This window comes from Hyperolius riggenbachi, chromosome 1 (assembly GCF_040937935.1).
Source record: "Hyperolius riggenbachi isolate aHypRig1 chromosome 1, aHypRig1.pri, whole genome shotgun sequence".
NCBI classification, from domain to species: domain Eukaryota; kingdom Metazoa; phylum Chordata; class Amphibia; order Anura; family Hyperoliidae; genus Hyperolius; species Hyperolius riggenbachi.
The window spans coordinates 469,768,888-469,898,408 of NC_090646.1; the positions used below are offsets into that span (position 1 = coordinate 469,768,888).

At 45.6% G+C, this 129,521-nt stretch overlaps 4 protein-coding genes across 4 annotated transcripts; 1 reads left to right on the plus strand and 3 right to left on the minus strand.

Moving 5' to 3' along the window:
- Positions 1–1,037: 1,037 nt before the first annotated feature.
- ZMAT5 (zinc finger matrin-type 5) lies at positions 1,038–35,397 on the minus strand. Its single transcript, XM_068271495.1, has 5 exons — positions 35,201–35,397; positions 19,091–19,153; positions 14,284–14,364; positions 10,562–10,664; positions 1,038–1,269 (listed from the first exon to the last, which is right to left on the minus strand). The coding sequence occupies exons 1-5, from the start codon at positions 35,325–35,327 to the stop codon at positions 1,140–1,142; spliced, it is 504 nt and encodes a 167-aa protein (XP_068127596.1). The 5' UTR covers positions 35,328–35,397; the 3' UTR covers positions 1,038–1,139.
- A 549-nt stretch (positions 35,398–35,946) lies between these two features.
- Positions 35,947–49,151, plus strand: UQCR10 (ubiquinol-cytochrome c reductase, complex III subunit X). The gene is made up of 2 exons (XM_068271496.1): positions 35,947–36,170; positions 48,805–49,151. Exons 1-2 carry the CDS (start codon positions 36,030–36,032, stop codon positions 48,850–48,852), a joined length of 189 nt encoding a protein of 62 aa, XP_068127597.1. The 5' UTR covers positions 35,947–36,029; the 3' UTR covers positions 48,853–49,151.
- A 7,359-nt stretch (positions 49,152–56,510) lies between these two features.
- On the minus strand, positions 56,511–111,053 carry ASCC2 (activating signal cointegrator 1 complex subunit 2). Its single transcript, XM_068240415.1, has 18 exons — positions 110,814–111,053; positions 106,864–107,022; positions 106,483–106,653; positions 92,794–92,923; positions 89,806–89,873; positions 85,312–85,419; positions 85,121–85,233; positions 83,624–83,698; positions 78,717–78,824; positions 78,562–78,630; positions 78,164–78,238; positions 74,580–74,751; positions 74,214–74,422; positions 73,234–73,353; positions 62,197–62,394; positions 61,541–61,637; positions 60,494–60,573; positions 56,511–56,756 (listed from the first exon to the last, which is right to left on the minus strand). The coding sequence occupies exons 1-18, from the start codon at positions 110,892–110,894 to the stop codon at positions 56,585–56,587; spliced, it is 2,205 nt and encodes a 734-aa protein (XP_068096516.1). The 5' UTR covers positions 110,895–111,053; the 3' UTR covers positions 56,511–56,584.
- Positions 96,129–99,348, minus strand: LOC137554323 (uncharacterized). Its single transcript, XM_068271497.1, has 2 exons — positions 96,461–99,348; positions 96,129–96,189 (listed from the first exon to the last, which is right to left on the minus strand). Exon 1 carries the CDS (start codon positions 98,502–98,504, stop codon positions 96,462–96,464), a length of 2,043 nt encoding a protein of 680 aa, XP_068127598.1. The 5' UTR covers positions 98,505–99,348; the 3' UTR covers positions 96,129–96,189; position 96,461.
- Positions 111,054–129,521: the final 18,468 nt, after the last annotated feature.

The following is a 129,521-nucleotide window of genomic DNA, read 5'->3' on the forward strand; positions in this document are numbered from 1 at the left end:
ATGTTTGGGGGCCACCATAGAGGCCTACTGAATTATCGGTAAGCGCTGAGGGTGGACAAATTTCCCCTGCTTACTGATAATTTAGTGGGTTCCTTTGGCAGTGCCCAAAAATTAATGTTTGGGGCGGGGCTTTTCTTTGTGGCGGCAACGGGGAGCGTTAAGGTTAGCTGGGAAGGGATGGTTAACGTCAGCCATAGGAGGAGGGTTAAGGTTAGCTGTGGGGAGGGAGGGGGTTTAAATTTAGGAATCGGTAGTGGGAAGGTTCTATGTGAGAATAGGCTTAGGTTTAGCTGTAGTATAACGGCATTTCATACTGATTTTTTACTATTGTTTTTTTTACCACTTTATTATTAGAATATTGGTGAATTTACTGATATTCTACCATCTGCTTTTCTGGGTACCCAAATTTCCCGATGCCCTTTTTTGACATACATGTCAATCTAAAAGGGACTCCGAGCAGTGCAAAAACTATGGAAAGATGCATATCATTTTAAAGCTCTCTTTCCAATGATATATAAACCGCCACCCTACGCCTTTTAGGTTTCGCGATTGAAATTGCCGCGGCTTCGATCGCGAAAATAGAGAAAACTAAAAGGCGTAGGGCGACGATTTAGGGGTCGTCAGAAAGAGAGCTTTAAAATGATATCCATCTTTCCATAGTTACTTGTATTACACAGGGCGACTTTTTCTCAAAGTCAGCAGCTGCATTCAGCAGAATGGAGCTGCTGACTTTAGGAAAAAGTCGCCCTGTGTAATACAATGCAACTATGGAAAGATGGATATCATTTTAAAGCTCTCTTTCTCCTCTTTCTGACGACCCCTAAATCGTCGCCCTACGCCTTTTAGTTTTCTCTATTTTCGCGATCGAAATCGCAGCCGTGGCAATTTCAATCACGAAAATAGCGAAAACTAAAAGGCGTATGTATATATCATTGGAAAGAGGAGAAAGAGAGCTTTAAAATGATATGCATCTTTCCATAGTTTCTGCACTGCTCGGAATCCCTTTAAGTAGGTACATAAAAATAAACAACAAGGTCTTCTTCAATACAAAAATAATATTTATTATCAGTGTTCATGGTCAAAGTGTCTAAAATGATCGGTTGTCTATTAAGAATCTCATGTGGGTTCTCTTGACATCCTCAGCCCCACTCGAGCGTCTCTGAGCCCACCCAGTCTGCAGGTGTTGGGGGGTGGAGTGACGGAGGCAATTCACAAAGTGGGGGCCAGCCTGGCGGTAATTGGTAGACCGGATGTTCAGACACAGAAGCACTGTACAGAGAAAACAACAGGTATAAAGCAACAATTATATTCATAATACACAACTATCATTTTAAGAACTAAATGATTCGATAAATTAAAATTGAATATCAGACATAACTTAGTGAACAATCAATTTTAAAATAGCATTTTCCTTGTTCATAATCATTTTTTTTTTTTTTGCAGAATACTATATTTTCTCCATTGTGTCAGCACTTTTTTTTTTGCAGTGTGGCTATTGTATTCATTGTTGTTATTCATGTATATTGTTGTTATTCATGTATTTAAACAGGCCAGTTAAATGATTAAAAACCCATTTTTGTTTGAAAAATGACTAGACAGGTTAGGGGATAGTATTTACCACTTCAAGATCACAGGTTTTTTCCCTTAAAAACAATTTTCACATTTCAGCTCTCCTCTCATTCATTCACCGATAACTTTATTGTTACTTATCACACTAAAATGATCTATATATTGTTTTTTTTCTACACAAATTAGGCTTTCTTTGGGTGGTACTTTTTGCTAAGAATTATTTTATTTTATATTTTAAAAGGGAATAATAAGAAAAAAAAGGGAAAAAATTATTATTTCTCAGTTTTCAGCCATTATAGCTTAAAAATTAAGTGTGCTTCAACACATAAAACCAACACGTTTTATTTGCCCATTTGTCCCAGTTATTACAACATTTAAAGGGAACCTAAACTGAGAGGGAAATCGATGTTTCCTTTTAAACAAAACCAGTTGCCTGGCAGTCCTGCTGATCTCTTTGGCTTTAGTAGTGGCTGAATCACAGACGTGAAACATGCATGCAGCTAATCCAGTCTGACTTCAGTCAGAGCATCTGATCTACATGCTTGTTGAGGGGCTGTGGCTGAAAGCATTAGAAACACAGGATCAGCAGGAGAGTCAGGCAACTGGTATTATTTTAAAATGAAAAATACATATCCGTCTCAGTTTAGGTTCCCTTTAAATTGTGTCCCTAGTACAATGTATGTCGAAAATATTTATATCTGGAAATAAAGGTGTATTTTTTCCGTTTAGTGATTTCTAATACTATATCACTAATTACAAGACTTTACTTGCAAAATTAACAGAAATATACCCTTATGACATACATATTAAAAAAAAGTCCCTAAGGTAACTATTTATGTATTTTTTGCAGTCTTTGCAAAGACAGAAAACTGCCATGGCAGTTCTTCAGAAAGGGGGGGCTAACCAATAAAATGTGGACTTTATGGCACAAGTGGTCAGTTTTTATACAAGCCCTATAAAAGTAAAAAAAATAACATAAAAAAATACATAGCGACCAATTGGATATCAGTTTACTAAATGCCCAATATTGAAAGATGAGCTCTGGTTGAATTCTATGGGCTTGATTCACAAAAGCGTGCTAACTGTTAGCACGCTTGTGAAAAGCCCCTTATCACGTGAAATTCTGAACTTTGCGCGTGCACAGCACAGTGCGCTGTGCGCAAAGCGTCCATTCACCACGATTCAACGTTTTGCGCGCACTGCACTGTGTGTGCGCAAAAGTTTGCGCGCCGGAGTTTGCGCACGATCAGGTGTACACAGCGGTGCTAACCCAGTTAGTGCTATAGTTATCACGCCTAAACGTTTTTAGGCATGCTAACTGGGTTAACACGTTTTTGTGAATCAAGCCCTTTATCTCACTTCACTTTGCTTTATGTCCATACCTATCTGAAAGCTATAAACATAAAAATGTGAAAATGCTGCAAAACAATCAGCTGAGCTCCAGCCAAGGTGATTATTTTTATGCATTTATACAGTGGCATCATTTTCTACAGCACTTCACAGAGTACATAGTCATGTCCCTAAATATTCAACAAAAGAGCTCACACTTTAATACCTAGAAAGTCATAATCCAATGTATCATATCATGGTCTATGGTCAATTCTGACAGTACCAATTAATTTAGCAGTATACTTTTTTGGGGTGTAAGAAAATACTTGAAAGCCAGAAGTTGTGAGTCAGGATGATACCATTTATTTATTATTGACTCAAAACTTCTTGCTTTTACTGATAGCTAACAAGGTACAACACTTTACTGCTTGAAAGCCCAGAGTAAACCCAAACAAACACAAGATGAATTTACAAATCTGTTCAGGCTCAGATTTGAACAGGTACATTAGGCAAGAGTGCTATCCACTATACTCTACTCCCATGAGTTCCAAAGATGATGTATCTAGAGGACAGACACCAACATCCTGCATCTAACTTTTGTTCAGATATGCCCAAAATGTTTATACATCGTTAAAAAAACATTAAAAAAAATCAGGTTTTTATATTAAAATTGAATGTTAGGGACCCCGAGCAGAGGATTAAAAGCTGAAATGACTTGGGGCTTCCTCCAGCCCCTCATAGCCTGTGAGGAAGGCCTGAAAGATAAATCGAATTTAAACCGAAATTGCGATCACCAAGATCACGATTTCGGAATCGTCAAAGCGGTGATTACCGTGATCACGTCATTTTCACATGGGGAAGTTTGAACAAGCGGCTTTAAACTTCCCCAAAGTCCCAGCGCGTGCGGCCCGCAGCATCGGAGGCTTTAAACATACCTTCCGCACGAGTCCAATGCTGAGTGTCCTCTATCGCTGTCAGCCGGCTCTTGTGCATGGCACAACTTCGGGTTCCTGTATGTCACATGACAAACAGTAAGTATGTCATGCATTAGAGCTTGCAGGAGGTGAAGTGGATAGATGTACATCGCTGGACTCATACTGGAAGGTATGTCCAGCACTGATGCAGCTTGGGGGACAGAGGGGGCACAGAGAGAGACACAGGAGACACAGAGGGGCACAAAGAGAGACACAGAGAAACAGAGCAGGCACAGAGAGACACAAAGGGGGCGAGAGACATCCAGAGGAGGCATAAAGAGGCAAATGGTGCACAAAGAGAGACAGGGGGACAGAGGGGGAACAAACCGGCACAGAAGGGGGAACAAACCGGCACAGAATGGGAACAAAGCTTGATTTGAAAGAAATCGTGAATCCAATCAAAATCGCAATTTCTGACAGAAATCGCTCAATTCAATTTTTTTTCCTAAAATCTTTCAGGCCTACTGTGAGGTCCCCCGGCATCATCTGGGTCTCCTCCGCAGTGCTGCTAGTGGCTCTGCTATCCGTGCACCCGGCTCGACCACGCCCCCATCGCTGTTAGTGTCCTGAGCATGCATGGTTCAGTCTTTCGAGAACCGCTAAAGCGCAGGACATTTACAGTGACAGGTGAGTGATCTAGCTGGGTGTGTGGAGGGATGCATATGCGCAGTTGCGCATGACTTTGGCCCTCACAGGCTAGGGAATGCGAAAGCCCTGGTAAGTTCCTTTTTATTCCTCTGCTCAGAGTCCCTTTCATTATTGTGAAGACATGATCAGTTTAAGTTAGGTCTGTTTTAATCTAAGGAAGAGGCCACTTAAGCCTGTGTAAAAAACGCCAGAGGTTTTGCACGGGCGGATTTTTGTATTTCGTGCATGCGTTTGCAACCATAGTCTGCCAGCACCTGCTAGCAGTCGATGGGAATCATACGCAGTTTGTGTTTTTATGCGTGGAGGAATCATTTTTTTTTAAAGCGTGCGCATAGCAGATGAAAAATCACAGACTTGCAAACGAAGGCACTTGCCGCCACTGGAAGGAGTTGTGGCCCCAGCCTAAGGCCCCTTCCCCATCTGATCGGATTAAGAAAGGAAGTGCCAATGCTATACACAGCAAATCAGTTCTGATGCGATTTTTGGCACTGAGCTTGTGATTCCATTCACTACAATGAATGGAAATCGCAATGCATTTAAGTATTTTTATTGGCAACTGTGTGTTGCAATTCAGCAGTGAATCACAACACATACGGATGTGGACATTACACAGTGCAGTCTATGCACTTCTGATGTCCCCGGGGATCACATTACATTCCGTAAACATGGTGGAAAGCACGGCATGTGGGTAAGGGGCCTTAAAGGACAACTATAAGGTGTAAAACTTAAAAAATAAAAAAGGTGCAACTTACCTGGTGCTTCTACGAGCCCCCTGCAGACGTCCTGTGCCCGCGCCGGGACAAAACAATCCTCCGGTCCCCTGCTGCAGCTCACTTCTGTTTTTTTGCGACTTTAATGTTGCGGGCCACTGTGACTGCACAGCCCGGAAGTGAGCGTGGGACCGGAGGATTGCTTTGTGACGGCGCGGGCACAGGACGTTTGCAGGGGGCCAGTAGAAGCCCCAGGTAACTTAGATTTTTTTTTTTTTTTTTTACCTTACAGTTGTCCTTTAAGCTGTTTGCTGTACAATGTTATTCATTTAGCACGACCACAATAAAAAAAAACATGTGGTGTTCTCCACTGATATCCTCAAAACACATCTGAAATGAGATCTAACAAAGTCTTGGGTAAATGAAGTAAATAAGTAATAACACTAGCCAATGGCAATAAATAATTGTTATTTCTTCATAAAAGGAAATTGCTTATACTACACAGTTTCCATCTTGTTTTCACAAACGCCTTACCGAGTTCCTAAATAAAGGCCGAGGACACAATCTATCTGTGTGACATGGGGAAGACACCCCCTCCCTAACTGTGCAGCTCTCAGACATGCTCAGCTCTCTATCATTTTGATGGATGAAACATGAACACACAGCAGCTCCTTATCAAGTATTCAAGTTTACTGACTTGAGTTAATTGAAAGGATGTAGCACAGGCCTCTTCTCCAAAGGGCAATGTTAAACAATTACTGCTCGTTACGGCAGAATTTAAAGCAGATTTTTCATGATTATTTATTAAAATCAATCTGCCGGTAATTAGCACATTACCAAAGCAAAGACGCATCATAATCATTTACTTTCCAAATTAGTAATCACAACAAATGCAGCAACATTAACCACTTCACCACTGAGGGGTTTTACCCCTTGAACACCAGAGCAATTTTCACCTTTCAGCGCTCCTTCCATTAATTCGTCTATAACTTTATGATTACTTCTCACAATGAAATGAACTATATCTTGTTTTTTTTCGCCACCAATTAGGCTTTCTTTAGGTGGGACATTATGCCAAGAATTATTTTATTCTAAATGTGTTTTAATGGGAAAATAGGAAAACATTTGGAAGAAAAAACATTATTTTTCAGTTTTCCGCCATTATAGTTTTTAAATAATGCATGCTACTGTAATTAAAATCCATGTAACTTATATGCCCATTTGTCCCAGTTATTACACCATTTAAATTATGTCCCTATCACTATGTTTGGCGCCAATATTTTATTTGCAAATAAAGGTGCATTTTTTTCAGTTTTTTTTTCAGAATGAATGGATGGAGCGCTGAAAGGAGAAAATTGCTCTGGTGGTCAGGGGGTAAAACCCCTCAGTTGTGAAGTGGTTAATATGTTTGAAGTGAATGGGAACCACTGAAAAAAAAAAATTAAAAAAAAAAAAAAATGAACCAGATACTCACCTAAGGAGAAGGAAGGCTCGGGGTCCTATAGAGCTTTCCCACTCCTCTCACAGATCCCTCGTTCCAGCGCTGCCTCTCCCTGAAGCAGCATTCGGACAAATTGGTGAAATACTGCTTACGGTCGCCGAAGGAGGCTTCGGAAGTCTTCAGGAGCCCGAGTGCTCCCGAACACGGGCGGCTCCATACTCCATACTCGTAAGCATGCTCTCTTGCACACTCACAAAGGTGCAGTACATAGCAGCCCATCTCTGGGAGCACACAGACTTCCAAAAGCCTCCTCCGGCGGGGTATTCTAATGGGTGAGCCAGCGCTGCAACAAGGGCACCATGAGAGGAGCAGGGAGGCTGTATAGGACCCAGAGCCTTCCCTCTTCTTAAAGGATACCCGAAGTGACATGTGACATTATGATATAGACATTGCTATGTACAGTGCCAAGCACACTAATAACTATGCTGTGTTCGTTCCGTTTTTTCTTTCTCTGCCTGAAAGAGTTAAATATCAGGTATGTAAGTGGCTGACTCAGTCCTGACTCAGACAGGAAGTGACTACAGTGTGACACTCACTGATAAGAAATTCCAATTATAAAACACTTTCCTAGCAGAAAATTGGCTTCTGAGAGCAGGAAAGAGATAAAAAGGCTCAATAGTTCACAGATTTTAGCTCTGGCATACTTCAATGCATTTGTCATTAAGCAAAAACAATAAAAACAGTTAAAACTTAAATAGTAGATTTAAACATAAAATAAAACTGTGGAATATCTTAAAAAGTCATTTTTAGGAGAAGGAAGATGGATACAATCGTTTATTTCATTAGTTTATTTTCACTTCTGGTGTCCTTTAAAGGAGTTCTGTGTAGGTTAAAAAGTAAAACAAGCTGACACTTACCTGGGGCTTCTATCAGCCCCCTGCAGTGGTAATGTCCCGCGCCGTCCTCTCCTGATGCGCGTTCCCCGTGTAATCACGCGAGTGATTACACGGCGGCTGCGCGGCTGAGCTCTTGCTTCTGTACGCATCATCAGAGCTTACTGCGCAGGCGCAGTACAAGAAAACTCTTTACTGCGCAGTAAGCTCCCGATGACGCAAACGGGAGCGCGCATTATTCGTCTGTCGTCAGCCGCATAATGCCCGGTGGCGGCGGCGGGGAACGGCGCATCGAGAGAGGACGGCGCGGGACATTACCGCTGCAGGGGGCTGATAGAAGCCCCAGGTAAATGTCAGCTTGTTTTAATCTACACAGAACCCCTTTAAAGTGTACCAGAGACAAACAAAGTTTTATACATACTTGGGGCTTTCTCCAGCCCCACCCGCACGAATCGCTCCCACGCCAACGTCCTCAGTCTCCTCCCTCTTCGTTACCAGGTACCGTAACTTCAGCCAGTCGACGCAGGTGCAGTGCGCTCGCACAGTCTATTCTCTGCCGGAGAGAGACGGAGGGAGGGCACTACGCATGCATCAAACTGGTCGTGAATGCCAAAGTTACGGGGCCCAGTACGGAAGAGGGAGAAGACAGAGGACGGCGGCGTGGGAGCGATGTGTATAGATGGGGCTGGAGGAAGCCCCAGATATGTATAAATCATTTAGGTTTGTTCATCTCTGGTTTCCTTTAAGTATCTGGTTCATTTTATTTTTAATTCCCATTAGCTTAAAGGAGCACTATAACAAAGAACTGAGAAATGTAAAATACATATGCAGACATACATATAGGATGTAAATTCGCCCCAAAGTAAAATGCACTGTAAATTAACAATTTCCAATGTAGCTGTCAATTACATTCCGCATTAATGTGACAACTCTGAACCTCTTGTTGACTTGTCCATATCTCCATGGGCGGGGGGGGACACTTAATTCTTTTATAAAAGTATAAAAGTACCATGGAAGATGTTAGCGCTATCTAAAGTCTAAATACGGTAATAATAATACAAGTTACCCCGCAATGATCTACACAAAGATGCCAGCTGGCCTTGCCAACTCTGAGGTCACCACTTGTCTGACAGCTGGACTCAACTGAATGTAAGTGCTTTTCTAGAGCAATGGAACCCTGAGAGCCCCCCATTATACTAGCAATCAGACCTATGGCAGAGACTGATGCAGCCTCCCTGCTGGACACAAGACTGCGCTTCAAATGATAGCAGCAGCTATAAAAGTCTATCCGAACATGAAAAAAAAAACTCAAGCACTGAGATCATGCTTTTCCTTGTTTTTGTTGGTTTTTTTTAAATTTTCAATGTTAGACTGGAAAAAAGAAATTCATAACAGTTGCCGAATATTTTAACAAAGCAAAAAATGTAGCCATACTGGCAGTAATGAATAGGGATGACCCATGCGATGCAAATAATTTCTCCTTGCTTTTACATTTCATGTAAATGTTATGCAGCTTGAACTTGGACTGATGAAAATTGACAGAAAGTTAGCGTATTTTTCTAGACGCATTTTTTTTCTCCCCCAAAAGTGAGGAGAAAAGGTCACTGCACACTGTGTCTTATAGTCCTAATGTATGGCAGAGCCCAGTGGAAGCCTTTATTACCTAGCTGCTGGTAGGATTCCTCCATCTGCCCCTCCTCTGTCCTGTCGGTGCAGTGTCCTGATCTGATCAGACACTGCACCAGCACTCCAGTCCCGTTTTGCTTTACTTCCAGGTACTGCTATCCTCTCACTGTGTTACCCAAGTGGAGGCTACTTGACTGACAGGCAACAACCCTCTTGGATTGGATGCCTAGCCTGCAGTGCATCAGGACTGGTGGAGATGGGACTTCTGGGTCTCGCCCCCAGAGGTATGGGAGCCACTAGTAAAGTTTTTTGAAGGAGCACATTACTATAGGCTCTGATACCTCTGAGGATGGGACCCAGAAGTCCCATTTCAACCATTCATGATGCACTGCAGTTTAGGCAGCCAATCCAGGAGGGGCATTGCCTGTCAAAGTAGCTGCCGCCAGGGACACACAATGTGAGGAAAGCAATACCAGGAAGTAAAGCAAGAGTGAACTAGGAGTGGCAGGTGAAGTGTCTGATCCTGCTACACTGCACCAGCAGAGAAGATGGAGGAATCCACTGGCCTGGCACTCTCCCACGTGGGTCCCGACTGTGCACACTGCCTGAAGTCACCATGTGCAGCGTGAGAAGACAGGGCACCACATGAACAGAGGCTCGTCCTGGCTCTCCACCTGTCTGAAGCACTTAGCAGAAGCGTTATCTAACATTCGTGCCTTAGCTCTCTGACGGCTTCTGGCTACAAGCAGTTGCTGTGTGCTCTCTTGTGTAGCTTTTTGGCCCAGGAAGAATTTGCTGTGCTGTAAATCTGGATGGAATCTAGTGGGAGTCTTGCTAATCTCTCTCCTCGCACTTTCTCCCTTCACTGCATGATATTCAGCAAGTACGCTTCTTACTTTCACCTTCTATGCTCTCTGCAAGTGATTGCAGCTTCCACAATTAACTCCTGCTTGCATGGCTCTTTTTCACTGCACTATCATTTCATCATGGATAGGATAAAGTCCGCAGACTCCCAGGTTTAGAAAAGTCCAAAATGTTTTTATTTAGGAATTAGATACAGCAAAAATCGGCTGACATGTTTCGGACCAAGTGTCCTTACTCATTCCTACACTTATTTTGTATTTTGACTGGAGTTACACTTTAAGCTCTATGGGACAAAAAATGCGGTGTTGTTGGCCAAAAGCCAATAGACCTTCCTCAGTGTTAACTTAAGTAACCGGAGCGCTCATGGGTTGCTGTGGGTTACCGTGGTCTTTATTTCTCCATTGCTCTTGACAATTGCTCGCTGATAAAAAAATCTTGGTAACTATGCAATGCTATGCAGCATATGGACTAGCTTAGTGCTTCATCAGCTCCCCCTGCTGGACTCACCTTTCACTGCGAGAGCTTTCCTTTTTCTCTCTCTCTTTCAGCCAAATGTCAACAGTACAAGGAGGGATGTGTCTGCTCTGGTCCTCTTTCAGCTTTCTTTCAGCTATTAGCGGAGAAAAAAAAATACAGCGGAATCTTACAGTATGAAGTACAAATGTAAAGAGACAATAACTAACAGAATCATTTCTATATACTGGCACACTCCAACCTTTGTTTTTGTGTGCGGCTTTAACAAGGAACTTGTCCAATTACTAATGCTCTTGCCTACTTTTGAAGTACAATACTGCAGTGCCAAAGGCAAATGAACAATCGGCTCAGCTGTGAGGACGTTCTGTATGTATGTATGTATATATCTCTTTATCAAGTCAACATGCCCTCTGAATACAAACAGTCAAAGCAGCCTTAAAGGATACCTCCAGGAAAATTAAAAAACAAAAATCCACTTACCTGGGGCTTCCTCCAGCCCCTGGCAGCCGTCTCGTGCCCTCGCCGCAGTTACGGTGGCTCCTGGTCTCCTCCGCTGCAGATGCCAACCTCGCCAGGTCTGCGCTGCACCACGCGGGTCACGTGGTCGCGCTGACATCATCAGGACGGTACTGCCTGTTGACGTCAGTGCGACCACCTGCTCAGATGCTCCAATCCCCATCAAGTAGTAGCCAAAACACCTACCAATGGCGATAGAGGGACAGCTCAATGTCAAAAACTGCAGACACATAACGCATGCGAAAATACGGCAAAAAAATATGCATGCGGCAAAACGGTACGCGCAAAGAACCCGGAAGCGTCAATTGTCGCCTTTCAGGCATATACATAGACATACCAATGCAATAGCGCACAAAAACAACATAACTAGAAACATGGGCTGATCCCCCTCGCCATACACTTTAAAGGGAAGGTCCAAGCAAAAAAAAAAATGAGTTTCACTTACCTGGGGCTTCTACCAGCCCCATGCAGCCATCCTGCGCCCTCGTAGTCACTCACTGCTGCTCCAGTCCCCCGCTGGCAGCTTTCTGACCTCGGAGGTCAGGGCCGAATTGCGTACATTTTTACACATTTCCGCTAGTGCAGGAACATTAACACATACATTTTTACGCGTTAGTGGTGCAACGCGTACATTTTTGTTCCTGCACTAGCTGGAATGCGTAAAAATGTATGCCATGTGGCCCTGACCTCCGAGGTCAGCAAGCTGCCAGCGGGGGACTGGAGCAGCAGTGAGTGACTACGAGGGCACAGGAAGGCTACATGGGGCTGGTAGAAGCCCCAGGTAAGTGAAACTCATTTTTTTTTTTTGCTTGGACCTTCCCTTTAAGGCTGCTTTCACAGTGGGATGTTACAGGCGCACGTTAGAGCAGCTTGTAACGCAGCCCACTGCACAGAAATGAAAAATCAATGGGCTGTTCACAGTGCCCACGTTGCGTTACAGTGTAACGCTGGACGTTCAAAGAAAGTGCAGCATGCTGTGCGTTATATGTGGTTTTAGCTGCGCCAGACTGCACATGCTCAGTAAGGGGAGAGTCTGCTATTGTTCCTAGCCACATGGCTAATTAATATTCACTGGACTGTAGTGTTGTCCAGATCATGAACAATTCGGATCTTTGGATCTTTTTTGTGAGTCGAATCATCCGGATCATCACAATGAAGGATTCGGTTCACAGTGGATGTTTGGAAGAAACAGGAACTGCAGCTTCTGTGCACAAGCACAATCTTCCTGCTGCATCTCTCCCTTCCCCATTAGCACCCTCAATGTGCCCTCATTCTCCTGCACCTCTCACTCTGCTGCACCCCTGCTTCCCTAGTAAAATGATTCAAAGATTCGGTTCAACGATCCGGATCTTTTCAATGATCCGATTCGAATCATCCGAATCATTGAAAAGATCCGGACTTCCCAGGATAGCACCAAGAGCCTCATAACGCGGCTCAATCTGACGTCCAACTTCAACACCACCATGCGTTGAGTTAGGGGCACGTTATGCGACCTTAACGTCCCCTAAAACGCAACGTCTTGGTGTGAAAGAGGCCTACAGGATACCCGAGGTGACATGATGAGATACACGTGTATGTACAGTGCCTAGCACACAAATAACTATGCTGTGTTCCTTTTTTTCCTTTCTCTGCCTGAAAGAGTTAAACAACAGGTATGTAAGTGGCAGTTCCTGTCAAGTCAAGACTGGGTCAGACTACAGTGTGACCCTCACTGATAAAAATTACAACTATAAAACCCTTTCCTAGCAGCAAATGGCTTTCCAAGAGCCGGAAAGAGATAAAAAAAGCAATAGTTCAAAGATTTTAGCTCTAGCATACTTCAATGAATGTGTCATTGAGCAGAACCAATAAAAAAGTAACAACTTAAAAAGTAGATTTAAATTAAAAATAAAACTGGGGAATATCTTAAAAAGTAATTTTTAGGAGCAGGAGGATAGATACAATTTTTATTTCATTAGTTTATTTTCACCTCGGGTGTCCTTTAAGCAAAGTTGGGTAGATGTACACACACAAAAAAAAATAAAAAGGAAAAATATCAATCGTCCCCTCAAGGTAAAAAAGTATAAATACATTCCCAGACTGGCCAGTCAGGGATGCAAAAAAACAAGCAATGGGGGGGGGGGGGGGGGGGGGGGGGGGGGGGGCCATGCCCTATTGGCGGCCAGTCAGGGATGGGAACCAAAACTTGCATCCCAGACTAGCTGCCGTCTTCAGCAGCCTCCATTCAGCGACAATTGGTATTTTTCCTTTTTCTTTTCATTTTTTTTGTGTACATCTTCCTTACTTAGCTTGAAGTGTATGGCGAAGGGGATCAGCCCATGTTTCTAGTTATGTTGTTTTTGTGCGCTATTGGATTGATATGTCTTTGGATACGCCTGAAAGGCGACGACTGACGCTTCCGGGTTCTTTACGTGTATATTTCTACGCGTTTATGCGTACCGTTTTGATGCATGCATATTTTTGCCGTATTTACGCGTGCGTCATGCGTCTGCCGTTTTTGACATTGGGCTGTCCCTCTATCGCCATTGGTCGGCGTTTTGGCTACTACTTGGGGATTGGAGCATGTGAGCAGGTGCAGTTCCCCATCAGGTCTTCTTTGCAAGGGGGAGCGATTTTGAGACAGAATTTAAAGGGAATGGTCGGCAGCAGTGTGCCCTGATCATTTTTAATTGACTCCTTTGTGGAGCTACCACTATTTAAGGCTGCTTTGACTGTTTGCATTCAGAGGGCATGTTGACTTGATAAAGAGAGGAGCCCCTCTGGAAACGTCGTCGCTACTTGCCCTATTTGTTGTATTGCTTTGCTTTGTATTTGCCTTAATAAAAGAGCTTGAATTACTGAAGACCGTGCTGGGTCCTCTTCGTATCCTTACTGCTGTTCCTGGGACAGAGGGACGACAACCATAGCACTTTGCTCTTGGATGGTTGGGTGTTGCCTAATACACCGCTACACTGTCATAAAAGCGTAACTTTCCTTTCAAAACTAATTTAGAATAAAAATGAACTATTCGATAAAAGAGAAATGCTGAGCCGGTTATATGAAACCTTCAACCTGCAACAGTGCACATAAACTTTAAAGAATGCCAAAGGTTTTTATAAACATCAAAATGAACGGCACCAAACATTTATGAAGTGCAGCAAACATTATACATTCCTGTTAGGTTGTTCAAAATGTCAGCGCAAGAAGTAAAATGTCAATACGCTACTACAGAATATAAGTATGGTGTAATGATGCCTTACCCCCCACTTGAGCCTTTAGTTCATCCAAGTCTTGCGCAGTCATGTGGGAAAACCGGCATGAAGGACCGAAGTCACACTGGCCTGTAAAAAGTCAAGTTTTACTGTAAATTTGTAAGCAGAAGATTTCTCAAAGCAACTTCAATACCAGAGCTGTGGAACTGGAGATGAATGCAATTGTTAGGTTATTAGTCAGTGAAAATGATCCAACTCAGTCTCCTCAGAATTTAACTTGTACTTGAATATAACATTTTGCCCCCTATTTTTGCCTGAGAGAATTTTTTTTTTAATTTAAAGCACTTCTGACCCAAGGCCTAGCTACCTAATGTAAGCACAGAGTTCATGCTGGATCCACATGCCTATAGGTGATGTCCTTTCCTCTTCTCATTCTCCTGGTCTCCATAATCACTCCTAGAAAAATTTGACTTTTGGCTAAAGTCAAATTTTCAAACAGGAAGAGACAGGCTTGCTACTATTTTCCCTCCTATTACAATCCCATTTCCCCTTCTTAAGAGTGAATGGGAGGGTGATAGGAGGAAGCTTTGCAGCAAGCCGGTCTCCTCCTGTCCGAAAATTTTACTTTAGCCAGGTAACATTTTTCAAAGAGTGATTACAGGGACTGGGGGGAACAAGGAGATGAACGGACTTCGCACAGAGGTATGTGGCTCCAGGATGAACGTACCTATGTGCTCATCTCACATATAGCTTTGCTTTGGGTCAAGTGTGCTTTAAGTTTTACCCTTTCTTTAACCTGTAAGATTTCTGAATGGTGGTTAAGTTCTTCAATAAATACACTAAAAAGCCATGATAGAGGTAGTCTCTGACTTACGAACAACCCGCCGATACAAACGGGCTGAAAATGTGAAATTTGATTCCGTGGGAACAATTGAAACATTTTCAAAAAGACGGTGTAGTTTTTGAGATTCAGGTTAAGAGCGAACCTACAGTCCCTATCTCGTTCATTAGCCAGGGACAACCTGCATAGCTATTGCTTTAAAGTGGACCTGAACTCAGAACTTCCTCTCTGCTCTAAAAGATACAACAGCATGATAACCTTTAACCACCTTGGCGTTCTATTTCCCCAGGATTTCCGTGAAAAAAGTGGTACAATTAATTTTCATAACCTTTTTCCTGTAACTTACCAAAATGAGTCAAGCAGGGGTTTAGTATACATTATGAGTATAATAACAAACAGAAATAGCTTGCATTTTTAATCAATGCAGTAATAAATAATACAAATAAATAAATGCAGTAATATGCTGAAAATAAAAGCAGAAATAAATGGAGGCAGAAAAACAAATGCATGATATACCTCAAAATACCTCCTTCGTGTGATTTATTTTGAAACAAGGTATTGCACACAGTGCAATGTCACAGTCCGGGCAATAAGTGTGTGTGTCCTTGCGCACTTTTTTACCTTCAGGGCCTTTTTTGGCGCAGCAGACCGCACACCTTTTTGTAGGTTGAAGCTTTTGTGCGGTAGGGGGCAAAAATTCAGGAAAGTTGGCGTCCAGTCAGTCTCTCCGGGTTTACAACATATGAGGCTCTGCGCCCCACTCTACTGGACTCCGGGTGGGGGGTGCTTCAGATAAAGTTTTTCGCACAACTGCCAAATGAAGTCATGGTGTGTAACGGGCCTTTCATTGTTTTGTTTGAACAGGACATTCCACATGCATTGTTCCAGGAGGTGCCTAAACATTTTTTATAGTATTTTTTTTTTTTTTTTTTTTTTTGCTGCTTCCGGACAGCTGGGTAAAGGGTCATGGCAGCATCAGCCCTGTCCACACCTCCCATGGTGTGGTTGTAGTCCACTATAGCTTGAGGCTTGTCCACCTCCCTGCTACTTTTGGTGGTGGTGTGCACGGTAGCAGCATTGTGCACAGTACTGAGAACACAAACATCCCGCTTGTCCTTCCACCGCAGGGCCATCATTTTCCCCTTCTGCCAGGCAACGATTTCTCCCTTTTTCAACCGCCTGGCAGAAAAGGCCGGTGGCAGTTGGCGCCGGTTGGGTCTCATTGTGCCATAGGAATCCGTCTTGTGCTGGATCAGGTAGTCACACAGTTCTGGGGAGGTATAAAAGATGTCCTTGGCAAGACAGTACCCCTGATCCAGCAACGGCTCGATGAGAGTGAGCACGGATGAGGTAGCCAACCCATACTGTGGACCAAACTTTGTGCCTTTACCCGTGTACATGATAGAGTTCCAGATGTACCTGGACTTGGCCTCATAAAGCATGAAAGATTTGATCCCAAAGCGGGCCCTTTTCGATGCGATGAACTGCACCCAGCTGAGTCTCCCCTTGAACGCCATGAGACTTTCAACCACTGTGACGTCTCGATCTGGTGTGTAGGCATCCTGGAAATTGCCTACTATCATCTGGTAGATTTCCCAGACCTTCTTCAGCTTGGGTGCAGGATGGGTGGCCTCATCAAAGTCCTCGTTGTTAGCGAAGTGCAAGAACTTCATGATGAGGGTGAAGCAGTACTCCGGCATCACACAACCAAAGAATGGAGTGGCAATTATCTTGTTTGTGGACCAGTACCACTTCTGCAGCGGCTTACCCACCAGTCCCTGGAGGAAGATGAGGCCCAGGAACAACCAGATGTCATCCCTGGTAACAGGTTCCCACCTCCTGCTCCTGGACAACCTGCTTAGAGGAGCACCCTGCTGCTGCGCTGCGTAGAGGTTGGTCTCCTCTACAATCCTCTGGATGACATCCTCGGTCAGGAAGAGCTTCAGGTAGGCCAGCGGGTTGTGGTCGCAGTTGCGCTTCTGCCCAGGTACCCCAGTGAAAGGGAACCTTGGTGGCGGAGCTTGCGCCAGACACTCCAGCTCACACCACGTGCGCACAACTACTGGCTCCTCAATGTCGGTGTCACTTGCAACGTCGGTCTCTGATGACAGGTCCCCAGGAACGTCACTGTCGGTAGATTCCTCAGCCACAGTCTCGACATCACTGTCGCTATCCTCCAAGACGTCCAACAGCTCCTGGTCACATAGACGCCTCCGGGAGGACGAAGCCATGACTCCAAACAAGATATGGGGTCAGCGGCAAAAACAAAAACAGCAAAAGCAATAACACAGAAATCACAGCGTCTTTAGAAAGACTAGCAAAACTGCAACACTGTATGAAGCAAAAGCAGGAAATCACTCAAAGCACAGCAATCACCAAAGTTAGCTGACAGGCAGACTAGCAATTAGGACACCAGTAACTCTGAAAGAGGAAGAATATGTAACAGCCCACCCTTTTTATACTGTGATCAGGTGTATTTGCTAAACAACTTTGAATTAATGTATCATGATTGGTTTTACATTGTAATTGTGTAATGAGTCACTTTGTGATGTAATTCATGCGCCGGCCAGCGGGGGGCGCATGATATACATCACAGGAAGAAGCTGGGCATCGCCATCTTGCCTAATAAGGAAATCCACTGCGAGGAGAGACACAGGGAGCCCGGGACGGGAGACCACACAGCCCGCAGAGCCAGCACAGATAGCGGGATGCAGCGGACGCGCCGCCGGTCGCAGCGGTAAGTCCCTGCAACTGCATGAGGTGCTCAGCTCGTCATTACCATTATTTGCATCGGCGGTATGGACGCTGAGCTCAGCTCGTCCATACCGCCAGGCTGGTTAAAGAAAAACATTTCTCTGTTACAGCTGATACACATCCTGCAATAAATCTGCAGTGTGTTTCTACTTCCTGCTGTCATGGAAGCAGACATATTGTAAACATCCTGTGTTTACCAATTAGCTCTCTGTCGTGGCAGGCAGCTGACACAGCTGAGGGTTGAAATTACAACTTACTCAGTGCTTAGTCACCGATAAGCGGGTATCAGACAGGCTAAACTCTCCAGATGCATACAGGGTTTATTTCTCTGTTTTCCCTCTGTCCTGTGCAAGAGTTCAGGTCCACTTCAAGACCCAACCTTTAACAAGGAATCAGATTCTAAAACATAAGGCAATGATTCACATTTGCAGTTATACCGTTTATTGTATGCAGCGTTTAAAGGATAACAGAGCTCAAGACACTTGGAGAAACGGGGGGGGGGGAGCAGGCATGTACGGGAAGCAGTGCTGATGCCCACCGCTCCCCCCATTCTCCTCCGACTCCATCCTTTCCTCCCTAGATGCCCCCCCGGCAGCCTCTTTCGGGTTGGCTGGGTCAGGCATTAGTGCGCAGGCACCAGCACGGCTGCACGTGTCCTACATGTCATGCCCACGGCCAGGAGCGCATGTCGTATAATCGTGAAGTTATGCGCAGTGCGCTCGCATAATGTAGAACACACGCACTGCCTCCCATATGTGCCTGCTTCCCCCTTTTCTCCAAGTGTCTGCAGTTCTGGTATCCTTTAATACATGGAGTATAAACAGTATTCAGTATACTAATCATTTACTGCATATATGAATGCATAATTGAAGGAGTTGGAGCTGCCATAAATAAAAGAAATTGGAGTCAAAGGATTTATATGCCAATTCCACAACTCTCTCCCCCCCCCCCCAACTCTGATATAAACAGAAATATTGTCTTGTAAAAAAAAAAAAAAAAAAAAAAAAAAAAAAAGACTGAAATATTACTTTCCGTTTCTGACAGTTTTATTCTTTATATGTTTTATATGAAAACATATTACAGACATTCATCTATTCATACACATACATTTATTCTCTGTTTACTCCTGGGACAATAATAATGTCGGTGTCAGATAAAATCATCGCTTACAAACGCCAAATCTATATATCCCACAAATTTGTTTGAGATGTGATTTTGTTGAAAGGATTTTATATCATGATTCATAAGTAAAGCACCCACCGGTCTGAAGGAATCGTCTGCATAATTTCTTAGATTCTTCATCTGCAAGGACTTCAGACGCTTCTGTGAATAATAATAACAGAAATGAAAAGAGATGTTATAAAAGTACTGGCATCCACTAAAATATGCATAACATGGGAGGCCTGCAAGGGCAAAGCAGAGATACAGCCCTGCAATAAACACTGGCAGAGATTCAACACATTATCCAGCCGTAAAACCTTCAGCATGCACAGCTATAAATATACTTTCTGCTTGTTTTCATTTCACTTACCAGACCAATTATTTATGGGGACTACCTTTTTGTTTCAAAACATTACAAGCTAATTGAAAAGCAGATCTGAAATCACATTAAAAAACAAAACAGTAATGCTAGGTACACACAATGCAATTTTCTGACAGATTTACTGTCAGATCCATCAGGCCTGTCAGAAATAAACAATCTGACAGTAAGGCCCAGTTAACATTAGCGCTAAAAACTGTCTGTTCCTGGATTGGAAGGGAACGGATTGGAACTGATGCGAAGGAATGCAATATTAACTATGGATCCGTTCACATCCGTCCAGAGCCGGGACAAGGTCCTCCAGCACCCAAGGCTGAGACACCAAAGTGCGCCCCCCATCCCTCCCACCCCAGCCGTCACACACTGATTGCTATTAGACTAAGAGGCACCCCAGGGCCCCAACACCTTAATCTCTATATATCTGGCTTGTAGTCACTTCCATGTATCTCCTTTTCTTATTTCTTTCTGCTTCAAACACAATTAGGAGTGACAGCTGAATGAATTGTGCGCCACCCTCCTACACTGCGCCCTGAGGCTGGAGCCTCTCCAGCCTATGCCTCGGCCCGGCCCTGCATCCGTCTGAACAGATCCATTCTGCACGATCTGCTGAACGGCCCACAAGGTTCCTTCTGCAGCAAATTTTCTGGACGCTGAGCCCAGCGGAACGGAAACATATCCTGAAGCGCTGCATTGGTGGCTATGAGAAAACGGAATGTTTCTTCACACTGGTGAATAAATCGGAGTGTTCTAAGCAGAACAATACACTTTGAGGATGGGAGTCCGGGGTTGGGGGGTTAATGGAACAGTAGCTGAACGGCAACAGAGTGAAAACGGATCCAATCGACCAGTAATCAGATCCATTTTCAATAATCAGTGTGAACCGGGTCTTAATCTGTCAGAAAATTGCATCGTGTGTACCTAGCATTAGTGGGCAATAGCTGTAGTTTTACATACCTGCCTGTGCTGGGTACCTGTTAAAAGAATCACTCCATTTAATCCCATGTTGAAATAGGGAGTCAACAGTTTCAGGGATAACTTTAACCACTTGAGGACCGCAGTGTTAAAACCCCCTGAAGACCAGGCTATTTTTTCCCTAATTGGCCAGTGCAGCTTTAAGGCCAAGCTGCAGGGCCGCACAACACAGCACACGAGTGATCCCCCCCCCCCCCCTTTCTCTCCACCAACAGAGCTCTCTGTTGGTGTGGTCTGATCGCTCCAAAGTTGTTTATTTTTTTTTATATATAAATATTTTTTCATAAATTTGCCTTTTTTTGTACATTTTATATTATATTTTTCCCCTCCACCCAAACAGCGTGATCGGCTGTCATAGGCTTTTTTTTATTTGATTTCCCCTGCTCCCTCCCTCCGCCAGCCAATCAGGGTGATCAGCTGTCATCACTGCGCAGCCTATGGAGGGGACAGCCGTGTCACACGGCTGTCCCCAGTACAGCGCTGCTGCCGATCGCAGCACTGTACATGTAAATAGACGGCGATCACGCCGTCTAACAGTCTCCTGAGCAGCGACTGCCGCTCGGAGAATGAAGGCGGGGCGGAGCTCCGCTCCCGAGAAGGAGATGCGCGCGATCTCCTTCAGCAGCCGGCTCCACTCCAGGACCTGACGCCAATTGGCATTAGGCGGTCCTGGGGCTGCCGCAGCGGCCATGCCCGTTGGCGTGGAGCGGTCGTAGAGTAGTTAACTAATACACTTATTGACTGTGGCCGTATGCCTGCCATACACTGTAATGCTAGGTACACACTATGAGATTTTCTGGCAGATTTGCAGTCAGATTGATTATTTCCAACATGACCGATCTGATTTCTGATCATTTTCTATTTCCTACTGTTTTCCGTTCACTTCTATCCGAAATTGATTGGAAATAATCAATCTGACAGCAAATCTGCCAGAAAATATCAGTGTGTACCTAGCATAAAGGCCCTTTTAAATTGGGCGATTAGCGGGTAATTCAGCGCTATTGCTTTTTAACCGCAACACAAACTTGATGGCAGTGATCTCACTGGCGTGATTGCCACTGATCACAGGCAATTCGCAACAATCGCAAAACGTGTTGCAAGTAGCATTTGGCTGCGATTCTGGAGCGATCGTGATACAGCGCTGATCGCGATTGCTTGGGAATCGGGAGATTGTACAGTTTTGCGTTTGCTAGTGTGAATCGGCCCTTAAGGTGGCTATACATCTAGTGAATTGGCGGCCGATAGACCATTGATTCAAAAATTATCGGATGGAAATTGTTGCCGCCACAAGCATGCCCGATCAACGATTCAACTGATTTCAGGTGGAAATTGGTCAAATGTATGGATAAGACATCCTAGGAAATCTTGGGCCGACTGGTCATGGGGTACGCGGCAGTAACAGCGAGCAATAATAGTGTATGAGAAATGCAACGGAATCTTGAGCCGATGTCCCTCCCAAATGTTTTATGTGCACCTTCAGTGCCGTGCATTAAAATACTTTACCTGTCACGTTGTCCGCTGAGTTTTCTCTGATGAGCCCGTTGTACTTCTGCATTCTGGTCCCATGTGACTACTGACATATAGCATGTGACGTCCCTCATGTGCCCCACTTGCTATAACGTTGGCAGCCACATGGGGTGCCAATGCGGAAGTACAGTGGACACTCGGGGGACAGCGTGACAGGTAAAGTATCTTAATGCACAGGCTTCGGGGGCACATTAAACATTTGGGGGAAGCGGCCAAAGGCGGCCAGACGGCATCACAAGGCCGATTCCCTAAAGATTTTATGCTGAAAATGATCGGGAATTGGCCTGTGTATGGGCAGCCAACAGATCTGTCTGATCTGAGAGAGATGTGTCTCTTGGTCAAATCTGCCCATTGTCGATAGATGTATGGGCATCTTTAGATTTGAAAATAAGACCGACTATATGATAATCAAACAATCCCTTCCTTGACCTCTTTACCAGCTTTTACAGCTCAATGCAGTAAAGTTATACAGCCATTGATCACACACTGATTACATCCTACGCCCATGTTCAGAAGATGAGAAAATGGATCTTCCCAATTCAAGTTGAAATGAGATACCAAATCGAAAATGAATCAAGGCTGCCTGATACATTTCCACACTACACAGAGTGAGTGGAAACGCAAGGTGGGGTGGGGGGTAGTGGGGAGAAGGTTGCAGGCTCACACAGGCAGGGAATCTCCGACATGGCAGCAGGTCGGCAGCTCGTATTGGCGGGCGTTCGAAAGTTGGGAATTCCCTGCCTTTGCCATATGAGACGTAGGGACTTTTTCTCCCCAGTGCGTCTTATACGGCGGAAAATACGGTAAATCATCTACATAGTGTGGACTTCCCTTGTGTCATCAGAAGAGGTCACACTCATCAAAGCATGGACGCCACTTGACATCTGAAGCTGTCCAGTGCTATCTAGCACACAGGCGTTAACAGCAGATCCGTTTAGTCTTTTAAGTTGTAAGGGTGTGTCAATATGGACCAAACCTCTTCTTAAACAACTCACACAGATGATTGACCAGATTGAGATATGGGGAATTTGGAGGTCAGTTAACATGAGACTAGGCCCACCTACTTCCATTGCTCCATGGTCCAATTATGATGGTCATCTGCACTTTGTAAGCATTTTTTTTATTACAGTATCAGTGGACAGGGGTCCACTGCCTGATCTGCAGCTATGCAGAACACAGCGATGCTCTGTGTATTCTGACACCTTTCTCTCATTGCTAGCATTATGTTTTCAGAAATTTGTGCAATACAGTAGTTCTTCTGTGGGACTAAACTTGATGTGCTACCCTTTACTCCCATTACTCATCAGAGTGCATGGGGCACCTTTGACCCTGTATCATGTTCATCAGTTGTCTTTCCCTGGAATATAGCACATATCTCATATGACCTGCCACTTTAACCACTTAGCGACCAGCTAACGCCGATAGGCGGCGCCTGGTTGTTTGTGGTTTTGCATGGAAACGGCCGCTCACGGAGGGTGTCTCCGTGATCAGTGTGCGAACCGCCGATCGCGGCTCGCACGTGTAATGTAAACATGCGGGGAAGAAATCCCCGCTGTTTACATCAATACGGCGCTGCTGCGCAGCAGCGCCGTGACGGAGATCGGCGATCCCCGGCCTCTGATTGGCCGGGGATCGCCGTCATTTGATAGGCAGAAGCCTGTCCTATGCGGCGCAGGATGGATATCCGTCCTGCACCACTCGGAGGGGACACCAGAGGGAAGGAACAGAGGTGAGGGCAGAAAACGCTGCGGAGGGGGGCTTTGAGGAGCCCCCCCCCGCAAATCAATAATAGCCGGCGGCGATCAGACCCCTAGTGGGGAAAAAAGGGGGGGGGGGGGGGTAGTCTGATCGCCCTGCCATTAACACGATCTGTGCTGCGGGCTGGAGAGCCCACGCAGCACAGATCTTTGAGAAACAGCCCAGTCCTTAAGTGGTTAAAGATTCTCTGATCCAGTCAACTAGCCATTATATTTGGCCTTTGTCAAACTCGCTCAGATGGTTATGCTCGCACATTTTTTCTTGCTCCCAACATATCTCCTTCAGGAACTGACTATTCACTTGCTGCCTAATATATCTTACATGTTGCCAGGTGCCACTGTAACAAGATAATCAATGTTATTCACATTACCTGTCTCCTTGTGTCCATATCCTGTCAGCTCTCCTGTGTCAGGTGACTGATGACAGCAGGTGATTGATATGGACATTAGGAGAGTCAGCCAGTTAGTGAGACAGCAGAGAGGAGAAAAAGCTTGGCCTTTACAACTACACATAAGCAGAAAATACCTTAAAGAGACAGTTCCTACAGGGTACTTACCTTGAGAGGGGGAAGCCTCTGGATTCCACCATGCTCTTCATCCTCAGGGATCCAGCCCTGACAGCCACCAAAAATTTGCAGAGAAGCTTGTTCAAGCTTCCGCTCAGGTTCCAACAGAAATAGCCGAGCCCGAACGGGTCTGCTCCACTGCACAGGCACGAGTGGACCCGATCAGGCTCAGCTATTTCCGGCGAAGCCCGAGGGGAAGCTTGTACTGTGACTGAGCAGGAGCGCAGATAGGTAAATATCACCAAACACTGTTTGGGGCCTGCCAGTGCTGGATCTAGGGCCCCTTTTATCCTTACAGGATATCTTTAGAGTAGTAGCAAGTGGTGGTGACGGGGGTGGGTCAAGACACACATGCACGTTAAGCAGAGTTAAGACCTAAAGAAGCCACCACATCTAGTGATAATGGGCAGATTCGACCAAGACACAAATCTTTCTCTTAATTGAATCTGATAAGAGCAACCCACACACCATAGGCCGATTCCCGATCAATTTCATGCTGAAATCGTTCCGCAATCAGCCTTGTGACGCCTCATCCGCCGCGTCCTCGCTGTGCCCCCCTAATGTAAATGTCCCACAGTGCAAACTGCAAGTGATACGTTAACTGTCCGCAGCCTCCCCATGTCCACTGCAGGCTCCGGGATTCTCCATAAGGGCTGGTTCAGACGGACGTTTGGAGGCGTTGCGTTTGCTGGCGCAGCGTTCGTGTGCGCTTGGATGTGGTCGCGTTTTTTCTTCCCCTAGGGGGACATTAGCCGTCGCGGTTAACCTCCCCTGGAAGCTACATGTAGCTTTCAGGGGCTCCTTGAACGCCAGGGAAAATCGGGACCCAAACGCCGCGTTTGTGTAAACGCGCTTGAAAGCTTGGTACAAACGCTCCCATTCACTTGAATGGGAGCGTTTAACACCAAGCCCTGAACGCTGGCTGTAAACGCTCTGCAAGCGTCCGTCTGAACCAGCCCTAAGTGCGCGTGGTTGCCTGGTAACATGGCTGCGTGTAACGTATGATATCAAACATGCACGCACGCCCTTAGGCTGCTTTCACATCAGGACGTTAAAGTCGCACGTTACAGCAGCCCGTAACGCAGAACAAATCACAGCAATGAAAAATCAATGGGCTGTTCACAGTGGCCACGTTGCGTTGGAGTATAACGATGCACGTTAAATGAAAGTGCAGCATGCTGTGCGTTATACTCGTATTTACCTGCGTTAGACTGTTTGCACATGCTCAGTAATTTTTTTTAATTTGACGCATGCGCTGTTTTCGTTCTACCAGTATGGAATGAAAACGACGCACCAAGAGACGCATAACGCGGCTCTATATAACGTCCAACTTCAACACCACCATGCGTTGCGTTAGGGGCACGTTGTGTCACCTTAACGTCGCATAAAACGCAACGTCCGGATGTGAAAGCAGCCTTACTCGGCAACCTCGCGTGTATGCAGAATGGATAAATCCTGGAAGCAGCGAAGGACAGAGCTGGGGGTTTTGCTGTGTCGAGAAATTGCACGCCGTTACCGCCGCGCATCCAATTGAGCAAGTCAGCCCTACATCTTGCAGCATGTGCGATCAACTGAGCAACCAATTTCGCATTGTCGGTCGGCCATGCACTTAGCGGCACAGATTTTCATTCGATTCGACTATAATAAGCGAATTGGATGGTCGATCGGCCGTCAAGTCGCCTTCATCACCTTTAGGGTGGCCACACATGATACAATAAAAAGATCTGATGTCATGCCAATTGAATAAAATGATAGTTTTAGGAATGAGATATGATTTTTGATAAAACATGATTGGGAGCAGTGGAAATTTCTGTACAATTTTTCAGAAGATTGAATGGTGTAGGATAGATTGTCAACTTCTTGATTTAGAGACCCAGGCAATTTTTTGGACACAGGTGTGTGATAAGATTTTTCAAACATTACTGTGCGCGTTTCCCCGTCATGCTCCCAGCCCAGCCCAGGGAGTACATGCGTAGAGTGCGACTGAGTGGGACTGGACAAATTAACCAGGTCGGCCAGCGGAGGATCGGTGCTGCCGAAGGAGACAACGGCCTGAAGTGGACTGCAGGAAGCCCCAGGTAAGTATCAATGCTTTTATTTTATTAATCTCAGGTTTCCTTCAAAAAGTAACCTTAAAGAGAATCTGTACTGTCCGATTTGTACAATAAAAAAAACATACCAATCGAGTCACTGTGATCTCCTGGGTCCCTCTTTGCCATTTCCGCCACAATCCTGGCTTTAAATCGCCAGTTTTAGGCAGTGTTTACAAACAAAAAACATGTCTGCTAACCAGGAAGTGATATATATATATATATAAGATAGATAGATAGATAGATAGATAGATAGATAGATAGATAGATAGATAGATAGATATAGAGATATATAGATAGAGATATATAGATAGATAGATAGATAGATATAGAGATATATAGATAGAGATTATAGATAGATAGATATAGAGATATATAGATAGATATAGATAGATATAGAGATATATAGATAGATATAGAGATATATAGATAGATATAGAGATATATAGATAGATATAGAGATAGAGATATAGATATATAGATAGATAGATATAGAGATATATAGAGATATATAGATATAGAGATATATATATACATACATACATACATACATACATACATAGGCTTGCAAAAGTATTCAGCCCCCTTGAAATGTTCCACATTTTGTCACATTACTGCCACAAACATGAATCCATTTTATTGGAATTCCACTTGAAAGACCAATACAAAGTGGTGTACACGTGAGAAGTGGATCGAAAATCATACATCAATCCAAACATGTTTTACATATAAATAACTGCAAAGTGGGGTGTGCGTAATTATTCAGCCCCCCTGAGTCAATACTTTGTAGAACCACCTTTTGCTGAAATTACAGCTGCCAGTCTTTTAGGGTATGTCTCTATCAGCTTTGCACATCTAGAGACTGAAATCCTTTCCCATTCTTCTTTGCAAAACAGCTCCAGCTCAGTTAGATTAGATGGACAGCGTTTGTGAACAGCAGTTTTCAGATCTTGCCACAGATTTTCGATTGGATTTAGATCTGGACTTTGACTAGGCCATTCTAACACATGGATATGTTTTGTTTTAAACCATTCCATTGTTGCCCTGGCTTTATGTTTAGGGTCATTGTCCTGCTGGAAGGTGAACCTCCGCCCCAGTCTCAAGTCTTTTGCAGACTCCAAGAGGTTTTCTTCCAAGATTGCCCCGTATTTGGCTCCATCCATCTTCCTATCAGCTCTGACCAGCTTCCCTGTCCGTGCTAAAGAGAAGCACCACAGAGCATGATGCTGCCACCACATTTTACAGTGGGGATGGTGTGTTCAGAGTGATGTGCAGTGTTAGTTTTCCGCCACAAATAGCGTTTTGCATTTTGGCCATAAAGTTCTGTTTTGGTCTCATCTGACAAGAGCATCTTCTTCCACATGGTTGCTGTGTCCCCCACATGGCTTGTGGCAAACTGCAAACGGGACTTCTTATGCTTTTCTGTTAACAATGGCTTTCTTCTTGCCACTCTTCCATAAAGGCCAACTTTGTACAGTGCATGACTAATAGTTGTCCTATGGACAGAGTCTCCCACCTGAGCTGTAGATCTCTGCAGCTCGTATAGAGTCACCATGGGCCTCTTGACTGCATTTCTGATAAGCACTCTCCTTGTTCGGCCTGTGAGTTTAGGTGGACGGCCTTGTCTTGGTAGGTTTACAGTTGTGCCATACTCCTTCCATTTCTGAATGATCATTTGAACAGTGCTCCGTGGGATGTCCAACGCTTTGGACATCTTTTTGTAGCCTAAGCCTGCTTTACATTTCTCAATAACTTTATCCCTGACCTATCTAGTGTGTTCTTTGGACTTCATGGTGTTGTTGCTCCCAATATTCTCTTAGACATCCTCTGAGGCTGTCACAGAGCAGCTGTATTTGTACTGACATTAGATTACACACAGGCGCACTCTATTTAGTCATTAGCACTCATCAGGCAATGTCTATGGGCAACTGACTGCACTCAGACCAAAGGGGGCTGAATGGCTGAATAATTACGCACACCCCTTTTTGCAGTTATTGATTTGTAAAAAATGTTTGGAATCATGTATGACTTTTATATATATATATATATATATATATATATATATATATATATATATATATATATATATATATATATATATATATATATATATTATATATATATATATATACATATACATATACACACACACACACACACACACACACCATTGTGAATTATCTGCACTCCAGTCTGGGATTAGCATGTGACAGGCAGCAGCTCCTTCCCCCCTCAGCCTCACAAACTCAGAAAACTGAGAGCAGATAAACTGTGAGGGATAAACAAACCACACACACATTGCCTGCAGGGGGCATGGAGGAGGTGTGCATAACTTCTCCCTATCACAACAGAGTCAGCACATTCCTCTCTGGGCTGACAAAGCTTGACAAAGAAAAGAAGAAGATTAGATATATTACAGAGACAGTGCAACTAGAGAAGGCTGCAGTAATCCAGACCACATTAGAACAGGTGAAGGTACTTATAGGACAGAAGAAATAAGACTGAAAATTTTGTTAAAGTGTCTCTGTAACCAAGAATTGAACTTCATCCTAATCAGTAGCCAATACCTCCTTTCCCATGAGAAATCTTTTCCTTTTCACAAACGGATCATCCGGGGGCTCTGTATGGCTGATATTGTGGTGACACCCCCCCCCCCCCCCCCCCCACACAGTGTGATGTCAGGACCATGGTCCTGACAGTTTCCCGTCTGTAAACCTTATTGCATTGTGGGAAATAACAGCTGTTTACAGCTGGGTCCAACTGCCAAAAAAAGCAAGCAGGATCTCCTTCCACTGACATCACCTGCCAGCAGTAAAAAGGTCACCATGTGATAAATGTCAGAATGTAAATCAGGGAGAGGAAAGATTTTACAATGGGCAAACACGGACTTATCATTTATACATAAGTATTGTAAAAATTAAGCACTTTTGTTCATTACGGAATTTCTCTTTAAGGCCTGGAACCCACTAGCAGCGGTTTTCTAAGCGCTTGTGATTTGAAAATGTAATGCTATGGATGATTTAAAAAAAAAAAAAAAAAAAAAATCACCTGAATTAGGATCACACACAGCATTAGGGCCCATTCACACTAGGGCGATTTGCGGGCATTTTCTGCAGATTTCGAAATTGCTGGTGATTGCTAATACTTTGAAAAGCGCTAGGGTAATTAAAAGTTCATTGTAGTGATCTCACTGCAGCGATCGCCGGCGATTTGCAAAAAACAAAAGCGCATTTTTGGGCAATTTTAGAGCAATCACAATTGAAATGTTAAAAAATGTGAACCACGATCACTCAAAAATCGCGAAATTGTCCAGCATATAAATACACAAAGAATCTGAGAAAATCCCTGTCGCAAAACGCTAGTCATTTTGCTAGCGTTTTGCAATCTCCAGCGTGAACGGAGCCTAACGTTAGCAAGAGCTTTTCAAATCTCAAGTGCTTAGCTAGGGGGTTCCAGGCCTGCTGGTTCAAGAGCTTTTTAAGAGCTAGTAATTTGAATTGCTGAAGTGAGAACACACGTGACATAGCATTACATTAGCAAGAGCTTGTAAAATCACAAGTGCTTAGAAAAAGCTTTTGCAGTGTGGACCAGTCTGGCTGTATAAAGCCCTGCTCACACTTGTAAACGCAATTGCGATTTTGCATTAACTTTTTTGGGCGACTGTCTTTTTGCGATTCTCATTCTAGTGAATGAGAAACGCTACACAATCGATGGGAAAATGTTGCATGCAGCGCATTTGTGATCTATGATAATCGCAAACCCGCCACAATTGCTGCAGTGAGAATAATCATGCAGCAGTGCTTTGCTGATCGCCAGCGAACAACAAAGCATGAATCACCAGCAAAAAGCGCCCCAGTGTGAATGGGGCCTAACGCTTTGTGGAACATTTATCTAAACCACTGCAAGGGAAATTAAAAGACAACTGAAGTGAGAAGAATATGAAGGATGCATATCTATTTCCTTTTAAACAATACCAGTTGCCTGGCAGCTCTGCTGATCTATTTGGCAGCAGTAGTGTCTGAATCACAACAGAAACAAGCATGCAGCTAATCCAGTAAGTTGTGACAATAATGTCAGAAACACCTGATCTGCTGCATGCTTTCTCAGGGTCTATGGCTAAAAGTATTAGAGGATCAGCAGGACAGCCAGGCAACTGGTATTGCTTAATCTTGAGGGCCGCGGTGTTAAACCCCCCTAGTGACCAGGACATTTTTTTACTAAAATGGCCACTGCAGCTTTAAAGTGGATCCGAGATGAAAAACTAACTATAACAAGTAACTTGTCTATATATTTTATCTAAAGTTTAAATCTAGCTGCAAACAGCTTTAATAAAATATGATTATTTGTTCCTGTGATACAATGACAGCAGCCATGTTGTTTGTAAACATTACACAGAGGCAGGCTTATCTGCACCATCAGCACTCAGGCCTAGTGCACACCAAAAACCGCTAGCAGATCCGCAAAATGCTAGCAGATTTTGAAACGCTTTTTCTTATTTTTCTGCAGCGTTTCAGCTAGCGTTTTGCGGTTTTGGTATAGTAGATTTCATGTATTGTTACAGTAAAGCTGTTACTGAACAGCTACTGTAACAAAAAACGCCTGGCAAACCGCTCTGAAGTGCCGTTTTTCAGAGCGGTTTGCGGTTTTCCTATACTTAACATTGAGGCAGAAACGCATCCGCAATCCAAAATCTGCAGCAGCCCGGGAGTATGCGTTTCTGCAAAACGCCTCCCGCTCTGGTGTGCACCAGCCCATTGAAATACATTACCCTAGCGGATCCGCACCCGCAAGCAGATCACAAACCGCAGCGGAAACGCTCCGGTGTGCACTAGGCCTGAGACTGTGAAAAACCTAATCCCCCTCCTCCTCCCTCCTCCCCTCTGCCTCTGAAATCTCTGGCTAGTAATATCTCCCCCTCCTCCTGCCCAGACTGAGCTCCCATGAGCCTTTGCTACTGTCTGAAAGTGCTTTGGCTCTCTGAAAACCTGTGGGCATGGCTTGTTTAGTTTATAGGGAATTAAAACAAAAAAGTATTTGGCTCGAGGAATGCCCTATATAAACAACAGGAAAGGAACACAATTATGCAATGAGTAAAAGTTCTACCTGCACATCAGCCTGAGGAGAGTATAACAACCCCATATCGGCGAGGTGGAACGCAGGGAAGTGGTTTGAGCAGCAGTGGTGAGACGCACTGGAGGAAGTGACGCCATCACGTAGTAGCCGAAAGCCGGAAGTTGATACCGGAGTGGGAGAGGACTGGTAAGAGACGGATCTCCGCTACTGATCCTTTGGACGTTCACCCGGATAAACCTTTTGGAATAGACGATCCATCTACCAACCTACATGGGACCGGGACATTGTAACTATTAAATGAAGACCCGCCATAGAAGTTGAGGTAATGGAACGTTAATAAGAGCTTTCCTAGTTATCGGTGGAGTATCTATAAGACCTCTATTTTGAAGGGATATAGTGCTATTGGAACAGAGACCCAGCATACATTTGATCCAGCTGAATATTTATAATAAGGCCTGGGACTTTTGGAACGAAAACCCGGGTATTGATTCAAAACTTCCCAACACTACAATCTTTATCCTTGGGATCCTTACCTCATATTTATGTGGTTGTTATTTTCGACACACATACATATATTTTAATATATATAATTTTTTACATTTTTTACAATTTTAATTATTTTTTATTTTTGTTTTTTAAGAGGAGTATATCTCCCTTAACTACAGGGAACCAGCACGCTAAGTGTGGCAGTATGGATGTATTGAAACGCTAACAGTGTGGTTTTGTGTGGTGGTGTGGATGTGCTAAGCGCTCTTGGTTTGCTCCTCCTACACACAGTTTTTGGTGGATGCGTATGTTTTAACAATATTTTTAATATCAGGAAATTATACAAATAAAACGAAATAAGGCCACGCAGAGCGGGTATTGTTTCTTCAGCGCACCTCTCAAAGATATTTTAGTATCCATTCCTTGTGCATGGTGGGGAACGGGGGTTAACCCCACCCGAGAAGGTCGCAGCAGGAGATAACATTGTACAAATCTGTACAACACAATTATTGTAATTACTCACAATTTAGGCAGCGCCCTCTGATTTTTGTATAAATGAGTAAAAGTTCACCTCAGATCCACTTTAAGGCCTATCAGCAGGGCCGCACAACTCAGCACACAAGTGATCCCCCCTCCCCTTTTCTCCCCACCAACAGAGCACTCTGTTGGTGGGTTCTGATCGCTCCCCAGTTTGTTTGTTTTTATAAATATTTATTTTATAATTTTTTTTAATAAATGTGCCTTTTCAACAAAAAAAAATGTATTTCATATTGTTCCCCCCCCCCCCCCTCCCACCACCACCACCACCACTTATGCCAGCTGATCACTTCCCAGCCTATGGAGGGGACAGCTGTGTTACACGGCTGTCCCCAGTACAGCGCTGCCTTAGATCGCAGCGCTGTACGGGGTAATAAGATGGCGGTTTCGTCGTCTAACAGTCTCCGAGGGGTGATCGCTGCTGGGAGATTGAAGGCGGAGTGGAGCTCTGCCTTGCAAACAGAGATGCGCGCGATCTCCTGCTAGCTCCATAGAAGGCCGTTTATGCCAATCGCCGTGGAGCGGTCCTGAGGCTGCCACGTTTACGCCAATCGACATGGAGTGGTCGGCAAGCAGTTAAAAGGAAATAAATGTGGCAGCCTCCACATACCTCTTTCTACAGTTGTCCTGTAAAGCAACACTAGTGCTAAACACGTGTACATATTACCTAATTAATTAGGACATTTTATTTCTCTACCTTTGCTCCAGTTTTTTCCAAAAAAGTAATATGCTAGTGCTTTAAGCCTGACTTAAGTCGGCTGAGGTTGAGGTAATCAGGCTTGGGTACAGGACCCAACACGCGAGCAATCTGATGTACAGATCTACCCAATCCCATTGTTCGAACCGCGCCCCCACCTGCCACATGATGACATCAGTGGTCCCTAACACCTCTCCACCTCTCCCCACATAGCAACAGTGCGTCATCAGCTGCACAGCTCATATGCGTGTATAAGCGACATCAATTGGACATGTGTACGAGGCCTTGCTCATAAAGTTTAGTAATAATAATGGGTAGGAGTGCAGGTGTTGTGCATTACAATGCACCTGAGATGGGGGAAGAAGAAAAATGTATACATACCTAGGGCTTCTTCCAGCCCCCTTCAGTCCAGTCACTCCCTTGCCATCCTCCCAGGCCACCTTGATCCGCTGCTAACGTCTTTCGCCGAATTTAAGACTTCCCCCGAACATAGGACCTATCTTATATTTCAAGCATGCTTAAAATATATGACATCCCCTGAAAATTAGACCTAGCTGGGACGTTTTGTGTATGGGGAGGTGTGCAGTCTCTTACCGCACCTCCCTTGTGGCTGCGTCCCCTTCGTTCCTTGTAACTTCTCTGTTGTAGCAGCTGCATATTGATGTTGTGAGGGTGGCCTTTGATCCTCACGCTGACACGTGGTATGCTGGCGCTCCTCTCGTCATAATCAATGTTCGCCCGGCTGATGCGTTCCAGGCGCACATTGATTATGACAAAAAGAGGAGTGCCAACGTACCACGTACAGTGTCAGCGTGTGATTCATAGGGCATCCTCACATGCATCAATATGCCACTGCTACAATGGAGAAGTTACAAGGAACGAAGGGGTATGCAGCCACAAGGGAGGTGCGGTAAGAGATCGCACACCTTCCCCATACACATAGCATTTACCCCTTTTTGCAGAGGGGCCCAGTGATTTCTAGTTACGCCCCTGGAGGGCCCAGCGCGAATTCTAATTCTAATAGCGAAAATCCATTAACGTGATTGAGTGAACAGCACCCTCTCAAACTGCTAGGTCTCCAATAGGAGACCCACGCCCACACTATTTGGCCAATCACAACACTTTGTGCTGTTGAGGGTACTGAGATTGGAGAATTGTTCCCTATGAGGTTTCCTGCTGGTCTCCTAAACTAGACTAGTGCCCTTTCCTATACCATACTAAGTATCTAACTTTTCCCTTCATTAAAGTAAACCTGAGATGGGGCCAAAGAAAAAAATATATACACATATCTGGGGCTTCCTCCTGCCCCCTCCGGCCTGATATCTCCCTTGTTGTCTGCAGTTGCCGCCTAGATGCTCCGTAATTTGCCCGAGAAAATCCCCGGTCCGGGGCATACTGTGCATGCGTGTCCCGGTGCTCCAACAATCTCATCCCATAGACTTTACTATGCGTACATTTGAATACGGCGCTGGTAGACTTGGGCGCAGGATCCAGCTGTTAAATGGCTGGTCCTGCTTCTGCACAAGTCCGGGGCGTTTTAATTACTATTCCCCCTCCAGGCCGACATGGATAGTGGGGGAATGAAATAATTCGGCTTCCAGCGATTGCTGGAGGCCGAATTATTGTGTTTTTTAAACAACTTCGGCTCCGTCTTCTGACGGAGCCGACCTTCCTCACTGAGCGCCGCTATAGACTGATTCCTATTACAGTCTATGGCGGCGCTGGATGCGCCCAAAGCTAGCAGCGCTGAAAAGCACTGCTCCGTTTACTATCCCCTTCCCCTCCGCTAACCCTCCTGCTATACATTTGATAGGGAATGTAGGCTTATTCGACGGGTAGGTTATTTCGTCGAAACATCGGCCGTGCACGTTGGTGCAGAACGCTCCCAGCCACAGGAGCGTGCGTGGCCAAACGGTGCCTGTGTCGATTGGACAACTTACCGGGGCCAATTGTGGACGAACCAGGCAGTGACTGAGGATAACGAAGGATCAATGAGGCAGGAGGGGGCTGGAGGAAGCCCCAGATATACATATTTTTTTTCTTTGGCCCCATCTCAGGTACACTTTAAAGTCAGGCTTTCTTTAATACAGCAACTGCAGCATTTCTTGAGAGAGAATGCACCTACCTCTGAACAGATCATACCAGGCTTTCTTACACCTCTGGTGCTGCACTCCATTTAGGTGCTTCTTCCTGTTGTGCAAATTGTCCTGGAAAGATCGGTCACAGTAATCACAGAAATATCGCCTACCCATCCCGAATATAGTAATCCAACCACAGATAATCACATGACCTGAGAGGCGGGGTTAGAGCCCCATTACAGGAAGACCACACTTCCCATAATTCCCGGCGTACGTCACGGTCACACACAGGCTTTTCGAGAAACCTAGTAGGGGTGTCGTGTCAGCTATTGCAGCCTCTCATATTTTGCAGCCCCGCATGCGCAGTAGGAGCCTGCGTCCCATTCAATTGTGCAGCCACGGTAAAACGTCATAAATATCGCCGCTTCCGGACCAGGTACACCCCCGAAATTTTCAGGGGAGGAAGGGGACCCCCAGATCTAGCACTGTGCCGAATTGCAGCCCCCGAGCCCCGCTGGTTCCCGACACTGATTGCAGCAAACCTATCTCGGGAACTAGCGGGGCTAGGGGCCTGCAATTCGTCACAGAGCTAGATCTGGGGGTCCCCTCCCTCCCCTAAGAATTTCGTGAGTGTAGGTGGTGCGGAAGCGGAGATATTTCAGCTAAATAATGTCTAACTTCCCACTGAGCATGCGCCATACTCAGTGAGGAAGGCTGCTTCCGGGCTGCAATATCTGACATTACAGGAGGCGTAGTGTTGCCCAGTTGCACATGCGCTCTAGTCCACAGAAATTGTTTTTCCTATTGGCTGACAGACAGGAAAGGGTTCAGACAAGTCATCTGACATCACTTCCATCTTGTAGGCAGCCGGTCACCATGTCTATCCTGGGTACAGCGTACCGCTCTCTCTTCCGCCGTACCTCCACCTTCGCCCTAACCCTTGTGGTCGGTGCAGTGGTGTTCGAGAGGGCGTTTGACCAAGGGGCTGATGCGCTATTCGAGCACCTGAACCAAGGGGTAAGCGCACGGGGTGCATAGCGGGACACTCAAGGGCACAGGAGGGTCAGCGGCTGAGGAGAAGTCCGAACACCGGGTGGGTGTATGGCTGGGCTACCATCCCACTGCTGTGTACAGGCTTCATGCAGCCCAGATGCTACACCGGACCCGGGGCAGAATATAGAAAAAGGAAACCGAGACCCCCATACAGTGTAGTATGTACTGTAGAGGTTGGATATAAGACGAGTACAAAAGTTATACTCGCAAACCAGGGTTACCTCCAAGGCAACCACTGTAAAGGCAGGTGAGGAGAATGATCCTGTCCTCAGGAAGAAGTCGCTCTCTGTACATAGGAAAAAGGGGGTATCCCACTCCACCAAGGGTAGATAGTAGGTACTATGTTGAAGAACAGCGGCGCCAAAAGGATAAAACCAATAGATAAAAAGTAAAAAAAAATGCTTGGGAGGCAGTGGTGGACTTGCCTCCCACAAGCAGACACTGAAACTGTCAATCCAATTAGAAACAAATTGTATCGGCATACTCCAAAACGGGGGCTGCAACGTGTTTCACAGGTGTATTCCTCAGGCAGTAATTAGGAGCATAGAACAGCATAGGGTCCGGATAACACCTGGTGCCTCTGAGGGAGAATGCTGTCCTAACGCATCCTCCAACATCACCTACACCAGGAGGAGAAGTGCTGCACTTACCATACCCTTCTGAGCAAGAGCAGAGTAATGCAGTGCTATGTGCTTAGCCATAGTTATCTTTTTTGTTTCTATTCCTGCTATATATGAAGTAGTGGATAGTTTTACAGCAACAATTTTGTTTTTAGCTTTGCTTACAGATGCAGAATACACTTATATAGCAGCGATTAGTTATTACAGTCTGAACTTTGCGTAAAGATTTACGTGGTGATTATAAATGCAACTTGGTCAGAATTTCTGACTTCCACCTCTCCTCCCCTGCCTGATGCTGATCGTCGCCCCTGGCATCTGCCTGACGCTGAGTGCCTCTCCTCTGCCTGCGATGAATGCTTGGTTGTAGATCATGACAGGTCACAAAACTGAAAGGACAGTGGCAATGCTTGGCTAGGGACGTCTCTGCCAAGAATCTAGTAGTACGGGTACCTGAGTTTGCTTAATTATCTGGCATTCAAGATCTTTAAGCAGCAATTGGTGGTTTAAACTGCTGTCCTCCATTATATTCTTCCCCATAACTATGTTGTTGCCATTCTCCACTGTCTGGATGGAGGTGGTGTATGGAAGTGGTTTATGCAAATCAAGGTTTGTGGGAGAGCTTGGCAGTTCTGAGATAGGCAGTTACTTGGCCACTTGAATTTAGATTATAGATAGGCTAGCAAAGTGAGATCAAACTATGGTGCAGAGCAGCCGCCTGGATGTGAGGATCACGTCCGGGCAGCTTAAATGGTTAAAATCACCCAACGATTTGGTAAAATACTAGCAACATTGACTTGGGAGCAGCAGGGCCATATAAAGGGGAAGGGGTGCGGTGTGGGCTTTGCCCCAGGTGCTCTCACCGCCTGGGGACGCCACCCACAACCCAACCACCATATTCAGTTTAGCTGACCTAGTCTTAGGGTTCGGGTTAATTTAAGGGATAGTCATATAATGTCACAGTGCCAGGATTTATGCTGTCTCAAGCAGTCAAGCAATCCACTTTACTCCACCTCCAGAGATATACTTTAAATCTGCATACTTCCTGTGTGACTCGTTTCACCCAAAAACAGAAAAGCAGAAAAAGATCTCTCAGTGGATAACAATAGCGTCTTTATTCTTCCATACAAGGCACAAAAATTGAAGTATTAAAATCACTTACATCAGCAGGGTCCTATGCCAATATAGGACCCCCTCTGGACATATCGCTTCCCACCCTTGTGGTACTATAGGACATGAACAATCGATTGCTGGTGCCCAGCCTGCTCTCTTCATCAGGTCAATTTCAAGTGCCTTAAAGGATTGAACTGTGCCAATAATCCTGGGCGCCTGTGAAATTGGCTACACCTTGGGCGCCTCCTACCCTTATCTTTCAATGTTATGACTGCCCTGCTGTCTGTGCTGGCTCGTCCTTTCCCGGTCTCTGCTCCACATGCTCACTCTGGGCTGCCGTTGCTGCACGGAAGTTTCAGATCGCTCTCTTCTCTGTCTGTCTGAGCTGGCTGCCATCTCTTCACCCTGGGCTGCCATCGCTGCACGTCGTGACACTCTGGGTCTCCCTGCAGCCATTCACTTTTGCAGTGCATCTCCCTGGGTTTCTGCACGTGCTCATCCTGGGCTGCCATCGCTTCACACAGAAGTCTCCTTTCGCTGTCATCGCCGCCTCGCTGTCCGTGCTGGCTCCCCACCTTCCCGGTCTCTGCTGCTGCTGGTGGTGCGCGCTGGTAAGCTTCTGGTATCACTCTCCCCGGGCTGACATTGCCGCTGACACACAAATCGTGCTTCTGGGCTCGTACACATACCAGCATTACTACTCTCTCTGCATAGGTGTGAGCCCAGGATGAGTGGTGTCTGCTGCAGGACTTTCGGAATGGGGGGGAGATACTTGGCGCTGCACATTCGGACTATAAGACGCACTGACTTTTTTCCCCCCACTTTGGGGGGGGAGAGAAAAAGTGCGTCTTATGGTCCGAAAAATACGGTACATAGGAAGCATAGGTCTCACCTGCTGGTGCTTTTGAGGTAATTCACGCTGGCCCAAAGTAGTGTGCAACATAGCGAGCAGCCTACAAGTGGCTGCGAGCCTGACCACAGCTCATGGATCTATGGCTGACCTGTCGAATACCAGCCAGGTCAACATCTGCCAGGAGTTGGTATGTTCTCCCCGTGTCTGCGTGGGTTTCCTCCGGGCACTCCGGGTTCCTCCCACATTACAAAAACATACAGATAAGTTAATTGGCCCTAGACCACGGTACATAGACATATGACTATGGTAGGGACAAGATTTTGAGCCCCTTTGAGGGACAGTTATGTGTCAAGACAATATATACTCTGCACAGCACTGCATAATATGTCGGCGCTATATAAATACTTAAAATCAATAACGACCCATGCGTCCATGCACTTTCAGCTATAGCCGGAAGCAGGGGAGCATGTCATTACGGCACCAGGCAGTTCGGCACAGGGTGAGGCAAATGATGACTCTTCCTGCTGCTGCTAAACTCCTCAGCAGTATTAAAGAGAATCTGTATTGTTAAAATCGCACAAAACTAAACATACCAGTGCGTTAAGGGACATCTCCTATTACCCTCTGTCACAATTTCGCCGCTCCTCGCCGCATTAAAAGTGGTTAAAAACAGTTTTAAAAAGTTTGTTTATAAACAAACAAAATGGCCACCAAAACAGGAAGTAGGTTGATGTACAGCATGTCCACACATAGAAAATACATCCATACACAAGCAGGCTGTATACAACCTTCCTTTTGAATCTCAAGAGATCATTTGGGTGTTTCTTTCCCCCTGCAGCTATCTTCCACTGAAGTGTCAGGCTGTTTCTTGCTGCAGAGTGCAGACAGCTCTGCCTGTATGTAATTCCTCAGTATGTGAAAGCCCAGCCAGCTCAGAGGAGGATTTATCCAGCTTGTAAAAGATAAGAGAGAAGAGAGAAGCTGCACTAATCTAAATAATACACAGGCAGTGTGCAGAGAGGGGCCTGGAGGGAGGAGATGCATCACAGAACCACAACACTGAAGAACTTGGCAGCCTTCCAGACACAGGCTGACAAGTCTGACAAGAGAGAGATAAGTTGATTTATTACATGAGATGGTGATAGCAGAAAGTGCTGCAGTAAGCCAGAACACATTAGAATAGCTTTTGGAACTTGTAGGATGATAAAAAACAGGATGCAATTTTTGTTACGGAGTCTCTTTAAATACTATCCCTCCTCCGAGTTGTAGCTTTGGCGCTGAAATTTGGGAAGCATAATACAGCAGGGGCCAAAAGACAGATTTACTATAACCAAAGTTGTATTGTATCCAGGTTTACTATACCAGGTGTTACTCCTACATACTTATAATAGGGCTTGGTCAGGACCAAGACGTTTAGTTTACTATACCAGAAGTTTTACTATATCAGAGTTTACTGAATTGAGATTATTATACTGTATTAGCACATTTTGTTTGTGTCTTTTTAAGTTAATTTTGCAGTTTCTTTAACAAAATGAAAAAGTCAGTTGCAAAGGATTTACTACTGATTTTAGACTCTCTCAGACAGGGTGGATGGACAATAAGCTCCTAGCACCCATGGCAGTGCATAGCAGTGGTGATGGGGCTTGGTGTGTGTGTGTGTGTGTGTGTGTGTGTGTGTGTGTGTGTGTGTGTGTGTGTGTGTGTGTGTGTGTGTGTTGCCCGACATGATCTTGAATGATCCTTTTTAATGGCCTACAGCAGGGGCAAATCCAGGATTTTCAAGGGGGGGATTCCGGAAAGGTTTATCTCGGCTAAGAACAATATAGCATTCATAGTGAATCAAAATGCACATATACTAGTTTACTATCCCTTTGATAAAGATTTCATATGTAGCCAGGGGGTAAATGTCCCCAGTATATGTAGCCAGGGGGTATATGTCCCCAGTATATATAGTCAGGGGTATATGTCCCCAGTATATGTAGCCAGGGGGTATATGTCCCAGTATATGTAGCCAGGGGGTATATGTCCCAGTATATGTAGCCAGGGGGTTTATGTCCCAGTATATGTAGCCAGGGGGGTTATGTCCCAGTATATGTAGCCAGGGGGTTTATGTCCCAGTATATGTAGCCAGGGGGTGTCCCAGTATATGTAGCCAGGGGGTATATGTCCCAGTATATGTAGCCAGGGGGTATATGTCCCAGTATATATAGTCAGGGGTATATGTCCCCAGTATATGTAGCCAGGGGGTATATGTCCCCAGTATATGTAGCCAGGGGGTAAATGTCCCCAGTATATGTAGCCAGGGGGTATATGTCCCCAGTATATATAGTCAGGGGTATTTGTCCCCAGTATATGTAGCCAGGGGGTATATGTCCCCAGTATATGTAGCCAGGGGGTAAATGTCCCCAGTATATTTAGCCAGGGGGTAAATGTCCCCAGTTTATGTAGCCAGGGGGTATATGTCCCAGTTTATGTAGCCAGGGGGTATATGTCCCAGTATATGTAGCCAGGGGGTATATGTCCCAGTATATGTAGCCAGGGGGTTTATGTCCCAGTATATGTAGCCAGGGGGTTTATGTCCCAGTATATGTAGCCAGGGGGTGTCCCAGTATATGTAGCCAGGGGGTATATGTCCCAGTATATGTAGCCAGGGTATATGTCCCAGTATATGTAGCCAGGGGGTATATGTCCCAGTATATGTAGCCAGGGTATATGTCCCAGTATATGTAGCCAGGGGGTATATGTCCCAGTATATGTAGCCAGGGGGTATATGTCCCAGTATATGTAACCAGGGGGTATATGTCCCAGTATGTAGCCAGGGGGTATATGTCCCAGTATATGTAACAAGGGTATATGTCCCAGTATATGTAGCCAGGGGGTATATGTCCCAGTATATGTAGCCAGGGTATATGTCCCAGTATATGTAGCCAGGGTATATGTCCCAGTATATGTAGCCAGGGGGTATATGTCCCAGTATATGTAACCAGGGGGTATATGTCCCAGTATGTAGCCAGGGGGTATATGTCCCAGTATATGTAGCCAGGGGGTATATGTCCCAGTATATGTAGCCAGGGGGTTTATGTCCCAGTATATGTAGCCAGGGGGGTTATGTCCCAGTATATGTAGCCAGGGGGTTTATGTCCCAGTATATGTAGCCAGGGGGTGTCCCAGTATATGTAGCCAGGGGGTATATGTCCCAGTATATGTAGCCAGGGGGTATATGTCCCAGTATATGTAGCCAGGGTATATGTCCCAGTATATGTAGCCAGGGGGTATATGTCCCAGTATATGTAGCCAGGGTATATGTCCCAGTATATGTAGCCAGGGGGTATATGTCCCAGTATATGTAACCAGGGGGTATATGTCCCAGTATGTAGCCAGGGGGTATATGTCCCAGTATATGTAGCCAGGGTATATGTCCCAGTATATGTAGCCAGGGGGTATATGTCCCAGTATATGTAGCCAGGGTATATGTCCCAGTATATGTAGCCAGGGGGTATATGTCCCAGTATATGTAACCAGGGGGTATATGTCCCAGTATGTAGCCAGGGGGTATATGTCCCAGTATATGTAACCAGGGGTATATGTCCCAGTGTATGTAGCTAGGGGTATAATTGTCCCCAGTGTATGTAGCTAGGGGTATAATTGTCCCCAGTATATGTAGCCAGGGGGTATTGTGCCCAGTATATGTAGCCAGAGGGGGTATGTCCCAGTCATGTAGCCAGGGGTATATGTCGCCAGGGGGATATGTTTCCAGTATAATGTAGCCAGCAGGGGGATATGACCCAGTAATATGTAGCCAGAAATGGCTGGCTTCCAAACATCCCCCCGCCGGCCCTGGCTGCACTTGCCTGAGGGGAGAGACCCGAGCTCATCAGCGTCGCTACTCCAGCAGGCTCTGTCTCCCCGGTCTGGACTTGTCTCTGAAGTGTCCAATCAGGCTTCAGGGGAGGAGGGCGGCCGCCGCTGCTGGCGTGGTGACGTCACGTCGAGTCATCCAGAATGTAGCCATGGAGACCAGTGGGACGCTATCACCAGCCGCCGCCGAAAGGACAGGTAATGTATCTGCGCCCGCCGCGGCCCCCCCGGGCCCCCCCGCTGCTGTAGTCAGAGAGTCCTCCTTGCGGCTGCACACATATGAGCAGGCGGCAGCTGCACATCTGTGGCTGCCGCTGCTCAGAGTTAGAGGAGGCATTTGCGAATATACCCACTTCCGGTCTCGGTGCAGGGGGGTGTTCTGTACACCCGGAAGACCCCCCTCCGTGCGCCAGTGTACAGTAAGTTGCAAGTGTATACAGGTAGTCCTCGGTTAACAAACGAGTTCTTAACCTGAATCTATTCTTAAGTCGGAACATTGTGCCATCTCTGTTCCCTGTACCTCCTCTATGCCCCCCTGTGCCTCCAGTGTCCCCCCTCTGTGTCACCTCTGCCCTTTGTACCTGTTTATACAAGTTTAAAAGTTGTTTTTTTGTTTTTTATCGGTTTTCTCAAAAACAAGTCCAATTTGAAAAAAAAAATTGGCTTGTTTCCATGGAAATAGAGAATCCATGCCGTTTGTATCGGGCCGGTCGTTCGTAAGTCGGGGACTACTTTGTATAGTCTTTTGCAGGTTTTTGAATAACCCCTAAATAAATGGCATAGTGCTTCTTTGTTTTCTGGCAGTGCGCTCAAAAGCCCATTTTTCTGATCAGTGGACTGTGCATCTTGGTTCCTGATGTCAGACAAGGAACAAATGGCTGTTGCTGGTTGCCCTGCCGCTGGATCTAATCCCGCATGGCATCATGCCCTTCACATAAGTCTGACCCTTTGATCCCCTCCAGTACCACGCTGCATTTGGGCTACCCCTGCCTGCATTGAGCTGTGAGACCTATGGAAGCTGCCATGTTTATTCCCTTTTAAACAATACCAGTTGCCTGGCAGTCATGCTGATCTTTCTGGTCAGTAGCTTCTAAATCACACACTTGAAACAAGCATTCAGCTAATCTTGTCGGATTTGTCTGATCTGCATGCATGTTAAGAGTCCATGACTAAGGGCTGGGGCACATCGAGCGGCCTTTAGAGCGTTTTTGCAGCGGCTGCGGATACGCTAGGGTAATATATTTCAATGGGGTGGTGCACACCACAGCGGGAGGCGTTTTGCAGAAACGAATCCTCCCGGGGTGAGGCATTTTTTTGGATTGCGGAGGCGTTTCTGCCTCAATGTTAAGTATAGGAGAAACGCAAACCGCTCTGAAAAACGGCAGCGGTTTGCCAGGCGGTTTTGTTACAGAAGCTGTTCAGTAACAGCTTTACCGTAACAATATATGAAATATGCTACACTGAAATCCGCAGCAGCAATCCGCAAAACGCCTCATAAATTTTTTTTTAAAAAGCGTTTAAAAATCTGCTAGCATTTTTGCGGATCTGCTAGCAGGTTTTGGTATGCACCGGGCTTTAACCACTTCACAGCTCCAGTACAGTATATCTACTCCCCTGCAGACTTCATCTAACTGCCCAGGGGAGTAAATATACGTACTCCCGCTGCTACCACTGCTGTACCCGCTCCCGCTTATTTGTGCGCTCGTTCATGTTGCCATCTGCCCGCCAGGAGATCAATGAATGGGAAAGCAATTCCTAATCATTGATCTAAGTCCCCGTAGCAATTATCGGCGCCTTTTATGAGAAGCTGCACGATCATTCTAATAAATAAGTTTCCCATCTTCAGTACACTTCCTGTAAGCATACATATTTCGCTTACAGGACATTTAACAAAAAAAAAGACTGAGGCCATCTTGTGGCCAAATAGTAAAACTACATCTAAAAGTACTTTTTTAAAATGCAAAGACCTGTTTTTACATTTTAAATTAACCACTTACCTCCCACACTCCCCAATAGTTACCAACATTTATTTTTTTTGTAAAAAAAATACAATGAAATAAATTTACAATTATAAAAAATGCATTAATAGTTTTCTTAGGGACTGAACTTTTTTAATATGTATGTCAAGACGGTATAATACTGTTACTTTATAAATTATGGGCTTTTTATTAATGATGGTTGCAAAACTGAAAAAAAATGCATCTTTATTTCCTAATAAAACATTGGCACCAGACATTGTGATAGGGACATCATTTAAATGGTGTAGTAACCGGTACAAATGGGCACATTAATTACGTGGATTTTAATTACGGTAGCATGCATTATTTAAAAAATATAATGGCCGAAAACTGAAAAATAAGGATTTTTTTCCAATTTTTTTTCTTATTTTTCCATTAAAAAACATTTAGAATAAAAAAAATTCTTGGCATAATGTACCACCCAAAGTAAGCCTAATTAGTGATAAAAAAAAACACATTTAACACATTTCATTCTGATAAGTAGAGATAAAGTTATTGGCAAATGAATGGAAGGAGCTGAAAGGTGAAAATTGCTTGGATGCTGAAGGGGTAAAACCCCTCAGTTGTGAAGTAGTTAAAGTGGACCTGAACTCTTGCACAGGACAGAAGGAAAATATGCATCCTGTATGTATTTTGGAGAGCTTAGCCTGTCTAATTCCCCCTCATCTGTATTTAATAACAAGTTGTATTTGATCCCTCAGCTGTGTCACCACAGCAGATAAGCTCAATTGAATGCATGGGATGTGAACAATGTCTGCTTCCATGAAAGTAGGAAATAGAAACAGTGCTGATTTATTGTAGGATTGTATCGGCTATGACAAATGTTTTTCTTTTAAGGGTAATATGCTGTTGAGTATCTATTACAGTAGAGAGGAAGATCTGAGTTCTGCTTTAAAGTACACCTGTGTACGTTTGTTTTTTTTCTCTGCAATTTGGGTTCTGCGTTTGCGTTCTTTTAATAGTCTCCCTTTTTACAAGTTTTAAAAACACATTTGAACTACTGTATCTTATGTGACCATTAAAGAACACCAAAAATTAGAGAGCTATGGATGCTGCCTCATATGTATTTCCTTTTAAACCATACCAGTTGCCAGACAGCTTTGCTGATCTGTTTGCCTGCAGCAGTGTCTGAATAACAGCAGAAACAAGCATGCAGCTAATCTCAACAACGTCAGAAACATCTGATCTGCATGTTTGTTCAGAATCTATAACTAAAAGTATTAGAGGGAGATGATCAGCAACACATCCAGGCAACTGGTATTGCTTAAAAGGAATTAAATACGGCAGTCCCCATAGCCTAGCCCTTTTGTTAAAGTTGAGCTATTAAGTATTAGAAGCAGGGGATCAGCAGGACAGCCAGGCAATGTGAATTATTTAAAAGGCAATAAACAAGTCAGCCTCCATATCCCTCTCACCTTGGGTTCCCTTAAAAGGACACCTGAACTGAGAGAGGGATATGTAGGCTACCATATTTACTTCCGTTTAAACAATGCCAGATACCTGGCAGTCTTGCTGATCTTTGGCTGCAGTAGTGGCTGAATCACACATCTGAAACAGGTGTGCAGATGATGCAGCCAGACTTCAGTCAGAGCACCTGATGCTTGTTCAGGGTCTAATATTAGAAACAGGCTCAGCAGAACAGCCAGGCAATCTGCATTAAATGGAATTAAATGTCAGCCTCTATATTCCTTTCAATGCAAGTGTGTTTACAGGATAAAGTGGCTTTTCTCTTTCCTCCATGCATGACCTCTCTTGCTCCCCTCTTCCATGGAGCTTATTTCCACATGCTGCATGCAATTTGCATAGAATGCTTTCCTATGCAGGGGGAAAAATGAATGCATTTCACAGATGTTTTTACAAAAAAAATACTGTTTTTCTACATTGAAAAAGGGAGACTATTTAAAGACCGCAAACAGAGAAATAAATGTACATGGCTGAAAACTTTTTATTAGTTTTCTTTGAAGATATTCTTTAAAGGAAACATAAAATAAGATGCCAATTTTCTTACCTGAGGCTTCTTCCAGCCCCCAGAAGTCCTTCTGCTCCCTCGCTGTCATTCCGCATTCGCTGTTCCTCCGGTGTCCCTCTCGACGTGTGGCATGCATGTCCTCTATCTCACTAGGAGCACTTAGGCAGTAAGCAAAACTTGGTACTGCGCAGAACGCTCCGGGCGGCTGGAATGAGGACGTGCGCGGCCAGTGCTGTGCATGCGCACTGGCTGGCCAATTACGGAGGGGGACAGCGGAGGAACAGCTGAGTGTGAGATGACGGTAAGAGAGCAGGAGGTCTTCATTGTGCTGGAAGACCCAAGTAACAAAATGGGCTTTTTTTTTTTTTTACTGTAAGGGGGGGGGGGGGGGGAGGGGGTGTCTGTGGCTATTGTGGGGAATAAAAACCTTTTTAACCTATCTCATTGTTAATAGGTGTATTTTATAGATAACGACAGTTGGTGTTGTCTTCAACCAGATAGGAAGGCTCTGAGTCCTATAGCGCAGTGTTCCCCAACCTTGTCCTCGAGCCCCACCAACAGTGCATGTTTTGTGGACATCCAGAGGTAATCAACTCTGCTGAGACACTAATTACCTCACCTGTGGTTGTGTGTGGTTTTCTGCAAAACCTGCACTGTTTGTGGGCCTTGAGGACAGGGTTGGGGAACTCTGCTAGAGCCTTCCCGCTTCTCTCATGGTCCCCGGTTTTGTTTTTGTGTTTTACTGGTAGCAGTATTCAACCAATTGGTCAAATACTGCTCTCTGCCACTGGAACCTAAGTGCTCACGAAGACTGGCGGCTCCATACTGCGCTAGCGCACTCACACATATGCAGTATGTAGTCGCCCGTCTTCAGGAGCAATCGGGCTCCTGCAGTCTGTGTCCAGTGGTAGATTCAAATGGGGAGGGAGCTCTTAAATGAGGTGACTGGGAAGGCTTAACCCTCCTGGCGGTTTGTCAAAATCCGCCAGGGGGCAGCAAATACGTTTAAAAAAAAAAAAAATTTTCATGTAGCGAGACGAGGTCTCGCTACATGATAGCCGCTGCTGAGCGGCATCCCCCCAGCCCCTCCGATCGCCGCCGGCGATCGGAGATCAGGAGATCCTGTTCAAAGAACGGGATCTCCTGGAGGGCTTCCCCCGTCGCCATAGCGAGGGGGCGGGATGACGTCACCGACGTTGTGACGTCAAAGGGGACTCCGATCCACCCCACGGCGCTGCCTGGCACTGATTGGCCAGGCAGCGCACGGGGTCTAGGGGGGGGGGGGGGGCGGCTGCGGCGACGCGTATAGCGGCGGATCGGCGGGTAGCGGCGGCGATCGGGCACTGCACGCAGCTAGCAAAGTACTAGCTGCTTGCAGCAAAAAAAAAAATTATGCAAATCGGCCCAGCGGGGCCTGAGCGGTGCCTCCCGGCGGCATAGCCCATGCTCAGCACGGGCTTACCGCCAGGGAGGTTAATAGGACCCAGAGCCTTCTTTCTCCTCAGGTAAGTATCTGTTTTTTTTTTTTTTAAGTTCCTATTAGCTTTAAAGTGGATCCGAGATAAACTTTTACTCATTGCATAAATGTGTTTTCTTTCATATAGTTTTATAGGGCATTCCTCAAGCCAAATACTTTTTTGTTTTGTTTTAATACTCTTAATTCCCTATAAACTAAACAAGCCTCGCCCACAGCTCCTTGAGAGAGCCTTGGCACTCTCAGCCTTTGTAGCAAGGGCTTATGGGAGCTCAGTCTGGGCAGGAGGAGGGGGAGGTTACTAGCCAGAGATTTCAGAGGCAGAGGGGAGGAGGGAGTAGGAGAGGGGAGTGGGAGATACAGATCAGCTAGCCTATGTGTATTGTGACAAACCGAACATGGCTGCCCTCATTGTATCACAGGAATAAATAATTATAAACAGTTTACTCAGCAATTCTAGCTGCAAAACAGCTTCAACAATCTAAACTTTAGATAAGATATATAGACAAGTTACTTGTTATAGTTTCGTTTTTCATATTGGATCCACTTTAACATATCACTGTTCTCCAGCCTCCTCAAAGTTCATAGAATTTTTCTGTTGGACAGTCTCCATGATGATGGTAAATTGATACAAGTATTACAAAAGCAGCACTTGCATTTTTCTAAATTGTTTTACGTTGGTTTTTCCTATTCTAGAAATTGTGGAAGCACATAAAGCATCGGTATGAGGTCAAAGAGGAGTAAGAATCTCTGAAGCCACTAAAAGCAATGTCTCCAGTACTTCCGCGCCAGATCTTGAACCCTGGACCAGAAAATGGCTGAAAATCACTTGGTTTTGAAGCCGTATAGAGACAGTCCTGTCACATCTGTTTGTGTGACTTAATTGATGTACATTTTCAGTGTTGATGATGAAATTCACTTTCTGCATCTGGTTTGGGCTGATAAGTGTTCTGACGTCTGTAATATGTGTTCAGTTACTGGTCCTCAAATATTGGAAATATTTCAATGGCGCATATTGTGTTTAATAAACTGAACCATTCTAAGTGTTTTGTTTTTCTCCTGCTCTCACTTGGGCATGGTGCACTAGCAGTTAAGTTTTCCTGAAGCTCTGTGTGATTGCTTGGTAGAGAATGGTGAAGTGCCAGCGCTGCTCGAGCAGTGAGTTTTTCTTGAATAGAGATGAGGCAAATGATTACTTTCAGACTATCTTTGATTGCACCCATTGCAGATTGGCACATCTGCAACCATGATTAAAAACACTCATGATGCAAAATGCCTGTGGGAGAAATCCACTCACACAGGTGTTCTGTTTTGTAGCAGTTTTCCTTTGCTAGAAGAGCCTAAGGAAACTAAAGAAGCTGGTATTACTAAATGAGAATGCCACTTGGGATATACGTCTCTTGTAAGCAACATATCACCGAATCATGCAAATGCCATCTTTTTACTGTGTATTCAACAGGGCTGTGGAGTCGGGCAATTTTGGGTGCCTGGAGTCGGAGTCGGGAAAAAATGCACCGACTCCTAATGAATTTGTAACTGTAATTAAAATAGAAAATATGATAAAATGTTCTATTTCTCAGATAATAGTCATCATAAATAATTTATATATACAGTATATATACACAGTAATAGCTGTGCTTAGTCCACAAAAATGAAATAAACCAATCAAAATTAGTTACTTGTGCTGCTTCAATAAAGCAGTCCCCGTATTTTTAAGGTCAAATATACACATCTGATTGTGACTGTACAGTATATATGATGTGTACACAGGAATCTCTTATCTATACTAAATAACATCTATGCTGTAAGAATAAAGCCTTATGTGTAGCTGTGTCACTAATAGAGATGGTCAACGAGATGGAAATAATTCTGCATTGATGCTGATTTATGCAAATGTACGCACTCCCTTTGCTGATGAAATCAAATAATTTGATATGTTGTTAAAATTTGGTTTGGTGACTACAAATTAAAGGGTAACTGAGACGGATGAAAAAGTTTTATACATACCTGGGGCTTCCTCCAGCCCCCTTCATGCTAATCAGTCCCTCGCTGTCCTCCACCACCCGGATCTTCTGCTATGAGTCCTGGTAATTCAGCCAGTCAGCGCTGTCCGGCTGCATGCCGCTCCCACAGCCAGGAACATTCTGCACCTGCGCAATAGTGCTGCACAGGTGTAGTATGCTCCTGGCAGCGGAGTGTGTGCATGCGCACTACGCCCGACTGGCTCAAGTACCTGGACTCATAGCAGAAGATCCAGGTGGTGGAGGAGGACAACGAGGGACTGATTATCCTGAAGGCAGCTGGAGGAAGCCCCAGGTATGTATAAAACTTTAATTTCATCTGTCTCAGGTTTACTTTGTTACACAGTAGTACTATACTCTACATATGCACTCCCCACAGAGCTGCAGGGAATCCACTGAGAATGCTGTGCACATTGAACACAGAGGTGTTGTCTGTTTACAATCTCCTCATTCCCCTGCAGAGTACCTGCACATCATTCTTACATGTACCCACACTTACATTGCCTAGGGCCTGATAGATGTTCTTTGTTCCGGTTTGTACCTTTTACAAGTACTCTTACCAAGGACTAGTTTTAGTCTAAAGGGAATAAATATAGTAGTCTACATATCCTTCTCACTTCAGTTGTCTTGTAAAATTCCTAAGCGTTGGCAGTTAAGAGACGAATTTCATGTTACATACTTTTAATCAACAAAATTGTAATATGCAAATTAGAGGAGTCGGAGTCGAGGAGTCGGTGGAATCCTAAACTGAGGAGTCGGAGTCGGTGGATTTTTGGACCGACTCCACAGCCCTGGTATTCAATCTGCTCCTTGCTAGTATGCAAACATTTGCAGTCATGGCATGTTGAGTGAGCGGTTTTTGGTCACCTGCCCCTTGTCCTGTCTTCACAAAATTAGTGGAAAGGTTGAAAAACCCTGATCTAGAGCTTCACCTCTAATCTAGCTTCCCTTGTGGTCTAGAGTGGGCAAAACATAAAGCAAAGCGGGGAAGCCACTTGTAGGGAGTGTACAAGGCTTAAAGCCTCGTAACACACATTGGGGGAACTCCGCAAGCTGTCTCAAGAAATAATCTGAGTATACAGTTGTACAAATCCACGTCCCAAGGCCACACCAATGAACAAGCATTAAATGAGCATATTGTTCTTGAGGTTTCGCTGCCCACCAGAAGCTGCTCTATCAAACAGTACACACCATTTGGCTATACCCAGGCGACATGTCTGTATGGCACTTGTTACAAAGATCAAGCTCAATCATTAGGGGTAACACTGATTGTATGTATATGCACCTCAAAAGCCCATACATGTTGCCCAATAAGGATTAGGACCTGATCCCTCAGGCAACATTGCATGGCCAAGGTGTGTTGTGCTCTATGCAGGGGATGGAGTGGCACAGGAGTGATTGCAGACTAAGTGGGAGAAAACAATGCCATCTACCATCACTCAGCTGTAATTCACCAGGAATGATGGATCAGCGGCCGGACAATCTAGGGCTGCAGGGCACACGCTGGATTATCAGCGGAGGCCATTCTTATCTGCCACCTCGACTAAAGGTGCATACACGCGTCTGAGTTTATGCCCAATTGTCGCTCAAACCGGACATTGAACGACTTGTCATTCAAACAAAAAGTAATTCAGATTCCTTGTACACACAGATGACAATTTTGAAATGCTAATTTACATCTTTTGAATGTTCAGTGGACTGGATAGAACAGTGTCAAATGACCGGTTTGAACGACAAGTCATTCAGAAATATCAGACGTGTACATACCTTAGGTTACATCTGGTGTGTGTGGACCTTAAAGTGTACCAGAGCTCTTGAAAATAGAAAGATGTATACATACCTGGGGCTTCCTCCAGCCCCATACGTTCCGAACGCTCCCACACTGCCGTCCTCAGTCTTCTGCAGCGCCGGTACCAGGTCCCCGAACTTCCATCAGTCAGAGCCAGTCTGCCATAAGGCATACATATGAAATGGGTGCAGGATACAGCCGGTATATGGCTGATCCTGCATCTGCACAAGTCCGGGCCGTGTTAATTACTATTCCCCCTCCAGGCCGCCATGATAGCGATTGCTAGAGGCTGAATTATTATGTTACAAAAGCAACTTCAGCTCAGTCTTCTGACGGCGCCGACGTTACTCACTGAGAGCCTGATAGAAGTAATTCCTATTCTAGTCTGTGGAGGCACCGGCTGCACCTAAATCTAGCAGCGCTGAAAAGCACTGCTCCGGACACGAGAAGTGCACCCCCTATGTATCTCTCCAGCAGCTGCTGGAGAGCTACGCAAAAATCGGACTCCTCCTGCGTAGGCTGGAGAAGACGGATGGAAGTGCGGTGACTCGGTACCAGCACTGCAGAAGACTGAGGATGGCGGGTGTATGAGCGATAGGAGCATATGGGGCTAGAGGAAGCCTCAGGTATGTAAAAATCTTATTATCAAGAGCTCTAAATCCTTTTAAAGGGAATCTGAAGTGGAAAAAAACTTGAATGAATTGTACGTGTAGTACAGCTAAGAGATAGAACATTAATAGCAAATAAACAAGTCATATTGTTTCCAGTACAGGAAGAGTTAAACTTCAGCTGTTCTCTATGCAAAAGATCTTCTCTGAGCTCCAAGACCAATTTGATCGCTGATTTCTGGAGTACTATAATCAAAGAAACAGTAACAGACAGCTTCAGATAAGGGTTTTTCCTTCAGAGAAGGTCATTAGCTCTGCAAACCCACTTTATTTTAAACTAAAACAGCAAGCTGCAAATATGACAGTACAATGTAATGCTATAAAAAAATCACTACATAACTGAAATAAAAATGACACTTTTACCAATGTTCTATTCCTTATCCATACTAGACATAATTCATAACAAATGTTTTCCGCTTGTCACCTTAAAGAGAACCCGAGGCAGGGTTCTTCCATCGCAATCCATATACAGAGGCTGAGTCTGTCTATAGAGCCCAGCCTCTGTTGCTAGTTTCCTCCAAAGCCCCCCCCCCCCCCCTGCGCACTGTCAGACCCCATAAAACACAGCCACGCTATGCGGCTGTGTTTACCTCACTACTGTCAGTCTCGGCTGCTCCCCCGCCTCCTGAATCGCTCTGTTCCCCGCCCACGTCCCTTCCCTCCAATCAGCGGCGAGGGAAGGGACGTGGGCGGAGACCAGAGCGATTCAGGAGGCGGGGGAGCGGCGAGACTGACATTAGTGAGATAAACACAGCCGGCTGCGACACGCTGCATGTCCCCAGCGCGGCTGTGTTTTATGGGGTCTGACAGCGGGGGGGGGGGCTTTGAAGGAAACTAACTAGCAACAGAGGCTGGGCTCTATAGACAGACCCAGCCTCTGTATGGAGATTGCGATGGAAGAATCCCGCCTCGGGTTCTCTTTAAGGCCTTATTGTGAAACCTGATGTTGATTGTGGCTGGAAGATTACACAAGCATTGTCACTTGCATAGTTTGCGTATTTAAAAAACAAAACAAAAAACTGTTGTTACATAGGCAGTGTGTTCACATACACATTGTGTAATTGCATGTGAATGAGAGTTTCTCCTTTGAATCTTTTTGGCCCTTGATCACCCTAATCCATAATGCTGTGCAATGTCCACTCCTCTGCTCGTTCCTTTTAATCATTCTTTGAAAATTTTGGCAAAAGTGTCATTTTCAGAGAGGAAGAAGCAGATTTGCTGTGATGTTCCCTCCTTTCGGAGCGCTGTAATAACAGCGCAGGAGATTTGGGCGCCACCATAGACCGTAATAGGGATTACAGCTATGGCAGTGCACAGTGAGTAACTTTGGCGCTGTCAGAAGACTGATCTGAAGTTACTTTTAAAACACTATAATTCGGCCGCCAGCAATAGCTGAAAGCCGTATTACATCATTCCCCACGTGTACCTGGAGGGGGAATAGTAAGTAGCCTTCCTGGCGGTATTGACGAGCCTAGCTCGTCCAGCAGAAACATGCTGAAAGCAGTATTGACAAGCTGAGCTCGTCAATACTGCAAGGGAGATTTCCTGTTTGTCTGCCCCGCCGGCTTCACTTTTCCCTCATCAGAGGAATTCCCCAGGATGGCTGGATGCCTGATTGCATGCTGCGGGTAGCGATCTGTGCTACCCCCAGTGTGCAGAACTAGCATCCAGCTACCCTGGGGAATCCCTGGGCAGCGGGGCAGAGTTCTGCAGGGCTGGCAGGGGCTCCCCCCTCTATGGGGGGAGTCCCCTTCTGTGCGGGCGGGCTGTGGGTGGCCTCTCTCCCTCCCTTGTACCATCTCCTCTGCCACCCGATCTGAAGCCCTTTTGTCAAATAGGCCACTGCAGCTTTAGAGCTAAGCTGCAGGGCCACACAACACAGTACCCAAGTGATTTCCCCCCCCCCCCCCTTTTCTCCCCACCAACAGAGCTCGCTGTTGGTGGGGTCTGATCGACGCCCCCCCCCCCCCCGATGGTTTTTTTTTTTTAATAAATGTTACCTTTTTTCCACTCCCCCTCCCTCCGTCTCAGAGCCAGCCTATCATAGCAATCGGTTGTCATAGGCTTCAGCCCATGACAGCGGATCACTGCCTTGCCACCCAGGGGGACAACTGTGTCACACGGCTGTCCCCAGTACAGAGCTGCTGTAAATCGCAGCGCTGTACTATGTTTACAGACAGTGGTTTCACCGTCTAACAGTCTCCGAGCGGCAATCGCCGCTGGGTGACTGAAGGCTCCGATACACCTACCAAGCAGGAGATGCGCGCGCAGCCTGTGCGTGATCTCCTGCAAAACAAAGCCCCAGGACTTTACGCCGATCGGCGTTAGGCGATCCTGGGGCTGCCACTGTGGCCACGCCCATCAGCGTGATGCGGTCGGCTACAGGTTAAAGTTGCCTGGCGGTCGTACTGATCTTTCTGGTCAGTAGTGTCTGAATCACACACATGAAAAAAGCATGCCAGAAACATCTGTTCTGCATGCTTGTTCAGGATCTATGGCAAAAAGTATTAGCAGCAGTGGATCACCAGTACAGCCAGGCAATGTGCATGGTTTAAAAGGAAATAAGTATGTCAGCCTCCATACTGTATGTCTCTCACCTCGGGTTGCTTTGCCTCGGGTCAGGCATATTTCAACATTTGACTCCTGTCCTGCTCTCCAAACAAGATTTTCATAATTGGTGAAGCATATACACTGCATAATTACACTGCTCTAATATAGTAATTTATCTTGAATAAAAGCGAATTTTCCCTCCCATAGCCTGCTGCGTCAGTTCACTGAAGTGATAGTGAGCAGTAAAGTCCAGCCTTGTGTGTGTTTCGATGTGCAGAAAATGCTGCTACTAGACAATTACACTTAAAGGGAACCTTAACTGTGGGGGAAAAAAGAAATTCACTTACCTGGGGCTTTGCCAAGCCTCCTGCAGCCGTCCTGTGCCCGCGCCGGTCCTTCGGTGCCCTCCGGTCTCCCTCCGCGGCTAAGTTTCGTTTTCGGCCGACTGCCAGTAGTCCTCCGGCAAAGCGTCCTCTTCTTCCGCATTCCCTGACGTAAAGCGCGTCATCCGGACGCGCATTATGGCTGGGTATGCGTTCCATGGACGCGCTTTACGTCAGGGAATGCGGAAGAAGAGGATGCTTTGCCGGAGGACGACTAGCAGTCGGCCGAAAACGAAACTTAGTCACGGAGGGAGACCGGAGGGCATCGAAGGACCGGGGCAGGCACAGGACGGCTGCAGGAGGCTTGGCAAAGCCCCAGGTAAGTGAATTTCTTTTTTCCCCCACAGTTAAGGTTCCCTTTAAAGAGACGCTGAAGTCTCCCGAAAATGAGGTTTTTACTTTAAAAACCTCATTAACATTATTGTCCCTCTTAAAACACCGCAGAACCGCGGCTGAAAACCCCTCAATTACCCCAAACCCGCCCCTTACTCAGCAGACAAAATCCACGATTTTCTTGGTCGTGGATTTTGCTACCGCCTCTATGTGCGTCAATCAGCGCGTATCTCCGCCTCTCCCCCACCCCTCTCAGTGAAGAAAGACAGAGGGACGGCGATCCGGGCTGATTGACGCGTATACAGACAGAGCTGCGCTGCCTATGCGGAAGGAGCCCGCAATGTACCCCTGTGAGTTTGGGGTGATTGAGGGGGTTTTCAGCCGAGGTTCTGCGGTGTTTTAAGAGGGACAATAATTTTAATGAGGTTTTAAAGTAAAAAAACTCATTTTCGGGAGACTTCAGAGTCTCTTTAATGTGGCCATTTGTAAGCTGTCTTGGTGGCCATCTAACAGCATGATCTTTAGCCCTGAAATTGCAATGCTAATCCACACAAAAGCCAAGTTGCTTATTCTCTCCAACGACAAAGCCAATTACTCCATGCTCTTCCAAGTCTTATTCCAAGTATTTTCCTTTAAGAAACAGATGCATAAATACAAATTTTAATATCATTATTGCTCACAAAGCAATTTAGTATATTAGTTTTAATAGAATAGTCCTTCAACAGTGAAATGCTAGGATGGTATCATCCCTTTATTCCTCTTGCGGTCTGCCATTGCCCGTCGATTGTGATTTGCTCTGGCTCCCTTGTTGGATTCTTTCTTCCTGCGTTCCTGTGTAGTCTCACGGCTCTGCCCCTGCCCACGGGCTGCTCCCACAACATTTGCGGTGTTGTCATGCTTAAAGCTGGAAAGACAAAAAGGTGTTATACTTTACAGGGGACATACATGACAAGTCATAACAGTGTGGCTATGAGAGGATCCTGCTGCAACCCTTCCATGCATTTCCTCCCTCTGTTGAATGTGCATACAGATTGCACAGGGGACGAGTGTATTGTTAAAGCTACGTACGTGCGTGCGTGTTTCACACAGGTGCTCTGCCAGCATTAAATACAGTCGATTACCAACATCTGCACAATTCGATCCTGTTTTTTCCGTCATCTGTGCGGCGCTTAGGCAATCCTGGAAGCTACAGAGTTCAGAGCACACAGGCAGCGTTTGTGTATTTAGTTACATCAAAGCTCATTGGCTTCTCACAGAAGCCATTAACCTTCCCTCAAGGACACTGATTGGCTCAGGGAATACATGCCCTCGTTCACTAATCACAGATGTGTCAGTCTCGGCAGGTGCGAGCGGCAGGGGTGTACCCGTGCATGGAGGTATGAGATTCAAGCAACGTATTAAAACGTCCCGTGTACAGTTAACAGCTGCAAACAGGACATTTTAATGTGTCCACTATGCAGTAACAGATTAAAGTGTACCAGAGACTGTTGTATATGAGAAATGTATACATACCTGGGGCTTCCTCCAGCCCCCTCCGGCCTGATCACTTCCACGCTGCAGTAGTGGGAGCAGTAGTACTGCGCAGGCGCAGATCGCTCCCAGCCACGGGTGTGAGGCGGAGGAGCGCCCGGCGCATGCGCCGACTGGCCGAACTTACGGGACCAGTTACAGAAGATTCAGAAGACGGGCATGGGAGCGATCAGGCCAGAGGGAGCTGGAGGAAGCCCCAAGTATGTATAAATTTCTCATATGCAGCCATCTCTGGTTCCCTTTACACTCCAAAATTGTAACACTACAGAAGTAGAAGAATGAACAACAGGGTAGTGATGCTACAACTGTTCATTTAGGTGCCAGAATAGCTGCTGATGTGAGAGCTTAATTATACATACTTTTGGTTGCAATGGTCTTACAATCAATCTTGTTTACTGCCATCAAATCACGAACATTCCTACAAACTTATTACAGGTGACTTAAAGCAATTATAAAGGGATTTTACAAATACAAAACAGATACTCGCCTAAGAAGAGGGAAGGCTCTGGGTCCTACAGAGCCTTACAGTTCTCCTCCTGGTGTCCTTGTTCCCTTGCAGGCTCCTCCGTTTGAATCTCCCACTGTGGGAGACTTCGGAAGCACTAGGGCTCCTGAAGACCGGCGGCTCAAGAGAGGGCGCGTGCGCAGTATGGAGCAACCCGTATTCGGAAGCCTGAGTGCTTCCGAAGACTGCAGAAACCCACCCAATGCGAAAGAGAGCAGGAACGGGGGAGCCCGCAGAGGAAGAGGAGAATGGGAAGGCTCTATAGGACCCAGAGCTTTCCCCTCCTTAGGCGAGTATGTGTTTTTATTTTTAAAATCGCTTCAGACTATCTTTAACCACTTCTGGACCAGCACCCTCTGCCCCCTTAAGGACCAGAGGGGGCTGGAGGGTGCTGGTCCCGCTTCCCGACGAATCGTCGCTAAACTCCGCCGCTCCCGCCGTGCACGTCGCTCTGTCCCCGCCGCAGGCTACTCTCTGCCGTCGGTATGACGGCAGAGCACTGTGCGCCGGTCAGGTGCCGCTTTCATTGGCTCCTGACCCTATCACTCCATGTAAGCCAATGGGAACGGCTTACATGAATGACAGGGCCAGGAGCCAATGAAAACGGCTCCTGCCCGGCGCACAGTGCTCTGCCGTCATAGAGGCGGCAGGGCAGCAGATTTCCGCGCAGACCGAGCGGGGACAGCGGCGGAGACAGGCAGGGGCGCGCGGTCAATGGGACGTAGAGTTTACGTCCGGTCAGAACCGCAGCGGCCCCTGCCCGCCGTAGATTTATACTGCGGCGGTCCGCAATAGGTTAAAGAACACCTGAAGTGAGAGAAGTAAGAAGGCTGCCATATTGATTACCTTTTAACCACTTATGTGGTTTGCGATGGTATATCTACGTCCCGCAGGAATTCAGTTCCTGCCCAGGGATGTAGATATTAGTCAATGGCTGCGGATGGCAGCCGCTCCCACGCGGATACTCGTCGCCGCCTGTTAGTGGGGATATAAATGAATGGGAAAGCAGTTCCTATTCATTAATCTAAGTCTCCGTGTCAATGAGATGCCTGCGTCGTATCTTCCAGAGTAACGCGTCCACGCATTACTTTATGTTTAGCGTACTTATTAGTACATGAACAGGAAATTATGTGTGAGGACATCTTGTGGCTAAATCGTAAAATTACGCCTACATCTACATTACACCTTTTTTATTTTTTATGAAAAGACCCACCATTACATTTACAATTAACCCCTTACCTTCCACTCTCTCCCATAGTTACCTAAATAAGTGATATGCTTTTTTTTTTTTTTTAAATTTGCATAAATATGAGTTACCTTAGGGGCTAAACTTTAACATTTATGTCAAAGGGGTACATTTAATGTTATTCATGATATTATGGGCTTGTAATTACCGGTAGTGATGAATACAAAATTGAAAAAATGCACCTTTATTTCCAAATAAAATATTGGCGCCATACAGTGTACTAGGGAAAAATTTTAAATGTTTTAATAACTGGGACAAATGAGCAAATAAAATGAGTGGATTTTAATTACAGTAGCATGTATTCGTTTAAAAAATAGTGGCTCAAAACTGAGAAATAAGGAATTTTTTCAATTGGTTTTTTTTGCCACTAAAATGCATTTAGAATAAAATAATTCTTGGCAAAATGTGCCATCCAAAGAAAGCCTATTTGGTGGCGGAAAAAAAACAAGAAATAGATTGTTTCATTGTGATAAGTAGTAATAAAGTTATAGGCGAATGAATGGAAGGAGCGCTGCAAGGTAAAAATTGCTCTGGTACAGAAGGGGAAAAACCCCTCAGTAGTGAAGTGGTTAAATAATACAAAGTGCCTGGCTGCCCAAGCTGATTTTCTGCCTCTATTACCTTTAGCCATAGACCCTGGACAAGCAGGCAGATCACATGTTTCTGACTGAAATGTGACTGGATTGGCTGCATGCTTGTTTCAGGTGTGTGATTCAGACACTGCTGCAGCCAAAGAGACAAGCAGGGCTGCCAGGCAACTGATATTGTTTAAAAGGAAATAAATATGGCAGCTTTCATGTCCCTCTCACTTAAAAGGGGTTATTTAAGCTGTTTAAAAAAAAAAAAAAAGTTTCACTTACCTGGGGCTTCTACTGGCCCCCTGCAGACGTCCTGTCCCAAGCTGGTCCTCAAGGATCCTCCTGTCCCCCGCTGCGGGTCACTTTTTTCGTCTAACTAGACGAAAAAACTGCACCTGTGCCGCTGGGAGCATCCTGTGCACGTGTGGTACAAACTTTTCTCCCAGCAGGGTGAGCGGGACGAAAATCTGAGAAAATGACCCACGGCAGAGGACAGGAAGATCCTTGAGGAACGACTTAGGACAGGACATCTGCAGTGGGGTGGTAGAAGCTACAGGTAAGCAAAACATTTTTTTAAGGTGTTCTTTAATGGTCACTTAAGATAGTTCAAATGTGTCTAGTGGGTGGACACAATGAGGTAGCAACAAGTGAAAAACACATTGTACATACGCATGTAAAATTCTCACACAATTATAAGGAAGGAAAACTGCAGATTACAAAACTAGTTTGCAGATAAGGTGGGAAAAAAAAACAGAAAGAGATGAAACCAGTGCAATACTCACCCCTTTCTTGCAAAGTAATTTGCTCTTCTAGCCTCTGCTCGTTCCCTTAGCACTGCTGGGTCCTGAACAAAGTGATCAGGCTGTTGAGAGAAGAGAACTGGTGAGGTGCCTGCGCAGCAATGATGAATAAAAACCGTCCATGTATGTCAGCGGCTCCCAATACTTCTCAGGTTGTAAAACACCGCAGTGATCCCCCATATCAACCTAAAATGTCTGTGACACATACTGCCATACAAAAAGAAAGGGGGCCGCGCTTCCCAAAAACATTGCACATGCAGCATTTGAATGGTTAATCGCTCAGGCATGCACCAACTCTAACAGGCTAAATGCACACCTTGCATCCAAACAAATGCTGCATTTATTTACACCATGGAGGATATTCACTTCCATAAGAGCTTGCATGCAAAATATCATGTACTGAACTCTTCCACCCCGGTGAGGTTATCCCCCTGGGAAGAGACTCTAATTTTAAAAAACAACAGGTCGCCTCGGAAATAACTTACACCTCTAATAGGCTAACTACAAACATTACATTCAAAACAGATGCAAATCATATGCATAAACTTAACATGCAAACAGCGGAATACAGGCTGGGAGCAGTTAGACTGGTAGTTACATTATATAGCGATTAGCCATTCAAATGCAGCTTGTCCAATGTTTTTGGGAAGCGCAGCCCCCCTCCTTTTTTTCTTTACTATATAATGTAACTACCAGGCTAGCTGTGCTAGCATGTTAAGTTTACACATATGATTTGTATCTGTTTTGAATGCAATGTCTGAAGTTAGCCTATTAGAGTTGCTGCATATATGAGTCTTTTCAGATGCGACCTGTTGTAGGATGCGCTGGACTCTCTCCTTACATAATGCCATACTTTATTATAGAAACCATCCCATTACAACTGTATTAAGCATGTAAACAGCTGAGAACAGGCAACTCATGAGGCTATCATGACACACACATATGTCACAGCCTATAAGCGAAGAACTGTTGAAGCATGACAACAAAACAATGGAAATCATGTAAAAACACTGAACGCGTTTTTGGTACCTTTGGACCAGTTTGCTGTTCAGCCTCCTCTTCTACCTCATCTTCATTCTCTTCCTCTCGCACTCTGAAACGCAGCACTTGAGGAATGGTGAAGGGCCTTTAAAAGGAAGAACACATGAATGCGATACTTTCCAGATGACAGAAAACATTAGAGGTTACTAATAATTAGCATGTAACCATGTAAAAGAATGTCATATTGGATCAGTTTCTGTTAGAGGAAACCGGAAGGTTTCTGGGGCTGTTCCGGACAAAATGAATTAATTATGCATGAAAGAAGAAAATTAAAGGAAAAAAGGTATGCTGGAGTACTTGCTTTTCATTTCTGGAAGAGAAGAAAATTGGAAAGTCAGTATCAGGGGAATGCGTTCAAATAATTACATTGAATGCCTATGGGCACACTAAAGAGGCGAGTCACTGCAGCAGATCTGCAGCAAAGTGCCACGACAATTCACTGTATTCACATCACACAGCCAATCGTGCAGAAACCATATTGGTTTTGTCCCCTCTCCTGTGCACCTTACACGATATATTCACAATTAACACAGTGAAATGCCACTACATGTCATTCCATTTCTCTTTTAATAACTTCGCCCCAAAGTGATTAGGCAGCAATGTCACAAAGCATCACAGTAAAGGGATTAAAAGAATTTGCTTACCTGCGACTGATCAGCTCATCATCAGAATCTGCATCATTTGCTCCAATTTGATTTCCATCATATGTGTCATCATACTCATCATCGTAATCTGCATCTGCTGCAAGTTCTTCAGAGACTATACTATACTGGGTATAGCGCTCCTTTTGCGCTGTTATTACACTTTTGTCTGCTAGTATCTCTGCTGCGCTTTCTGGTTTTCTGCAGAAACAACAACATTTAAGCTTTGAGTTGTACGAACCTCATACATGCAGCGTGCTGTGCAGATTGATGTTAGATTCTACAGTACAACTCTCTATAAAACATACACATTTTCAATATATATACACATGTACAGTGGTGTGAAAAACTATTTGCCTCCTTCTTGATTTCTTATTCTTTTGCATGTTTGTCACACTTAAATGTTTCTGCTCATCAAAAACCGTTAACTATTAGTCAAAGATAACATAATTGAACACAAAATGCAGTTTTAAATGATGGTTTTTATTATTTAGTGAGGAAAAAAAACTCAAAACCTACATGGCCCTGTGTGAAAAAGTGATTGCCCCCCTTGTTAAAAAATAACTTAACTGTGGTTTATCACGCCTGAGTTCAATTTCTGTAGTCACCCCCAGGCCTGATTACTGCCGCACCTGTTTCAATCAAGAAATCACTTAAATAGGAGATATCTGACACAGAGAAGTAGACCAAAAGCACCTCAAAAGCTAGACATCATGCCAAGATTCAAAGAAATTTAGGAACAAATGAGAACAAAAGTACTGTAATTGAGATCTATCATTCTGGTAAAGGTTATAAAGCCATTTCTAAAGCTTTGGGACTCCAGCGAACTACAGTGAGAGCCATTATCCACAAATGGCAAACACATGGAACAGTGAACCTTCCCAGGAGTGGCTGGCCGACCAAAATTACCCCAAGAGTGCAGAGAAAACTCATCCGAGAGGCCACAAAAGACCCCAGGACAACATCTAAAGAACTGCAGGCCTCACTTGCCTCAATTAAGGTCTATGTTTACAACTCCACCATAAGAAAGAGACTGGGCAAAAACGGCCTGCATGGCAGATATCCAAGGCGCAAACCACTTTTAAGCAAAAAGAACATTAAGGCTCGTCTCAATTTTGCTAAAAAAACATCTCAATGATTGCCAAGACTTGTGGGAAAATACCTTGTGGACTGTCGAGACAAAAGTTGAACTTTTTGGAAGGTGCGTGTCCTGTTAAATCTGTCGTAGAAGTAACACAGCATTTCAGCAAAAGAACATCATACCAACAGTAAAATATGGTGGTGGTAGTGTGATGGTCTGGGGTTGTTTTGCTGCTTCAGGACCTGGAAGGCTTGCTGTGATCGATGGAACCATGAATTCTACTGTCTACCAAAAAATCCTGAAGGAGAATGTCCGGCCATCTGTTCGTCAACTCAAGCTGAAGCGATCTTGGGTGCTGCAGCAGGACAATGACACAAAACACACCAGCCAATCCACCTCTGAATGGCTGAAGAAATACAAAATGAAGACTTTGGAGTGGCCTAGTCAAAGCCCTGACCTGAATCCTATTGACATGTTGTGGCATGACCTTAAAAAGGCAGTTCATGCTAGAAAACCCTCAAATAAAGCTGAATTACAACAATTCTGCAAAGATGAGTGGGCCAAAATTCCTCCAGAGCGCTGTAAAAGACTTGTTGCAAATGATCGCAAACGCTTGATTGCAGTTATTGCTGCTAAGGGTGGTCCAACCAGTTATTAGGTTCAGGGGGCAATTTCTTTTTCACACAGGGCCATGTAGGTTTTGAGGTTTTTTTTCTCACTAAATAATAAAAACCATCATTTAAAACTGCATTTTGTGTTCAATTATGTTATCTTTAACTAATGGTTAACGGTTTTTGATGAGCAGAAACATTTAAGTGTGACAAACATGCAAAAGAATAAGAAATCAGGAAGGGGGCAAATAGTTTTTCACCCCACTGTAAGTGCCTGACGTATAGCAAGATTTGGAGTTTTAGGTAGCGATTTCTACGGTTCAGACACAGAGGTGCTGCTAAATGACAGAGTCTGTCAGCTGACACAAACTACTTCCTAATGCAACTGTCCAAATGGTTGCTAAGAAATTATTATTGTGATAATACTACCCACCATCTAAGGTTAGAAGCAGAAAACCTGAGCCAGGAATTAGTGCATGAACTGACTGGGACTGCAGTTGCGCAAAAGGGTAGGGTCGGGCCGAGGCATAGGCTGGAGAGGCTCCAGCCTCAGGGCGCAGTGTAGGAGGGGGCGCAGAATTCATTCAGCTGTCATTCCTAATTGTGTTTGAAGCAGAAAGAAATAAGAAAAGGGGATACATAGCAGTGACTGCAAGCCAGAAAACTAGAGATTAAGGTGTTGGGAGGTTGTGGGCCCTGTAGCGCCTCTTAGTCTAATAGCAATCAGTATGTGGCGGCTGGGGTGGCAGGGATGGAGGGGCGCACTTTGGTGTCTCAGCCTTGGGTGCTGGAGGACCTTGTCCCGGCTCTGACAAAGGTATTTGATAAAACTGCTAGTTCACATAAAAATGCATCAAAAAAAAAAATATTTTTTTTTTAAATTCTACGTATTTTCAGTTTCTTTTCAGAGGTGCAGAGTCATCTGAATTTTACTGCATGCATTTCCACACAACGATGCCTAAGTAACCATTTACTGGGAAAGCTAAAATGTATTCCCTATGCCAGGGGCGTTTCTAGGGTCCCTGGAGATCAGTGGCACCTGTGGGCACCAGGAGGGGAGGTGCGCCGCGGCAAAAAATGGGCGTGGCCATGCGGTGAGTGGGCGTGGCCATGGGTGGGGCCAAATGTACATGAACTTAGCAGCGGTGTAAGCTACGGATAACGGGCCTGCCCATCGAAATATTGGACGGAGCCCCCTGTCCTTTATTTCGATCATTTACAATCAGTATAGGCATAGATCAAAGATGTATACGCACATACAATTTTGATTGGTCAATCACTGACCCCCAATTTCCCACCCCCGTGCAGTAAGTGGGCCAACAGACAATGAATTTTATGAACAGAGCTAAAATTGGCTAATCAAAATTGTATGTGTGTACCAGGCTTTACAGCTAATACTGTACATACTGAAAGTAGCAGGGATCAGCATACAATACAGCTGGTTTACAATCAATAAAGGCACAGAGTAATACACTGTACACACTGGAGGTAAATCAGCACACAGTGCAAGCATTAGAGAACAGCGTATACTGTACATACTGTAGGCAGCAGAATTCAGCACACTGCAGCTAGCGTGCTTAAAAATATGACGATCACGTTGTGTGGCGTGCTTATCGCGCCGCACCAAAAAATGGGTGGGCCATGGACCAGAATATAGGTGTGGTAACGGGTGGAGACAAATTTACATGAACCTAGCAATGGTGGGACATCAGATTAGGACAGTGGTGGCGAACCTTTTGGAGGCCGAGTGCCCAAACTGCAACCCAAAAGTCACTTACCGGTATCTATCGCAAAGTGGCAACAGCAATTTAAACTAAATACTGTACAAACGTTTTAACTCATACATGAACATTATGGAAAATCCAAGTTGAAAATAAACTGTGAAGATAAACAATTTCATCCATCCTACTCCTGAAAAATGTATTCAATTTTTTAGAACCTCCCAGTTTTATTTTCTGTTTTAAAACGCTAAAAAAGTAGGTTTAATGCTATTGTCTCATATGATAAGGATTCAGCTTTTCCCATAGTCATGTGACCCCCAACAAAACATATTCAGCAATCATGAGGCCCCCAACAAATCAGGAGGCCCCCAACAAGACAAATTCAGCAATCATGAGGCCTCCAACAAATCATGAGGCCCCCAACAAGACAAATTCAGCAATCATGAGGCCCCCAACAAGACAAATTCAGCAATCATGAGGCCCCCAACAAGACAAATTCAGCAATCATGAGGCCCCCAACAAATCATAAGGCTTCCAACAAGACACATTCAGCAGTCATGAGGCACATAAATAGACAGCATTTCACATAAATAGGCAGAATGCCCCCTTAATATGGTAGCCCCCCCAAGTTAGGTAGTGAGTGACAGGGACCCCCAGGTTAGCTAGTGAGTGACAGGCGCCTCCAGTTAGGTAGTGAGTGACAGGGACCCCGATAGTGAGTGACAGGGAGCACCTTTAGGTAGTGAGTGAGTGCCAGGGAGCCCCTTTAGGCAGTGAGTGAGTGCCAGGAAGCCCCTTTAGGCAGTGAGTGAGTGCCAGGAAGCCCCTTTAGGCAGTGAGTGAGTGCCAGGAAGCCCCTTTAGGCAGTGAGTGAGTGCCAGGGAGCCCCTTTAGGCAGTGAGTGAGTGACAGGAAGCCCCTTTAGGCAGTGAGTGAGTGACAGGAAGCCCCTTTAGGCAGTGAGTGAGTGACAGGGAGCCCCTTTAGGCAGTGAGTGAGTGACAGGGAGCCCCTTTAGGCAGTGAGTGAGTGACAGGGAGCCCCTTTAGGGAGTGAGTGAGTGCCAGGGGAGCCCCTTTAGGGAGTGAGTGAGTGCCAGGGAGTCCCTTTAGGGAGTGAGTGAGTGACAGGGAGCCCCTTTAGGGAGTGAGTGAGTGACAGGGAGCCCCTTTAGGGAGTGGGTGCGTGCCAGGGGAGCCCCTTTAGGGAGTGAGTGAGTGCCAGGGGAGCCCTTTAGGGAGTGAGTGAGTGCCAGGGGAGCCCCTTTAGGGAGTGAGTGAGTGCCAGGGGAGCCCCTTTAGGGAGTGAGTGAGTGCCAGGGGAGCCCCTTTAGGGAGTGAGTGAGTGCCAGGGGAGCCCCTTTAGGGAGTGAGTGAGTGCCAGGGGAGCCCCTTTAGGGAGTGAGTGAGTGCCAGGGGAGCCCCTTTATTGAGTGAGTGAGTGCCAGGGGAGCCCCTTTAGGGAGTGAGTGAGTGCCAGGGGAGCCCCTTTAGGGAGTGAGTGAGTGCCAGGGGAGCCCCTTTAGGGAGTGAGTGAGTGCCAGGGGAGCCCCTTTAGGGAGTGAGTGAGTGCCAGGGGAGCCCCTTTAGGGAGTGAGTGAGTGCCAGGGGAGCCCCTTTAGGGAGTGAGTGAGTGCCAGGGGAGCCCCTTTAGGGAGTGAGTGAGTGCCAGGGGAGCCCCTTTAGGGAGTGAGTGAGTGCCAGGGGAGCCCCTTTAGGGAGTGAGTGAGTGCCAGGGAGCCCCTTTAGGGAGTGAGTGAGTGACAGGGAGCCCCTTTAGGGAGTGAGTGCGTGCCAGGGAGCCCCTTTAGTGAGTGAGTGCGTGCCAGGGAGCCCCTTTAGTGAGTGAGTGCGTGCCAGGGAGCCCCTTTAGTGAGTGAGTGCGTGCCAGGGAGCCCCTTTAGTGAGTGCGTGCCAGGGAGCCCCTTTAGGGAGTGGGTGCGTGCCAGGGAGCCCCTTTAGGGAGTGGGTGCGTGCCAGGGAGCCCCTTTAGGGAGTGGGTGCGTGCCAGGGAGCCCCTTTAGGGAGTGGGTGCGTGCCAGGGGAGCCCCTTTAGGGAGTGAGTGAGTGCCAGGGGAGCCCCTTTAGGGAGTGAGTGAGTGCCAGGGGAGCCCCTTTAGGGAGTGAGTGAGTGCCAGGGGAGCCCCTTTAGGGAGTGAGTGAGTGCCAGGGAGCCCCTTTAGGGAGTGAGTGAGTGCCAGGGGAGCCCCTTTAGGGAGTGAGTGAGTGAGTGCCAGGGAGTCCCTTTAGGGAGTGAGTGAGTGCCAGGGGAGCCCCTTTAGGGAGTGAGTGAGTGCCAGGGGAGCCCCTTTAGGGAGTGAGTGAGTGCCAGGGGAGCCCCTTTAGGGAGTGAGTGCCAGGGAGCCCCTTTAGGGAGTGAGTGAGTGACAGGGAGCCCCTTTAGGGAGTGAGTGCGTGCCAGGGAGCCCCTTTAGTGAGTGAGTGCGTGCCAGGGAGCCCCTTTAGTGAGTGAGTGCGTGCCAGGGAGCCCCTTTAGTGAGTGAGTGCGTGCCAGGGAGCCCCTTTAGTGAGTGAGTGCGTGCCAGGGAGCCCCTTTAGTGAGTGGGTGCGTGCCAGGGAGCCCCTTTAGGGAGTGGGTGCGTGCCAGGGAGCCCCTTTAGGGAGTGGGTGCGTGCCAGGGAGCCCCTTTAGGGAGTGGGTGCGTGCCAGGGAGCCCCTTTAGGGAGTGGGTGCGTGCCAGGGAGCCCCTTTAGGGAGTGGGTGCGTGCCAGGGAGCCCCTTTAGGGAGTGGGTGCGTGCCAGGGGAGCCCCTTTAGGGAGTGAGTGAGTGCCAGGGGAGCCCCTTTAGGGAGTGAGTGAGTGCCAGGGGAGCCCCTTTAGGGAGTGAGTGAGTGCCAGGGGAGCCCCTTTAGGGAGTGAGTGAGTGCCAGGGAGCCCCTTTAGGGAGTGAGTGAGTGCCAGGGGAGCCCCTTTAGGGAGTGAGTGAGTGCCAGGGAGTCCCTTTAGGGAGTGAGTGAGTGACAGGGAGCCCCTTTAGGGAGTGAGTGCGTGCCAGGGAGCCCCTTTAGGGAGTGGGTGCGTGCCAGGGAGCCCCTTTAGGGAGTGAGTGAGTGCCAGGGGAGCCCCTTTAGGGAGTGAGTGCCAGGGGAGCCCCTTTAGGGAGTGAGTGAGTGCCAGGGGAGCCCCTTTAGGGAGTGAGTGAGTGCCAGGGGAGCCCCTTTAGGGAGTGAGTGAGTGCCAGGGGAGCCCCTTTAGGGAGTGAGTGAGTGCCAGGGGAGCCCCTTTAGGGAGTGAGTGAGTGCCAGGGGAGCCCCTTTAGGGAGTGAGTGAGTGCCAGGGAGTCCCTTTAGGGAGTGAGTGAGTGACAGGGAGCCCCTTTAGGTAGTGGGTGCGTGCCAGGGAGCCCCTTTAGGGAGTGGGTGCGTGCCAGGGAGCCGCTTTAGGGAGTGGGTGCGTGCCAGGGGAGCCCCTTTAGGGAGTGAGTGAGTGCCAGGGGAGCCCCTTTAGGGAGTGAGTGAGTGCCAGGGGAGCCCCTTTAGGGAGTGAGTGAGTGCCAGGGGAGCCCCTTTAGGGAGTGAGTGAGTGCCAGGGGAGCCCCTTTAGGGAGTGAGTGAGTGCCAGGGGAGCCCCTTTAGGGAGTGAGTGAGTGCCAGGGGAGCCCCTTTAGGGAGTGAGTGAGTGCCAGGGGAGCCCCTTTAGGGAGTGAGTGAGTGCCAGGGGAGCCCCTTTAGGGAGTGAGTGAGTGCCAGGGGAGCCCCTTTAGGGAGTGAGTGAGTGCCAGGGGAGCCCCTTTAGGGAGTGAGTGAGTGCCAGGGGAGCCCCTTTAGGGAGTGAGTGAGTGCCAGGGGAGCCCCTTTAGGGAGTGAGTGAGTGCCAGGGAGCCCCTTTAGGGAGTGAGTGAGTGACAGGGAGCCCCTTTAGGGAGTGAGTGAGTGACAGGGAGCCCCTTTAGGGAGTGAGTGAGTGACAGGGAGCCCCTTTAGGGAGTGAGTGAGTGACAGGGAGCCCCTTTAGGGAGTGAGTGAGTGACAGGGAGCCCCTTTAGGGAGTGAGTGAGTGACAGGGAGCCCCTTTAGGGAGTGAGTGAGTGACAGGGAGCCCCTTTAGGGAGTGAGTGAGTGACAGGGAGCCCCTTTAGGGAGTGAGTGAGTGACAGGGAGCCCCTTTAGGGAGTGAGTGAGTGACAGGGAGGCCCCCTCTCTAGCCGCCGCCGCTCCCCCCCCCCTACCTCTCAGCAGACCTCAGGATCAGCGGCGACCCGACCAGATGTACGAGCGGGCGCTGGACGCACCCGCTCGATATGCGGAAGTGATGTCACTTCCGCATATCAGTGCGGGCGCTGGGTCCTAGCGCCCGCACGATTGGTCGCCGGCTCGCCGCCTGATCCTGAGGTCTGAGACGCGGCGGCGGCGGCGGCTGGAGGGAGCCGCTGACAGAGGGGGCAGCGGCGGCCGGGAGATCCGTGGCACCCCAGGAAAGATTGGGGGCACGTGCCCCCCTAAAACAGGGCTAGCGACGCCCCTGCCCTATGCAAAACCACATGTACTTGCAGTCCACCAAACACATTAATTTGCAGAAATTGGCTATGCCTAAAGACACACTGCTGTCTGAAATGTGTCAGACATTTTTGTCTGTCCTTCCTCGATGCAAAATAAAGAGTGAAGTTCTCTTGGAGCAATGTGTTTTGGATTTGCTCTAACTGTTCAAATAAATTTTATGCAAATTTATGTTAATTTATATGCAAATATATGCCGCATGAACATTAACCAATCAATTTAAACATGGGTGGGACTGGTCTGGTCAATTTTCAAGCTACATATATTTACATAAAAATGTACATAAATTTGCATAAAATCTGAAATATTTGCATTTCATTGATCATCCCCAGTAATGAGGAAAAAAAATGCACACCATTACGTATTATGACAAATTATTATCTGGTCTAGAACTCTATCAGTTTCTAAAGTTACTTAAAGGATACCACAACTGACATGTGGCATAATGAGATAGACATGGGTATGTACAGTGCGTAGCACACCAATAACTATGCTGTGTTCCTTTTTTTCTTTCTCTGCCTGAAAGAGGTAAATATCAGGTATGTAAGTGGCTGACTCGGTCCTGACTCAGACAGGAAGTGACTACAGTGTGACCTTCACTGATAAGAAATTCCAACTATAATACACTTTCCTAGAAGAAAATGGCTTCTGAGAGCAAGAAAGAGATAAAAAAGGGGGAAATTCTTATCAGTGAGGATTACACTGTAGTCACTTCCTGTCTGAGTCAGGACTGAGTCAGCCACTTACATACCTGATATTTACCTCTTTCAGGCAGAGAAAGAAAAAAAGGAACACAACATAGTTATTTGTGTGCTAGGCACTGTACATACCCATGTCTATCTCATTATGCCACATGTCAGTTGTGGTATCCTTTAAAGGACTTCCGATGCAAAATAGCTAATCTATTTTTTACTCACCTGGAGCTTCTTCCAGCCCCTGGCTGCAGCCCGGGTCCTCTTCTGTGTCCCCGCTGGCCGCCCATAACGATGGCAATCCGCTGGAGGGGATCAGCTCTTCTGCTCCTGCACAAGTACTGCACAGGCGCAGTATGTGCCAGATGTTGTGGACATGGAGGAACGCAGTTGCAGAAGAGCCAACCCCATCACTGGTCGCCATCATTACGGTCGGCCAGCGGTGACACGGTGAGGGTCAGGAAGGAGCCTCAGGGGAGTATAAAAAATAAATAAATAAGTAAAAAAAAAAAAGTGATTTTGCATCAGAAGTCCTTTAAATCTAACCTGAAGCGTAAAACAACGCACAACACATTCCACTGTCTTGTAGAAACACCTTTAGCAGGAATAAATTAGAACCATTTTCTGTATACCTCTCACATCATGGTGGAATTCTATCTCACTCTCCATTACATAATGCTTCATAGTGACCCCAAATCCCTCTCTGGGACAACAGACTCCTCTATCTCAAGAAAATGCTTTTTCACCATGAGATTGTGAACAAATCTGTTAACATCTAACATAGTGTTGAAAACATCGAAATGACAGGATGGAGAAAAAGAGAGGCCCCTGGAAAGTAGAGAACTGAACATCAGACAACGGAACCCTAGAGAGGTTAATGACATTGGAGACACCTAATTTCTTGTGCTTCCTACCCGCCCTCCTTCTGAGTTTCCTTTTTTGTTTTTGTGTTTCCGATGTTTTTTCTTTTGTTTTTGATAGTAAGGAACCTGTGCTAAAGGGTTCGGTGCTTTTGCCTGCCTGTCCACGCTGGTACGCCCCCCCGTTTTTGGGGTGCCAGCGAAGACCGACTGAAGCTAACTTGTTTGTTGTGGTTGGGCCTAGGCTTACGTAAAATCAATTTGGGTGATCAATGCAGGGTCTCCCACCTGCCCCACTCATATACCACGTTGCTTTTGTAATCCCGAGTCCCAAAGAAACTTGGTGCGTTTTGTATTCATGATAATATTTTCTAATTTTGTGATGATTTCTTTCATTTTGTTGTTCAAATCATCGAACAGATCGAGGAAGGAGAACTTCTGCAGCTCCCTCTTGGTCTCTGTGATTTGAACTTTAATATCAGCAAGTTTTTCCTTCTCATAGCATGAGTCATGAGTCAAATTAAACACTACATTAATTGTAATACTTATAATGTGGTTTATCTCATTGGCTGCACCCTTTGCAGATTGCAGTATGTAGGATGTACTACGCGACCTTTGCGCCAATGCATCTCTGAACACTACAACGGTCCTTCCAGATGCCTGAGAAATGAAGCTTACGTTTCTCAGGTCTCCGGTGTGTCCAAACATTTTTTTACATGTACACGAGGGAGATATGAAGGGATTTGTGTTTCAGGGGGTGGAGAGGGCCACACGCTCTATTAGAGGTGGCGACACATATAGACTCTTGAGAAAAAGAGAGGCCTTCTGGATTTGGAGATTGGCCACACAGATTCCTATGGGTTTAAATTCCAGAATGGACATTAGCCTAACCTATGATACGGGCTTTTAGACAGACTAGTTTTGACAATGTATCATTCTGCCATATCCATCTACCTTTTTGGTGAGGTTACTGACAAATATGACACCTTTCATCTATAGTATTATTGTATTTCTATCTTGTGCTACTGGGATTACTTGACATTGTTAATGTACTATGTGTATTTTGGTTTTATTAACTTTATATACAGGCCTTTGCCATTTTATATTGAAATATTTGTATATGTTGCTTTAAGGTTGGCGGCCACGCCTCACTTCCTGTGAGGTGTGGCCATACTATTTAAACCAATGCTTAGTAACAGTTTGTAAGCTATGATTAAGGAGCCATGAGCTCCGATACGCGTGAGGTTTTTTAACACTGTGTATCCACTGATGTGACAAATGGAGACTTTTTTTTCACCCAGCCATTGGTGTAGTGGAATCCCTTTTCTTTTTGCAGTTTTATTGATCAGATAAATTAGTAAAGTTGAATCATATAGGATATCGCTTGTAGTATGTAGGCCACTATCGGATTGACTTCTGATCAGCCATACTGAAGTTGATCCCTTAATAGAGTTGATCGCTTTGTCGGTTGAATCAGAATTGCTAGATGTATGGCTACCTTATTATTACGATTATTTATGAGTAATATAGCAAGCAGGATTTAAGAAACCTCTTCTCACCTCCGTCCCTTCCAGATCTTTGATTTGTCCACAACATCTCTACTGAAAACATCAAATTCGTCATCTGCAAACACATTTGACCGTGAAGAGACAAGGGGACATGAATTCACCTTCTCCTGCCTAAAAACAATAAGATACTTACTGCAATGTTAAAACATGTAAAGGGCAAAATATACAGCAAAACTAACCAATAATCAATCACTTTTATAGCTTAGCAAACTGTAAACATTTTCCGCCCTGTACCCTAAGGCCCGGTTCACATTAGCGTTCGCTATCCGGATTTTCCGGATCTGATCCGGACCATATACTGTACAAACGGAACGTACGTTCCGCATAGCAATGTAAAGGCTATGCGGACGTTCACACGTGTCCGTTCCGTACAGTACGGAGCCGGATCGGATCCGGACTCTTTTCCAACATGCGCTATTTTTTGGGTCCGGCTCTCCGGCCCACGCACCCGGACCTGAGCCTGACAGCACCATCAGGAACACATAAACCAATAGGGAACGGGAGGCACAGAACACACTGCCTACAAAAACCTGACGTTCTACCCCACTTCCTATGCGTATCCAAGCGGCCATTTCGGATGGGGACACATGGGCCAAGCATGTCTGGAGTGGAGCAGCAGTGACAGACGTGCTGGAGCTGTTTGGCAGAATGTCGGAGGTGGAGGTGAGGCCTACAGCGGAGGAACCTGATTCTACAGGTGCACCAGGTGCACCTTCTGCTGACCCCAACATTTTTTTTTTTAAATTTCGCTATTTTTTGCCCACGGATCCGGATGGCAGCCTGATGCATGCCTGATACAAACGGACCAGATCCGTATCGGAACCGTACGGTTCTGATCAGGATCAGGTCAGGATCCGATCAGGATCCGGTCCGTTTACTTGCCAAAACGCAAGTGTGAACGGGGCCTTAGTGACTGGTAGAATAACCTCAGGTTTTGCATACATACTGTAGGTATCAGTGTTTCCACTTACTTGGGCATGGTACGATCCAGTCCCAGCAATGCTGGTGATAGGCTGTCTTCTAGTAAGTGGTTGATGACAATTTCAGGATTGTGACCATATTCTTCAAGGCACTTTAAGATGAAACCCTCTCCCAGATCAGGAAGCAGATCCTTTACCTGTGATACTAGAGAATCCTGCTCCACCCCACTTAGAAACGGACCTGCTGTGGCTCCAGCACACTGACACAACATGGGAGAAAAGGAACAAAAGTAAAGACAATGCATATTGTTCTTTTAAAGTTTCTTAAAAATAAAAAAAACAAGAAAAAAGAAAAGTGAAGATAGGAACAAAAATGAGACAGTGAGGATGAGTAGCATCTTCCATGGAGGGACTTACTTCAGGTTCATCTAGATATTGTGAGCTTTGCTCTCCACCACTACAGGCTCCATCAGCACTTCCTCGTTCCACACTGCTCTGCAGAGGGGATGCTGCTTGTGGTCTGATTTTTCGAGCATCTGTCCATGCACTCTGCACACCATTCAACACGTAAGTAGTTCGTGTCTCATCACTGGCAACAAGTTAAGGAAGAACTTTGGTCTAACTGGAAAACAGAATTTTGTTTTACAATAAGAAACTGCTGACTTCTGGTGATCACTGGATCTATTAACCATGTCGTGAATTGAATGCAATGCTGAGAGCTAGCTCCAACCTATTTGTGAACAAACAGACGGTGATCATCCACCAATTAACCGACCTGAACTTGTGTTATCCTTAAGAGTGCAGAACACACTGCAGTTTACTGCTTTACTTTTTGTAGGGTGCAAACATATGCAGCACTGATGCCATTTACACAATACGTAAAGCTGTGATAATGCTGACTAATGTCATACGACTAGGGAAGAGAGGACTAGATTTGAACTTAAAGTAATCCCGAAAAGGGAAAATAAACTGATGAGATAAACAACTGTATCTATCCTCCTATTCCTGAAAATTACTTTTTTGCACCAGAGACCGCTAAGCAGAGATGAACCTAGATCCATGTACTGTATCGAATTATAACAAAGTTTCCACATAGCAACACATTTATTGATTTTCAGCTGGATTGGGCAGGTTCATCTTTTTTAGTTTGTATTGGTCATCTATGTAATTCTGTAACTTGCACACCCTTTTATTTATTAACTGCTACATAACATGTTCATCCCATATAAATAAAAGGCAGCACTAATTTTCTTTTACATCAGTTCAGATATATGTGCGCACATATGGGTTAAGGGCTCTGCCTCTAACACAGAACACCAGGGTTCAAATCCCAGCTCTTCCAGTTCAATATGCCAGAATCTATTCAGTAAGGAGACCTTGGGCAAGGCCCTCTAACAGTCTTGTCTTGGTTACGCAATATGGATTGGCACAATACTTGGAACCTTTTCTAAGTCAGGGCTAGATTTCACACTGTTTTCCATGCCAAATCAATGTATCACTATATTAAAGTAACACGGTAGTAGTAAATAGGATATAAAGGGTGCCATATGTCCTTTTAAAAAAAAAAAAAAACAACCAATAAGGGCCGTTTCCACTTTTGCGGTGGGAATCGTCGCAGTAAAAATTTGCATGCGGATGCGAATTTCGCATGCAGTTGTATGCAAATTTTCATGCAAATTCGCATACGATTTTGCATGGATGGCGATGTATGCGAATTTAACCATGGCAGTGCCTGTGTGCTTTTCCATTGATTCCACTCAAAATCGCATGCAAATTCGCATGAAAAATTTGCATAACAATGCCGCATGTGAAATTCCCTATTAAATACATTGTATGCGATTCGCATAGCGGTATGCGAATTCTGATGGCTCTGTCGTGCAGATTTTTTCTGCATACAAAAACGCAAAGGAATCCTGACAAGTGGAAACAGTCCCATCCACTTGTATTGGCTATGCGAATTTGCATGCGACAAACGCATGCGAATTCGCGATAGTGGAAATGGGCCCTTAAAACAGAGCTAGTTGTGTGGGTTGTCCTCAAGGCTGTGGAGTTGGAATAATTTTCCAGTACCTGGAGTCGGTGGTTTTGCTATACTGAGAGAGAAAGGAGTGAGAATGTATCATTACTTTGACAATATCCTAATTCCCGCTCAGTCACAAGATCTACTAATACAGCACAGAAATTGGTCTTTGGAGCTACTTCAGACTATGAAGTGGCTAATAAACTAATAAAGGAAAAACAAATTGAATCCTACAACGCTGATGGTCTACCAGGAAGCACAGCTCGATACGGCCCACAGCACTGTGTCTTTGACTCAAAAAAGGTTTCCAAAATAAAAATTGATCGTGGTTTTAAAAACAAACTTTCTGCCGGCAAGAGATTCTTTGAATATAATAGGTTCGCTGTCATCTACAATCCCTATGGTGAGGTGGAGCCATTGGCCCTTACAATCAATTCAATTGATTTTCCTCAGGCAATGGAACAGGAGGTGTTCCTTCCAACAGATTCATCTCCCTTTGACGGTAAAGCTCTCTCTTTGGTGGTCGAGCACAAAGAATTTGATGAATTGACAACAGTAGAGGATTATCACAACAGATGTCGGCAGTCTTGGCAAGTTGGCTCGGAAACCCACATGCAACACTTGACAAAAAATGGAAAATTACTGGTAAGTGAGAATACATTTTTCCTGTTATTCAGCACTCGCAATTAAAAAAGTACCAAAAAGTAGGTGAAAAAGTACCATCAAACTGGCTTTGAGTATTTTCTTGCTTGTTGGTGGCTTAAAAGTAATTTTATTCATGATGTGAAAATATCACGTAGGAGAAAAAGTGGATTGGATTGGGCCCATTGTCTCCTGTACCACAACTATCAATACTAACTTTTGTGTATCACATTGCTGATCTGTAATGTAAAAGTGATGCGGATCGTGTTAAATTATAGTTGTACTTTCCCCAAAAATTAGGGTCTTTGAAGTTTAAAGCGGTTTAACACCCAGCATTACAACTTTGCTCTAAAAGATTGCTTACAGCTTAGAAACTATTATGCCAGATTTTTTTTAAGCAGAAATTCACTGAATGGGTTAAACATGACATTTTAGTGTTGCATTCAGCTAGGAATCCGCATCCCTGCTTAGCTTTAGTTACAAATGTATCTTTGTTTGGAATGCAAATAGACCTCTGAAAAGCCTGTCTGGGAAGCCCTCTTTGTTCTCTCAGAGAGGTGTTTGTTTATTACATTGTAAATAGATACATTTGTAACTAAACCTAAGCACGGAGGAGGATTTCTAGCTAAATGCAGCACTAAAATGTCATGTTTAATCCATTCAGTGAATTTCTGCTAAAAAAAAAAATCTGACATAATAGTTTCTAAGCTGTAAGCAATATTTTAAAGGGAAGGTTCAGGGTGGCTCTTAAAAAAAATAAAAATGCCCATCCACTTACCTGGGGCTTCCTCCAGCCGTAGGCAGCCAGGACGTGCCCTCGGCGCCGCTCCGCAGGCTCCCGGTCCCCTCCGGTGGCCGACCCGACCTGGCCAGGCCGGCTGCCAGGTCGGGCTCTTCTGCGTTTCAAAATGCGCCTCACGGGGGCGCGCTGACGTCATCGGACGTCCTCCGGGCTGTACTGCGCAGGCGCAGAACTACTGCGCCGCCTGCGCAGTACAGCCCGGAGGACGTCCGATGACGTCAGCGCGCCCCCGTGAGGCGCATTTTGAAACGCAGAAGAGCCCGACCTGGCAGCCGGCCTGGCCAGGTCGGGTCGGCCACCGGAGGGGACCGGGAGCCTGCGGAGCGGCGCCGAGGGCACGTCCTGGCTGCCCACGGCTGGAGGAAGCCCCAGGTAAGTGGATGGGCATTTTTATTTTTTTAAGAGCCACCCTGAACCTTCCCTTTAAAGCAAAGTTGAAATGCTGGGTGTTAGACCACTTTAACATTATATTGTTTTATTATATTACTGCATTATTATTGTTGTTGTTTTTCTGTTATGGCATTGATTAAAGGATACAGTGATGGGGAAACTTGTTGCAGTAAGCTAATGTCTTCAGCTACAGGAAATCGCTCATCATAGTCACATAGAAACCTGTAAGTCAGACACAAAATACACAGCATCGTGCATGAACACAGGCACATCAAACACTAAACATGAATGCAGTATACCCACCCACCCACAATAGCATCATAGCTAGAGATGGTCAAAGAGATTCATAGAATTCTAAGCTGATGTAGATTTTATGCACAGAACACAAAAAGAAACATCAGACAGTGCACTCTATGCACTTCTATGCACCCTGCGTACCACACACTATACGCGTTGCTGAAATGTGCACAGCATAGTGGGGACGAGGCCTTACTCCTCAATGGTTTTAGGTATATGATATAGCTTACATATTGTTCATGGCCTACCTCCTTTCTGGAAGAAGATTTGTAAACATCTGCAAGAATTCCTCAATATAGGGCTGAATATTTTCTGCTCTGAAAAAATAAATACAAGTAGAAATAAACTAAACAAAAAGCTCAAGTTGATGATATTACAAAGAACACAGAGCAATACCACATACTTGCGCTCCAAGATGGGCTGCACACATGTGCTGCTAATGAGGATGTGAGAGACTTCCAGCATCTTCTTCCTGGAGTGACACAATTTCCTCCAGAGATCCAGCTGAATGCTGCCAGAGCAAGTATAAATCGCAAGGCAAAGCTATTAAGGACTGTGACAAAGGAAAGTCGAGCAGAATACTTATATAGTATCAAAGACAAGTGCTATGTAAAACTATCCACCTACTTGTATTGGCTACTGCATCTAATCTTAGGATACAATATTCCTTCGCTTACAATCTGCTCTTAAAAGGTTGTGGAAATCTGTATTTTGTGCACTGTAGCACGGCGTGATTTTAAATTGACCTTTCGGTAAACTGTTTACACCTTTTTCCGTGTTAACAAGAAAAAGATAGGACCCAGCCTTTCCATTTTCTATAAAGATAACACACTTTTCTTTGCAAATGTAATTTCTTTGTAAATGGAAAAAAGGACTATGGCAACATGTGCTGGTAGACTTTGCCTTGCGCCAGCCTAAAGGATTGAAGACCTGTACACATTCTAGTCTTTCACAATGATGGTTTCAGGTAGTGAAAATTTAAGGTGTGTTTATCATTAAAGGAAGTCTAACGCGGCAAAAAGGAAAAAAAAAAATCAGTTTAACTTACCTGGGGATTTTGCAGCCCCCTGGAGTCATCCTGTGCCCGCACAGCGCTTCCTATACCTTCCAGCCAGCAGCAGCGACCCCTGCAAAGCTAGTCAGCCACGCGCCTTCTCATTGCTGGGTGCACTCTGCGCAGAGCACTCCCAGCAATGGGACTGCAATCAGGGTGGGCGCAGCTCAGAGCTGTGCATGCGCAATAGCCTATGATTGCCTGTGAGCGGCCAGCTTTGAGGGGGGCGCCGCTGCTCGCTGGAAGGTCTTGGAATGATGGCGTGGGCACAGGATGACTCCAGGGGGCTGCAAGAAGCCCCAGGTAATAAACTGTTTTTTGGGGGTTTGCCTTTAGTAATCCTTTAGACCCCATGAACAGGTACTGACCAATCTCCAACCTCTCCTTTCTAGGGAAAGTTATTAAAAAGGCTGTCATCACCAACTTGAAGCCAGGCTCTCAAGAAACAACAGCTTTGACTCTCTACAATCTCGCTACAAAAAACATCACAGCTGCGAAACAGCTCTCATCCATCTGCAATGAACTGCTCAAGGCAAGATACAGAGACGAGTATTCTATCCTTATTATTCTTCATCTCTCAGTGGCTTTTGATCATGAAGTGTTGCTGAACAGGCTGCAAAAATATTGTGACATAAATGGCTTAGTTTGCCAGTGGCTTAACTTCTTCATGGCTGGCTGTCCAACCATGTACCACTAAAATACAGTGTGCCCAAGGGCTCAATACTATCACCTTTGCTGTTCGCTATATGCATCCTGCCATTTGGAAAAGTCATCCAAAACATGGTCAGACATACCACTGCTATGCTGATGACACCCAGCTATATTTATCATTAAACCTGGCGTGACAGACCCTACTTCAAAAATAAACACGTGTTTTACTGAGCTTAAAGAGTGTGAAGTGAATTTTTTTTTGCTATGTTTACCTTTTAATTCGCTTCAGAACTCTCATTAGCTGCCGCATCGCAGCTGAAAAACGAGAGCTGCAGACCCCCCAGATCCCCGGGGGTGAATTTAACCGGTGCTTCCTGAAGAGGCAGAGCTCTCTGCTGTAGCTCTGCCTCTTCTGATGTCAATCGCGGCGGATCGCCGCCTCTCCCCGCCCCTCTCTCTTCCTTCACAGAAAGGGGCGGGGAGAGGTGGCGATCCGCGCGGGACGATTGACGGCAGGAGAGGCAGAGCTACAGCTCATATCTCTGCCTCTCAGAGCAGCGAAAATCCACGACCAAGTTTGTCGTGAATGTTTCCCCGGGGATTTGGGGGGTCTGCAGCACTCATTTTTCAGCGGGGATACGGCGGTTTGCGGCTGAGACTTCTGAAGCAAATTAATAGTTAAATATAGCAAAAAAAAAAATTTGCTTCAGAGTCTCTTTAAGGAGTGGACGAATGACAACTGGCTAAAGCTAAATGCTGACAAAACTGAGGTTCCTGTTAACGGAGGTCAGTGTTTGACAGCAAAGTAGCTCCAGTCTCAATCAGCACCACTGAGGGCTTGTTTCCACTGTAGCGGTGCAGAATCGCCTGGATTCCACCACTGAAGAAATCGCATGTGGCTGCGTTTCCGCATGCAGATTTACCCGCGATTTCGCATGGCAAGGAGCCATGCGAATTTAACCATGTCACTGCCTGTGTTAAGTTCCATTGGCTTTCATGCGATTTCCCTATTGAATACATTAGCGGCGATTCGCCCGCATTCCTGCCGCACGCGAATCTGCACGACCCTGTCGTGCAGATTTTCCCCGCACCGAAAAACGCCGCCGCCGCCGCACACGTGGAAACAGCCCCACCTACTAACATTAAGTATGCGAATCTGCATGCAGTGCCCGCATGCCGATTCGCTATAGTGGAAACGAGCCCTAAGGGTAGGGAGCTCAGGCCCAAACAGCTTTGATTTTATGCACAGTTTGGATGTACTGATTGATAGGGAATTAAACTACAGGAATGAAATCTCAGCTTTTGTGAAATATTCCTTTTTTCAGCTAAGGAACATCACAAACATTAAGCACCTCATTCCTTCAGAGGTTCTTCCAAGCCTATTTCATCTCTTCATCACAACACGGCTAGACTATCGCAATGCTCTCTATATAAGCCTTCCAAATAAAGATCTGAACAGCCTGCAATTAGTACAAAATGCCACCGAAAAGCTATTAATTAACCAACCCCGCCATTGCCACATATTACTGATCATTTGCTCACTCCACTGGGTACCCATAAAATGTAGAATCTTCTTCAAGATTGGCCTATTAAAGGAATACTATCGATACCCAAGTGTTCTAAAATGACAGCGTGCAAATAATGTCTAAGTAGCTGTGTAAACACTTTCCTACTTTTCATGTTAAATATCAGAGGCAAAAACTGTAATTTATTGAGGGTAGGATTTAGCTATATTGGGACAAATCAATTGCAAAAGGGGTGTCTACTTCAATGCACAGCCAGAGTTGCATATCAGACTACAGAAAGCAAATATCAAACATATCAAACTCTGAAAGCAAAAACAGTATGAAAAGCTGTGACAATTAGTTACATTTCCTCTGCTCTCTTCAGACACTTCAGTCAGAAACAGGACACAGGATCTGCAGCTGTTGGGAGCTCTATCTCTCTGTCACACATATAGCTACACATAGAGTTAACTGATCAAGTGTGAGGGGAATTTCCCCTCTCCTCATGGCTCAGTCAGCCATCAGTTTTGGCATCAGTAAAGTTTGAAAGTATTTTGCTAACAGTAAACAAAGAAGTTGCTACTAAAATGTATACACCAGTACTTAGCAGCACTTCCCAAACAATTCCTGTGTCAATTGAAAAAAATATGTGAATCGATAGTATTCCTTTAACATGCAACCTTTAGGTTGGTTTCACACTAGAAACCAGTGTTAGCGATGCGCCGTGCCCATTGCACCAACAAAAAAAAGACCTTCAGGGAACACTGCGCTATTACGCGATGTTCCCTGTCTGGCCACCAGCCAAGCAGGAAGCTTGCCGTCACTTCTTGCTTGGGTTATGCGGCAGTGTACGGAAGCGTATAGTTAAAATACGCTTCTGAGCATGTGCACCGCAACGTCGCGTTGGTGATTTTTTACAAATCCATGCATTGCCATAGACTAACATTGCTTCCGGGCCGATGCAGATCGCTGCAACTCAACGCAGAAGCCGCATGGTAACATAGTTCTTATTTTATTACTACTCTATAGGTCGCCTCACATGTTTTGTAGTGTGGGCGTCACCAAAGGCACGGACTCTAGTTTCTGCTGACTGCCTCTTGCAGTAGGGTAATTTTCTAATACTTTATAGTGGTCTCATCTAGTGTCCAGTACAGTAGCAGCATTTAGTACTTAATTTGTACTCAATCTATGCCAGTTCATTTTTTCTGAAATAATTAGATTTTGTGTGCGTGTAATTTTTATATATATGATTCAAATAAAGTGCCGTTTTTGAGCAGCATATACTGGTTTTTCTCCTCTGTTTTGTTTTGCTAACATAGTTCTTAACATGCATCGGAGATGCAGTGAAAACATCACTTACGTCGCGACGCACCATAACGTTACAGTATGAAGGTCTCCTTAGACTTCATTGCACAGCGGTGGGGTGCAGTAAAAATACCGCACTGCCTCGGTGTGAAAAGGCCTTTACACAATTTGGGCCCTGGATACCTAATGGATTTGTTGCAACTGTATCACACCTCCCACTACCTTAGATAGGAAAAATCTATAAAAAAAAAAAAAAAAACTGGTCGCCCCCCAGAATCCACCTCAAAACCTTTCTAGCCAGAGCCTTCCGTCATGCTGCCCCTACACTTTGGAACTCCTTGCCACACCACTTTGCCTTTATTTAAAACTGTATGAGAAAGTGCTTACAATCCTTGAGATCCTCCTGCACTTAATCCTTATTAGTATTACAACAGTATTTACTCTAGTAATCTGCACACCAAGCCAGAGCACACCCATAGGATCAGCAAAGGATAGGGGGCAGAATTTTGTTTCTTGGGACAAGGAAAATTAAGCTGCATCTGTATCAGCTCCGTTTCACCTGCCAGATGTTTGGATAGGAGAGCAGGTTAATGGTGGATAAACCATTGCAATGCCACAAGTCATTTTTATGGTCACTTCCAAATTCTTAGACTATATACTCTGGGTATTGTGGAAGTAACATTTTGGGTGATTTTGCACACAGACATTTCTTATCTGCGGTGAAAGTATATAGCAAAGCAATGAAGATACTAATAGCCAGAACAGGGTGCAAACATACTGTGTGATAATTTGTACCTTCTGTCAGCAAACTTCCGCTTTACGATGGCAGATTCAAGCTCCGGGCAGCATAACTCATAAAATGAACTCAAACTAAGAAGACAAGAAAGACACCAGTAAAATATTTTTTTTTGTTTCAATCGTTTTTACTGAAAGATTTTTTGTAAATAAGGAAGAACAGTTTTCCAACATAGTTTTGCATTTACAGTAACTAGCAAGTACAATACAGTCATATCATAATGAACAAGGGGAGAGAGAGAGAGAGAGAGAGAGAGAGAGAGAGAGAGAGAGAGAGCGCGAGAGAGAGAGACACGCATTTCAAATGAATGGTACTCAACGTTGTTAGGGTTGGTTGGGGGGGGGGGGGGGGGGGCGGAGCAGTTTAGGAACAATCGCTGTACACACACACACACTGCTTGACTACCAGCTGAGCAGCTTGCACCATTTTGTGGAAATGAAAGGGGGAAAGGAGCAGGCAAGATCCGCCCCATGGCATGGACAACAATGGAAAGGTAAGGTAATGGCAGATTGTAAAGGATCCAGCATGGCAGATCAATGACCACAACTTAACACAAATGACATTAGGTGATACTTGTGTTCAACAAAGAGTTTCTCTCAAGATGCTCATGCTTGGTCAACAACTATACTACTTCTGGACAAACTCTTCTACCACTAAAATGATCCATCTTTCACAGTATCAGATGACCAGAAACAAACAGAATTTGCAATGAATCTTTGCCTTACTAGTCTGCCCCAGATATATATTTTCTCAGTTTCAACACCTTCAACAGAAGTCATTCTTAATTGATAGGTGTAAGGGCCTGTACACTGCTGCGCTTGCATTGCGCTTTTCAAATCGCATGCGCTTTTTAATCGCAAGGTCTTTTGAAAAATAATGAAAATCGTGAAGACTTGTACACACTGGTGCGATGCGCTTTTTCTATTCTCATGAAGGCTTACGATTTTAAAATCGCATGCGATTTTAAAAGAGCAGCAGTGTGTACAGGCCCTAATGTGTTCTGTGGAAAGGGCACCACAACTGTCCACACATCACTGCCACACAGGCATGCTGCTAGGAATCCATAAGATACAGGACACATTCAGGCACCAACAGAGGGGCGACAAAAAGAAGGCATAGTTTGTGGGTGAAGCCAAATAATGGAAGGGGGGAGCTAAGAAAATAAATAAATAAATAAATCAGTGACACCCCACCCTACTCCCAGCACAACTTTGAAAAAATCCACTTTAGTCCCCAATCGCACATATTGCTCAGCATAACCCAAAGACTATCTTTAAAAACACCTCAGCACCTGGAGGAATGCTGATGCCTCCTGCCTGGCCTGCACTAAGGCCTGAATATTTAGCACTGGCAACGCCACTGCTGCTACACATAATACATCCAATAGTCCTTTCCTCTGAATCTTCACAGAATGCATGCAGTATGAGAGGTCTTGCCAATTTTATTTTACTGGGTTCAATGAGTAGAACACTGTTAGTATTAACATATTCACATACCTGCTCAGGAAATTATGTTTTTGCAAGGTCTGAGAGGCAGCTGGAAAAACTTCAAGAAAGGCCCAAATGGTAGTACATGTGTCACAGAGATAGAAAATTGCATCTTGCAGTTCCTGAAACAATACACAGAAACCATAAATAAAAAAACAAACAAAATGTTAATGCCATAAAAATAACTAGACATAACCAACCTGCTCTGGCATATCTAGAGGTGAAGTGCGTTTCTCGGCTCCTAGCTTCAGAGGCTCTTTACAGTCATCCTTAAGAAGTCCACAAACCTGCATAATCGAGCTGAATACCTTTGAAAAAATGAAGTAAATACTTATGCAGGAGGCATCATAATAGGATTCTTGTAGAACAATATTACAGCTCTAATTAAGGCCTACTAAATGCAAACTAGAGAAAAAAAATCTGCAGTTAATTAGCTTATCCCAGTGCAAAGGGTCAACCTACTACTGAAATCTGGGTGTGACAGAGAGGGGGAAAACAGAGGCAGCCTAATACTGCCATCTGAAGGAGGGGGCTTGGTTCCACAGGGGCTACACAGTATGCCTACGTGGGTGAGCACAACTGTAACTGAATACTGCCACCCGGAGGGGGGGGCATACTCATACTCTGCAGGGGCCTCGGGAGCACTATCGATTGGGGGGTAGGTAGTCAGCCAGCTCTGGGGTCCTGGGATACTTTTTCTGGGAATAACACTGAGGTTGCTTAAAAATCTGGCCAGATCTTTAAATGACAACTGTAACGAGAGTGATATGGAGGCTGCCATTTTTATTTCCTTTTAAACAATACCAGTTTCCTGGCAGTCCTGCTGGTCTATTTAGCTGCAGTAGTGTCTGAATCACACCAGAAACAAGCATGCAGCTAATATTGTCAGATCTGACAATGTCAGAAACATCTGATCTGCTGCATGCTTGTTCAGGGTCTATGGCTAAACGTATTAGAGGCAGAGGATCAGCAGGGCAGCCAGGCAACTGGTATTACTTAAAAGGAAATAAATATGGAAGCCTCCATACCCCTCTCGCTACAGATGTCCTTTAAAGGATACATCCGGGAATTTAAAAAAAAACAAAAAACATTTACTTACCTGGGGCTTCCTCCAGCCCCTGTAAACCTATGTGTCCCTCACCACACGGGTCAGCGGCCTCCGCGCATGTGCACAGCTGCGCTCCCATGGCCTAGAGCATTCTGCGCAAGCAGAAGTACTTCTGCGTCTGCGCAGAACGCTCCTGGCTACGGGAGTGCAGCCGCACTAGTGCTCCTGTAGTCTGCAGCATTCTGCGCAGACGCAGAAGTACTGCACTTGCACAGAACACTCCCGGTCACGGGAACGCAGCTGCAAGCTCACGCAGAGACCGCCAACCTGGCAGGGTTGACAGATGCTGCAAAGGGGACCCAGGGCCTCCGGCTGGGAGCGGATCTGCGGCGAGAGACAGATTGGCTCCCAGCTTAATCCTCTAAATGGCGGTAATAGCTGAGCACACTGGTCCCCTCTTTTCACCGCCAACTGGAAGATGTTCCATTGTGTATCATGCCATCATTGCACCTCCCCATGGGAATAGCTGTAGCCAAGGGATGTGCCTTTACAAGGTTGTGTCCAGACCTTTTTTTTGTCCTGACAGCACTTGGCCTCCCAAACTATCGCCTAAGGCAGTGGTTCCCAACCTTTTTGGAGTCGTGACACATCAAACCAAACGTTCAGATCTTTGTGACACGCAGACTAAATGCATGTAATGAGAGACAGCGTTTCCCCACTAAATGCACATAAGAGACAGTGTTTCACCAGTAAATGCAGGTAATGACAGACAGCCTTTTACCAGTAAATGCACATAATGAGAGACAGCGTTTCCCCAGTAAATGCACATATGAGACAGCTTTTCACCAGTAAATGCACATAATAAGAGACAGCTTTTCACCAGTAAATGCACATAATGACAAACAGCCAGTTGTCCCCAGTATATGTAGCCAGGGATATATGTGCCCAGTATATGTAGCCAGGGATATATGTGCCCAGTATATGTAGCCAGGGATATATGTGCCCAGTATATGTAGGCAGAGGTATATGTGCCCAGTATATGTAGCCAGGGGTATATGTGCCCAGTATATGTAGGCAGAGGTAGATGTGCCCAGTATATGTAGGCAGGGGTATATGTGCCCAGTATATGTAACCAGGAGTATATGTCCCCAGGATATGTAGCCAGGGGTATATGTCCCCAGGATATGTAGCCAGGGGTATATGTCCCCAGGATATGTAGCCAGGGGTATATGTGCCCAGTATATGTAGCCAGAGGTATATGTCCCCAGTATATGTAGGCAGGTGTATATGTCCTCAGTATATGTAGGCAGGTGTATATGTCCCCAGTATATGTAGCCAGAGGTATATGTCCCCAGTATATGTAGGCAGGGGTATATGTCCCCAGTATATGTAGTCAGGGGTATATGTCCCCAGTATATGTAGCCAGAGGTATATGTCCCCAGTATATGTAGCCAGGGGTATATGTCCCCAGTATATGTAAGCAGGTGTATATGTCCCCAGTATATGTAGTCAGGTGTATATGTCCCCAGTATATGTAGGCAGGTGTATATGTCCCCAGTATATGTAGGCAGGTGTATATGTCCCCGGTATATGTCCCCAGTATCTGTAGCCAGAGGTATATGTCCCCAGTATATGTAGCCAGAGGTATATGTCCCCAGTATATGTAGCCAGAGGTATATGTCCCCAGTATATGTAGGCAGGTGTATATGTTCCCGGTATATGTCCCCAGTATATGTAGCCAGAGGTATATGTCCCCAGTATATGTAGCCAAGGGTATATGTCCCCAGTATATGTAGCCAGGGGTATATGTCCCCAGTATATGTAGCCAGGGGTATATGTCCCCAGTATATGTAGCCAGAGGTATATGTCCCCAGTATATGTAGCCAGAGGTATATGTCCCCAGTATATGTAGCCAGGGGTATATGTCCCCAGTATATGTAGCCAGGTGTATATGTCCCCAGTATATGTAGCCAGGGTTATATGTCCCCAGTATATGTAGCCAGAGGTATATGTCCCCAGTATATGTAGCCAGAGGTATATGTCCCCAGTATATGTAGGCAGGGGTATATGTCCCCAGTATATGTAGGCAGGGGTATATGTCCCCAGTATATGTAGGCAGGTGTATTTGTCCCCGGTATATGTCCCCAGTATATGTAGCCAGGGATATATGTGCCCAGTATATGTAGCCAGGTGCCCCCCCCCCCCAGGAGGAGAGAGCGAGGGAAGGAGAGCGGCACCTCAGGAACGAAGTGCGGTGGCTGGCAGAGGGGAGGAACTTACCTTCCGTGTCTCCGTCTGGTCTCATCGCCGGCTCGGGATGATTTGCCACTACTCTGGCCTGATCCAGACCAGAGCAGCGGCTGCAGAACCAAAACCTCCGGCCGGTGCTTAGAGTGACACGGAAGGCAAGTCCCGCCCGCTGCCAAGCGCCGCCACAGTTAGTATCGGAGGGAGAGTGAGGGAGGCAGAGCACCCTAAGGTGAGAGAAGGGGGGGGGGAGATGGCCCCCTTCTCCGCCACTGCCCACAGCTCTCCCTCCACTGCGCTGCTCCCCTCCGAGAGAGCCGCGACACATACCCAAAGCTGCCGCGACACATGCATGTGTCGCAGCACATGGGTTGGGAACCACTGGTATACAGTGATTAAACTTGTACATTCAAAAGTATTCAAATTTGTGAATATACTGAAAATAATTTGTAACAAAATGTCACTGAATTCACAGATGGCCACCTGGAAGGCAACATTGTCCTATTTCGGTGACTGTACATGCACAATATAGACAGCCTCTGATGACATCTGCTGGGCAATAGTGGTTATATCTTAATAATATAACACTAAAAGATATACCATCCGGCACTACGTTTCATATTAGTGGTTATATCTTAATAATAGCCAGCTCTATTATATGACAATGACAGGCAGTGCATCCGATTGGCCTAAATCCAAGCTGCATATAATTTGCATGCAAGCTAGAATTATTAGCATCTCACTGACAGCTTTTAGTGTTTACATATATTGAAAATCTAGACAGAATGCATTCATTTAAAGGTATGAGCAGTCAGGGGCGTAGCATTCGGTATAGCCACCATAGCGTTGCTATGGGGCCCGCAGTATCCCTACGCCACAGGGGCCCGTGCCTAGTCAGGGGACTTTTTTTTTTTTAATTATATGATGATGCCATCCAGGCTCAGATAGGGAGGAGTAGGGAAGTACACACAGCAGCAATTTGCTCCCACCCTAAGCTATTTAGAAATTTTTTAAGCATATATGGGATGATCAGTGAGTGGGAAACGAAGGCACGAGTGATGAATAAAGAAAACATCCATGACTAGGGCCTTAGCTTGAGGCAGTAGAGTAAGTGCGCAAAGTAAAAGATTTTAGAGAATCTGTATCAAGTAAAATGTTGGAGCCTGTTAGAAAGCTGCTACGGCGCCTGTGCTGGGAAGGTAAATCTAGTAGGCGCCACAGCCAACAGGCTTGCCGCTGTATTCTTGGGGAAGGCCAGCGTTGGATCCCAGAGGGTGAAGAGGACAGAGGAAGCCTCATTAGGATCCAGATGCTTTCCCCTCCCAAGGTGAATATTCCCCAGGGGGTGTTTTTTGTTACAGATTCTATTTAAGGTGAGGATACAAAGGTCTTTCCCTACCTGTAGCAATGTTGGTATGCTGTCATCAAGATCCTGGTAATAACTTGGCTGATGCTGGAAAATGTTACCTGTAAATACACATAATAAAGAAAGAATAGAGATAAGCAATCCAAATGAAAAAGGAGTAAAAAAAATGTTCACTATTATAAAGCATGGGCACTGAATTTGAACTTGCTCAAAAAAAGAGGAGTACATAAGATTTAATAGGAAGTCATTGGAAAGACTTGGCCAATGCTCACAAGTGCAGTTGAGATTCAAAACTTTATATACCAAAGATAATGAAATATAAATGTAAGATTTATGGTAAAAAAAAATTGCCTTATTTATTATTGAGTCAATGCATATTGGAGCAACCCCTCATTAAAGCATTACAGAGAGTGCCCCTTACTCCCACTGGTCCAGTACTGCTGCTACTGATCCCTTCTGAAGGACAGTATGCAGTGGAAGATGCTGGAGAGGGAATAGAATAGCAACCTGCAATCGATGGTAAGCACATTTAGACGAATGCTCCCATTCATCTCAATACAGGACGTGGTGGATCCTGGCTTTAAACAATGTACGTGAATATTCTTACTGACCAACCACAACACAATGCAATAACATAAATGTGCAAGTCCATTTTAAGAGGAACATGAAGGGAGGGAAGTATGGAGGCTGCCATATTATTCTGTTTTAAAAATGGTATTTGCCTGGCAACATTACTGATCTTTGGATTCAGTAGTGTCTGAGTCACACAGGTGGAACAAACATGCGTCTAGCCTAGTCAGAGTGAGCCAGAACATTTGATCTGCATTCTCAGACAAGGATTCCAAATTTTTAGAAGTAGAGGATCAGAACATCTCCCAGATTACTCTTAATTCAGGTTTCCGTAAAACCAAAACTATTGGTTGGAAATCTTGATAAGGCCTGGGATCCACTACAAAGCACTATCGCAATCGCTGGAGATTTGTGGTAGCGCTTTGAAAGCAATTTCCCTGCTCCTTTATGATACATTAGAATGGTAACACTCCCAAAATGCTGCATGTCCTGCGATTGTGATTTGCCTAATCCAAAATCGCTCTAGTGCGGGGTTCCCCAACCCCTGGTCCGTGGGCTGTTTTCTGCCCGTCCGCAGCCTCTCACTCCCTCCTCCCCTGTGGCTGCCGGTCATATTAACTTAGCTGGTGGCTGCTTCCTCTTTTATATACTCCTGGTTGGCCCCTCTCCTCCTAGCTAGTATAGTTGCCTCTTGCCTCCAGTATAGCTAGTATAGTTGCCCCAATGTAGGTAGTATAGTTGTAGTATATGGAGTGTAGTTGCTTCAGTATAGGGAGTTGTAGTTGCTTTAGTATAGGGAGTTGTAGTTGCTTCAGTATAGGGAGTTGTAGTTGCTTCAGTATAGGGAGTTGTAGTTGCTTCAGTATAGGGAGTTGTAGTTGCCCCAGTATAGGGAGTGTAGTTGCCCCAGTATAGGGAGTGTAGTTGCCCCAGTATAGGGAGTATAGTTGCCCCAGTATAGGGAGTATAGTTGCCCCAGTATAGGGAGTATAGTTGCCCCAGTATAGGGAGTATAGTTGCCTCCAGTATAGCTAGTATAGTTGCCTCCAGTATAGCTAGTATAGTTGCCTCCAGTATAGCTAGTATAGTTGCCTCCAGTATAGCTAGTATAGTTGCCTCCAGTATAGCTAGTATAGTTGCCTCCAGTATAGCTAGTATAGTTGCCTCCAGTATAGCGAGTATAGTTGCCTCCAGTATAGCTAGTATAGTTGCCTCTTGCCTCCAGTATAGCTAGTATAGTTGCCCCAATGTAGGTAGTATAGTTGTCCCAGTTACCTAGTGGCAGCCGCTTCATCTTTTATATTCCACTGGTTGGTCCCTCTCCTCCGTCTTCTTCTCTCACAGCAGTGCATCCTGCGGCTGCTGTGAAGAGGCAGGGAGCAGGAGAGCGGCCTCCTGTGGCGGCCATGTACATCGCCGTTTCCAGGGCAACTGCTGTCTTGCTTCCTGCCTTTTCACAGTAGCCGCAGGACGCACTGCTGTGAGAGAAGAAGACGGAGGAGAGGGACCGACCAGTGGAATATAAAAGATGAAGCGGCTGCCACTAGGTAACTGGGACAACTATACTACCTACATTGGGGCAACTATACTAGCTATACTGGAGGCAAAAGGGAACTATACTAGCTATACTGGAGGCAACTATACTAGCTATACTGGAGGCAACTATACTAGCTATACTGGAGGCAACTATACTAGCTATACTGGAGGCAACTATACTAGCTATACTGGAGGCAACTATACTCCCTATACTGGGGCAACTATACTCCCTATACTGGGGCAACTACAACTCCCTATACTGAAGCAACTACAACTCCCTATACTGAAGCAACTACAACTCCCTATACTGAAGCAACTACAACTCCCTATACTGAAGCAACTACAACTCCCTATACTGAAGCAACTACAACTCCCTATACTGAAGCAACTACAACTCCCTATACTGAAGCAACTACAACTCCCTATACTGAAGCAACTACAACTCCCTATACTGAAGCAACTACACTCCATATACTGGGCCAACTATACTAGCTATACTGGGGCAACTATACCTAGATACCGTATACCTGGCTACCCTACCTACATACCTACATACACCCCCCCCCCCCCCCCCCCCCAGTCCTCAGGGAAAAAGTTTGGTCTGGATAGCGGTCCCCGACTCTAGTGGAATCTGTCCCATCTATTTGGCAGAGCATTCAAATGTATTCAAATTTGTGAATATACTGAAAATAATACATTTGTAACAAAATGTCATTGAATTCACACACGACCACCAGGAAGGCAATATTGTCCTATTTCTGTGATTGTACATGCACAATATAAACAGCCTCTGATGACACTGGCAGAGCATTTAGTTAATCACTGGCGATTTAAAACAATCCCTAAACACTCAAAAAAAACGCATTAGTGGGTTCCTGAAAAAAGATAAGAAGTAGTCAGCTCTTGCTTACTTACCAATCATCTTCTGCAGAAGGGCAGAGTTTCCTTTCCCAAAGAGAACACATATATCTAGCAGTTTAGGGATGTCGAAGAGGTAGTTGTTGTATATAATCTCACCAAATACAGAGGGGTTGATATGGTGATCCTGCACGACACCAAAAGGAAAAGACACCTTTATAATAGAAAAATCCCACTCTAAAAAATAATCATCTCTAAAATGAAAAGTATAGCTTATAAAAGCAAAGGTGACCGTATTTTCCATCTAACATTATAGTAAAACTAGCTGATGGCCCGGCGTTGCCCAGGTATGTATTTGGCTGGTGTTGGCTCGGCCCACTTTTTCTAACTGTAACACACCATTACTTAATTACTCAATGACCTAGTTTGTGAGCTTTGCGGGCTTTGGCATCAATAATTTGCATTGAAATGAAACAAACTGTACCAGGTTTGAGGCTTGTGCCATTAACAGTGCAAGAATGGCAGCAGTTAAATATTCCCCTTGAAAAGCAATAGGTGAATTTTGATTGAGGCTCCATCCACTTTTCAGAATATTAATCCCAGTCACCCAGTGACCAACTGTGCAAAGTTTGAGAACCCTACCATTAACAGTGTAAGAATGGCTGCAGTTTATATTTTCCCAGTAAAATGTGTATTTGTCTCCACCCACTGATGACCCGGTGTTGCCCGGGTATGCATTTGGCTGGTGTTGGCTGCGATAAAATCTATCGAAATTGATCAATTGAACATTTTAAGAGGATCAATTTCCATTCAATCGAGTGATCGAATTTGCAGAGAATCAATCATGTGTATGGGCACCTTATGCAGTTAATACATTCACTACCCTGGCACGTCGTCTGTATAATAAGATTCACTGGAGCCCCATATCAGCTTAGCTCCAGTGTGTAGCCCTGCCACCATGCAGAAAAAGGCCTCTGCCTTTTCTACATCTGATATAGAACAGGCCAGTGCTATTTTCTGCAAGAAGGACAGAGCAATGCACCAGAACCGAGGTGATACAGGGTTCCAAAGAATCTTATACAGACAATGTGTTGGGACATTTTAGCTTTTAACCATTAGTGTACATCTGTGTTTTTTTATGTACACCAGAGATGCATTTTACACCTAGGATATAGCTGCAGCATGCATAGAAATCAAAACTAGTACTTACCAATTGCAAAGAATTATACTGCACTCCAGTGGAAAGTCACTACTCAGGGGATTGCAGCAAAAAAACAGGTCACTTCACCTTGCTCAACAACGCCAACGCCTCCTACCGCGGATATAATAGAGTCGCACGTCACCACACTGTCTCTCCTGCTTCCTTCTCGTATTTCTATGACGTCAGCGCGCGCACACCTCCGACTCCGCCCAGTCGGAGGTGTGCGCGCGCTGACGTCATAGAAATACGAGAAGGAAGCAGGAGAGACAGTGTGGTGGCGTGCGACTCTATTATATCCGTGGTAGGAGCGTATGTACCGTCTGTTAACCTGCACAACTGTGACATTAAACTTGAAATGCTGGTTTTACACATGGAGATCCTCCTTGGCTGACTACTATACTATATGTGATATGCCAACTTTCAAGACGCGCTTCTGGTGAGTGCATTCACATAGGGAGAGTGAACAGCATCCCATACACGGTGGAGGCACTACCCCCAGGAGTGCATGCACGGGGTGCAAGTTGTAGTTTTTAAAAGGCAATACTTTGCACTATGTGCGTGTTTTAATTGTTTTAGGGTTGAGAAAACTAGTACTTGGTAAGACTACAAGTTTAAATTTAGTCGGTGCATTTTTAAAACTCAGACTCCAGGAACCCAAAAATGTTTCCGACTCCTCAACTCCAACTGACTTCACAGCCCTCACCAATACCGTATGAAACTGACTGCTCACTCTGGTTGCAATCAGTGGCTGGTGGTCTGTTTTAATCAGCAATAGAGATGGCCCAAATGGTTCGACCGCAAACTTATTCGCGCAACCTTCGGTGAACCGCGAACTATATGCGAGTTCGGCCCGCCCCCTATACTACATCATTATGGTCAACTTTGACCCTATACATCACAGTCAGCAGACACAGGGTAGCCAATCAGGCTACACTCCCCCCCTCCCCCCCACCCCTTATAAAACGCCGGCAGCGTCAGCCTTTTTACTCACTCGTGTGGCTGCAGTAATGAGAGACGGGAGAGAACCTACTGACATAGGGAAAGCTTAGTTAGGCTCTTGTGTTACGCTTGTTAGGTTGCTCCTTCTTGCTGATACTTTTTGCTAAAAAGCACTCCTCATCCTCAACAGCTCTTTTGAGAGCTAATGTTGTTCTTGTGATCTATTTTTTTTTTTGTGTGTTTGTCCCACAGACACTTGTGTTGCATATACAGCCCTGTCAGTCAGTCGCAGCTGCTGGACCTTGGCCCCTTGGTAATTCCTACTGTGCCACTGCCAGGCCCAGCACATTCAGTGACTACCTGTGTGTGTGACAGCTGCACATTTGTAATACCAATCACTGCATACCCACCTGTTCAGTGCACCTACCTACCTACGTGAGCGCACAGTGTCACTGCGCCTGTTCACGGTACCTGTGTGTGTGGCAGCTGCACATTTGTAATACCGATCACTGCATACCCACCTGTTCAGTGCACCTACCTACCTACGCAGTGTTATATACCACCAGTCACTGCATCTGTTCACGGTACGTGTGTGTGTGTGTGTGTGTGTGTGTGTGTGTGTGTGTGTGTGTGTGTGTGTGTGTGTGTGTGTGTGTGTGTGTGTGTGTGTGTGTGTGTGTGTGTGTGTGTGTGTGTGTGTGTGTGTGTGTGTGTGTGTGTGTGTGTGTGTGTGTGTGTGTGTGTGTGTGTGTGTGTGTGTGTGTGTGTGTGTGTGTGTTGCACATTGTATTGATACCAGTCACTGCACCTGTGTGACTGCACATTGTATTAGTCAAGTCAGTGCATACAGTACCTTTTACTTCATCCCCCAATATGGGCAAAACAGGCAGAGGCAGGCCACCCAGCAGGTCTGTTCGAGGTCGTGCTGTCGTAATTTCATGCGGCCCTGGACTAAAGTACAGTGTTCAGAAGACGCATGCCATCAACCCCCAGATTGTCAGGATGTAGTTGACTATTTAACACAGAACACCTCATCTTCCTCAGCTTCCGCACGGAAGCGTGACATATCTTCCTCCTCCTGCTCTGATTCTGGCACCCCACTTAACACTCAGTCGGCCGCCACCACCCCAGGACTCAGCGGTGTGGAAATTTTTTTGTGTGTCTGACTCAGATGATAGCAATGCCATCTGTACCCTCTGCCACCAAAAACCAGGAGTTAGCTCACCTGGTAACGACCTTTTAAGTAACACTCCAGGACAGGTACACATTGAGACTTGGCTCCTCCCAGGAACAGGAAATATCCGTCAGCCTCTCTATAAATCAAAGATGGAGCAAGGGTCAGGCAGTATAATATAAAGGAACAGGAACAATATACTAAACATAACCCTATTATATTACATTTACATACACATAACATAACATGTATATCATGCAATATTTGAGATATATATGGGGGTGGGTACCCCCACCTGTCCTGGAGTGTTACTTAAAAGGTCGTTACCAGGTGAGCTAACTCCTGGTTTTTCCAGTAACACTCCAGGACAGGTACACATTGAGATGATAAGCAAGAAATCACTCACTAACCTCAGGGTGGGCTAACTGCCTTTAAGACAGTTCTTCCGAAATCTTGATCGGTTTCCGTTATTCGGTCCAACCGATAGTGCCTCATGAAGGTCCCCAGGTTCTTCCAGGTTGCCGCCTTGCAGATGTTCAACGGTGATGTACCTGCCCTGTAAGCCCACGTAGTTGCGGCTGCCCTGGTGGAATGGGCCTTCAAGTTTTCTGGAGGCTCCTTACCCATAATGCTGTAGGCTTGTATGATGCAATCCTTTATCCATTTAGCAATGGTCTTTGTAGATGCTTTCAATCCTTTGGAATTGCTTGCATAGTTGATGAATAACGCTTCCGACTTCCTGAAATCTTTAACTTTATCTAAGTAGGTCATAAGATTTTCTCTAACATCTAATTTATGTTGTCTACTTTCTTTTTCCGTTTTTGGATCTGTGCAGAAAGACGGTAATATTATCTCTTGAGTTCTATGGAACATGTCTCCAACCTTAGGTAAGAATTCCGGACTTGTTCGGAGAACTACCCGATCGTTAAAGAAAGAACAGTATGGTTCTTTACATGATAAAGCGTGGAGTTCACTAATTCTTCTAGCTGACGTGATCGCCACTAGAAATACTGTTTTTAGAGTACACATCCTCAGAGAATCCTCATCAAACTCTTTAGATGTTAATGCCTGCAGGACTAAAGACAGATCCCATTTCGGAAATTGTTTGATCATAACTGGTCTATTTCTTTCTATCGATTTGACAAATCGGATTATTAGAGGATCTAATGCTAATTTTTTATCTAAGTAAACTGATAATGCCGATATCTGGACCTTAATTGTGCTTAAGGCCAGTCCTTTCTCTACTCCCTCTTGCAGAAATTCTAAAATTGTCGCCATTTCTGTTGAATGGAAGTTTGAGTTTTCTAACCATAAATTAAAAGTTTTCCAGTACTTCTGGTATATTAAACGAGTGTTTTCTTTCCTACTCTTCAAGAGAGTATTCACTACTCTTGCAGACAATCCCTTACTTTCAAGGACTGTCCTTTCAGAAACCACGCTGTAAGTCTCCATTTTTCTAAATTTGTTACAGCCTGGTCTTGTACCTGTATCATATTTTCTGATACCGGTATTTCCCACGGTTTGTTCACTAACAAGGAAAGAAGGAGTGGATACCAAGCCCTCTTGGGCCAGTTCGGGGCAATTAGTATCAAATGGCACTGTGATTTCATCAACTTTTGAAGTACCAGAGGAATCAAATTCAACGGCGGGAAAGCATAAAGTATGTTCTGATTCCAGTCTTGAGCCAGGGCATCTATTGCTAATGGTTTGTCCATCACATTGAGGGAATAAAACTGTTTGCACTTTCTGTTGAACTTGTTGGCAAACAAGTCCACCTGTGGTTCTCCCCATTTGTTTACTATTATCTGGAATAAGTTTGGGTTCAGAGACCATTCTGTATTTGTAATCTGTACCCTGCTTAATTGATCCGCCAGAACATTTAATTCCCCTTTCAAGTGAACTGCTGTCAAGGATAGTAACTCGTGTTCTGCTATATCCAGTATCTCCAGAGTTAAGAATAACAGTCTCTTGGATCTGGTGCCTCCTTGGCGATTCAGATATGAAACAACAGTTGCATTGTCCGACTGAATCTGAACGTGACATGCTCTTAGAAGGTGTATCGTGCTGATTATTGCCATTTTTACAGCCATCAGTTCTCTGAAGTTCGATGAATGCTGTGTCATAGACTGACTCCATACACCCTGAACCTGAAAGGTTTCCACGTGCGCCCCCCATCCTGACAGACTCGCGTCCGTCGTTAGGATCTTTTGTATCGGTAGTGACCATAGTCTGCCTTGTGTGAGATGTTGTACCATCTGCCACCATTCCAGACTGGTTTTGGTTTGAGAGTCTACTATCATTTCGCTGTCTAGTGATTTTTGATGTCTGTCCCATCTGTCCAGCATCTTCGACTGTAGTATTCTGGTATGCTTTAATGCCCACTGGATTGCTGGTGCAACCGAAGATAACAAGCCCAGGAGCTGCATGATCTGCCTGATCGTCACTGACTGGCATGCACAAAATTTCTCCACTTCGGATAGAATTTTTTGTATTTTCTCCTGTGGAAGAAATATTTTCTGCTGCACCGAGTCTACTATAAACCCCAGGAACAGGATTCTCTGTGTTGGGGTAAGCTGTGACTTTTCTTTGCTCACAATCCAGCCTGCATCTTGTAGTTGACAAAGTACAGTCTGTTTGTGTACCTCTAGTTCTTCTACCGTTCTTGCTAAGATTAGTAGGTCGTCTAAATACGGAATTATAATGATCCCTTTTTTGTGAATTGCTGCAATTAACTCTCCCATAACTTTGGTGAAGATTCTTGGGGCAGATGTTATGCCAAACGGGAGGCAGCGAAACTGAAAATGCTGAACTTCTCTTTCCATTTGCACTGCGAACCTTAGGAACTTTTGTGAGCTTAGTTCTATTGGTATGTGCCAATATGCGTCTTGCAGATCTATACTTGCCATAAAGCCATGTGGTATCAGCAGGTTTTTTACAGAATAAATTGACTCCATACGGAATTTCTCGTATCTTATGTATGGATTGATTGGTTTTAAATTTAAAATTATTCTGTATTTTCCGGACGGTTTTTGAACTAGGAATACTTTTGAGTAGAAGCCTTCCCCTCTTTGAATCACTGGTACTGCTGATACCACCTGCCTCTCTAGCATATCTGTGATGATATATTTTAATGCTTCCTGATGTTGAGGCAATATTAATTTTTTGGTCACTACAAATTTTTTCGGAGGCTTTGTGTTGAAGGCGATGTGATAACCTCTCTTTATTAAGTCTATAATAAACGGGCTCTTTGTTATTTGTTTCCAATGTGGAAGGAAATAGCCCAACCTTCCTCCCACTTTTAGTCTGTCATTGTTTTTGTGTGGCTGGTGTTTTAAAACTTGGTCCCGGTCTTTTCTGATCTTTATTGAAGGACCAAGCTCTCCTCTTATTTTGGTTTTCCGGTTTGTCTGACTGTCTATTCTGACGAAAAAACCTTTTCCCTGTTTTAAACTGTCTCTTTTTGGGAAATGACTTTTTCTTATTTGCGGTTCTTTCCAGAACTTCATCCAATTCTGGCCCGAAGAGAGTGTCTCCCACCACAGGTATGGAACAAACTCTATTTTTCGAAGCCATACTCCCATGCCATGTTTTGATCCATAGGTTTCTCCTTGCAACATTAGATATTCCAGCTGCTTTAGCAGTTAATCTTATTGATTCTGACGCTGCGTCGATTATATAGGCTACTGCTTTATGCATTACAGTCATCGAATTAATGAGTTGGTCTTTTGGCACACCTTTACCAATGCTATCTTCCAATTGCTGCATCCATAGTGCCAGCATTCTTGCCACGCAAGTTGTTGCGGCTGAAGGCCTGAAGTTGGCACAAATAGCAGGCCACAACCTTTTAAGTGCATATTCAATTCTTTTATCTGATTGATCTTTTAAGTGACCTAAGTCCTCGAAGGCCAATTCATCGTCTTTATTAACTTGTGAAAAAGCTGAATCTAATTTAGGGCTTTTATCCCACATTTTACTATCATCTTCTGCAAACGGAAACCGTCTTTTAAAACCTCTTGACATAAATAGTTTTTTGTCTGGATTTTTCCACTGATTTGATATTAAATTTTTTGTTGATTGATGTACTGGAAAAAACAGATCTTGCTGATTTTCCATACCCTCATATAATTTATCATGCATTGAAGATGGCTCGGTAACTGTTTTATTTAAATTTAAATCTTCGTATATTGCAGTCAATAACATTTCAGTCTCTGCTACTGGAAATTTGAACTTTGAAGGTTTATTTTCTGTCTCCTGCGCTTCAATTGAACTCGCAGAAACATCATCATTGTCACTCATTTCATCTTCATCTGATACAATAATTGCTTTATTAGTCTTGCTAGTAGCTTTTTTATGCGTAATGGGTTCTGATAAGCTAGGTTGCGTAGCCTGATCAGTTTGCCCCTCTGTAGGTGTATCTGGTTTGGAAGATAATGCTGATGCTTTAAATTCCTTCAAAGTGTCTTTTAAATCCTGTCTCAAAGCTTGTATATCTCTTTGAGAAGCGGATTCTTGTTTCATTACTTTATAGGTGCAATCCTTGCATAGTAATTTTGTTGATGCAGGATTGACTTTATTATTACACACAGGGCACCGTTTAGTGGTTTTTACAGGGTCAGGTACATTTGTAGCAGTGCCCTGAAACAACAAAAAAAACATAACACTCGATTGACTTTTTAAAACTGATATCAGGTCTAAAGATATTCACATTTATGATTTTGACTCATATAGAAAAAACACTGCCATATAATCATCATAAATATACTTATAGTAACTCATTTATCCTTTGCAGTCATATGTTACTATGGATAATATGCCTTTAAATAGGAGCTTGTAACAACATTTGCCATTATAAAGATCATCCCAGCCTGCGCAGTATCAACTGTGTGTTTAGAGAGAAAAGTTTAAACAATAATGTGCCCCAAACAACTTTTCCAAACTAGGCCACATGCAGCAAACATCAACCAACAATGCTGCGCACGGTTATCGGCTCCCACAGGAGTCACCACCGCTGCCCGGGTCTCAGCTGAGCAGTCTTACCCGTCCTGGCTCCTGCTCTGCTTCCGACATCTTCCACGAGGTGCAGAACGCTGTTTGCCGAGACTCCGGACGGCCGCCCCTCTTCACCCGGCGCAAGGGAAGTGACGTCACGCGACCCGGAAGTAGTTCCCGAGGTCGCGGCCGGAGGATTTTCCGTACTTCGCCTCCGCAATACGCGTCCTCCGGACGCTCACAACCCAGCCGTTGCCTCCGCGCGGTGAGTCTTCGGGGCAGCCCTTCCTGCAGCGAAACCTTCCCACAAATCAGGCCGACCAGCAGGGCTGAATCCACTGGGAGAAAGGACCATCAAGCAGCCACCCACAGGTACTCCACAGGGGAACGGACCTCCTTGTATCTTTGACAAGGCCCGCTCAGTGCCAACACCTTCCCTAGCCACCCAGGCTCTCCGGGACAGCGAGCACATAGAGAGACCTGGTTCCTGGACCAGGAAATATCCAATACTGCCTGACCCTTGCTCCATCTTTGATTTATAGAGAGGCTGACGGATATTTCCTGTTCCTGGGAGGAGCCAAGTCTCAATGTGTACCTGTCCTGGAGTGTTACTGGAAAAATTGAGCTGTGGAAAGACCAAGACCCGCGTAGGGACAACTTCCTTACGAAGGCACATGATGACAAAGCACAACCTGCAATGGGATGACCACCTGAGGAAAAGCAGCACACAAAAGCAAAGCCACACACCGCTGTGGAAGATACCAGGCCGCAATTATTTTTCAAAACAGGCGATACCCAAACTGTACCGTGATGATGAAAGCAAAGTGGTGTCATCTCTGGCACACAGCGTTGGGTCAAGGGTCCATCTGACCAGGTAGTCTGCAAAGCACGGTCAGGCCTGCCCGAAAGACTAAGTCAGTCTTCACACACAGCATCTCTGCCTGCACGCCGTGTGACTGCCTGCCCCAAGACTAAGTCGCTCCCCACACAGCATCTCTGCCTGCAGGCAGTTTGACTGTCTTCTCCGCCACCACCAACACGGTCCAGGACTCCAGGCGGATTCCTGAATTTTTAAGGCTGCCGCTATAATAATTTTTCTGGTGCGTGTACATGATTGCCTAATTTTTCTGGCTGCACTGCAGCTGCAACAACAAAACAAAAGGCATGTACGTGTCAATTCCCCTTCGTGATCGTTACCTTGCTGCGGTGAAGGGGCTTGCAATGACCGATGGCTATATGAGTGTCTCGGTGGGGGAGGGGGCACACCCACGATAATAAGGTCGTTGCTTCATTGTGGACAGACCAAATTCGATCAGCTGGGCAGTCACTGTTCTGTCATTGAGCTACCTCAGCCCGGCGACCATATGGGCTGGAAAGCTGCCATCACCTGCACTCTCATCATGGTGCACACCAGTCCAGCATGGCCGTCACTACACAAACAGCTGTGTGCGGTGCGTTACACAGTGAGTTTGTTCTGTCAGTGTGAAGCAGTACACTAATTACTCTACCTGATTGATGTATATGTTACGGCCAAAACCAGGCCATTTCTAGAACTGGCCGATTTGACGTCGGCCAAAGTCCAAAATGCTGGGAATTTCTGACATTGGCCGGCCAGTTCTAGACATGGCCAAAGTCAGTCGGCCAAAGTCCAAAACGCACAAATTCCAGAACATCCCGGGTCCTGTCCAGCACCATGAATGGCACTTCCGCTCTGCTCTGAAAGATACAGCATACTAATCCTTTTTTTTTTTAAAGAAAAGCATTTCTTAATTACAGCTGATACAAATCCTGCAATAAATCTGCAGTGTGTCTACATCCTGCTTTCTTGGGGGAAGACATTAACATCCTGTGCTTTTAAATTACCTGCTCTGCTGTGGAAGTCAGGTGACACAGGGGAGAGATCAAATTACAGTGGTGATTAGTCACAGATGAGGGGGAATGCATGGCTGTGGGTGCTTTGCTGGGGGGCTGTGCATGGCTGGGGGTGCTTTGCTGGGGGGCTGTGCATGGCTGGGGGTGCTTTGCTGGGGGGCTGTGCATGGCTGGGGGTGCTTTGCTGGGGGGCTGTGCATGGCTGGGGGTGCTCTGCTGGGGGCTGTGCAGGGCTGTGGGTGCTCTGCTGGGGGCTGTGGGTGCTTTGTGGGGGGCTGTGCATGGCTGGGGGGGGGGGGTCTTTGCTGGGGGGCTGTGCGTGCTCTGCTAGGGGGCTGTGCGTGTTCTGCGCATGGCTGGGGGGGTCTTTGCTGGGGGGCTGTGCATGGCTGTGGTGGGTGCTTTGCTGGGGGGCTGTGTATGGCTGTGGGTGCTCTGCTAGGGGGCTGTGCATGGCTGTGGGTGTTCTGCGAAAGGCTGGGGGGGGGGGGGTCTTTGCTAGGGGGCTGTGCATGGCTGTGGGTGTTCTGCGCATGGCTGGGGGGGGGGGGGGTCTTGGCTGGGGGGGCTGTGCATGGCTGTGGTGGGTGCTTTGCTGGGGGGCTGTGCATGGCTGGGGGGGGGGGGGGGTCTTTGCTGGGCTGGTCGTGGCTGGAAATGCTTTGCATGGTCGGGGGGGGGGGGGGGGGGCGGCTTTGCATCGCTGGGGGTGCTTTGCTGGGCTGGGGGAGCTTTGCTGGGCTGGGGGAGCTTTGCTGGAGGCGCCGCCAGGAAGCCCCGCTCAGCTCATCCCCTGCTGCCGCTAAGTACTCAGACCTCCGATCAGGGCGACCACCAGGCGGAGAAGGCAGAGCAGCGCGCACGCTACCCACCCGGACCCATACACTTCATATGCAGAAGTGTTCAATGACGTCACTTCTGCATTGAAGTGTTCGGGTCCAGCGGGTCTCGCGTGAGCTGGCAGCTGCTATGCCTCTCTCTGCCTCCCTGGTACGGTCGCCCTGATCGGAGGTCTGAATACTTAGCGGCAGCCGCAGCAGGGGATGAGGTGAGCGGGGCTTCCTGGCGGCGGTGAGCGGGACTTCGGGACTTGGCCGGCCACGTGAAGTCGCAACGCGTTCTGGCCGGCCAAAGTCCGAAACTGAAGCCCGTTTTTCACATTGGCCGCATGAGCCGGCCACTTCGCATACTGACCGGCCAGAGCCCTAAGTGGCCAGACTTCGGGTTCTGGCCGTAACATATACACATGCAAGATGTTTTAAAGCACTTTAGGCCTCCAATTTAGCATGCAATGTGATTTCTGCCCTTAAAACGCTGCTGTGCATCAAATCCAGATTTTTCCCGGAGACTTTTGGCATGTATCCCACTCCTCCATGCAAAAACTCAGGTGTTAGACCCCTTGAAACATCTTATCAATCACTTTTGTGGCCAGCATAAATGTTTCTCTGATGAAGCAGGGCTAGTCCCTGCGAAACAGCTGTCAGACTTCGCCATCCCCCCACTGCTGTAACTTGTGTGTGTCTACCCAGCCACTAATATAGCGTATTTTAGCAGCTGTGCCCATCTCTCTTCATCTCTACCTGACTGATAAATGTTTCTAGTTTTCAAAGTTCGCCTCCCCATTAAAGTCTATTGTGGTTCAAAAAGTTTGCGCGAGGTTCGAGCCATCTCTAATCAGCAATCAACAAAAGCAATTGACACTATATAGCATAACACACTTTGACTGCATGATACAATATACCCAGAGGAACACAGGGATAGTGGCAGCCTGAGGATTGAAAAATACAAGCTCCTTCTTGGTGACAGCAGTGTGGGACAGCCCAGTGCCAACAAAAGTTTATACCTTAAGGACACCTTGTTTTTTTTTTTAGTTTACTTTATGTTTTAATTTAGGCTTACACCTAATGTCTCTTGTCATGGCAAACCAGTTGCAGCAAGCAGCCACTCAGCAAGGCCACCATATATGTAACCATCTTTAGGGAATCGTAAAGCAGAACTGAATGCTTGCACAACACACAATACAAGTCTTTATTCTACATATAGTGGCTGAAGAAATCCACTGTTTTGAGTTCTGTTTAGCCAGATCAAAGTGTCTAATTGCCGTATTTTTGGACTATAAGACGCTCCTGACCATAAGGCGCACCTAGGTTTGCAGGGAAAAAAATATATATACTGAACCTGGTGCATCCATGGTGAAGGGGCATCTTGTGGATTATGCCTCCTTTGTACCTCATGCCCCCTTGTACCTCTGTCTGCCTCTGTCCTCCTCTATGCCCCTTTGTGTCCCCCTTGTGTCTTCCTTTAATCCCCCTGTATCCTCCTCTGCATGGGCACAGTACACGCAGTCCCCAACATTGTGGCAAGTTGGAGTTTCGTATTGGCAGGCGTCCACAAGTCAGTAACTCCCTGCATCTGGACTATAAGATGCAGTGACTTTTTTCCTCCACTTTAAGGCTGGTTTCACAGTGGGACGTTAAAGTCACATGTTACAGCAGCCAGTAACGCAGCCTAACTCATAGCACTGTAAAATCAATGTGCTGTTCACAGTGCACACGTTGCGTTACATAGTAACGCAGCACGTTTAAACAAAGTGCTGCATGCTGTACGTTATACTGGGCTAAGCCACGTTAGACTGTTTGCACATGCTCAGTAATGTTGGAGGAGGAGGTCTCCCCTCCTCCGCGGCCAGCCACATGGCTAATTAATATTCACTGCACTGTGGTGACTGGTGGTGGAACTGTAGTGTTGTCCGGATCATGAACGAATCGTTCATTTGATCCGGGTCTTTTTTGTGAGTCGAATCATCCGAATCATCACAATGAAAGATTCGGTTCACAGTGGAGGTCTGTCTGGAAGAAACAGGAACATACAGAATGTACAGTGCAGGGAAAGTCCAGTCCTGCTAGTCATTTCACCCCCAGTCTGCTTCCCTAGTAAAATGATTCAGTTCAAAGATCCGGATCTTTTCAATGATCCAATTTAAATGATCCGAATCCTTAAAAAGATCCGGACTTCCTATCACTAACCCGGAGCGGCTGCTTTGAGAGCTGCATAACGCAGCTCAATCTGAAGTCCAACTTCAACACCACCATGCGTTGCGTTAGGGGCACGTTATGCGACCATAACGTCCCCTAAAACGCAACGTCTTGGTGAGAAAGTAGCCTAAGGGGAGAAAAAGCGAGTCTTATAGTTCAAAAAAATACAATAGTTCTTATCAGCAACTATGAACAGACTGCAGGAGCTCTGCAGAGGCAGCTCTCCCCATACAGTAAACACAGAAGTTTAACCCTTTCAGTGCTCCCTGCAAAGTGAAATCAAAATGTAAAACTTTTTTTTTTTTTAGGATTTCCATAAATTGTAAATAAGAAATGTTTTTTGTCCATAAATGTTTTAAATGCTGTGGCTAAACTTTTAGAGCAGAGAGGAGACTCTGCGTTCAATTCCATTTTAACACTATTTATGTTGCCTGAGAGCTAATGCAAGCAAACTATTCAAATTGTATTCAGTCAAGTTGATCTTCACTTTACACAGATGTTGACAAGCCTGCCCACGGATTGTTCCAGTGCTATACCTTAGACTCCTTGTGTGTAGACATCCGCAGGAACGTCAAGAAAACATAGCGATGCAGTTTGTCCTGCACCTGCTGAACAGAGGGTTGCATAGGAGTACGGCAATCATATTTCCGGGGGGCGTTGCTCAAAAATGATTCCAGACATTTCTGTAGGGATTCATCAAATATAACCTATAGCAGACAAAACAGGAAAGAGGATCACAGAGGGGAGAAAAGTGGTATTTGATACAGCTGTGAAAATTGGGCAAGGAAAAAGAAGCAATAAAAAAATATGTAAACACAAGAAAGCTAATCAGTGCAATAGCTAAACATTATTAGTGTAAAGATTCAAACGGGAAACAATTGTGTCGTTATCAGTATAAGATGCTGCCATTTCCTCACCTGGCACCAGAAACGGTCATGTGGTTGTGATAGCAACCATTGCAGATCCTTTATGATAAAATCTGTCCTTTCTAGAAATTCTTCCAGCAGGGCTGATGGACCAGGCTCTGGCGGAGGAGTGTATGGTATAAAGTTTCTGGGCACGGCCCGCTTAGGGTTCTGCAGAATTACAAAGAAGCAGAGAAACTTTAATAACACGCTGAAACAGATCTCTAACAAGTATTCTACACCATAAATTGATTCACAAAATATAACGTAAGACAGTGGATTCATGAAAGTTTTACTGACAGCTCTGTGAACTTATGGGTTTGGCACATGTAAGACCTTGAAACTGCAACAAGTCTCTGAAAATGTGTCACTACTAAGGATGCGTACGTACACAATTCCAATTTTATTTGGCCAATTAACCACCTCCAAGTAGTATGAGAGCTTACCTACGCAATCTGTTCACAATACAGGTGCTCTCCATGTCCTGTGCTCCCCCAGGCCCATTCAGCTTGCAGAGTATGTGCAGTGGAAGCATCAGCACTTGTCTCACCTGCTATGGGCACCTCCAGCAATGAGTAATGTTCTCTCACCCTCACTGCTCCCGCTATTGCTGGCTTCTCCTATGTGTCACGTGTAATGACACAATCAGAAGTCAGTACTAGAGGGAATCGTGAGGATGAGAAGAGGTTGCACATTATTGGAGGTGCTCAGAGCAGGTGAGAGAAGCACTGCTGCTTCCGCTGCACATACTCTGCACTTGGCTGGGCTGGGGGAGCAGAAAACAAGGCACCATGGGGGACAGAGAGGTACAAGGAGACAGAGGTGACACAGAAGTGGACACTGGAGGTACATGGGGCAGAGATGGCAAGGTGTTCCAGCTTAAAGGGGTTCTTTTGCGAATGAGGAAAAAATAAAAAGTGGTTTATGCATAAACTATTAAAGACCCTTCTAAAATAGTTTCATCAATACAACATGTAATGTAAATAGTGACGGGTGACGGACTGGGAGGCTAATCCATTTGTTAAGGGTGTTGCCTACGTAGCTGCCTACGTAGTTTTCAGTGGTATAACCCACTTCTAGCAGGAATGGCCGTTATAGCTATAACAGCTGAGCTCTGCTGAGCTCCTCAATATGTGTTTACATTGTTCCCAGGCAACCACACAGACCAGGTGCAGGGAGTAGTTTGTGCAAGGAGTCATAAGCTGCTGGGAGAATGAGCCATGCTGGGAGAATGAGCCAGAATCAGTCCCCTCTACACCATATGATTCTTTGTCAGATTAGATCCAATATGATTTGATTCATTGATTCGATTTGATTCAATCTCAAATCATGAATCGGACATGTCAAATTGAATCAAATCGAATCAATGAATCGAATCATATTGAATCGAATCTGACAAAGAATCATATGGTGTAGATGGGACAGATTCTGGCTCATTCTCCCAGCAGCTTATGACTCTTTGCACAATGGACTCCCTGCACCAGGGTCTGTGTGGTTGCCTGGCAACAATGTAAACACATATTGAAGAGCTCAGCAGAGCTCAGCTGTTATAGCTATAAGGGGGATTCCTGCTAGAAGTGGGTTATGCCACTGAAAACTACATAGGCAGCAGTTATGGTTGTGAAATGAAAGTAAAAAAACAAAACAAAAAAAAAAAAACCCTTAACAAATAGATTAGCCTCCCAGTACGCCATCCGTCACTATTTACATTACATGCTGTATTGATGAAACCATTCATTTTTTTTTTTTTTTTTTTACTTTTTACACTATTTTAGAAGGATGTTTAATAGTTTATGCATAAACCACTTTGTATTTTTTTCCTCATTCGCGAAAGAACCCCTTTAAAGGGATACTGTAGGGGGGGTCGGGGGAAAATGAGCTGAACTTACCCGGGGCATCTAATGGTCCCCCGCAGACATCCTGTGTTGGTGCAGCCACTCCCCAATGCTCCGGCCCCGCCTCCGGTTCACTTCTGGAATTTCTGACTTTAAAGTCAGAAAACCACTGCGCCTGCATTGCCGTGTCCTCGCTCCCACTGATGTCACCAGGAGTGTACTGCGCAGACACAGACCATACTGGGCCTGCACTGTGCGCTCTTGATGACATCAGCGGGATCGAGGACACGGCAACGCAGGCGCAGTGGTTTTCTGACTTTAAAGTCAGAAATTCCAGAAGTGAACCGGAGGCGGGGCCGGAGCATCGGTGAGCGGCTGCGCCAACACAGGATGTCTGCGGGGGACCATTAGAAGCCCCGGGTAAGTTCAGTTCATTTTCCCCCGACCCCCCTACAGTATCCCTTTAAGGATCTATCACATTCATTAATTGGCAACTACCTGTATTCAAAATATGTTGGCCCTCATGCTACATGGAAGTGGTAAAATAAGCCAATCAAAACTGGATGTGTTGTGATGCTGGCCCCATTACACTCAACACATGCAGTATCCACAAACATGTGGGCAGCAGTAGAATGTATGGACATTGCTACTGTTAGATATTATTATGTGTTTTATTACAAATATGTCCTACTATGGCTATCATTCATGAACAGGCTGTCGGTAAACAGAATCAGTGCGGGAAAACACCGCTGGCGGATTTTTAGACTTCTGGGTGGGCATTCATGAAGATGTATCCACGTGCGGAAGCAGTGCGGAGATTCCCCGAACTAAGCTGGCGGTAGGCAGGCGGTAGGCTTGCGGAGACACGGAAGCTGCTGAGTTGATACATTTCTCCGTGTTCCGCTCTGCTGCAGCTGCCTGGGAGGTCTGTGTGTCTCCATTCACTTACATTGGTATCGCCACATCAGAGTGAGCGGTACTTCCCGACCTCACACCGCTTGCGGTGATCTTCATGAATGAGCATTTTGCTACATTTGTACCGATAATCACCGCACAAGGCGGTGATTTATCACTCTGCTCGGTAGTGTCATTTTTCCATGCGGAAAGAGGCTTTATGAATGCTGACTTTGCCGAGTGGTCGGTAAAGTCAGCTGTTTTAAGCATTTCCGCATGCGGAAATGCTTTATGAATGATAGCCAATATGTAAAGACAGGAATGATAGTTGCATTAAAAAAAAAAAACAAAGAAAAAAAAACACACACACACACACACACACACACACACACACACACACACACACACACACACGTCAAAGATAAACCCCTTTTGTATACAAAATTTCAGCTGAGTTTGCATTCATTTAGGCCTCTTTCACAGTAGGAAGCAATGTTAAAGTAGCAACGCAAATTGCAACGCCTCAAAAAAGTGGCAACGCAACTCAATGCCCCGTTATCGTCACATACAGGCATTGAAAAGTATGCTTCACAGTCATTACTGAGCATGTGCAAACAGTCCGACGCAGCTAATAACTAGTATAATGCACAGCATGCAGCACTTTCTGAAAACACTACACGTTACATACGTTTGCACTGTGAATGTTGCACATACTTAGTATTGCTGTGCATTAGTCTGCATTGAAATATTTTCTAACGTGCGACTTCAACGTCGCACTGTGAAAGAGGCCTTATCGGTTTCCAAACACAGGCGGTCTGTTATAATTTAAGTATTATATGATTGAAGTCGTAGGCCTCAGTTACCTGAAGTCTCTGTATTCTATATTTATTTATTGTGCAGTGAATTTCCAACATGCTAGATTCACATACAGCAATAATAGGCAGACAATTTCTGAATCAAGACGAACCACTCAAACCAAATCTGAACTTTCCAGCAACTGTGTCATAAGAAAAAATAAAGTTGCCAATTATACACATAAATTTGCCACACACTGTTCGTCCATGCCAACTAATTACAAGCCCATAGATACTCATAAAGAACTAAAAATAACAACAACAGAGTTATAAAACAAAAGCACATTCACCCCATATGTAATGAACCTACGTCACCAAACACTGTGGTTAGTATATCCGCTAGTCATCCTATTAGTATGCCCTGTCACAGAGCTCTCACCAGCGCTGATATGTTGTACCGTCTTCCTGTCTCCGGATCCGTCTCCGTAACTTGCAGCTCATCTAATGCTCGGCTCGGCATAGTGCAGGAGGCAGAGCAGCTGACACAGGAGACCCGGGATAGTCAGGGAGGGCAGGCAGGAGAGAAGCCGGGTTCTTTCAGCCGATATCGGCACCAGCAGATCATACGCGACACATTCCTTCCTGCTCTAACCTAACCAGCGAATCAATGCGCTGAAGGCAAAGCTAGGGCAGCTACCGGCGCCGACCACTGTCTTCACTGGCGCCATGTTCTTGTAGCCACGTCTCCGGAATAATGGCTTCCAAGTTGTGCTTTGAATTTGTAATAAAGTAAGAATGACCAAATAAGATAGCGGGAACCCAAACTTCCCCTCACAGGACAACTGAAGGGAGAGGGATATGGGGGCTGCCATTTTTATTTCATTTTAAGCAATGCTATGTGCTAATCCTCTGTCTCGAATTCTTTCAGCCATAGAACAAGCATGCTGGAGATCAGCAGTTTCTGACATTTGGTTGTCAGATCTGACAAGATAAGCTGCATGTTTGTTTCTGGTGTGATTCAGACACTACTGCAGCCAAACTGACCAGCTGGGCTGCCAGGCAACTGGTATTGTTTAAAAGGAAATAAATATGGCAGTCTCTATATTCTCACCTCGGTTGTCCTTTGACAATAAATACAATAGGCCCCTGTAGCAGGCGTCTAAATTTCCTGCTTTGCATTTAGTGTGTGTGTGCGTGCGTGTGCATGTGTGTGTGCAGGGCCGGCGCTACCATAGAGGCAAAGGGGGCAATTGCCTCAGGGCCCCAAAGCCTGTAGAGGCCCCCAAGGTTTCTCTCGCCAACTTAACTGTTGCTTCCCAGGACCCCACACAGTCTTCGGCAGAGCCAGGGGGTGTCAGCCCCTGGCTCAGGGGCCCTATGGGGAAATCTGGCTGCAACAAAGGGTCTCTAATGCCGGATTTTGGTTGGGGTATTAATTTGGGGGCCCCCAGGTTAATTTTGCCCAGGGCCCCCTATTGTTACTAGAACCGGCCGTGTGTGTGTGTGTGTGTGTGTGTGTGTGTATTTATTCTTTATTCTGTAATCTCTCCTCCCTGATGTCAATCATTATTTTGATTATATGACTTGCACCACTTGATATCAAACAGATTCCAGAGGAATCTGATTGAAAATGTATTAGGATTCCACCACTATTACGCTAGGAGCACACAATACTTTTTTTGTGGTTGATTCTCCGCATGATTGATTCTCTGCTCAATTCTCTGCTCAATTCCCCTATCTTCTGCTCGTTTTTCTTATCTTTTTTCCATTCACTTCTATAAGAAATTGAGCGGAAAACAATAGAGCGGAGAATCGGACATGACGAAATGTATCTATTGAAGGCATCTATCGGAACGATTCTTCCACAAAAACGAAACGTGTGTTCCCAGCTTAGCTTTGTACTGATCAATTGTACTGATCAATGCACTACTAAACTATGCAGCAGTAAGTCACCAACACCAAACACACACTCCCGCATAATCAATAAAAGAATGGCCTTTACTGGTAAAGCTTGGATCAGTTATCAGTACTTCAATCAAAAAAAACATTCAAGAAAGCCCTTGTTTTAAACAGATTTGCCTTTAACTGCCTTGACAATTCCACCACAGTCTTATGCTAGGTACACACCATACAATTTTCTGTTAGATTTTCTCTTAGATTTATCTGCCAGATAGCTTTTTTCCATGTTGTAGGTAAATCTAACAGAAGAATCTAACAGAAAATTGTATGGTGTGTACCTAGCATTACACCTGAAAGAAGTGGAGGAAGAGCTAGCTGCTGTGCAACTCTTCCTCAATATATTGGAAATAGGGCTTGACATGGAAATTACAGGATTAGAGGCCAACCTGAGTCCAGTACAGACTTCACATCAAGACACAGAATTTGTGGCCCTCCATTCCAGTTGATCATTTAGAATTTCACAGGATCCAAGAGACACCATGCACACAGATCAAACCACCACAAGACATTATTGTATTCAAATTTACAATCATCTACTAGCAAGACAATCAGCTATGTTCTGATCCTCCCCTTTTACCATAGTTAATAGACATCAAGTAAATTCATACATGCTGATCCTGATGGCTCATCTCTTTCATTACAAGTGTTGATAGCTATTTAAGTTCATTTTTTTTCTCATTCACAGCACTCATACTTTGCTTTTGTCTAGGAAGAAGCAATACACATTTTGGAGCAGCCGAGCTCCATCCTCCTAACAATGTTGATTTGCGATCATCTTAAAATGAAACATAGAGATATCCTGTAGATAATATGACAAGATACCTACACTGTCACTAGTCATCAAAAGCTTTCTGTGTATTAAGAAGCAAATATCGTTTATCTTGAAATCCACCTCCCCTGGGTGTCATTCAGATGACGTTTGGAGTCATCCACACATTGGCCCCATTTGGATGCCTTAGGACACCCACTGAGACTTTCAAGCTATGGTCTTGTCTCCTTAGTCAGGCCTCTTCCCCATCTCCTTTTACTCTTCTTGTTCTATATCCTTGTACTTTTCTCTCTGAAATAGAACAGTTTCTCGACAACAGTTCTTGAGACTAGATTTAAGTCATTCCACAGTTAAACATCTGTAAGTATGATGTACTTTGGTGAGCTATGTATCCGATATCTGTGAAAGCACTCAATTTAATCTCATTACCGCTTTTTTGAGATTAAAAATCTTTCTGCATAAAGCTCAGGACTTTGTAACCCTAGTAAAAGAATTAAACTATTTCATTACTACAAATCTTTTGAGTCTGTCATAGTTTGCTTGTAGTAAACTCATCCACTTCTTGGTAGCCTGGGAGTTGGGCCCGATTTACTAATAGGCACAGTAGGCATGTCTGTATTGTTGGCTGTTGCTGAAACATGACTGTATTTGCTCCTGTAGCTTCACATGTAATGGCTTTTGTATTTGAATGTTATCTTGTTTTTTTCTATGTTAAAAATAGGAAGTGTTTACAATGTCAAACGGAATGGGAATGGAGCGCACATGGACAGGAGCGCAAATGCATCTTTTTAAACCTGCTGCCTTTTTATGCAACCGAATCGTGAGCATGTCGCAAATACCAATACTCGGATGCAATGGAAGCCTATGGAAATTAACGGTGCCTGTTCGTAAAAAAATCGCTCACCTGGCCCATGGATTTTTGGTTCCACTGCTGCCGTATGGTCCTCTGCAGGGCATGAGAGCCCATCAGAAGCATGTGGGACCTCATTGATTTGCAAAAAATACTATGAGAATCCTCCTGCAACAGGAAAATTATTGTTGGTTCATAGTGGACCAATGAAAATCCTCACTTTTGCTAGGTAGGATTCACATTGTTTTTTTGTTGTTGTTGTTTTACAAACCATCAGGAAGCCCCATGATTTGTGATCTCAGGGACATGGAAGAAGCAGCGGACGTTACCAGTGACAAGTGGATGGGTGGCAGCAGATAGAAATGGCAGCAATGTGGATGTGCTTACCCGCCTTTTCCACATCTGCTGCATTTGTGGCATGATGTGGACCACGAAGCAGGTGGTTTTGGCACTTAGTGCTCAGCGTCGAAGCTGGATTCCACTATAGCACTAATGCAATAGTACGCACCTTGCGCAAGGGTAATTTTGTGTTTCAGCTATTGCCAGATCCTTAATTACCTTTCCCTCCCAGTTGCTGTCAATTGGAACACCCTACACCCAGCTCACTGGTGGCGTTATAAGATGTACGCTGTGAACTGAGCCTATGTCTTTTGGTAAATGGTGTAAATAGAACATTAGTAACATAGAACCAAGTCTTATATTTTTATTTTCAATTTAAGGCCATTTTAAATTCTTAAAGAGAACCTGAGGTGGGTTCTAAGAACCCTATTAGCACACAGTGGCTGGGTCTGCATATAATGTCCAGCCTCTGTTGCTATACTGTTTCGCTTTTGCTTTCGTTTTTGCTTTCGCTTTTGCTTTACGGAGTATATAGTCTTGTAATTTTCCTTCCCTGCAGCTGTTTTTTTAGACCGGGCTATTTGTTGTGCTTACTGACTCCTCCGGCTTGGGCCATATCGCACCACTAGTAATAGGTGTTAAACTGGCCTTAAAGTGTTCCTGAGAATGGGCAAGAGAAAAACAATTATAGATACCTGGGGCTTCCTCCAGCCCCCGCCATGCTGATTGCTTCCTCGTTATCCTCCTGCACCACCTTGATCCTCCGCAGTTGGCTCAGGGAAGTACTCCAGTCGAGGTCAGTTGGCACAGGCACAGTGTGGCGCGCGCTCCCGCGTTGCAGTACTGCGTGGGCACTGAACGTTACTGGTGAAGGGTGCACACACAGTCAGGCCGCACATGCACAGTATGCACCACACCAGAGGACTTTTCGTGCGAATTGCAGAACATCCAGGCGGGGCAGGAGGATGGCATGTGAGCAATCAGCAGCCTGGAGGGGGCTGGAGGAAGCACCAGGTATGAATAATTTTTTAGGTCTCAGGTTTCCTTTAAAGAAGCAGTCAGCCATAAAATGCTGCCCCCTGATATACTTACCCGGGGCTTCCTTTAGACCCTTGCAGCCAATATGTCCCATGCCGCATCTCTGCTTGTAGCCGCTGGTGCAGAGGCCGACCTCCTCTAGTGCGCCTGTCAACCAAGTCCACGTCGTCCACGGTGTACTGTGCAGACGCAGTAGTTCTGGGCCTGAGCAGTACACCGCGGACAACGTGGGCTTGATTGACAGCAGCACTCGCGCAGGCGCAGTAGAGACGACCTCGAGGTTGACCTCTGCACCGGCGGGGACCCCAGGCTGGCGGCTGCGAGTGTGGGACATGTCGGCCGCAAGGGGCTGGAGGAAGCCCCAGGTAAGCATATCAATTCCTTTAAGAATTATTCAGTCTTAGGAACTACCTTACTGGATTTATAAATGTCTGTGGATGAAATTAAAATAATTAATTTTTCCAATTTTAACACATAAAGGAGAATGAGCTCCCTTTCCACTTTGCTCTTTTTTGCAATGCCTTCCACTGTTTTTTTAAAAGCTTTTCAGTTATTCATCTCAAGTATACAAATCATTCCTTGGCACAGTGGCTGCATTTTGGATATAGTGTTATAATCTTACGTAGATAATTTACCTTGATTTCTCTTTCTTTGCTTTCAACGTGCAGATACACAGAGCAATTCTCAAGAGGGAGGATTGCCTTTGATTCAAGATTACGCTGCCTCATATGAACTTGAACAGATGGCAGATATGATGTAATCCAAGCATTTTTGCTGTTATAGTAAATAAAGGCTAGTGTGTTCATTATGTTGTGCTAAATGCAGTTCAAGGACTTTGACTTTCTAAGTCTTCTAATGTAGAGTGCTTTCAGTTTGTGTGAACATTTTTAGCATTATTGTTAGCACAAAAATCCAATGTATTTCATAAGCTTCAAACCTTCTCCCATATGCTGTGTTGAATGCAAGGGTTTTGTCTGGAAGCGTTTTGTAACAGTGCCCTTGTATTATTTGCATCCCTTGAAGTTAAATGATCATTGTTAAGTTTTTGTTGCAGAGACTCTACAGTAGCCAAACATTACTAACTTTTTTCAATAGATTAGACATTATATTCCATATGAACCATCAGGAGTCATGATTGAGGCTCTGTATAGCTTTGTATTGTATTTGGCTGTACAAAGCTGTCGGCTGATTCAGATTGACATTAGGGCTCAAACCCACTAGCAGTCTTTTCTAAGCTCTAGTGATTTCAAAAAAGCTCTTGCTAATGTAATGCTATGGGTTTTTTTTTTTTTTTTTTATAAAATCATATCACTCAAGTGGGATCACACCCATAGCATTACATTAGCAAGAACTTTTCAAATCACAACTGCATAGTAATGGATTAGTAATGTACTTATAGTGGGTTCCAGGCCTCAAACCCACTAGCAGCCTTTTCTAAGCGCTAGTGTTTTGATAAAGCTCTTGCTAATACAATGCTATGGGGGAATTTTATAAAATCACATCGCTTCACACCCATAGCATTACATTAGCAATAGATTTTCAAATCACAAAGTGCTCAGAAAAGTGCTCTTAGTGGGTTCCAGGCCTTAGACTGCAGAAGTGCAGAGTGGTAAACTAGGTAACTAGGTAATAGAATAATTAATATCAAATATTGTTTTCTTTAGATTCAGTATGTGTTTTTTGTTGTTGTTTAGAGTTGATAATAGGGCTGAACAAGCAATTTTTTATGCCAGATCTAGTGGTGAATTGGGCCTTTCTCGCTTGAGTGAATCTTGCTATACATTCGTGTTAATTGTCCCCTTTCATTTTGGGAAAATTTATGAAAAATTATTTTTTTTAATGCAGTTAAATGACACATAATGTATCTGCCTATTGGTAGTAAAAATGTACATATGTCAACAGAAAGAGCAGTAAATTTCCTGCCAGCATTTCCAGGTGGTCACATGTACGCAGCACATAATGGCTCTCCTCCACTGTCCAGCCAAGTAAAGTCCCCTAATGAGCCAGCTGAGAACTACTGCTCATGCGCGGCCCTGGCTGCATGCCATCTTAGTTACATTCTTGTAGCCGGAAGTGTTCTACACATGCACAGTAATCCTTAACTAACTGCAAAGGTGCAGAATGCTCCCGGTTACAGGAGTACGACTAAAGACGCCAGCAGGCAGGGCCGGTCATGTGCAGTAGTTGCCGACTTCCGGGGAAGCCAGTGAAGGATGGCGAGGGAGCCCATGGCCTAGAGAAGGCTGGAGAAAACCCCAGGCAAGTATAAATGCTTATGTTCATTACATCTCAGGTTTCCTTTAACTACATAACGACCGAGTCACGCCCCTGGGCGTGACCATGGCGGCAGCCCCAGGACCGCCTAACGCCAATTGGCGTCAAGTCCTGGGGATGCAGTTTGCAGGAGATGGAGCGCAGTCTGCGCGCTTGCATCTCCTGCTCGGGGGATAGCCACTCGGGAGACTGTTAGACAGCGAAACCGCCATCTTTTTGTTAGTACAGCGCTACTGTACTAACAGACAGCCGTGTAGGCAGAAGCCTAAGATAGCCGATCGTCAGACCCCACCAACAGAGAGCTCTGTTGGTGGGAAGAAAAGGGAGGGGGGGGGGGATCACTTGTGTTCTGTGTTGTGCGGCCCTGCAGCTTGGCCTTAAAGCTGCAGTGGCCAATATTGATAAAAATAGCCTGGTCTTTAGGGGGATTTACCATTGTGGTGCTCAAGTGGTTAAAGTGTAACTGTCGGGCATAAAATCAAAAATTAATTATTTCTTTTTATATGATAAACAAGTAATAAGGATGCTAACCAGGCAATCCAAAAGTTAAAATCACTATTACTTTTCTTGCTAATAAATGATCATTCCCCAGTTTACCTAACTCTTATTTGGTACACACAAAATTTGGTACACATAAAGGAAGTTGCAGGGCTTGCTGGGCTTTTTTGCTTCTCTACTTCCCCTCAGACTTAATTAATGTACCCTGATGCATGGGTGTGTATGAGCCTTTAAGCCCCATACACACACTCAATCCAACAGTTGGATTGATGTCTTATCAGTTGTTTGAACAATAGCAAACAACTTTTTTTTGGGTTGTTTCAACTTGTTTCACAACAAACGTTGTTTGATAATTGTGCTGCATAAAAGACCGCTTTTGAGCGTGTGTATGGAACTTTATATATATGGGTTTTTTTCTGAGATAGTATGGCTGACAGCTCCTCTTTAATCCTTTTACCTGGAGTTATGTGACTTCTTGATTATCTTATCTGGAAGCATGTAACCACTTCATTCTTTTATCTGGAGGCATGTGACTGCTTAATTATTTTATCTGGAGGCATGTGATTGCTTTAATCTTTAATATGGAAGCATGTGACTACTTAATTATTTTATCTTGAAGTACATGGCAACCTAATTCTTTTGTACCTAGGGGCCCCAAGGCAAAATGTATATATCTGGGGGCGTAGTAGCAATTAAATCTGGTATGTAGGAAACTCAGCTGCTTATTTCTGGTATATGGGGACCACATTTCTGTCTGTGAACAGCACTGTGGCCTGCAAATAAAAGCTAGACTGTCTCTGTGGCAGTATATTGATTTGTGTTCAATTGCCTGTTGGACTGAGATCTTCCAACTTGCCTGAGCACTGTAACGATTGTGGAATTCTCTCCGTGGTCAGCGCACCGGGCGCGTGCTGACACTGCGGAAATCCTCCACAAGCGTATAATTTGAGAAAACCCAGCAAAAGGTGCAACGCACCTGTAGAGGGAAATTCCTGTCGGCAGATGGAGCTGTGGAGTGCAGAGGAACAGATCCTCTGCCCTGCCACAGACGCCAGATAGGAATTGTACGAAGGGAGGAACGCAGGGCAAGATAGCCCTTAAAGAGAGAGAGTAAAGCGACAGAGTGTATGTGTGTCCACCAATCTAGTCGCCACCCAGCGACAATGAACACTCAACCATGAAGATCAGGTGAGAAGGCAATCGCAGGAGATGGCGATTGCTAACAGTGACACAAGACCGAATAAGCACAGAGTAGGAATGTATGTGTGTGCACCAATCTAGTCGCCAACCTGCGACGGTGGACACACAACAGAGGAAACCAAGTGAGAACGCAATCGCAAGAGAAGCGATTGCAAATGAGAATGAGCACAGGGACAGAATGTATGTGTGTGCACCAATCTAGTCGCCAACCCGCAACGGTGCACACACAACAGCAGATACGAAGTAGGAACGCAATCGCGAGAGAGGCGATTGCCAGAGGTGACACAAGGCTAAAGCAAGACAGGGCACGAGAGTAGCAAAGGCACAGCAAATCATACAATGAGAAGATAAGGAAAATAACAAACGCTAACTAAACGCGAACACCGCACTCATTCGCAACAGCGAACGCGTTTACAGCGCGATCTCCACACATTAAGCGCAACAGAGACAAGCACGCCTAACTAGCCCCCGCCACCCAAACACGAAACAGAGAACGCGAGCGCTTGCTTAACGGTTACCTCACCGAGCCTACAGCAAGCGTTCGTATCAGACAAGACAGACGACCGGGAAACAGGATAGGAAAGATCCACTGCTCTTTCCGCCAGAGCGAGTGCGATCCGGGGACAGGGACAGAATCACAGATCAGAAGGATTCACAGCCGCTACCGCTAGAGGCTGGTGCGATCCAAGTAAGACAGATGAAACAGAAGGGGCTACCAGTAGCAACCGCTGCACTGGTTAGCACCCACAGACAGACAGGGCGATTTCCTATCGACCACCGTTGGCGACAGGACAATCACAGCAGAGAGGCAACATAGACAAAACAGATAAACAGGCTAACTGCACTAGAGAAGCTGCCTAGTGCAGTTCCCAGGATTACTCTAAGATAGCTATAACAATCCAACAGGGAAGGCTGACACTCCAGGAGTGTGTTAACAAACCATCATGACCAGAAAAGCCTTCTGGTCAGCAGAAGGCTTTTATACTGCCAGCCCTCAAAAGGAGACAGCTGGGCAATTTGCATGTATGCAAATCCCTCAGCAAAGCAACTCTGAAAGTTGCAAGATGAAGCCAGGTCTCTTTTCCAGAGACCTGCATCTCTCAGACATAAGGAATGGTCAAACAGCTGTCTGCCTGTGCAGCCAGCTGAGCGGATCATTACAAGCACTCTTTCAAATGATAAACGGGGAGGCCAAAGTGTAGGGGAGATGGGGGGCTTGTATGGTCTTGAAACAGCTTTGGTTCTTTGACTGGGTTCCTGTATGGAGCTACGGGACCCGGTACCGGCGCAGGAGAAGGCGGAGGATGGTGGCGTGAGAGTGATCCATGTGCATGGGGCTGGAGGAAGCCCCAGGTATGTATAAAACTTTTAGTTACGTCAGCTCTGGTTTCCTTTAGGAGCCTAAGTCTGGCCCAAAGAGCTCTCATTCATGGCAAGAGCCAGGTGACACATAGAGAAGGAGAGGATGGGCTCATGGTGTGTCCAGATGACATGTCACTGTGTCAGGCAGTAAGTAAGTCACAGACAAGAGGTGGGGAGATGACTGAATATTTTACACGTACACAGTACTTAAAAAAAATTAAAGGGTTTTTATAGGATAACAAAACTGGTTTATGGACGTCACAGTCATTTTCAAATTGTGTACTGTTTTCATGGACTCTCCATAAATATATGGACAGTTGGCAACCCTGGTGTGTATGGTGTAAAGGACTGGTACAATGTACAGGACTATCTTCAATAAAGTTTCATTGGTGAGGATGATGTGTGACGTGAAATCTATTGGAAGGTGTTATTTGTTCACTTAACTTCTGTGTATATGTCATATTCTGCACATTCCCATTGTTCTTCAGTGGCAGAAAGATCAAGGTAGACAGCTAAATTTACAGCCAAGGGTGCTAAAATCAACATGTGCCCTGTAGCAGATGTTCCTGTGCACTTGTAAGTAACATTACATAGTCACTGTGCCATTTTGTGTTGAATAATTAAAATACTTTTATATTAGTAGCACTATCTGTATTGCAATTTTTTTCTGCTCTTATGCAATTGATTGAAAAAATATTATCCCCACAGAAGCAAAAAGGCTGCGTCCCATCACATAATCAGAATCATCCTATATTCACCAAGTACGTATCACACCCAAAATTATTTGATGAACAAGTGGCAATGGCAATAGTGCATTTAACAAGACACAAATTAAACAGGTACTGCAATTGATAGACAGTGATTCATGAACACTTTACATACATATACTGTAGGCAATAAGCATAGGTTCTGAAGAGCAAATCAAAAGATACCATGAGGGAAGCTATGGAACTTTTCTGTACAAGGGGATAGTGTTCAGGAGAACAACTGCTTGGGGGAAGAAAGTGTTCCTGTGCCTAGTGCAGGGGTGTCAAACTCAAATACTAAGTGGGCCGAAATTGTACACTGGGACCTAGTTTCAGGCCAATTATAAAGTTCCCTGGTGTGTAATGGCCCCCTCCAACCCCTATACAGTTTCCTGGTGTCTAGTGGTCCCCCCCTACCCTATACAGTTACCTGGTGTCAAGAGGCCCCCACCCTCCCCTATATAGTTCACTGGCATCTACAGGCCTCCACCCTCCTCTATACAGTTCCCTCGTGTTTAGTACTTTACCCCTACCTCCCCAGTATGGATTACCTGGTGTTCTAGGGCCTCACCTCCAATATAGCTTCCCCGGTGGTGTAGAGTGGGCCAAACCTAATGCGCAGTAGGAAACCATTTTAGGGCCAAATTGAATGCCTCTGAGGGCCAGATTTGGCCCGCGGGCTGGAGTCTGACATGTATGGCCTAGTGGGAGGAATCCACTGAAATTCTGTTGGCCTTGGTTTTCAGCCCAGAGGTGTGGAGGAAGTCCAGAGGTGGCAGGGGTGACGCAATGGTCTTCTCTGCAGCATTGATTACTCTTTGAAGTCTGTACCTTTCACTAGCAGTTGCACCTTGTTCCACACGATAACAGAGGAGCAGAAGATAGATTCCTAATGAGACATTTAAGTACTAAAGGAAACAAATGCAGCGGCATGTTTCCTTTAAATTTTGTAAAAATTTAGTAATACAATGGTCCAACATGTAAACAATCAATATTGTCCTTTGTTTACCTACTCTACCACATTGCACCTGCAGAATAGTCAAAATTTCAATAGAAATCCTGTGTAATGTCAATCACACCACTACATTTTTAGTGTCCGATGTAGTACAAATCTATGCACCTGTCAGCTGCGCACCAATCCCAACTGTGAATGGGCATGTCAGATCATTATTTGATCAATATTTCAATTACATATTGTTTGAAGTTGCCCTAGTTTTAAGTCATTTTTGTTAATTCAACATTTAATTGAATATAATGTCTAATCTATTAAAAAGATTGCATAATGCACGCCTACATTTTAGACTTGTACAGACAGTAGATTTTTGATACTCAAAACAATTATTTGAGATTATTTTGGATGACAGATGGTCTATACAGCATTGCACCATGTTGTGAACTTTACTATGCTTAGACTCTAAAGGCTCATACACACATGAGACTATAGTTAGTGATGGGCGAACAGTGTTCGCCACTGTTCGGGTTCTGCAGAACATCACCCTGTTCGGGTGATGTTCGAGTTCGGCCGAACACCTGATGGTGTTCGACCAAACCGTTCGGCCACATGGCCGAACTAAGAGCGCATGGCCGAACGTTCTCCGAACGTTCGGCTAGCGCTGTGATTGGCCGAACGGGTCACGTGGTTCGGACCCGAACGCGCTCTGATTGGCCGAACTGTCACGTGGTTCGGGTAAATAAATACCCGAACCACGTCATATCTCCGCCATTTGTCTGTGGGTTTAGCTTTAGGTAGGCAGGCAGGGTAGTTCGCGCTTCAGCCACGCTAGCCAGGGTCCCCCCAGTCATTGTGTCGCTGCTGGGAATAGTAGTACACCGCTTGCTCAGCCACACTATATAGCATTGTGTTTACTGCCACTCTGTGTACCTCGCTCAGCCACACTATATAGCATTCTGTTTACTGCCACTCTGTGTCTGCTGGGAATAGTAGTACACCGCTCGCTCAACCACACTATATAGCATTGTGTTTACTGCCACTCTGTGTACCTCGCTCAGCCACACTATATAGCATTCTGTTTACTGCCACTCTGTGTCTGCTGGGAATAGTAGTACACCGCTCGCTCAGCCACACTATATAGCATTCTGTTTACTGCCACTCTGTGTACCTCGCTCAGCCACACTATATAGCATTCTGTTTACTGCCACTCTGTGTCTGCTGGGAATAGTAGTACACCGCTCGCTCAGCCACACTATATAGCATTCTGTTTACTGCCACTCTGTGTACCTCGCTCAGCCACACTATATAGCATTCTGTTTACTGCCACTCTGTGTCTGCTGGGAATAGTAGTACACCGCTCGCTCAGCCACACTATATAGCATTCTGTTTACTGCCACTCTGTGTACCTCGCTCAGCCACACTATATAGCATTGTGTTTACTGCCACTTTGTGTCTGCTGGGAATAGTAGTACACCGCTCGCTCAGCCACACTATATAGCATTGTGTTTACTGCCACTCTGTGTACCTCGCTCAGCCACACTATATAGCATTCTGTTTACTGCCCCTTTGTGTCTGCTGGGAATAGTAGTACACCGCTCGCTCAGCCACACTATATAGCATTGTGTTTACTGCCACTCTGTGTACCTCGCTCAGCCACACTATGTAGCATTATGTTTACTGCCACTCTGTGTCTGCTGGGAACAGTACTACACCGCTCGCTCAGCCACACTATATAGCATTCTGTTTACTGCCACTCTGTGTCTGCTGGGAATAGTAGTACACCGCTCGCTCAGCCACACTATAAAGCATTGTGTTTACTGCCACTCTGTGTACCTCGCTCAGCCACACTATATAGCATTGTGTTTACTGCCACTCTTTGTCTGCTGGGAATAGTAGTACACCGCTCGCTCAGCCACACTATATAGCATTGTGTTTACTGCCACTCTGTGTACACCGCTCACCCAGCACACTATATAGCATTGTGTTTACTGCCACTCTGTGTCTGCTGGGAACAGTAGTACACCGCTCGCTCAGCCACACTATATAGCATTGTGTTTACTGCCACTCTGTGTACCTTGCTCAGCCACACTATATAGCATTGTGTTTACTGCCACTCTGTGTCTGCTGGGAACAGTAGTACACCGCTCACCCGCCACTGTATAGCATTGTGCTCTGTGTCGCTGCTGGGAATAGTGGTACACCGCTCACCCACCACTGTATAGCATTGTGCTCTGTGTCGCTGCTGGGAATAGTGGTACACCGCTCACCCACCACTGTATAGCATTTCTGTACTGCCACTGTACTGCTGCCAGTCAGCGTGTACTTTAAGGATAAGTGAAATGAGAAAGAAATCCGGTGAAAGAGGGAGGGGCAAGGGAAGAGGTGTTTCCCCTGACGGTTCACGTACAGGCCACAGGGGAGCACCCAAGAAAACCCCCCTCAATACCGCCCATGTTGTCCAGGACAACAACCCTCACAAATCCAAAAGAACAGGACCAGATAATTACTTGGATGACCTCTCAAGCGTCCAGCAGTGGGTTAAGCAGCACCAGCACATCACGCACGAGGTCCGAGTCCTCAGCCAGTTACAAGGAGCCAGTGGGCACAAAGCTGACACAACCGGCAGCGACACCACGCACACAACTGCCAGATAACCAGTCCGATGAATTACCTCAGGACACAATGGGGTATTCGCAGGAGCTATTCCCAGCCCAACAAACTTCCACCTTTGAAAGGTCAATGGAGGAACAGCCAGAAATGTTGTGCCCGGATTCACAACCATTAACTGTGGGAAATGCACCGCGCACTGAAATGCAAGGCGAGTCCGAGGACTTTGAAACCCAAATCCCAGAGCAAGTTGGGCAGGAGGGGTTGCAATTGCAGGAGGTCGGCCGACAAGATCTGGAAGACGACGTTGGAGTGAGCTGCGCAGAGGTTGTTCTGGGGAGCTCTACTCCACGGCGGCGGCCCCCCACAATGACATATGATGAGTTTGAGGAGATGGAAGAGGAGGGTATGGACAATGTGGACATAGACCCAGATTTTGTTTGTGAACGAGAACATCGCCCATCGTCTGTTGAAGAACCCACTGCTGCACGAGTTCGCCTTGTGCCACAAGGTAGGCGGCGCGCAATTTCAGGCACCACAAGTGTGGAAGTTCAAGTGAGAGGCAAAAGAGGCGCAAACAGAAATCGCCAGCAAGGCAGGTGCTCCAAAGTCTGGGCTTTCTTTGAAGACTGCACTGAGGATGGTACTATGGCGATTTGCAAGGTGTGCAAGACCCGCCTGAGCAGGGGGAAAAGTATTAACAACCTCTCCACCACCAGCATGAGCCGCCACATGCTATCCAAACATCCCACTCTGTGGGCAAACGCGGCAGGACAGGGTACCAGCAACACTGCCTCCCTTGGGGTCACCAGACTCACCACCAGACCCGCCTCAGCAGCAGCAGCAGTAGCCCAGCCATTGCGTGGTTCACAACATTCACAAACATCAGACGCTGACACTGTCACTTTCCGGAGTAGTGCTCTTGAGGTCTCCCAGTGTTCATCAAACACAACAACCAACAGCCCTTCAGTGTGCAGCCCTACGATTCAGTTGTCTGTCTCGGAGATGTTTGATCGCAAGAGGAAATTGCCAGCAAATGACCCCCGGGCCGTGGCAGTAACAGCCAGCATAGCCAAGCTTCTGGCCTGCGAAATGCTGCCATATCGAGTGGTGGAGACAAACAGCTTCAAGGGCATGAAGTCAGTGGCCATCCCACGTTACGTGTTTCCCAGCCGCTACCACTTTGCGCGCTCTGCAGTGCCTGAGTTGCATGAGCACGTGGTCAGCAAAATAACCCAATGCTTGAAGAATGCCGTTGCCTGCAAGGTTCACCTCACCACTGACACCTGGACGAGTGCGTTCGGCCAGGGTCGATACATCTCCCTTACCGCGCACTGGGTGAACCTTGTGGAGCCTGGCAGCGATTCCTCACCTGCTACGGCGCGGGTGTTGCCCACGCCGCAAACAGCTGCACCGCCGTCCCTCCCATTGGATAACAACAGCAGCACCTACCTCTCTGACTCCTTCTCCTCCAACGCATCTCAAAGCTGTACCTCATCCGGAAATGCTAACCCAGCACCAGCAGCAGTAGGATCGTGGAAGCAGTGCAGCACAGCTGTTGGCATGCGTCAGCAAGCATTGCTGAAGCTGATCTGCCTTGGGGATAAGCAGCACACAGGGGAGGAAATTTGGAGGGGAATAAAGGAACAGACGGATTTGTGGCTGGCACCGCTGGACCTGAAACCGGGCATGGTTGTGTGTGATAATGGGAGTAATCTCATTCGCGCTTTAAGGTTGGCTAAGCTGACACACATCCCTTGCCTGGCGCACGTGATGAACCTAGTAGTTCAGCGGTTCCTGAGGACATACCCAGGCGTGGCCGATCTTCTGTTGAAGGTGCGACGAGTGGCCAAACATTGTAGAAATTCCAGTACTGCTTCGGGGGCACTCGCCAAGATGCAGGAGCGCTTCAATCTCCCCCACCATCGCTTGCTGTGTGATGTCCCTACGCGCTGGAATTCTACGCTGCACATGCTAGCCCGCTTTTGCGAGCAGAAGAGTGCAGTGGTCCAGTACATGACGGCGCAGTACCGAGGCGCATCCGGACAGCTGCCAAGCTTCTGTGGATCCGATTGGGCCAACATGTTGGACCTCTGCCAAGTCCTCCAAAATTTTGAGCAGTCCACGTTGCTTGTGAGCAGTGACAACTCTTCAGTCAGCATTACCATACCACTGCTGTGTTTACTGAAGAGGTCAATGTTGAAAATCAAGGAAACAGCTGTCATGATGCAACTGGGGGAATCTGAAGGAGAAAACGATCAGCGTGATGGTACCAACATCAGGCCATCCGCCTCAGGAAACGCTGGCCCCAGCAGCTATGACGAAGAAGAGGAGGAGGAACAGCTGGAGTTGGAGCAGGAATTTCATGCCACCACTGACGAGGGCCAGAGCGGTGCACGTTGGACTTCCACAATTCAGCGCGAATGGTCAGCAGAAGCAGACCAGGAAGAAGGTGACGAGTATGATGCATCACAACAACTATCACAACGCTCACAAGAGGATGATGAGGATTCTGGCAGGACTCTGGCACACATGGCTCAATTCATGCTAGACTGCATTGAACGCGACCCACGCATTGTGCGCATTCTGGACAACACCAATTACTGGGTTTATACACTTCTGGATCCACGGTACAAACACAATGTTACAAAACTGCTTGAAGAAAGAGTCAGACAGGTCAAAATGGAAGAATACTAGCAGGCCCTTGTGGAGACTTTAGAGAGTAGATTGACATCCTCCCCCTCCTCTAGCCAGTTGTACGCCGACAGACTGACTTCCGCAAACCCAGGACGACCAGGAGGGCAGCAAACAACACAAGCCGCAGCTAGTGCCCAAAAGGGAATGGTATCGGCAGTGTCCTTGGAGTGGGAAAATTTTCTGACACGCATGCAGCAGCAGCCCACAGAACAGCAAGCGTGCAGATCCACCTCCAACACCGATCGCCTGGAGAAGATGGTCAAGGACTACATGTCAGATGGCGTAGCTGTGTTGAACAATCCATCTGCACCCTTCAACTATTGGGTATCGAAGCTAGACACCTGGCACGAACTGGCAATGTACGCAATAGAGGTGCTGGCTTGCCCGGCAGCCAGCGTTATGTCGGAACGCTGTTTCAGTGCTGCCGGAGGCATCGTCACAGATCGGCGTATCCGCCTCTCCACAGAAAATGCAGACCGTCTGACTCAAATTAAAATGAATCAATCCTGGATTGGAAACGACTATGCAACACTCCCGGACCCCAACCAAGTAACATGAACAATGACCATCTGTGATGGGTTAGCGTTGCCAGTCCCTGTTTATGGAACCTCTCATCTTTATTACATTTATGACTGCATGGCGGTAAAAAGCATGCTATCCGCACGCTTCTTGTCCTCATGCAAGGCCTGGGTTGTTGTGTCTCAAAGCGTGGCCTTCTCCTCCTGCGCCTCCTCCTGTTCCATCACGTGTGCTGCTGCTGCTGCTGGGTTAGCGTTGCCGGTCCCTGTTTATGGAACCTCTCATCTTTATTACATTTATGGCTGCATGGCGGTAAAAAGCATGCTATCCGCACGCTTCTTGTCCTCCTGCAAGGCCTGGGTTGTTGTGTCTCAAAGCGTGGCCTTCTCCTCCTGCGCCTCCTCCTGTTCCATCACGTCTGCTGCTGCTGGGTTAGCGTTGCCGGTCCCTGTTTATGGAACCTCTCATCTTTATTACATTTATGACTGCATGGCGGTAAAAAGCATGCTATCCGCACGCTTCTTGTCCTCATGCAAGGCCTGGGTTGTTGTGTCTCAAAGCGTGGCCTTCTCCTCCTGCGCCTCCTCCTGTTCCATCACGTGTGCTGCTGCTGCTGCTGCTGGGTTAGCGTTGCCGGTCCCTGTTTATGGAACCTCTCATCTTTATTACATTTATGACTGCATGGCGGTAAAAAGCATGCTATCCGCACGCTTCTTGTCCTCATGCAAGGCCTGGGTTGTTGTGTCTCAAAGCGTGGCCTTCTCCTCCTGTGCCTCCTCCTGTTCCATCACGTCTGCTGCTGCTGGGTTAGCGTTGCCGGTCCCTGTTTATGGAACCTCTGATCTTTATTACATTTATGACTGCATGGCGGTAAAAAGCATGCTATCCGCACGCTTCTTGTCCTCCTGCAAGGCCTGGGTTGTTGTGTCTCAAAGCGTGGCCCCTCTGAGGGACAGTTAGTGACAAGACAATATTACAGTTTAACAGTGTGCTGACCAGGAGGCTGTCATGGGGTAATGGCCATTTTCAAAATGAAGGACGGAGAATTCCATGGATCACAGTGGGCAAACAGAATGCAGGAGACAAAAAAGAGATTGATGATTACACGGAACGTAAGTATGACGTATGTATGTTTATTTTGACTTTAAATTTTCAGTTCAAATTTGATTTATGGTGCCCATACACGGTACAATAAAAACGTTACATTTTCCCATTTATTTGACCAAAATGATCTAATCGAATGAAAGTTTAAAAGAATCTTTTTTTGATCAAGAAAAAAGATCGATTATCCCGTTTTTTCAATAAAAATCTGATCGGACTTGTTGGAAAAATCTTTA

What these genes read in the sequence shown, in the direction of transcription:
- ZMAT5 (XM_068271495.1), bottom strand. Translation starts at nt 35,327, where the DNA reads ATGGGTAGGCGATATTTCTGTGATTACTGTGACCGATCTTTCCAGGAC. An exon ending in CTGGTATGATCTGTTCAGAG is followed by an intron (nt 19,154 to 35,200) that starts GTAGGTGCATTC and finishes TATTATTCACAG; the next exon opens with AAGCGTCTGAAGTCCTTGCA. An exon ending in GAAAGCTCTCGCAGTGAAAG is followed by an intron (nt 1,270 to 10,561) that starts GTGAGTCCAGCA and finishes TTCTCTGTACAG; the next exon opens with TGCTTCTGTGTCTGAACATC.
- UQCR10 (XM_068271496.1), top strand. Translation starts at nt 36,030, where the DNA reads ATGTCTATCCTGGGTACAGCGTACCGCTCTCTCTTCCGCCGTACCTCC. An exon ending in TCGAGCACCTGAACCAAGGG is followed by an intron (nt 36,171 to 48,804) that starts GTAAGCGCACGG and finishes TTCCTATTCTAG; the next exon opens with AAATTGTGGAAGCACATAAA.
- LOC137554323 (XM_068271497.1), bottom strand. Translation starts at nt 98,504, where the DNA reads ATGCCAGTCAGTGACGATCAGGCAGATCATGCAGCTCCTGGGCTTGTT.
- ASCC2 (XM_068240415.1), bottom strand. Translation starts at nt 110,894, where the DNA reads ATGCCGAGCCGAGCATTAGATGAGCTGCAAGTTACGGAGACGGATCCG. An exon ending in GGTACAACATATCAGCGCTG is followed by an intron (nt 107,023 to 110,813) that starts GTGAGAGCTCTG and finishes GTAATTCTGCAG; the next exon opens with AACCCTAAGCGGGCCGTGCC. An exon ending in CTGGATCGTACCATGCCCAA is followed by an intron (nt 73,354 to 74,213) that starts GTAAGTGGAAAC and finishes TATTGTTTTTAG; the next exon opens with GCAGGAGAAGGTGAATTCAT.